The sequence below is a fragment of the Ranitomeya imitator genome, chromosome 2 (assembly GCF_032444005.1).
Source record: "Ranitomeya imitator isolate aRanImi1 chromosome 2, aRanImi1.pri, whole genome shotgun sequence".
NCBI lineage: Eukaryota > Metazoa > Chordata > Amphibia > Anura > Dendrobatidae > Ranitomeya > Ranitomeya imitator.
In genome coordinates this window covers 305,759,608-305,903,786 of record NC_091283.1, presented here as the reverse complement: position 1 = coordinate 305,903,786, position 144,179 = coordinate 305,759,608, and the positions used below count along the sequence as shown (strand labels likewise).

Genomic DNA, 144,179 nt, shown 5'->3' with positions numbered 1-144,179 from the left:
AGAAAGTACAAAGACTGGCGGGGACCCAAGAAGCAATGATATTTTAATTATTTTACAAGATTCATCTTTATTTCCTGACATCTACTAATAAAACCTATATATTTAGGCCACAGACAACAAGCAGTTTCTTCCTCGGAGCTGAATACGTTCCTCATAGACTCATCTTCCATAACGCTAATTCTCGTCTCATTTACCGACACTGGAATCGGCATTAGCAATACTGCAGGAGATATTCATTACACTGGACAGGAGAAATAACTACTTCATGATGAGGACGACATCTTCATCTTCTACTACGGCTCTAGAAACAGATTTGTCCAGAGTCCGTCTCTGACTCCATCACCACCGGCCGTCTATACTCGTATGAAGGTTTCCCGTCTTCCTCGCACTGTAATCTTCTGTCACCAACCAAAAAAGGGTCTGTATGGCATCACGAATGGGATAAGTGAGGATTTATTATCTACTGGCAGCATATTATGTGGAGCATTTTGTATTATTATAATGTGGATGGAGGATATAGGTACTGAGGGAACATTATGCTGTGTGGGGCCAAGAAAGGTGCCCCGCACTATGAGACTAACACACATTTCCTTCCCAAAACCCCCTAAATATAACATTTTATAACAACCCCACAATTTGTAACTCTTCAGGGTAAGGCTACTTTCACACTTGCATTGTTAGGCGTACGTCGCAATGTGTCGTTTGGAGAAAAAACACATCCTGCAAAGTTGCCCGCAGGATGCGTTTTTTCTCCATTGACTTGCATTAGCGACGCATTGCGACGTATGTCCACACGTCGCATCCGTCGTGCGACCGATGCGTCGTGTTTTTGGCGGACGCGACGCACAAAAAATGTTCAATGTAACTTTTTTTTTTGTGCGACGTGACCGCCATTTTCTCCGCCCCCTCCTCCCCGCTCATCGCAATGGGCAGCGGATGCGCTGTAAAACTGCATCCGCTGCCCACGTTGTGCTACATTTAACACAACGTCCGTCGGTACGTCGGGCCGACGCAAGTGTGAAAGTAGCCTTAATCGCTATCTCACCATTGGATTAGAGCTGATACTATGAAGCTAAAGTGACTAAACAGACTTTCTGTCTCCTCCATTAAACTTCACTTTATTTAAAAAAAAATACCAGTACACAGGCAGAGATGCTTACCTGTCCAAGGCCTACAACAATTGCACTTGCCAAGGTGCAGCGGACCCAAGTAAAGATGGCATTCCTGTGTGAACATGCCACATACAGACTATTTGTTTGCACAGGTGCCCCAAGTGGCCAATTCCGCTGGAGGCGCACTGCGTGGGCGCCGTTTCGGCGCGTGCGCATTTGCCTCTCTGCGGTTTATTCGATATGGAACTTCTCATTGCCTCTCGGTAGTGCGCAACTGCGGGCTTGTTTATGTGCACTTCCGGTCCGGCGATTACAGCTTAGCGTACGGATCTTGCCCGAACTCCTCCTGATCTCAGCTGCCTCTACTCTGCTAATTATTTGTATAAGGTATTTAACCACTCGTTTTGGACACTACTGACATTGCCCCTGAGGAAGCCAGTTTACTGGCGACACGCGTTGGGCATTTTTGCCTGGCGTCACCCTCTTACCTCACCATCTTTTATTGCCTATACCTCTTACATGGGGACTCTGCCTGGGGAACCTTGTACACTGTGACAGGTAATATAGGACGCCTATGTCTGGCTATTATTAGCCATAGGAGGGCGGTGTACTTTTCTATCTCCTTATCCCTTAGGTAGCCTTTAGGGTGACGCTCTGGTTTTGACCTTATTACCGGTCTGGTTCATATTATGCTGCTTTGTCTGTGCATTTTTAATTGTTTTTAATTGGTGTTGTGTTCATTATATGTGTGGTTTGTAATAAAATTGTTATAGTTTGGATATATCTTGGTGGTGATCCCTTCTTTATACATGCTACCCTTTCTCTTTGGTCATTCATTGTGTCTTTTTGTAGCATGTTTTAGGTGATCCCCTAGCGGTTGTGCCCGCCTTCCTTCTGTGGTTTATACCAAGTGGCCAATTCCTGATCGTAGGGTGGCTGCCTTATCGGTATTATTGCACCTGTGTATCTGCTGTCACGCCCGCTGCGCATACTCACCCGGCTTCTTCCATCCCGCGGCGCGCTCGCGATCCTGTCCCGCGCCGCGCTGCGTCCTCCTTTGCCGGCTCTCGGCGTCCGGTCTCTCTGCGCATGCGCGGTCGCGTCTCCTCCGTCGCTGGGCCTGCTGGGAGGTCGCGACCCGATGGCTCTGCCCCAACATGGCGGCGCCCATCGGCTATTTCTTCTCGGCGTCTTTCCAGGCAAGACGCCTTTGCCTTGTAGGTGCACTGCCTGCTGTCAGTGTCCCTATGCCCTAAGGCTCCCCTGTATCTTTTCCCAGCTTAGTTCTCGCTTTGTCTCAGTGTTAGTTCCGTGTTCCTGCTGTGTCCTGCCAAGTTCCGTGTTCCTGCTGTGTCCTGCCAAGTTCCGTGTTCCTGCTGTGTCCTGCCAAGTTCCGTGTTCCTGCTGTGTCCTGCCAAGTTCCGTGTTCCTGCTGTGTCCTGCCAAGTTCCGTGTTCCTGCCGTGTCCTGTCAAGTTCCGTGTTCCTGCTGTGTCCTGCCAAGTTCCGTGTTCCTGCCGTGTCCTGCCAAGTTCCGTGTTCCTGCCGTCTCCTGCCAAGTCCTGTGTTCCTGCCGTGTCCTGCACCGTCTCGTGTTCCTGTCTTTATCAGTTAAGTCCTGTTTTCCTATCATTTTACCGCCATTCCAATAGCTCTGTGGTCACCTTTATCTTGGGTCGTCCCTTTGGCTCTAGCTGTTGTGTCTCCATTCCCCCGAGGTCCTGCCCCTAACACTCCCTGTATAGGGGGTGATTCCATCTGGTCCGCTCGACCCCGGGGGCTCTAGAGTCACGACCCAGAGGGTCTACTCTCGGATTTTTGTCCGAATCCCTACAGTAGGCAAAGGCCATGGACCCCGCTGGGGCCTCTGCTGCGCAAAAAGAGTTACTCTTTTTGCGGGAGAATCAGTCCCGTATTATGTCCTTTATGAAGGCTATGGATTCTCGCCTGTCTACGCTCCTGCCCTCTGATCCTGGCAACGCCGCTCTACTCGTTGGCTTACAGCAAGAGTTAGCTCAGCAGCGTGACACCCAGGCTCATATCCTTAGTTATATGTCTTCGATAGACGATCGGCTGCTTTCTATCCAGACAGCCGCTACTACCTCAGCTTCTGCTCCCCACCCTCCACCCCGCTTGGCTAAACCACCTCGGTACAATGGGGATCCTAAATTCTGCCGAGGATTTTTGAACCAATGCCGTCTTCACTTTGAACTTCTGCCCCAGCATTACCCGACGGATCGGTCCAAAGTTGCCTTTTTGATTTCCCATCTGGAGGGTGACGCCTTGGCATGGGTTAATCCACTCTGGGAGCGAGACGATCCCCTAGTCTCCCGGTTGTCTGAATTTTTGGAGACCTTCCGTCTTGTCTTTGACGAACCTGGTCGTCTGGCCTCTACTACTGAGGCTCTATTGTCTCTCCATCAGGGATCGTTATCTGTGGGCCAGTATGCTATTCAGTTCCGCACCCTCTCCTCTGACTTAGGCTGGAACAATGAGGCGTTAGTGGGCGCTTTCTGGCGGGGCCTCTCTGGGCGCATTAAAGATGAGTTAGCTGGTCGGGACACCCCTACGGTTTTGGAGGATTTAATTTCCTTAGCTACCGGTATTGACCTTCGGTTCCAGGAACGCGCCCGGGAGCGGAGATCTCTTCGTCCTTCCCCTGCCACCCGTAAGCCACTCAGCCCACAGCCTAGGACTTCCTCTCTGGCGTCCGCACCAGAACCTATGCAAGTGGACCGTCTTAAGATGTCCGAACAGCGACGTAAAGAGAGGCGTACTCAGGGTTTATGTTTTTACTGCGGGAGTGTTGCCCATTTGCTGCGGTCTTGCCCTGAACGTCCGGAAAACTCCTCCGCCTAGGTCAGGTAAGAGAGGCCTCCCTAGGTGTGTGTGATTCCTCTCAACCCCTCACTTTGTCTGTCCTTTTGCATATCTCTGGCAAGGGCATTTCTTTGGATGCTTATGTGGATTCTGGCGCAGCAGGGAATTTTATCAGGTTGGAAGAGGTTTTGAAATTCTCCGTTCCAGTCAAAACCCTAGAGGCTCCTGTGATTCTTGCATCTGTGGATGGTAGACCGTTACAGGAGACCATTACTCAAGTTACGCTTGAGGTGGAACTTCAAGTTGGGGTTCTGCATAAGGAAAAAATTGCATTTTATGTTTTAGCGGGTCTGTCTCATCCTATGCTTTTAGGTCTTCCTTGGTTACGGAATCACGAGCCCACTTTAGATTGGCGCAATGGCAATATCTTGCGCTGGGGAGAGCTTTGTCGGGAACGTTGTCTGTTGCCGGTGCATCCTGTAGGTTCCGCGGCGCGCTCGCGACCCTGTCCCGCGCCGCGCTGCGTCCTCCTTTGCCGGCTCTCGGCGTCCGGTCTCTCTGCGCATGCGCGGTCGCTTCTCCTCCGTTGCTGGGCCTGCTGGGAGGTCGCGACCCGATGGCTCCGCCCCAACATGGCGGCGCCCATCGGCTATTTCTTCACGGCGTCTTTCCAGGAAAGAGGCCTTTGCCTTGTAGGTGCACTGCCTGCTGTCAGTGTCCCTATGCCCTAAGGCTCCCCTGTATCTTTTCCCAGCTTAGTTCTCGCTTTGTCTCAGTGTTAGTTCCGTGTTCCTGCTGTGTCCTGCCAAGTTCCGTGTTCCTGCTGTGTCCTGCCAAGTTACGTGTTCCTGCTGTGTCCTGCCAAGTTCCGTGTTCCTGCCGTGTCCTGTCAAGTTCCGTGTTCCTGCTGTGTCCTGCCAAGTTCCGTGTTCCTGCCGTGTCCTGCCAAGTTCCGTGTTCCTGCCGTCTCCTGCCAAGTCCTGTGTTCCTGCCGTGTCCTGCACCGTCTCGTGTTCCTGTCTTTATCAGTTAAGTCCTGTTTTCCTATCATTTTACCGCCATTCCAATAGCTCTGTGGTCACCTTCTTTATCTTGGGTCGTCCCTTTGGCTCTAGCTGTTGTGTCTCCATTCCCCCGAGGTCCTGCCCCTAACACTCCCTGTATAGGGGGTGATTCCATCTGGTCCGCTCGACCCCGGGGGCTCTAGAGTCACGACCCAGAGGGTCCACTCTCGGATTTTTGTCTGAATCCCTACATCTGCCATCTTTACTGGGGTCCGCTGCACCTTGGCTAGTGCAATTGTTGGAGGCCTTGGACAGGTAAGCATCTCTGCCTGTGTACTGGTGTTTTTTTTGTCTAGAATAGTGGAGGTTTTTCCTCTGATGGCACTTTTCCGTGTTTGTCAGAACTCTCCGAGATTATTAGAGGTGATAGTTCCTCCAAATTAGAAGGGACACCTGTGGATATTGGGGTCTTTACCTGTTAGTTCTGGAGGGATTTACTCGGAAAAGTGCTGGAATAACTCTCTCCCAAAGGGTTAAACCGCATCTGTAACTTCAATGTCTTTCTATTAAGCTTTTTCTCTGAACTTTCTTCCTATGTTTTCTGCCGTATTTCTCTCTGGAATCAGGAATGTATTAAACGGAACCTGTCACCCCCTCCAGCCGTTAGAAACTAAAAGAGCCGCCTTGTGCAGCTCAGTAATGCTGCATTCTGACAAGGTTTGTTTTTTAGTTATTGGTGCAGTCAAAGCAGAAATAATGAGTTTTATAATTTTGCCCAAATACCTGTCTTTAGTCCTGAAGGCAGGTCTTTCCCCCCTGCTGCACACGTCACACAGCCGTCACTCAAGGCTTCTTCGGCGCCGGGCGCCACTCCCTCCGCGCTGTTTCAAATCAAATCCGGCGCCTGCACTCTTTTGTCCTGCCTGGGGCAGGCGCAGTGAGCGCTGCCCGTCTGACCTCAGATGCAGTCTCGCAGACTGCACCTGTGCGGCCACCCTGCTTGTGAATCCCAGCCCCGCAGTGTGTTATGCTTTATTCACACTGGCTGGACAAAAGAGTGACAGCAGTGTGGCGTGTACAGCAGGGGGGGGGGGGGGGGAAAGACCTGCCTCCAGGACTAAAGACAGGTATTTTTGCGAAACTATAAAACGCATTATTTGTGCTTTGACTGCACCAATAACTAAAAGAGCCACCTTGTCAGAATGCAGCATTACAGCTGCACAAGGTGGCTCTTTTAGTTTCTAACGGCTGGGGGGGGGAGGGAACTACTCCATGCTAATTCTCTTGGATCTCTCTGCAGCATTCGATACTGTGGATCATCAGCTCCTCCTCACTATGCTCCGCTCCATCGGCCTCAAGGACACCGTTCTCTCCTGGTTCTCCTCCTATCTCTCTGACCGATCCTTCACTGTATGTTTTGCTGGTTCCGCCTCCTCTCACCTTCCCCTTACTGTTGGGGTTCCTCAAGGATCAGTCCTAGGCCCCCTCTTCTTTTCGTTGTATACTGCCCCTATTGGACAAACAGTAGATTTGGTTTCCAGTACCATCTCTATGCTGATGACACCCAATTATACACTTCTTCTCCTGATCTCATGCCTGCCTTATTAGAAAACACCAGTGATTGTCTTACCGCTGTCTCTAACATCATGTCCTCCCTCTATCTGAAACTAAACCTGTCAAAAACTGAACTCCTCGTGTTCTCTCCCTCTACTAACCTACCTTTGCCTGACATTGCCATCTCCGTGTGCGGTTCCACCATTACTCCAAAGCAACATGCCCGCTGCCTTGGGGTCATCCTTGATTCTGACCTTTCATTCACCCCCACATCCGATCACTGGCTCGCTCTTCTTACCTGCATCTCAAAAACATTTCTAGAATTCGCCCTTTTCTTACTTTCGACTCTGCAAAAACTCTTACTGTTTCACTTATTCATTCTCGTCTGGACTATTGTAACTCTCTACTAATCGGCCTCCCTCTTACCAAACTTTCCCCGCTCCAATCTGTCCTGAATGCTGCTGCCAGGATCATATTCCTCACCAACCGTTACACCGATCCCTCTACCTTGTGCCAGTCATTACACTGGCTAGCCATCCACTCCAGAATCCAGTACAAAACTACTACCCTCAACCACAAAGCACTCCATGGCTCAGCACCACCCTACATCTCCTCTCTGGTCTCAGTCTACCACCCTACCCGTGCCCTCCGCTCCGCTAATGACCTCAGGTTAGCATCCTCAATAATCAGAACCTCACACTCCCGTCTCCAAGACTTTACACGTGCTGCGCCGATTCTTTGGAATGCACTACCTAGGTTAATACGATTAATCCCTAATCCCCACAGTTTTAAGCGTGCCCTAAAAACTCATTTGTTCAGACTGGCCTACCGCCTCAATGCATTAACCTAACGATCCCTGTGTGGCCTATTTAAAAAAAACAGGTTCCTCGCATTATGTTCTCATTCACTTTATGCAGTTAATAGCCCTCTGTGTCTGTACTGCTACATACTTAGGCAGTTAACTGGTTCATGCAGCTTTACATGAACATCCGAGCCTTACAGCCTTACACTATGGCTGGTCCAAATAACTATAGCAATTGTTACCATCCACCTCTCGTGTCTCCCCTTTTCCCCATAGTTTGTAAGCTTGCGAGCAGGGCCCTCATTCCCCCTGGTATCTGGTTTGAACTGTATTTCTGTTATGCTGTAATGTCTATTGTCTGTACAAGTCCCCTCTATAATTTGTAAAGCGCTGCGGAATATGTTGGCGCTATATAAATAAAAATTATTATTATTATTATTATATATTATTGTAGATACAGACTGTACAGGCTCCTGTCAGGTATATATTATTGTAGATACAGACTGTACGGGCTCCTGTCAGGTATATATTATTGTAGATACAGAAAATAGAAAAAGCAGCACAGCCTGGAAGCAAGAGACAATCGTGGAATCACTAAAGGAACTACTGAGCTCAGAAAATCCAGGGAGGTGCTCACGTTAGAAAACACAGACAAAGTGTATCAATACAAAAAAGAAGAAAAAAACGTGGCAACACTCACCGATCCTGTTAAGCAGATTGTGTCTTTTATTGAAGCATAAGTGAGACCAGATTCACGGCTCGGGGGAGAAAAACAAACATGAGGTGAGCGGGGAGAGGACAACAGCCGTTTTGCGCCTGTACCGGCGCTTCTACGGGTCCACGTGGTCCAGGTGGACCCGTAGAAGCGCCGGTACAGGCGCGAAACGGCTGTTGTCCTCTCCCCGCTCACCTCATGTTTGTTTTTCTCCCCCGAGCCGTGAATCTGGTCTCACTTATGCTTCAATAAAAGACACAATCTGCTTAACAGGATCGGTGAGTGTTGCCACGTTTTTTTCTTCTTTTTTGTATTATTGTATTATTGTAGATACAGACTGTACGGGCTCCTGTCAGGTATATATTATTGTAGATACAGACTGTATGGGCTCCTGTCAGGTATATATTACTGTAGATACAGACTGTACGGGCTCCTGTCAGGTATATATTATTGTAGATACAGACTGTACTGGCTCCTGTCAGGTATATATTATTGTAGATACAGACTGTACTGGCTCCTGTCAGGTATATATTATTGTAGATATAGACTGTATGGGCTCCTGTCAGGTATATATTATTGTAGATACAGACTGTACGGGCTCCTGTCAGGTATATATTATTGTAGATACAGACTGTACGGGCTCCAGTCAGGTATATATTATTGTAGATACAGACTGTACGGGCTCCTGTCAGGTATATATTATTGTAGATACAGACTGTATGGGTTCCTGTCAGGTATATATTACTGTAGATACAGACTGTACGGGCTCCTGTCAGGTATATATTATTGTAGATACAGACTGTACTGGCTCCTGTCAGGTATATATTATTGTAGATACAGACTGTACTGGCTCCTGTCAGGTATATATTATTGTAGATACAGACTGTACGGGCTCCTGTCAGGTATATATTATTGTAGATACAGACTGTATGGGCTCCTGTCAGGTATATATTACTGTAGATACAGACTGTACGGGCTCCTGTCAGGTATATATTATTGTAGATACAGACTGTACTGGATCCTGGCAGGTATATATTATTGTAGATACAGACTGTACGGGCTCTTGTCAGGTATATATTATTGTAGATACAGACTGTACTGGATCCTGTCAGGTATATATTATTGTAGATATAGACTGTACGGGCTCCTGTCAGGTATATATTATTGTAGATACAGACTGTACGGGCTCCAGTCAGGTATATATTATTGTAGATACAGACTGTACGGGCTCCTGTCAGGTATATATTATTGTAGATACAGACTGTATGGGTTCCTGTCAGGTATATATTACTGTAGATACAGACTGTACGGGCTCCTGTCAGGTATATATTATTGTAGATACAGACTGTACTGGCTCCTGTCAGGTATATATTATTGTAGATACAGACTGTACTGGCTCCTGTCAGGTATATATTATTGTAGATACAGACTGTACGGGCTCCTGTCAGGTATATATTATTGTAGATACAGGCTGTATGGGCTCCTGTCAGGTATATATTACTGTAGATACAGACTGTACGGGCTCCTGTCAGGTATATATTATTGTAGATACAGACTGTACTGGATCCTGGCAGGTATATATTATTGTAGATACAGACTGTACGGGCTCTTGTCAGGTATATATTATTGTAGATACAGACTGTACGGGCTCCTGTCAGGTATATATTATTGTAGATACAGACTGTACGGGCTCCTGTCAGGTATATATTATTGTAAATACAGACTGTACAGGCCCCTGTCAGGTATATATTAGTGATGATATCAGAATGTATGGGCCCATGTCAGGTATATATTAGTGATGATATCAGAATGTATGGGCTCCTGTCAGGTATATATTATTAATGATATCAGAATGTATGGGCCCCTGTCAGGTATATATTAGTGATGATATCAGAATGTACGGGCCCATGTCAGGTATATATTAGTGATGATATCAGAATGTATGGGCCCCTGTCAGGTATATATTAGTGATGATATCAGAATGTATGGGCCCCTGTCAGGTATATATTAGTGATGATATCAGAATGTATGGGCCCCTGTCAGGTATATATTAGTGATGATATCAGAATGTACGGGCCCCTGTCAGGTATATATTAGTGATAGTATCACAATGTATGGGCTCCAGTCACGTATATATATTAGTGATGATATCAGAATGTACGGGCTCCTGTCGGGTATATATTAGTGATGATATCAGAATGTATGGGTTCCTGTCAGGTATATATTAGTGATGATATCAGAATGTATGGGCCCCTGTTATGAAGGCAATCCAGTAATACAGTGTGCCAGTAATCAGAGCACATACAGTGATCTGACAATAACCCAAAAACAATAGAACGAGCTCTGAGACGTGGAATCTCTGTAGACCGCAATACCTGAACCTATCCTAAACACAACTAAAGGCAGCTGTGGATTGCGCCTGACACTACCTATGCAACTCGGCACAGCCTGAGGAACTGACTAGCCTGAAGATAGAAATATAAGCCTGACTTGCCTCAGAGAAATACCCCAAAGGAAAAGGCAGCCCCCCACATATAATGACTGTTAGCAAGATGAAAAGACAAAACGTAGGGATGAAATAGATTCAGCAAAGTGAGGCCCGATATTCTAGATAGAGCGAGGATAGCAAAGAGAACTTTGCAGTCTACAAAAAACCCTAAAGCAAAAAACCACGCAAAGGGGGCAAAAAGACCCACCGTGCCGAACTAACGGCACGGCGGTACACCCTTTGCGTCTCAGAGCTTCCAGCAAAAACGAATAGACAAGCTGGACAGAAAAAACAGCAACAAAAGCAAGAAGCACTTATCTAAGCAGAGCAGCAGGCCACAGGAAAGATCCAGAAGCTCAGATCCAACACTGGAACATTGACAAGGAGCGAGGAAGACAGAATCAGGTGGAGTTAAATAACAAGGCAGCCAACGAGCTCACCAGAACACCTGAGGGAGGAAGCCCAGAAGCTGCAGTACCACTTGTGACCACAGGAGTGAATTCAGCCACAGAATTCACAACAGTACCCCCCCCTTGAGGAGGGGTCACCGAACCCTCACCAGAGCCCCCAGGCCGACCAGGATGAGCCACATGAAAGGCACGAACAAGATCTGGAGCATGGACATCAGAGGCAAAAACCCAGGAATTATCTTCCTGAGCATAACCCTTCCATTTAACCAGATACTGGAGTTTCCGTCTAGAGACACGAGAATCCAAAATTTTCTCCACAATATACTCCAATTCCCCCTCCACCAAAACAGGTGCAGGAGGCTCAACAGATGGAACCATAGGTGCCACGTATCTCCGCAACAACGACCTATGGAATACATTATGTATGGAAAAGGAGTCCGGGAGGGTCAGACGAAAGGACACAGGATTGAGAATCTCAGAAATCCTATACGGACCAATAAAACGAGGTTTAAATTTAGGAGAGGAAACCTTCATAGGAATATGACGAGAAGATAACCAAACCAGATCCCCAACACGAAGTCGGGGACCCACACGGCGTCTGCGATTAGCAAAAAGTTGAGCCTTCTCCTGGGACAAGGTCAAATTGTCCAGTACCTGAGTCCAGATCTGCTGCAACCTGTCCACCACAGAATCCACACCAGGACAGTCCGAAGACTCAACCTGTCCTGAAGAGAAACGAGGATGGAACCCAGAATTGCAGAAAAATGGAGAGACCAAGGTAGCCGAGCTGGCCCGATTATTAAGGGCGAACTCAGCCAATGGCAAAAAGGACACCCAATCATCCTGGTCTGCAGAAACAAAACATCTCAGATATGTTTCCAAGGTCTGATTGGTTCGTTCGGTCTGGCCATTAGTCTGAGGATGGAAAGCCGAGGAAAAAGATAAGTCAATGCCCATCCTACCACAAAAGGCTCGCCAGATCCTTGAAACAAACTGGGAACCTCTGTCAGAAACAATATTCTCAGGAATGCCATGCAAACGAACCACATGCTGGAAGAACAAAGGCACCAAATCAGAGGAGGAAGGCAATTTAACCAAGGGCACCAGATGGACCATTTTAGAAAAGCGATCACAGACCACCCAAATGACTGACATCTTTTGAGAAACGGGAAGGTCAGAAATGAAATCCATCGAAATATGTGTCCAAGGCCCCTTCGGGACCGGCAAGGGCAAAAGCAACCCACTGGCACGTGAACAACAGGGCTTAGCCCTAGCACAAATCCCACAGGACTGCACAAAAGTACGTACATCCCGTGACAGAGATGGCCACCAGAAGGATCTAGCCACTAACTCTCTGGTACCAAAGATTCCTGGATGACCAGCCAACACCGAACAATGAAGTTCAGAGATAACTTTACTAGTCCACCTATCAGGGACGAACAGTTTCTCGGCCGGACAACGATCAGGTTTATTAGCCTGAAATTTTTGCAACACTCGCCGCAAATCAGGGGAGATGGCAGACACAATGACTCCTTCCTTGAGGATACTCGCCGGCTCAGATAAACCCGGAGAGTCGGGCACAAAACTCCTAGACAGAGCATCCGCCTTCACATTTTTAGAGCCCGGAAGGTACGAAATCACAAAATCGAAGCGAGCAAAAAATAACGACCAACGGGCCTGTCTAGGATTCAAGCGCTTGGCAGACTCGAGATAAGTAAGGTTCTTATGATCAGTCAATACCACCACGCGATGCTTAGCTCCTTCAGGCCAATGACGCCACTCCTCGAATGCCCACTTCATGGCCAGCAACTCTCGGTTGCCCACATCTTAATTACGCTCAGCAGCAGAAAACTTCCTGGAAAAGAAAGCACATGGTTTCATCACTGAGCAACCAGAACCTCTCTGTGACAAAACCGCCCCTGCTCCAATCTCAGAAGCATCAACCTCGACCTGGAACGGAAGAGAAACATCTGGTTGACACAACACAGGGGCAGAACAAAAACGACGCTTCAACTCCTGAAAAGCTTCCACGGCAGCAGAAGACCAATTAACCAAATCAGCACCCTTCTTGGTCAAATCGGTCAATGGTTTGGCAATGCTAGAAAAATTACAGATGAAGCGACGATAAAAATTAGCAAAGCCCAGGAACTTTTGCAGACTTTTCAGAGATGTCGGCTGAGTCCAATCCTGGATGGCTTGGACCTTAACTGGATCCATCTTGGTAGTAGAAGGGGAAAAGATGAACCCCAAAAATGAAACTTTCTGCACACCGAAGAGACACTTTGATCCCTTTACGAACAAAGAATTAGCACGCAGGACCTGGAAAACCATTCTGACCTGCTTCACATGAGACTCCCAATCATCTGAGAAGATCAAAATGTCATCCAAGTAAACAATCAGGAATTTATCCAGATACTCACGGAAGATGTCATGCATAAAAGACTGAAAAACAGATGGAGCATTGGCAAGTCCGAACAGCATCACTAGATACTCAAAATGACCCTCGGGCGTATTAAATGCCGTTTTCCATTCATCTCCTTGCCTGATTCTCACCAGATTATACGCACCACGAAGATCTATCTTAGTGAACCAACTAGCCCCCTTAATCCGAGCAAACAAGTCAGATAACAATGGCAAGGGATACTGAAACTTAACAGTGATCTTATTAAGAAGGCGGTAATCAATACACGGTCTCAGCGAACCATCCTTCTTGGCTACAAAAAAGAACCCTGCTCCCAGTGGTGATGACGATGGGCGAATATGTCCCTTCTCCAGGGATTCCTTCACATAACTGCGCATAGCGGTGTGTTCAGGCACGGATAAATTAAATAAACGACCTTTAGGGAATTTACTACCAGGAATCAAATTGATAGCACAATCACAATCCCTATGCGGAGGTAGGGCATCGGACTTGGGCTCTTCAAATACATCCTGATAATCAGACAAGAACTCTGGGACCTCAGAAGGCGTGGATGACGAAATAGACAAAAATGGAACATCACCATGTACCCCCTGACAACCCCAGCTGGATACCGACATAGAGTTCCAATCCAATACTGGATTATGGGTTTGCAGCCATGGTAACCCCAACACGACCACATCATGCAGATTATGTAGCACCAGAAAGCGAATAACTTCCTGATGTGCAGGAGCCATGCACATGGTCAGCTGGGTCCAGTACTGAGGTTTATTCTTGGCCAAAGGTGTAGCATCAATTCCTCTCAACGGAATAGGACACCGCAAAGGCTCCAAGAAAAACCCACAACGTTTAGCATAATCCAAATCCATCAGATTCAGGGCAGCGCCTGAATCCACAAACGCCATGACAGAATACGATGACAAAGAGCATATCAAGGTAATGGACAGAAGGAATTTGGACTGTACAGTACCAATGACGGCAGAGCTATTGAACCGCCTAGTGCGCTTAGGACAATTAGAAATAGCATGAGTGGAATCACCACAGTAGAAACACAGCCCATTCAGACGTCTGTGTTCTTGCCATTCAACTCTGGTCATAGTCCTATCGCACTGCATAGGCTCAGGTTTAATCTCAGACAATACCGCCAGATGGTGCACAGATTTACGCTCGCGCAAGCGACGACCGATCTGAATGGCCAAAGACATAGACTCATTCAAATCAGCAGTCATAGGAAAACCCACCATGACATCCTTAAGAGCCTCAGAGAGACCCTTTCTGAACAAAGCTGCCAGCGCAGATTCATTCCACAGAGTGAGTACTGACCACTTCCTAAATTTCTGACAATATACTTCTATATCATCCTGACCCTGGCACAAAGCCAGCAAATTTTTCTCAGCCTGATCCACTGAATTAGGCTCATCGTACAGCAATCCGAGCGCCAGGAAAAACGCATCGACACCACTCAATGCAGGGTCTCCTGGCGCAAGAGAAAATGCCCAGTCCTGAGGGTAGCTGCGCAAAAAAGAAATAATAATCAAAACCTGTTGAACTGAATTACCAGAAGAATGAGGTTTCAAGGCCAGAAATAGCTTACAATTATTTTTGAAGCTCAGAAACTTAGTTCTATCACCAAAAAACAAATCAGGAATAGGAATTCTTGGTTCTAGCATAGATTTCTGATCAATTGTATCTTGAATCTTTTGTACATTTATAACGAGATTATCCATTGAAGAGCACAGAGCCTGAATATCCATGTCCACAGCTGTGTCCTGAAGCACCCTAATGTCTAGGGGAAAAAAAAGACTGAACACAGAGCTGAGAAAAAAAAATGATGTCAGAACTTCTTTTTTCCCTCTATTGAGAATCATTAGTTTTGGCTCCTTGTACTGTTATGAAGGCAATCCAGTAACACAGTGTGCCAGTAATCAGAGCACATACAGTGATCTGACAATAACCCAAAAACAATAGAACGAGCTCTGAGACGTGGAATCTCTGTAGACCGCAATACCTGAACCTATCCTAAACACAACTAAAGGCAGCTGTGGATTGCGCCTGACACTACCTATGCAACTCGGCACAGCCTGAGGAACTGACTAGCCTGAAGATAGAAATATAAGCCTGACTTGCCTCAGAGAAATACCCCAAAGGAAAAGGCAGCCCCCCACATATAATGACTGTTAGCAAGATGAAAAGACAAAACGTAGGAATGAAATAGATTCAGCAAAGTGAGGCCCGATATTTTGATAGAGCGAGGATAGCAAAGAGAACTTTGCAGTCTACAAAAAACCCTAAAGCAAAAAACCACGCAAAGGGGGCAAAAAGACCCACCGTGCCGAACTAACGGCACGGCGGTACACCCTTTGCGTCTCAGAGCTTCCAGCAAAAACGAATAGACAAGCTGGACAGAAAAAACAGCAACAAAAGCAAGAAGCACTTATCTAAGCAGAGCAGCAGGCCACAGGAAAGATCCAGAAGCTCAGATCCAACACTGGAACATTGACAAGGAGCAAGGAAGACAGAATCAGGTGGAGTTAAATAACAAGGCAGCCAACGAGCTCACCAGAACACCTGAGGGAGGAAGCCCAGAAGCTGCAGTACCACTTGTGACCACAGGAGTGAATTCAGCCACAGAATTCACAACAGGCCCCTGTCAGGTATATATTAGTGATGATATCAGAATGTATGGGCTCCTGTCAGGTATATATTAGTGATGATATCAGAATGTATGGGCTCCTGTCAGGTATATATTAGTGATGATATCAGAATGTATGGGCTCCTGTCAGGTATATATATTAGTGATGATATCAGAATGTATGGGCCCCTGTCAGGTATATATTAGGCTACGTTCACATTAGCGTTGTGCGACGCAGTGTCGGGCGCCGCTGCGGCGACGCATGCGTCATGCGCCCCTATATTTAACATGGGGGGCGCATGGACATGCGTTGTGCTGCGTTTTGCGACGCATGCGTTTTTTTTGCCGCAAGCGTAAGGCGCAGAGGACGCAGCAAGTTGCATTTTTTTGCGTCCATTTTTCGGCAAAAAAGGACGCATGCGTCGCAAAACGCAGCGTTTTAGCGTGCGTTTTTGTTTGCGTTGTGTTCTCGACGCAACATCGCACAACGCAAATGTGAACGTAGCCTTAGTGATGGTATCAGAATGTATGGGCTCCTGTCAGGTATATATTAGTGATGATATCAGAATGTATAGGCCCCTGTCAGGTATATATTAGTGATGATATCAGAATGTACGGGCCCCTGTCAGGTATATATTAGTGATGATATCAGAATGTATGGGACCCTGTCAGGTGTATATTAGTGATATCAGAATGTATGGGCCCCTGTCAGGTATATATGCTGCGATTGTTCTCGTATGCCGATTCGGCATGAAAAAATAATCACAGATGTGATCTGCCCCATAGATTAACACTGGTCCGAGTGCCATGCGATGTTTTCTCACATAGCGCTCGTCCGTATTCTACGCTAGTGTGACCCCGGCCTTAAACTTATGAAGAGACACAGACCACCTGCAGTTCAGCCTTCATCAATATTTAAATTACAAGTTTTTCACCATCCAAAAAATGCTATTTTTTACCTAGTTCCATAGGTTTCTTAAAGGGAACCTGTCACCAGGTTTTCCCCATATATAGTACCACCAGAACCTACAGTTAGGGCCAGAAATATTTGGACAGTGACACAATTTTCGCAAGTTGGGCTCTGCATGCCACCACATTGGATTTGAAATGAAACCTCTACAACAGAATTCAAGTGCAGATTGTAACATTTAATTTGAAGGGTTGAACAAAAATATCTGATAGAAAATGTAGGAATTGTACACATTTCTTTACAAACACTCCACATTTTAGGAGGTCAAAAGTAATTGGACAAATAAACATAACCCAAACAAAATATTTTTATTTTCAATATTTTGTTGCAAATCCTTTGGAGGCAATCACTGCCTTAAGTCTGGAACCCATGGACATCACCAAACGCTGGGTTTCCTCCTTCTTAATGCTTTGCCAGGCCTTTACAGCCGCAGCCTTCAGGTCTTGCTTGTTTGTGGGTCTTTCCGTCTTAAGTCTGGATTTGAGCAAGTGAAATGCATGCTCAATTGGGTTTAGATCTGGAGATTGACTTGGCCATTGCAGAATGTTCCATTTTTTGGCACTCATGAACTCCTGGGTAGCTTTGGATGTATGCTTGGGGTCATTGTCCATCTGTACTATGAAGCGCCGTCCAATCAACTTTGCAGCATTTGGCTGAATCTGGGCTGAAAGTATATCCCGGTACACTTCAGAATTCATCCGGCTACTCTTGCCTGCTCTTATGTCATCAATAAACACAAGTGATCCAGTGCCATTGAAAGCCATGCATGCCCATGCCATCACGTTGCCTCCACCATGTTTTACAGAGGATGTGGTGTGCCTTCGATCATGTGCCGTTCCCTTTCTTCTCCAAACTTTTTTCTTCCCATCATTCTGGTACAGGTTGATCTTTGTCTCATCTGTCCATAGAATACTTTTCCAGAACTGAGCTGGCTTCTTGAGGTGTTTTTCTGCAAATTTAACTCTGGCCTGTCTATTTTTGGTATTGATGAATGGTTTGCATCTAGATGTGAACCCTTTGTATTTACTGTCATGGAGTCTTCTCTTTACTGTTGACTTAGAGACAGATACACCTACTTCACTGAGAGTGTTCTGGACTTCAGTTGATGTTGTGAACGGGTTCTTCTTCACCAAATTAAGTATGCGGCGATCATCCACCACTGTTGTCATCCGTGGACGCCCAGGCCTTTTTGAGTTCCCAAGCTCACCAGTCAATTCTTTTTTTCTCAGAATGTACCCAACTGTTGATTTTGCTACTCCAAGCATGTCTGCTATCTCTCTGATGGATTTTTTCTTTTTTTTTCAGCCTCAGGATGTTCTGCTTCACCTCAATTGAGAGTTCCTTTGACCGCATGTTGTCTGCTCACAGCAACAGCTTCCAAATGCAAAACCACACACCTGGAATCCACCCCTGACCTTTTAACTACTTCATTGATTACAGGTTAACGAGGGAGACGCCTTCAGAGTTAATTGCAGCCCTTAGAGTCCATTGTCCAATTACTTTTGGTCCCTTGAAAAAGAGGACGCTATGCATTACAGAGCTATGATTCCTAAACCCTTTCTCCGATTTGGATGTGGAAACTATCATATTGCAGCTGGGAGTGTGCACTTTCAGCCCATATTATATATATAATTGTATTTCTGAACATGTTTTTGTAAACAGCTAAAATAACAAAACTTGTGTCACTGTCCAAATATTTCTGGCCCTAACTGTATATGCCCTTATACACACCCTTCTAGAGTGCTGTACCGTACATACTCGAGTATAAGCCGAGATTTTCAGCCCACTTTTTTGGGCTGAAAGTGACCCTCTCGGCTTATACTCAAGTCATTGTCGGTGGGGGAGGAGGGAGCGGCGGCTGTCACATACTCACCTGCTCCCGGCGCGGTCCCTGCATGTCCGATGGTCTCCGGGCAGCTCTTCCTTTGTTCAGCGTTAACGTGGTACCGCTCATTAAAGTAATGAATATCGAATATGGATGCTGCCGACTCCCGGAGACCATCTGACAGTGAGAAGCTGCCAGGGACCGCGTCGGGAGCAGGTGAGTATGACGGGGGAGGTGAGCATTGCGCGATATTCACCTCTCCCCTTTCCACCGCTGCGGGCCGCTCTGTCCTCTGGCTATGACTGTTTAGGTCAGAGGGCACGATGACGTAGTTAGTGTGTGCGCCGCCCTCTGCCTGAACAGTCAGTGCAGAGGATGTAAGACAGAGCAGCGCGCAGCAGTGGAATGTGCCAGGGGCCTGAGCGAAGAGAGGTGAGTATGTGATTTTTTTTATTTTATTCGCAGCAACAGCAAATGGGGCATAATGTGTGGAGCATCTCATGGGGCATAATCTATGGAGCATCTCATGGGGCCATTATTAACATTTGTGCAGCATTATATGGGGCATATTTTAATATGGAGGATCTTATGGGGCCATCATGAACTGTATGGAGCATTATATGGGGCTCCTGATTCAATATGGATATTCAAAAACACTTAACCTACTGATGTCTCAATTAATCTTACTTTTATTCGTATCTATTCTTATTTTTGACATTTACCGGTAGCTGCTGCATTTTCCACCCTAGGCTTATACTCGAGTCAATAAGTTTTCCCAGTTTTTTGTGGCAAAATTAGGGGAGGGGGGATCAGCTTCTACTCGAGTATATACGGTATGTCCCTAAGCCAATCTGCATAATGTAAATAACTTCTTATACTCACCTACGGGGCGGTCCGGTGTTATGTTTGGCGCTGGTCTTCATCCGGCACAGTCCTTCCCGTGGATGATGTGTTCTACATCATCCACACAACCTCCCTCATCACGCTTCTGTGCAGGAACACTTCTCTGCCAAGCACAAAGCAAAGTACTGCAACGGGCAGAAAGAAGTGCGATGCACAGGAGTGTGATGGAAGACACCGTGTGGATGACATAGGACGCGTCATCGACTCAAAGAAAGAAGGACGGTGATAGAAGAGGAGAAGGCCCCGAATTAAGACTAGCGAAGCCCATTGTATGGGGCTAGGCAAGTCTAATATGCCACTATCTTAAGGGCATACAGATAGTGGTTGTGCTTTATAAAATGCTGTATATAAGGGTATACAGGCAGTGGACCTACTATCTATACACAGCACTCTAGAATGCTGTATATAAAGGCATATAGATAGTGGTCGTACTTTATATGGGGGGGGGGGGGGGGGGCACAGAAACAATGATTGAATACCCTGTAGTAAGTAAACGGCCACAGTGCAAGAAAATAAAGGGTACTTCGTTAACACTTTTTGGGGGGCCTGAGAAAGGAGTCAGAAAAGAGCATCGGGGCGGACGCGCTGCTGTGAATGTCAGTGTCTATATCTAGCACGGTTCTCTTAACGTAATTTTACCGGAATAGTTAGAAGGATGTCCTTCGAGCGTGGGAAAAATTCAGAAAAGTTCCCAGGCTCGAGTTCATATGAGGACAACCAGCAGAGGGCGCATCACCGCGAATGAAGGTAACTACAGGTCATTGACCTAGTTTCCATTCATTCGCTGGGGTTTTACAGCCAGGAGCATAGCTGCATTATAGCAGAGCTCCTGGCTGTAAAAAAAATTAACCCCTTCAGATGGATTTACAACGTGGGACGTTACAGATCCTCGGAAGGTATGTATATTGTTGGTTTATTATTTTTTTCTTTGTCACAGAGCGAGGGTCTTCAGCCAGTGGATTGAGCGTACAATAAAATATTATAACAAACGGTGTGTTTATTTCATTAAAATACTTTTTAATAATGTGTTTTTTTTAACTCTTTCATACAATTGGATTAATAATGGATAGGTGTCATAATTGACGCCTCTCCATTATTAATCTGGCTTAATGTAACATTACAATAGCAAGGTGACATTAACCCTTCATTACCCCATATCCCACCGCTACACGGGAATGAGAAGAGAGTGGCCAAGTGCCAGAATAGGCGCATCTTCCAGATGTGCCTTTTCTGGGGTGGCTGGGGGCAGATGTTTTTAGCCGGGGGGAGGAGGGTGGCAATAACCATGGACCCTCTCCAGGCTATTAATATCTGCCCTCAGTCCACTGGCTTTACTACTCTGGCGGAGAAAATTGCGCGGGAGCCCACGCCAATTTTTTCCGCCATTTAACCCTTTTATTTAATAGCTAGAACGGCCAAATTTTGCACATACACACTACTAACATTAGTAGTGTGGAATATGCAAAAAAAAAGGTGGATATGACATGGTTTACTATATGTAAACCATGTCTCATATCATGTCGGTTTTTTGAAGGAGATAGCAAAAGCCGGCAATTGAATTACCGGCTTTAAAGCTAACTCGCGCTGGATGAAATATTATATATATAATATTATGTGTCTCACTAATATATATATATATATATATATATATATATAGACAGTATATATGTTTTTATTATTTTTTGAGCACATGGATCCCTTGTATATCCGTATGTCGGTTTTGCAAGCCTGCGAGAAAATCTCGCAGTACGGATGCCATACGGAGGATGCCATGCGCAAAATACGCTGACACACCCTGCCTACGGAGGAGATACGGACCACTATTTTGGGGACTTTTCAGCGTATTACGGCCGTAAAATACGGACCGTATTGTCTTACGCCGAGTGTGACGCTGGCCTTAGTGGTAGGATGTAGCCGGGGGTGGGTGGAGAAACACAGGAGTGAACATGTCAGATATATATTGGCAGTTGGATTTTTGTCACAACTATGAGATATTTTGTAACTACATAGATTAAGGGTATGTTCACACGTTCAGGATTTCCATCCTTTTTTTTTCAGGACAGTTTTTTTAAAAAAACTGCAGCTCTTGGCAGAAAACGCAGGTCCTTTTTTTGTCCTTTTTTGATGCGTTTTTTGATGCGTTTTTTTATCCTTTTTTTATGCAGTTTTCTATGCAGAGACTGTGTGTTTCCTAGGAAGCTTTTTAGGGCTAAAATGGCTGAAAATACCCTAACCCTACCCCTAACCCTAACCTTAGTGAAAAAAAAAAAAAAAAATTCTTAATTTTTTTATTGTCCCTACCAATGGGGGTGACAAAGTGGGGGGGGTGTCATTTACTATTTTTTTATTTTGATCACTGAGATAGGTTATATCTCAGTGATTAAAATGCACTTTGGAGCGAATCTGCCGGCCGGCTGATTCGGCGGGCGCACTGCGCATGCGCCCGCCATTTTGCAAGATGGCGGTGCCCAGGGAGAAGACGGCCGGACGGACACCGGGACGCCGGGTAAGTATAAGGGGGGGAGATTAGGGCACGGGGGGGGCATCGGAGCACTGGGGAGGGGCATCGGAGCACGGGGGGGGGGGCATCGGAGCACGGGGGGGCGGGATCGGAGCACGGGGGGGCAGCCACACTCCGCCCACGCACTTCCGCCCGCTCCCCCGCACTTCCTGCTGCAGCGGTTCTGCACATCAAATCGCAGTAAAACCCGCAGATATATTTTTGATCTGCGGGTTTTACTGCGATTTTGACCTCACAATGGAGGTCTATGGGTGCAGAACCGCTGCGGTTCAGGAAAAAGAAGTGACATGCTCCTTTTTTGCCGCAGCTATTCTGCGCGGCTTTTTAAACGAAATTACGGACCATGTGCACAGCAGTGACTGTTTTCCATAGGGTTACATTGTTATGTACCCTGCATGGAAAACTGCTGCGGACCCGCAGCGGCAATACCGCTGCGGTTCCGCAGTGAAAAACGCACTGTGTGAACATGGCCTAACAGTTTGTTTTATCTTTCCTCCTGGGTATTATTTATGTATTTACTATTAGCCACCCACCCTGGTTGATTTGTGTATATTAGCTTCGTGTCATCCATAGCGGCGCGTTGTTTATGGGTGACTGATGAGTGGGAGGTTTGTTTCTCTGTTTCACCGTGGTAATGTGGTTTTAAAATGATGCTTTTCAATAAATATTTTTTTTTTTTATTATCTAATAATTTGATGCGTTTTTGTAAATCCAGAGCGCTAAAGATATATATATATATATATATATATATATATATATATATATATAAAAAAAAGGATTGTGATGTATTTTCCTTATTCAACCTCTTCACGAGATACCCTCATTAATATTAACTAAAGACACACACACACCCAGCCATGTAGGAGTATTAACATAATTAACCTACATATGCTGTAAAAAAAAAAAGTCAACTAAGAAACCTGCGTGAAATGTAATGTTTATTTTTCAAAAAATAAAAAAAACCTCCATGGACTCCCGCATAATTTTCATAACCAGCAGAGGGAAAGCTGACAGCTGATGTTAATATTCTGGAAAGGAGCCAATAACCATAAAGGTTCCCAGGCTATTAATATCAGCTCACAGCTGTTGCTTAGCCTTTACTGGCTATTTTACAGTGGGACACAAAATATTGACATGGGGGTTCCCCTATAAAAGCTGTAGGCTGATATTAATAGCCTGTGAAGAGGCCATGGATAAAAACCATCAGCTCTCAGCCATCCCAGAAATGGCGCATCTTATAGATGTGCCAATTCTGGCACTTAGCCTCCCTCTTCCCACTTGCCCCGTAGCAGTGGGGTTCATATTTGTGGGGTTGATGTCACCATTTTATTGTCAAGTAACATCAAGCCCACAGGTTAGTAATGGAGAGGCATCTATCAGACACCTCTCCATTAGTAAGCTGGCCTACTGTCACCTTACAATACAAAGGTGACATTAACCCCTTATTACCCCATATGCCACCGCTACAGGGCAGTGAGAAGAGAGGCTGAGTGCCACAATTGGCGCATCTTACAGATGCACCTTTTCTGGGGTGGCAATAACCATGGTCCCTCTCTAGGCTATAATATCTGTCACCAGTCACTGGCTTTCCCTCTGTGGCACAGAAAATTGTGTGGGAGCCCACGCCAGTTTTTTCAGTGAAAACATTTTTATTAAATACATACAGGTCCCAAATTTTACACACATACTACTAACCGTATTAGTCACTGACCTATATAAATCTAACCGTTCTGCAGTGGTTTACTGTATGTAAACCATGTCTCCTATCCTATCCTGCAATGATTTGACAGAAGCCGACAAATTAACTATTTGTAAGTATTGTAAGCTGTCAGTGTGATTTTACTGTACATTGCACCTGAATTGCCAGCCTTTCAAAGGACACCTTTGCGTATTTCTCGCAAGTCACACTGATGGCCCGTGTGGTGTGAGATTTTCTTGCACAAACAGACTTTCATTGGGGATTCTCGGCTGATATACGGTGCAAATCGCAGCATAGTGCAATTTCACTCGCACATATAATACGGCCGTGAAAAAAAAAAAAAAAAAAGTGATGGGAGCTGCCCAACAGATTAACATTGGTCCAAGTGCTATGCAATTTTTTTTTTCTCGCATAGCACTCGTCCGTATTCCTCTCTAGTGTGACTCCGGCCTTAAAGGGAAAATCATTCAAAATTTGAACATTTCTATTTTTTAAAAAAATTTCTGATATTTTTACAAAATATCTGAAATACATATGAGCCCAAGTTTACCATTATCATAAAGTCTAATATGTCAGACACTGGTCAGATTTTTAAAAAAATTGGCCCCGTCACTAAGGGGTTAAATGCTTGTACAAGTGAACATTGTTTCAAAAGTGGTTTACCTGTCTAAGACTGGTTTCACACCAGCGCTCGGCAGCCTTCTTCCTCCGTTAAGCCCCACCCACTGCTGCACCTCTTCTTTCAGCTCCGCCTAAGTCTGCATGCATCCCCTATCTTTAACATTGGGTACACAGGCACGTGTCATTTTGACGATGCGCTGAACTGCGTCAAACGCAACACGTTGCATTATGTTGCGGTCGGCGCAGCGTTAAAACAACGCATGCGGAGGCATCCGCTTGGCCTGCGTACCCAATGTTAAAGATAGGGTATGCAGGATGCATGCAGACGTAGGCGGAACTGAAGGAAAAGGTGCGGCATTGGGTGGGGCTTAACAGAGGAAGAAGGCTGCCATCCGCAGCCCTGCCGAATGCTGGTGTGAAACCAGCCCAAGGCTGTTATTATAGCACCTTACATGTCTTAGGCTAGGTTCACATAGCGTTAGTGCAATCCGTTAAGCGCATAGCGCTAGCGGATTGCGCTAACGCAATGTTTCTAGAGGGTCGGCGTTCACCCTCCCCGCTAGTGCAGATCCCCGATCTGCGGTAGCGAGGAACGGGCCTCGGACGCTGCAAGCAGCGTCCAAGGTCCGTCACAAAAGAACGGCACATCGCTAGCGCGTGCCGAAAACGGCATGCGCTAGCGATGCGCTTCAGCTAAAAATAACATTGCTGTCAATGGGTGCGCTAACGGACCCGTTGCACGGCGTTAATTGCGACATTTTCGCCATGCAACGCAGTCCGTTAGCGTTAACCCATTAACGCAATGTGAACCTAGCTTTACACAGATACATCATGGGCTTGTCCTGCCCTACGCATGAAATGAAAGACTAAAATACAATGGAGACTTAATCAGAGCAATGTTTTATTTACATTCAGAACTGGTTTAAGAGGTAAACAATTACCATTTCTCACAGAAATCTCAGACTTTCACTAAGGCTATGTTCACACATGGCGTCCTGTCCCTACGGGTTCTCCCGCAGCGGATTTGATAAATCTGCAGGGCAAAACAACTGCGGTTCTCCCTGCAGATTTAGGGTATGTTCACACGTTCAGGATTTCCATCCTTTTTTTTTCAGGCCGGCAGATTCGGCGGGCGCACTGCGCATGCGCCCGCCATTTTGCAAGATGGCGGCGCCCAGGGAGAAGACGGCCGGACGGACACCGGGACGCCGGGTAAGTATAAGGGGGGGAGATTAGGGCACGGGGGGGGGGCATCGGAGCACTGGGGGGGGGGGGCGGCATCGGAGCACGGGGGGGGGGGGCAGCCACACTCCGCCCACGCACTTCCGCCCGCTCCCCCGCACTTCCTGCTGCAGCGGTTCTGCACATCAAATCGCAGTAAAACCCGCAGATATATTTTTGATCTGCGGGTTTTACTGCGATTTTGACCTCACAATGGAGGTCTATGGGTGCAGAACCGCTGCGGTTCAGGAAAAAGAAGTGACATGCTCCTTTTTTGCCGCAGCTATTCTGCGCGGCTTTTTAAACGAAATTACGGATCATGTGCACAGCAGTGACTGTTTTCCATAGGGTTACATTGTTATGTACCCTGCATGGAAAACAGCTGCGGAACCGCAGCGGCAAAACCGCTGCGGTTCCGCAGTAAAAAACGGACTGTGTGAACATGGCCTTATCGCGGTTTGTTCCGCTGCTTCCGCTGCGGGTTTCCGCCTATACTATTGATGCTGCATATGCAGCATCAATAGTAATGTTAAAAATAATAAAAATTGGTTATACTCACCCTCTGACGTTCCGATCCCTCGGCGCTGCACCCGGCGGTCCGGTTCCAGAGATGCTGTGCGAGAAGGACCCTTCGTGACGTCACGGTCATGTGACCGCGACGTCACCGAAGGGTCTGGTCGCACAGCAACTCTGACCGGACGGCCGCGTGCAGCGCTGACTTCAGAGGGTGAGTATAACATGATTTTTTATTTTTATTCTTTTTTTTAACCCCAAATATGGTTCCCGGGGCCTGGAGGAGAGTCTCCTCTCCTCCACCCCGGGTACCATCCGCACATTATCCGCTTACTTCCCGCAACGTGGGCACACACAGCCCCATGCGGGAAGTAAGCGGTTCAATGTATTCCTATGGGTGCAGAATCGCAGCGATTCTGCACAAAGAAGTGACATGCTGCGGGTTTTAAACCGCTGCGTTCCCGCGCGTTTTTTTCCCGCAGCATGTGCACAGCGGTTTGCGGTTTCCATAGGGTTTACATGTAAATGGAAACGCTATGGAAACTGCAGCGGACCCGCAGCGGCAAAATCGCTGCGGTTCCGCGGTAAAAACCGCAACGTGTGAATATAGCCTTATAGAAATACTGGATAAATATCATTTTAACATTCGATATAGAAATATTTCTAATTTTATAAAACTGCATTTTTTTGCATTGAAAAACGTAATGCCTTTCCTTGTTTCATTTTATGCATTTCTAAAGCATTGTAAAAATGTAATATGCTGTTGGTGCATGCGGGCAGGACTGTCAGTAGAGTATGTGGCTCTGCCCAAGCCCCCGCCCCCCCCCCCCCCTCCAGGCCTGCCTCCGGTGTCTGAGGTTTCGGTGTCCCGGACCAGAGATAATACCGGCCTTGAATTGTGAAGGATACGGCAGCAGACCCTGAGAAACATCCAAGGTGGGAACGCCCCATCATGTCGAAGAGAGTCTGCTAGATTCAGGCCTAGCAGACCAGTGCTGGTGGGTTCATGGATGCCAGGAGGGAGCTAGCCTAAAGGAAGGTCTCGTCTTTTCCTGGTGGGTCAGAGAGTTGTCCCATCGTTTTTTTGGACAGAACATTTCCAAAACAACCAAATTTGAACAGATCTCTTGGGAGGCAGACTTTAGTCCTCTGTTGCAGAAGCGAAGTACTCTTAAACTGATAGGCGCAGAGTAGGACGCACTAGAAAGTCGGCATGCATGATTGTTCATGGCGCTGGCGGTGTGGACCGGCCACCAGAGAAGGCCTAGACCAAAGCCTGGATATTTTAAGAGCAGGGTCACAGGAGCCTCTGGAAAACGTGGAGGCTGCATGAATAGGAAGGTTTCCTCAGGAGACGTCCACATTGCTCAGGGGAAAACTAGGACATATTTGTCCTGTGTTTTTTTTTGTGTTTTTTTTTTTAAAGTAGCCCCCTCACTGCCTCGTAGAATATACCAGTCCTTAAGATCACAAATCCTTTTTCGCAGACCGATGATTAAGATGGGCATGGAATAACCTGGACGCAGAGAGGCGAGAGGGTAGGGGGATTCGTGGCATGAACGGTCCTCCGGGGAACCCCAAACACTCTTGATGTGTTAGGGCCTTGCCTCGCAGACCACAGATGATACGGTAGTGACAATTCTAGGTGGGAGATTAGAGTGACAATTCCACTGTCGCCCTCAAAAGCCATATCTGGGAAGAAAAAAAAAATTGTTAATAGAAAAAAAAAAAAAAAACCTAAGGCCTAAACTGGGCTGGGAGGTCCAGACCCATGTCTTCCTCCTACTGACATTAAGCTAAAACAGATTAGCTTCGTGCCAGTTGGTGGTGTACCCTCCTCTACAGGAAATACCTAAAAAAATTTTTTTTTTGCATAGCATAAGCAGCATACACCCATTTTTTTTTTTGTGTACCCCAATGAAGCATTAGCCCCCCCACATCAACCAGAAGGCCACACAGAATAACCTCGCTCCCCCAGTCAGAAACATCCACCTCACATTAACCAGCGGACCCCACAGGATAAACCCAAAGCCCACCAGACATTCCCTCCCACAAGCGTAAATCTCCATATGACGCGCCCTGCCCCCAACCATAAATCCCATCAGACACCCCACCGGATGCCACCCCAGCTTAACCCCCCAGCATAAACCCCCATCGGACGTCCACCCCTCCTCCAAGCATTACTCCCATCGTACACCACGCCCACCCAAGAATAAACCCCCACCGGACGGCCAAACCCCCACCGGACAGCCAAACCCCCACCGGACGTGGACCCCCCCCCACCCAGCACAAACCCCCGACCCAGCCCAAACCCCCCATCGGACGTCCACCCCCCCACCCAGCACAAACCCCCGACCCAGCCCAAACCCCACCCATCGGACGTCCACCCCCCCACCCAGCACAAACCCCCGACCCAGCCCAAACCCCACCCATCGGACGTCCACCCCCCCACCCAGCACAAACCCCCGACCCAGCCCAAACCCCACCCATCGGACGTCCACCCCCCCACCCAGCACAAACCCCCGACCCAGCCCAAACCCCACCCATCGGACGTCCACCCCCCCACCCAGCACAAACCCCCGACCCAGCCCAAACCCCACCCATCGGACGTCCACCCCCCCACCCAGCACAAACCCCCGACCCAGCCCAAACCCCACCCATCGGACGTCCACCCCCCCACCCAGCACAAACCCCCGACCCAGCCCAAACCCCACCCATCGGACGTCCACCCCCCCACCCAGCACAAACCCCCGACCCAGCCCAAACCCCACCCATCGGACGTCCACCCCCGACCCACCGACCCAGCCCAAACCCCCCCATCAGACGTCCACCCCCGACCCAGCCCAAACCCCCCCATCGGACGTCCACCCCCGACCCAGCCCAAACCCTTATCGGACGTCCACTCCACCCAGCCTAAACCCTCATCAGCCCCCCCAAACCCAACCCATAAGCAGGTTGCCCCCCAATAAAGGGGATCCCCCAGTAAGAGGCAGGTCGCCTCCCCACGTCACACCACAGGCAGGTCGCCTCCCCACGTCACACCACAGGCAGGTCGCCTCCCCACGTCACACCACAGGCAGGTCGCCTCCCCACGTCACACCACAGGCAGGTCGCCTCCCCACGTCACACCACAGGCAGGTCGCCTCCCCACGTCACACCACAGGCAGGTCGCCTCCCCACGTCACACCACAGGCAGGTCGCCTCCCCACGTCACACCACAGGCAGGTCGCCTCCCCACGTCACACCACAGGCAGGTCGCCTCCCCACGTCACACCACAGGCAGGTCGCCTCCCCACGTCACACCACAAGCAGGTCGCCTCCCCACGTCCCACCACAAGCAGGTCGCCTCCCCACGTCCCACCACAAGCAGGTTTCCTCCCCACGTCCCACCACAAGCAGGTCACCACCACAGGGGTCCCCCAATAGCCTGCAGCAGGTCTCCCCCAACATCCCACAAGCAGATAGCCCTCAAATCCCACCAAAGGGTTCCCCCCCAATAGACAGGTCACGCCCCCCCAAACCAAACCACAAGCATGTCACCCTCAAACCCCACCACATGTCTCCCCCACTAAAAGGAGTCCACCCCGTAAGCAGCAGGTCACCTCCAAACCCCACCACAGGGGTCCCCCCACAATAGCGAGCAGCAGCAGGTCCCCCACAACAGCCCACTACAGGGGTCCCCCACAACAGCCCACCACAGGGGTCCCCCACAACAGCAGGTGCCCCCCCAAAATCTCACCACAGGGGTCCCCCACAATAGCCAGCAGCAGTAGGTGCCCCCCAAAATCTCACCACAGGGGTCCCCCACAACATCCCACCACAGGGGTCCCCCACAATAGCCAGCAGCAGGTGCCCCCCAAAATCTCACCACAGGGGTCCCCCACAATAGCCAGCAGCAGGTGCCCCCCCAAAACCCCACCACAGGGGTCCCTCACAATAGCCAGCAGCAGGTGCCCCCCCAAGAAGCCCACCACGGGGGTCCCCACAGCAGCAGCGCCACCCCCCAAAAAGCCCACCACGGGGGTCCCCCACAACAGCCAGCAGCAGCGGTGCCCCCCCAAGAAGCCCACCACGGGGGTCCCCGCAGCAGCGCCACCCCCCAAAATGCCCACCACGGGGGTACCCCACAACAGCCAGCAGCAGCGGTAACCCCCCAAAAAACCCACAACAGCCAGCAGCAGCGGTGCCCCCCCAAAAAAAGCCCACAACAGCCAGCAGCGGTGCCCCCCCAAAAAGCCCACCACGGGGGTCCCCACAGCAGCAGCGGTGCCACCCCCCAAAAAGCCCACCACGGGGGTACCCCACAACAGCGGTACCCCCCAAAAAAGGCCGCAGCAGCGGTCCCCCCCAAAAAAAGCCCACAACAGCCAGCAGCAGCGGTGCCCCCCCAAAAAGCCCACCACGGGGGTCCCCCACAACAGCCAGCAACAGTGGTGCCCCCCCAAAAAGCCCACCACGGGAGTCCCCCACAACAGCCAGCAGCAGTGGTGCCCCCCCAAAAAGCCCACCACGGGGTCCCCCACAACAGCCAGCATCAGCACCCCCCCAAAAAGCCCACCACGGGGGTCCCCCACAACAGCCAGCAGCAGTGGTGCCCCCCCAAAAAGCCCACCACGGGGTCCCCCACAACAGCCAGCATCAGCACCCCCCCAAAAAGCCCACCACGGGGGTCCCCCACAACAGCCAGCAGCAGCAGCGGTGCCCCCCCCCAAAAGCCACCACGGGGGTCCCCCACAACAGCCAGCAGCAGCGGTGCCCACCCAAAAAAAGCCCACCACGGGGGTCCCCCACAACAGCCAGCAGCAGTGGTGCCCCCCCAAAAGCCCACCACGGGGGTCCCCCACAACAGCCAGCAGCAGCGGTGCCGCCCTCAAAAAGCCCACCACGGGGGTCCCCCACAACAGCGGTGCCCCCCCAAAAAGCCCACCACGGGGGTCCCCCACAACAGCCAGCAGCAGCGGTCCCCCCCAAAAAAAGCCCACAACAGCCAGCAGCAGCGGTGCCCCCCCCAAAAAAAAAAGCCCACCACAGGGGTCCCCACAGCAGCAGCGGTGCCACCCCCCCAAAAGCCCACCACGGGGGTACCCCACAACAGCCAGCAGCAGCGGTACCCCCCCCCCAAAAAAGCCCACAACAGCCAGCAGCAGCGGTGCCCCCCCCAAAAAAAAAAAGCCCACCACAGGGGTCCCCACAGCAGCAGCGGTGCCACCCCCCCAAAAGCCCACCACGGGGGTACCCCACAACAGCCAGCAGCAGCGGTACCCCCCCCCCCCCCAAAAAAAAGGCCACAACAGCCAGCAGCAGCGGTCCCCCCCCCAAAAAAAGCCCACAACAGCCAGCAGCAGCGGTGCCCCCCCAAAAGCCCACCACGGGGGTCCCCCACAGCAGCAGCGGTGCCCCCCACACAGACAAGCAGGTCCCCCACCACAGAGCCTCCCCCCAATAGCGAGCAGCAAGTAGCATTGTTTCACCCAGAAACCACCAACCTCCATGTGGCATGGCGTCCACAAGATATCATAGCCATGCTGCTTTGCCACCTTCATGATGTGACTGAAGACACGCCCCGGAAATGACGTCACACCTGGAAGCAGCCCACACACTCTAGCATTTACCATTGTAAACCTGCCACCAGGAAGCTGCGTTGTGCTGAAACTGCAGAGAGTACACTGAGGTATTTTTGGGGCACAGATAAGTGGATGTTTTTGCGGGGGGTTGCATGTTTGAGGGGCAAACAGGGAGACATTGTATTTGTTGGATTGGGGTCTGCGCGGCGAAGAAAGGGTCCTGTTACTTCTGTGGAGCTGTGTGGTGAAGGAGGGGGCCTGGTATCTGTTATTTGTTTGCGGCTTGTGGGGGGAAGTAGGGACTGCTGTTACTTGTGTGGGGCCCAGTTCTGCATGCAGAAGGAAGGGGTCATGCGTGTGGCTGGGGTCTGCGTGGGGAGGAGGGGGCCTGTTAGTTGCATGGGGCTGCATGCTGGTGTTCTGCGTGGGGAAGGAGGGGATGATGTTGGTTGCATTGGTCTGTGTGCTGGGGGCTGCATGGGGAAAGAAGGGGTCCTGTTAGGCTACGTTCACATTTGCGTTGTGCGATGTTGCGTTGGAGACACAACGCAAACAAAAACGCAACAAAACGCACGCTAAAAAGCAGCATTTTGCGACCCACGCGTTCTTTTTTTTGCCGAATTTTGGACGCAAAAATATGCAACTTGCTGCGTTTTCTGTGCCCTACGCTTGCTGCAAAAAAAAAAAACGCATGCGTCGCAAAACGCAGCACAACGCATGCGCCCCCCAAGTTAAATATAGGGGCGCATGACGCATGCGTCGCCGCGGCTGCGCCCGACGCAGCCCGGCAGAACGCAAATGTGAACGTAGCCTTACTTGCATGTGGCTGCGTTCTGGGAATCTGCATGGAGAAGGCGGGGGTGATGTTTTCTGCATGGGGCTGTGTGGGTAAAGAGCTGATGTTACACGGTGCAGTCCAGGATAGTGTGTAATGTCACTTGCTTTGGGCTGCATGTGGGGGGGGAGGGTGTTTTGTATCTAAAGCTCCTTTCCTCATAGTATTGGGTGACACAGGACTGCAGGTTTACGCCCAGCCACCAGGAGGCTCCGAGCTATATAAAAAGCGTAAAAAAGGTCGCTATGTAATGGGCTATATCCTCTGTGCTCAATTGTATCCCTCTTTTCTACAAAACACCCCACTTATTTAGAAGAGAAAGAAATAGCCAGCTTACCACCACGGTGTGTAACAGCACGGACTCCAAGTGGACTACTTTCATTCAACACCCCACTGATTGGTTATCATTGCATTTCTCTTTTCTCCTTCGCCTCATTGGAGGACACAGGACCATGGGTGTTATGCTGCTGCCACTAGGAGGCTGACACGAAGTTAATACAAAGAAAGTTAGCTCCTCATCTGCAGTATACACCCTCATGCTGGCTCCAAGAGAACCAGTTCATGCTTAGTGTTCGTAGGAGGCACACGGGTCTGGTCTTCAGATTAAAAATCCTCTTTTATTTTAACTTTTCAATTTTTTTGATTTTTACTTTTCACTTCTGTTGAAGGGGCGACGGATCCTTTCAAGGTTCCGATCTCCCCAAACCAACAACAGGCGGGAACGTGGAGTGTCGCCTCCACGTATTCCCTCCTGCGACGTGGGAGACCATGCCTAGGCTGATTTTTAGGGGCGATGGGTTCCTTAAAGGGCACTGATCTACCCGCACCATCAACAGATGAGCAAATGGAGTGTTGCCTCCATGCATCCTCTTCTGCAGCCAGGCCTAATGCCGGACAACCAGCCCTGTCCAACCTAGGGGATAGAACCCCTTGGATGTGCAGAGGCACTTTTTTGGTGTCTGTGCAGTCCCCACTGCATCACCACTGTTAACGTGGATGATGCAAGGAGGCGGACGGTCTCTCTCCACCTCCCTATGAAAGGGATGGTGGATTGAGGGTTCCCCTTTATCCCTTAACCATCCAAAACCTGCAGAGATAGGACTTACTGTATCCTGACCTGCTGCATACAGCTGTGTTACCTGCCACCCAGCAGCTTCTCTAGGTAAGTGCTGGGGCTGGAGGGCTCTGAGCAGGCCTTCCCGGGGTTGTGCTGGCATTGGGGTCCCATCCTGGCAGCGGGAAGGGGTGAACATCCGGCTTCTCCTGCACCAAAAATGTAGCCCGGGGCTTCGGCCTTGTGCAAGCTGCAGCCGGAGACTCCGCCTGCGCTATGACACGCTTCAGCGGCCCCGCCCACTATTCCGGTGCTTTCCATCCAGGACAAGAAGCACCTATTCAGATCTCTGTGGCCATCTTACTCCTTCCCCTGCTGCCTCTGGACACACCCTGGCTGGCACAAGGATCTGGAGACATCAGTGCTGAGGACAGCGCTAACCACATCAGGAGTGCAACACTGCAAAGAGACAGGGGACACAGGATCTGGGTAAGGAAGCGCTGCACTATCACTCTCCCACAACCTCTGCTGTACCCCATACTCTGTAGGAATCCCTTTTAAAGGGGCACATAGGCTGGGACATGATGTACCCCTCTAAGGCACCTGAAAAATCTCATAAGACTATTAGGGTATGTGTCCACGTGCAGTAAACGCTGCGTGGTTGACGCTGCATAGAGACGCAACGTCAAACACGCAGCGTCCAGATGTTACAGCATAGTGGAGGGGATTGAATGAAATCCCGTCTCCACTATGCATGGTAACACGCACGCGGCAGCCCTGCGACTCCGGACATGCGGCGTGTCTTTTCAGATCGCAGCATGTCCGTATATCTTGCGGCGCCGCTGCGCCGCCACAAGATATAACACAGGGCCTTATGCGTGGGGTACGATGATCACGGATGTGTGCTCTGAACACATCCGGCATCATCGCGTCCCCAGAAGGGGCGGAGCTTATTGGAGAGCGGCCTTGCCGCTCTGACTAAACCGCCGGCCATCCTGAAAGTGGACACGTACCCTAAGGGTATGTTTCCACTTTCAGGAAGCGCTGCGTTTTTGACACTGCGTTGAGCCGCAGCGTCAGAAACACAGCGTCCAGATGTTACAGCATAGTGGAGGGGATTTCATGAAATCCCATCTCCACTATGCAGGAGAAAACGCATGCGGCATAGCCGCGAAAAAGCACATGCGGCGTGTTTTTTCAGAAAGCAGCATGTTGCTACAATGAGCAAAACACGCAAGAACACCGCAGGTGACCTGCCAGTGACCTCACGTGCAGTTTTGGTCAGGATTTTACCTGCATAAAATCCTGACCAAAGCCTGAAGCAAGCCTGAACATGGACACATGCCCTTAGTCTTTTTCAATTCATGTAACTCCTGCCAGTCTGCATTTCCTAAAGCTCAGAGTTCGACGCTCTGCAAAGCCTGTGACCCCAAATACGCTCAGGATCCTCCCACTGCAACCGAGCCCACTGTACTTAATCCCCCTGAGTGGGTTTTGTCACTGTCGCAATCCTGGTTACCATTGTAAAAGTAAAAAAAAAAAAAAACCCACTACATACTCACATTCCAATGTCTGTCACGTTCCCCGGCGTCAGTTTCCCGCACTGTGTCAGCGCCGGCCGTAAAGCAGAGCACAGCGGTGACGTCACCGCTGTGCTCTGCTTTACGGTCAGTGCAGGGAAGCTGACGGCGGGGGACGTGACAGACATCGGAATGTGAGTATGTAGTGTTTTTTTTTTTTTTTACTTTTACAATGGTAACCAGGGTAAATATCGGGTTACTAAGCGCGGCCCTGCGCTTAGTAACCCGATATTTACCCTGGTTACAAGTGAACACATTGTTGGATCGGCGTCACACACGCCGATCCAACGATGACAGCGGGTGATCAGCGACCAAAAAAAGGTCCTGATCATTCCCCAGCGACCAACGATCTCCCAGCAGGGGCCTGATCGTTGGTCGCTGTCACACATAACGAGATCATTAGCGGGATCGTTGCTACGTCACAAAAAGCGTGACGTTGCAACGATATCGTTAACGAAATCGTTATGTGTGAAGGTACCTTTAGGCTACTTTCATATTGGCGTCGGGCTTGGCCCGTCGCAGTGCGCCGGGCGGAGGTACCGACGCATACTGTGGAAGCGCCGCACAACGGGGGCAGCGGATGCATTTTTTCCACGCATCCGCTGCCCCATTGTGAGTTGCGGGGAGGAAGGGGCGGAGCTTCGGCAGCGCATGCACGGTCGAAAATGGCGGACACAGCGCACAAAAAACGTTACATTGAACGTTTTTTGTGCCGACAGTCCGCCACAACACGGCGCAACTGTCGCACGATGGTTGCGACGTGTGGCAATGCGTTGGTAATGTTAGTCTATGGGGAAATAACGCATCCTGCAGACAACTTTGCAGGATGCGTTTTTTCACCTAAACGACGCATTGCGACGTGCAGCGAAAAACTCTAGTGTGAAAGTAGCCTTACACAGTATGTTAGATAGTATATCAGTTGGAAAGTCTGTATTCTTTACCCACCAGACATAAACACTTAAATTCACAAGCCAATATACAGATAAAAAGCCAGTTCTTTTGGTTTTGCAAAAACATGGTTGTCTGGGAAATTAAGATACAATCTGGTTTCTTCACAGAGTTGTATAGAGGACGTCCTTATAGACAGTGCTGCGTGCACAGAAATTATGGACCTCAGTGCAGGAACTCCAATCTAGTCATCCCTGTAGTGAGACAGCTAGAATGGTGTTGTTGTATAGAGGACGTCCTTATAGACAGTACTGCGTGCACAGAAATGATAAGCCTCAGGGCAGGAACTCCGATCTAGTCTTCCCTGTAGTGAGACGGCTAGAATGGCGTTGCTGTAGGGAGTTTCATTATTTCTTGGCAAACATTTACACAAGATTACAGCCCCAATTCATGAAGAACAGAATTTTGTAGGCGAGTCTTAAAGGGTATATCCAGAACTTTATAGAAAAACAAAAAATGTGCCTAAGCACTACAAACATGTAGTTGCTACCTACCTGCCTGTTGTGCTTGGCGCCGTTCTTTCCCTGCACAGAGTTGGGAGTCAGCTGCCTCTCAATCTGTGTATGCGCTGACCATTTTCCGGAGGCCATTTTACTTTCGCTGCAGTGGGGATGTGCAGGGCTCCGGGCTTTCAGAAAATGTCGGCGGAGCCCTGCACCACTGCGCACCACCAAATACTGCAGCACCAGCCTGGGAAGGGAGTGTGACAATCACCCTGCAGTGTCGGAAAGCAGCAGAATCGCCCAACTCCTGCTGCCGCCACACTACTTTTAAGTATATTCGACTATAAGACGCACCCTCCAATTTCCCCAAAACTTTTGATGGAAAAAAGTGCGTCTTTTAGTCCTAAAAATACGGTGCCTACATGTTTGTGCTTAGACTGACCTCGACCATGGTACTTACATAAAAAAAATATTTTATTAGAAAAAATCTACATAAAAACAACATATAACTACTTTGGCAAGAAAGGGTACTGGAACCACAAAAAGGGACAAGTCTGCCATGGGTTTACCCAAAACACTGCACTGACTCAAATTAATATATAGATGTCAGCTACCATTAATATATAGCCCAATGGATCCATATATATTTGTAATAACCAGGGGGGTACATGCCTGCCAAACTACATTCACATTACAATGACTGGGTAGCTTAACGCTAATCCTCCTAGTAACATGGTAAGCAGTCCACCCTCATGGAATGGCATATATATACATGTGTCAGAAGGTATACCTTATTGTCAGCCACATGGGGATAAACCTCGGCGTCCCTCTGCCCCGACGCGCGTTTCGCACTGCTTCTTCGGGAGGCCAACCCATTTTTGTCAACCAGTCAAACTAAAGCAGACAGCTGGGTGGCAGATATTCTAAGGCTGGTAGGGGGCCAGTGATATTGAACCCCAGCCTTAAAATAGCAGCGCACACCCGCCCAAAAAAGGTACATCTATAAGATGTCCCAATTCTGGCGCTTTTCTCGGCCTTTCCCACTTGCCCTATAGCAGTAGCAAGTAGGGTAATATTTGTGGGGTTGATGTCACCTTTCTATTGTCTGGTTACATCAAGCCCACGGGTTAGTAAGCTAGCTTGCTTGGTTGTCAAAAATGGGGGGCACTCAAAGCAGTTTTTTAAAATTATTTATTTAAATAATTAAAAAATACAGTGTGGGGACCCCTCTATTCTTGATAACCAGCCTAGCTGAAGCTGACAACTGAGGGTTGCAGCCCGCAGCTGTCAGTTTTGCCTGGCTGGTAATCAAAAGTACAGGGTAAACCACGCCGTTCTTTTTATTTATTTGTAGTACAGCCATTCTCTGCTCTTACAGTTATTAGCAGCAAGAGGTGTAGGCTAATGGGAGTAGTAGTCCCACCAGCCGCCACCTGCTCTCGCTGATATCAGTTGAATATAATTCTAAACATTCTTCCCTGCTCTCGCTGATCGCTGGCAGAGCAGGGGATAATGAAGAGAACCATCTTCAGCATCCGACGCCGAGGAACAGTTCTAACTGTACCGCTGTTTCCCAGGCGTTGGTACGTGTCACACTGATGACACATGTCATCCGTGTGACATCACTGTGCACGTGTGCGGGACATTTGCGGCCTGCTGTTAAAAAAACGTACATGTCAGCGTATTTTGCCCTCGGACACACACTGCTATGTGCACATACCCATTTATGGTACGTGTGAAAACAGTCACCACACGTACCGGAAACACTGACATCTGAAAGAGGCCTAACAAAGGGTTAGAGGGAGAGCAGCAGACACTTTGTGCATTTTTTCTAAATTAGTAAAGATTTTTTTTAATTATCGCTTTTCTTAATATAAAACATTACACAGATCTCTGATTGTTCAGTTTTGATAGAATTCAAATTTTCCTGTAAGTGCATAGGTCTGGGCCAGTGACAAAGTGCAGCCGACAGAATCACCAAAATCTATATCACAAAAGTGGCGAAAATTACACCAGAAATGTTCTCCGGTGACCCTGGACATTCCTGTAATAATTTGTCACTTCTGTGTTGTATATTATGATGACAAGAAAGTGTCCCTGACCAAGACCAGCAAGTAAGGGCTGGAGGTGAAGCAGAGCCTAAACCAGATGAGCTGGGGCACCCGAGAGGCTGGTTGGCAAATTACCCGGGAGACTGGGGGGCAAATTACCCTGGAGACTGGATTGGGCAAATTACCTGGGAGACTGGGGAATTACCACAGTAATCATATAACCCAGGGTCTCCATGTCCGACCCCCTACTCAATGCCAGATTCACTAACCCATCTCAGACAGATGTCTGTCCAGCCTGTGTGTGAAGACTTCCATTGAAGGAGTACTCGCCACCTCTCATGGCCGCCTGTTCCACTCATTGATTATCCTCACTTTCACCCTCCTATTGTCTAATCTGTGTCTTCTCCCTTGGTTACCTTCCATTGCTTCTCGTGTTTCCATGTGCAAATGAGAATAATGATGATCCCTCTACACTGTGACAGCCCTTCAGATATTTGTAGACAGCTATTACCGTATATACTCGAGTATAAGCCGAGATTTTCAGCCCAAATTTTTGGGCTGAAAGTGCCCCCCTCGGCTTATACTCGAGTCACGGTAGCGGTGGGGTCGGCAGGTGAGGGGGTGAGGGCGCTGAGGTATACTTACCTAGTCCCAGCGATCCTCGCGCTGTCCCTGCCTTCCTCCCCGTCTTCTGTGCTGCAGCGTCTTCCCCTCTTCAGCGGTCACGTGGGACCGCTCATTAGAGATATGAATAAGCGGCTCCACCTCCCATAGGGGCGGAGCCGCCTATTCATTTCTCTAATCAGCGGTGCCGGTGACCGCTGACAGGAAGATGCTGCAGCACAGAAGACGGGGAGGAAGGCAGGGACAGCGCGAGGATCGCTGGGACTAGGTAAGTATGTTATATTCACCTGTCCGCGTTCCAGCCGCCGGGCGTCGCTCCATCTTCCCGGCGCCTCCATCTTCCCGGCGTCTGCGCTCTGACTGTTCAGGCAGAGGGCGCGATGACGCATATAGTGTGCGCGGCGCCCTCTGCCTGATCAGTCAGAGCAGAGACGCCGGGAAGATGGAGGCGCCGGGACCGGACGCTGGGAGCTGCAATCAAGGTGAGTATGTGGTTTTTTTTTTTTATTGCAGCAGCAGCAGCGGCAGCACAGATTTATGTGCAGCACAGCATCTATGGGGGCAGTATGAACGGCACACAGCACTATATGGGGGCAGTATGAACGGCACACAGCACTATATGGGGGCAGTATGAACGGCACACAGCACTATATGGGGGCAGTATGAACGGCACACAGCACTATATGGGGGCAGTATGAACGGCACACAGCACTATATGAGGCATCTGTGCAGCATCTATGGGGGCAGTATGAACGGCACACAGCACTATATGGGGCATCTGTGCAGCATCTATGGGGCAATATGAACGGTGCAGAGCACTATATGGCACAGCTATGGGGAAATAATGATCTATTTTTATTTTTGAAATTCACCGGTAAATGCTGCATTTCCACCCTAGGCTTATACTCGAGTCAATAAGTTTTCCCAGTTTTTTGTGGCAAAATTAGGGGGGTCGGCTTATACTCGGGTCGGCTTATACTTGAGTATATACGGTAAGTCTCCTCTTAGTCTTCTTTTTTTGCAGCTGAACATTCCCAGATCCTTTAACCGTTCCTCGTAGGACATACTTTGCAGTCCGCTCACCATCCTGGTCACTCTTCTCTGACCCATCCCCAGTATACTGTGAGCCCTAGCAGGCAGGGTCCTCTCGCCTTCTGTGCTTGTATGTGCATTGTATTGCTCATGTTGATAGACAAGTACAATGTATGCCCATTTTTTCACATGTAAAGAGCCATGGAATAAATAGCGCTATAAAAATGAAAAATAATAATGGCTGTCATTTGCGCTCTTTTATGATGACTGTTGGATGCGTTCTTTCATGACTGTCGGTGGCGTTCTTTTATAATGACTGTCGGTGGCGCTCTTTTATGGTGATTGTCGGTTGCGCTTTTCTATGACTGTGAGTGGGGGCGTGTGTGGGGCTGCATTATGCTGTGAATTGGGGGTGCATTATACTGTGTGTGGGGGGGACTGCACTATACTCTGAGGGGGTTGTATTATACTCTGAGGGGGGCAGCAGTATATCGTGTGTGTGTGGAGCTGCAGTATACTCTATGTGGGGGGCTGCAGTATACACTGAGGGGGCTACATTATACTGTGTGTGGGGGGGATACAGTATAAAGGGGTTGCATTATACTCTATCAAGGATCAGGAGGAGTGCATTGTACTATATGAACCATATTGTTTGGACTAGAGATGCACTTTTTACTCCAAAATTGTCTTATAGTCTGGATATCCCTCATCTGGCTGTGGTGGGGGAATGGCAGAGCAGCGTGTCACAAGAGGCAGGAGCCGGCAGCCGCCGCTGTCTCCTGTGTCCGCTGCTAAAAAGGAATGAATACTCACTCCATTCTATGTGCATTGGTGAGAAGAGGAGTGAATATTCATTTCTCTTTAATAGAAAGCAAAGTGTTAGCTGCAGCCGCCGGGCTCCTGCAGCTAGCGGGCGTTCTACTGCGCCGGATACTTAATGTAATGAATATTCCTTCACTTTAGTAGCGGCACAGGTGAAAGTCGGGCAGCTGCAGGAACCTGGAGGCTGACACTGCGCTCACTTAAGAGCAATGACTACTCACTGCTTTCCACGCACACAGCGCCGGCGTGGAGAGCAGCGAGTATTCCGGATAGCTGTCCTCTGCGGCTTGTAAGCAGCACATCACGCACACAGCCCCTGCGTGGAGAGCAGCGAGTATTCCGGATAGCTGTCCTCCGCAGCTTCTACGCAGCACACAGCCCCAGCGTGAAGAGCAGCGAGTGTTCTGGATAGCTGTCCTCCGCGGCTTGTACGCAGCACATGACGCACACAGCCCCGGCGTGGAGAGCAGCAAGTATTCCGGATGGCTGTCCTCCGCAGCTTGTACGCAGCACGAGGCACACAGTGCCGGCGTGGAGAGCAGCGAGTATTCCACATAGCTGTCCTCCGCGGCTTGTATGCAGCACATGACGCACACAGCCCCGGCGTGGAGAGCAGTGACTATTCCGGATAGCTGTCCTCCGTGGCTTGTACGCAGCACATGATGCACACAGCCCCGGCGTGGAGAGCAGTGAGTATTCCGGATAGCTCTCCTCCGCGGCTTGTACGCAGCACATGATGCACACAGCCCCGGCGTGGAGAGCAGTGAGTATTCCGGATAGCTGTTCTCCGCAGCTTGTACGCAGCACATGATGCACACAGCCCCGACGTGGAGAGCAGCGAGTATTCTGGATAGCTGTCCTCCGCGGCTTGTACGCAGAACATGACGCACACAGCCCTGGCATGGAGAGCAGTGAGTATTCCGGATAGCTGTCCTCCGCGGCTTGTACGCAGCACATGACGCACACAGCCCTGGCATGGAGAGCAACGAGTATGTCGGATAGCTGTCCTCCGCGACTTGTACGCAGCACATGACGCACACAGCCCCAGCGTGGAGAGCAGCGAGTATTCCGGATAGCTGTCCTCCGCGGCTTGTACGCAGCACATGACGCACACAGCCTCGGCGTGGAGAGAAGCGAGTATTCCGGATAGCTGTCCTCCGCGGCTTGTACGCAGCACATGACGCACACAGCCCCGGCGTGGAGAGCAGCGAGTATTCCGGATAGCTGTCCTCCGCGGCTTGTACACACCACATGACGCACACAGCCCTGGCATGGAGAGCAACGAGTTTGTCGGATAGCTGTCCTCCGACTTGTACGCAGCACATGACGCACACAGCCCCGGCGTGGAGAGCAGCGAGTATTCCGGATAGCTCTCCTCCGTGGCTTGTACGCAGCATATGACGCACACAGCCCCGGCGTGGAGAGCAGTGAGTATTCCGGATAGCTGTCCTCCGCGGCTTGTACGCAGCACATGACGCACACAGCCCCGGCGTGGAGAGCAGCGAGTATTCCGGATAGCTCTCCTCCGCGGCTTGTACGCAGCATGACGCACACAGCCCCGGCGTGGAGAGCAGTGAGTATTCCGGATAGCTGTCCTCCGCGGCTTGTATGCAGCACATGACGCACACTTACACACTTTTCCACAGGGCCCCACTTTGTCTAAATCCGGCCGTGCTGGTGACAGACGGGAGACGTCACATTCTGGTGACACTGAACAATCAGCGCTGAGCGGAAATATTTATATTACAAAAAGTGACAATAAAAAATGTAAAGATTTATAAATCGGGAAAATAATGAATTTTACCCAAACCCATAAAATATAGAACCGTGTAATGAACCTTCCAGTCTGACCTGTGATGTCTGCGCCATTTACACCTGGAGAAATTCAATAAAAAATGCATTAAAAAGACGGAAAAGGAGGCGAGAACAGAGTCTGTATGAGGAGCTCCAGGAACCAACTGCGCTCTACACAGCCCTGCTTCCCGCCATCAGCAGCATAGGACTGAGCTAGGCCCCGCCCCTTCCGGTGATGTCATCTCACAGGAACCTCTAAGCTAGAAGCTTCTTTACCCACCCATGTGCATTCCTTGTGCTCCGGTGCGCGGCTCTGCAGGTGGAGGTCTGTACACAGTCCTCGTAATCCTCCATGTGGGTTATTTATCCCGCCTCCTCCTATATCGCCTCCATACTCCCCAGCGCTGTACACACATTATTATCACACTGACTATAGTCCTTATTCACACCTGGGATTCCTATCTGTGTCTGTGCAGTGGTTGCGTTTTCCTTTTTGCCTCGAGACAGTAATGTCCTCCCCTTTGTACCGGCCACTGTAATAATTCTCCCTTCTTCCCCCCACATAAGATTCCCCTATTCACCTGCAGGCGACCATAATTCCTTCTATGTGCCCCTAAATAGCATTAGGCTTGGCTCACATTACGTCCGAACAGTCCGTTAGACTGACTGCGTTACGCCGTGTTGTAACGCAGTCCATTAATGCTGCCATTAAACTCTATTTCGGGCGTGCGCTAGCGATGTGCCGTCATTGAGTGACGGACCCTGGGACGCGGGCTGCAGCGCTTCCGGGTCCGTCACTGCACTATCTGCGCTAGCGCAATCGAGTTTCGGCACTTGCATTAACGCAGCCTGTTTAACTCATGTGTTGAACGGGCAGGAATTTCCTGAACAAAACGAGATTTTCTGCAGAAAATCCGCACACGTTTTACTCGCGGTTTTTGCACCGATTTTTCGCGTTTTTTTTGCGGAGCTTCCCAATGCATTAAATTTTGGGAAATTCGTGAAAAATCCGCAAAATTAATGAACTTGCTGCGTATTTTTCCGCAATGTGTTTTTATCACGGAAAAATACTCAGCATGTGCACAAAAATTGCGGAATGCATTCAAAATGATGGTACGCTTAATGTATGCGTTTTTTAAGCATTTTTGCCGCGGAAAACCACCGAAAAAACGCGAACGTGAAAAATCCAGAACGTGTGCACATACCCTTAATGCTGCGCACAGCCCCTTATCATCCCCCCTTCTCTACAGCCCCTCATCATCTCCCCTTCTCCGCACAACCCCTCATCATCCCCCCTTCTCCGTACAGCCCCTCATCATCCCACCCCTTCTCCATACAGCCCCTCATGATCTCTCTTTCTCCACACAACCCCTAATCATGCCCCCTTCTCTGTTCAGCTCCTCATGATCTCGCCCCTTCTCCGCACAGCCCCTCATCATCCCCCCTTCTTCCCCACATGATAATATTTCCCTATTCACCTGCAGGCGGCCATAATTCCTTCTATGAACTCTTAAATAGTATTAGCGGCCCCATGTTTTCCCCCATATATCAGTAATGTCACCTTTGTGCCCCCGTATATTAGTAATATCACCTATGTGCACCCATATATTAGTAATGTCTCCTATGTGCCTCCATATATTAGTAATGTAACCTAGGCGCCCCCGTATATTAGTATTAGTTGTTTTGATAGCAGCCTTCACCTCGTCTGCATTGTTGGGTCTGGTGTCTCTCATCTTCCTCTTGACAATACCCATAGGTTCTCTTAGGGGTTAAGGTCAGGTGAGTTTGCTGGCCAATCAAGCACAGTGAGGGTATGTGCACACGTCCGGATTTTTAGCGTTTTTTTTGCGGATTTTCGCCATAAAAACGCTATAAATCCGGTAAAAAACGCTAACATTATGCATCCTATCATTTAGAATGCATTCCGCATTTTTTGTGCATATGTTAGCGTTTTTTTCCGCAAAAAGAACAGACATGCTCATTCTTTTTGCGGATTTTTTGTGGTTTTCATAGCAAAAATGACATTCCGGAAAAAAAAAAAATGCAAAAAATCCGCGCCAAAAACACGCAAATTCCGCGCGAAAAAAACCGCGGTTTTCTGGCAGAATTCTCAGGATTTTGTCAGGAAAAAAACCTGACGTGTGCACATACCCTGACACTGTTGTTTTTAAGCCAGGTATTGGTACATTTGGCAGTGTTGACGGGTGCCAAATCCTGCTGGAGAATTAAATTTCCACCTCCAAAAAGCTTGTCGGCAAAGGGAAGTGCTCTAAAATTTTCTGGTAGACAGCTGTTCTGACTTCGGTCTTGATAAAACACAGTGGACCTACACCAGCAGATGACATGGCCCCCCAACCGTCACTGACTGTGGAAACTTCACACTAGACCTCAAGCAGCTTGCATTGTGGCCTCTGCACTCTTCCTCCAGACTCTGGGACCTTGATTTTCAAATGAAATGCAAAATTTACTGAAAACACCTTGGACCACTGAACAACAGTCCAGTTCTTTTTCGCCTTTGCCCAGGTAAGACGCTTCTGGTAGTGATGAGCGAGTATACTCGTTTCTCGAGATTTCCCGAGCATGCTCTGGTGGTCTCAGAGAATTTGGATGTGCTTGGAGATTTAGCTTCTGTCTCCGTAGCTGCATGATTTGCGGCTGCTAGACAGCCTGAATACATGTGGGGATTCCCTAACAAACAGGCAACCCCCACATGTACTCAGTCTGGCTAGCAGCCGCAAATAATGCGGCTACTGATACAGAAACTAAATCTCACGTCCAAATACTCGTAGATCACCCAGGCATGCTCGGGAAATCTCGAGTAACGAGTATACTCACTTACCACTAGCTTCTGGCATTGTCTATTGGTCATAAGTGGCTTGACGCAAAGAATGCGACACTTGTAGCTCATGTCCTGGATACCTCTGTATGTGGTTGATCTTGAATTAATGACTAGCAGCAGTTCACTCCTTGTGAATCTCCCCCAAATTTTTGAATGGCCTTTTCATAACAATCCTTTCAAAGCTGCAGTTATCCCGGTTGCTTAGTAAGCCTTTGCAGGTATTTTTTGTTACCGTATATACTCGAGTATAAGCCGAGACCCCTAACTTTGCCACAAAAAAATGGGAAAACTTAATGACTCGAGTATAAGTTAAGGGTCGAAAATGCAGCAGCTACCGGTAAATGTCAAAAATAAAAAGATACCAATAAAAGTAAAATTAATTGAGATATCAGTAGGTTAAGTGTTTTTGAATATCCATATTGAATCAGGAGCCCCATATAATGCTCAATACAGTTCATGATGGGCCCCATAAGATGCTCCATTTTAAAATATGCCCCATATAATACTGCAGAAAGGTTAATAATGGGCCGCATAAGATGCTCCATAGACACATTTGCCCCATACAGTGCTGCATAAAGGTTAATAAGTGCCCCATAAGATGCTTTGCCCCATATAATGCTGCACAAATGCTGATTATGGCCCCATAAGATGCTCCATCGAGACATTTGCCCCACATAATGCTGCACAAATGTTGATTATGGCCCACTTTAATTGAGATTAATAAAGGAGTCTGTGTAATTTTTTTCAAATAAAGGATTTTAGTCTGTAGGATTAGTAATGGATGGGTGTCTTATAGACACCTCTCCATTACTAAGCCGTGAGCTTGATGTCACCTAACAATACAAAGGTGACATCAACCCCACAAATATTAACCCCACTTGCCACCGCTACAGGGCAAGTGTGAAGAGTCGGGCAAAGCACCAGAAAAGGTGCATCTAATAGATGTGCATCTGCGGGCTGCTATTTTAAGGCTGGGGTGCCTATATCAATGACCCCTTACCAGACTGAGAATACCAGCCCCCAGCTGAGAGCTTTAGCAAGGCTGGTTGTCAAAAATGGGGGGGACCCCACGCCGTTTATTTAAATTATTTATTTAAATAAAAAAAACAACATGGGGACCCCTCTATTTTTCTTATCTAGGCTTGCTGAAGCTGACAGCTGAGGGTTGCAGCCCCCAGCTGTTCGTTTCGTCTGGCTGGTTAGCAAAAACACACAGGAACCCACGCCAGTTTTGTTTTAAAATTGTTTATTTACAGCGCAGGAGCAGCTAATGAATCCGCCGCTCCTGCTCTCACTGTAATTATATAAACAATAAAGCAGATGGAGTCAAAAAAGGCTCATTTATGAATAAAAAGGTATAACATTTATTAAATACATCATCATAAAACAATCTCAATATATCAATACAAAAGTTAGTTATACAAAAGGAGGGTAAAGGTATTCCTACACCCACACAAACATAATTTGTAACGGCCAGAGGTTCAAGTTCTCAGCACCATGTCTATTACTGTTATAAATAGCCTCTACAACAAAGGCTATCGTTCCCAGATGATAAAGATATTAAAAAGAATGAACCTCACCCATGTTTGCCGCAGTGTGGACGAGGAAACGCCAGCCCCTACGCGCGTTTCTCTAAATCTCTCCCCAAGGTCCACAGCTTGACGCTCAAAATCCTCATCAGAGGATCAGAACGTGGGTACAGCAGGAGGTGTATCAAAAAGGGATATAAAAGAGCCAAAAAAACATCTAGGACCTCGTTGCTATCCCAGAACCAATATGGACAGGGATGTACCAACAAAAAGGGAATGGACAAGACACAACATGTGCCAACAAGATTTATTACAACTTTCAATTTTAATTGGGACGAATTACGTTCCATCCTATCTAAATACTGGTCGGTTCTAAAAACACCTTTCAGAATACCCACTGATGACGGCTAAACGGAGCCGGAACCTACGTGACATTCTCGTTAAGAGTCACTATGTGGCAAAACCACCCACAATCCCTGGTATTGGGAAACCAAGAGTGGGATTTTTCCCATGCACTGATTGCTTGGCATGTAAAAACCATCAGAGAGCCTCTTCCTTTTATTCTTCAGATGGGGTACAGGAATATAAAATCAGAGAATTTATAACGTGCAAGAGCACATTTGTTATATACTATGCGAAATGTACCTGTAACCTCATATATATAGGCCTTACCTCACGTGAGTTATGTGTGAGGACGTGCGAACACGTGAGGGAAATTATAGCCGCAAGAGAGGAAAAGGAAATAGGGAACCTCAAAACCATCCCAAGACACTTCAGGGAAAAACACAACTGCAACCCTAATGATTTGAAAGTGTGTGGGATTGATAGGGTTCATGCCGGGATCAGGGGTGGGAATTTAAAACGTCTTCTTTTCCAGCGTGAATGTAGATGGATTACGATCCTTAACACATTAGTACCTCACGGTTTGAACGAGCAAATCAGTTTTGCCCCATTCCTTTAATCATATAGATCATCTCTGGATTTGGTATTTTATATCTGTGTGTCTTTCATGTTCTATGTGATGTTTTATTTTTATGTTTATTTCTAGTTATATAACAAAGGGAATATACCTATTTATAATTGCCATTTCATCGTGTGGGATGATGAGCGATGCGGGAATTTGATTCACTTCTTCACCTCTACATCTCAAGAAAGAATTGCACTGAAGTTCTTTATGTGTATTCATAATATGTTTATGGTCTTTTCTTTACATGTAGCTCTATATGTATAGAAAAGTTATGTGAATCAATATTATTTTGTTTTTCTGGTATTAGTTTTATGTATCTCAACTTAGTATTTTGTTTAGAACGCTTCTGCGTCCTACTTAGCACTGTAGTATGCACTCTGTTAATGTATTTTATGTGTTTTAAATTAGCATGCATCTAGGGACGTAGCGTTCCATTTAGCACGGTTCTATACACCTTTAGTACCCTGCTGCTATGTGCCTTAAATTTAGTACGCACGAAAGGACGTTTAGTGTCCTATTTAGCACAGCTTCACACACTTATGACTATGTTGGTAGGCATCCTAAATTTAGTACACACTTAGGGTCGGTCCAGCGTCCCAGTTGCTAGCACTTTGCACTTTATATATGTTCATAGTCCCGCTTTCGTCCGTTGTTGTCTTTTTACTACGGACCAGTGCGCATGACCGTGACGTGGGTGCTTCGGAGCATCGTTCTTGGCGCCCATTGGGTGGGATGCGCCGGCCGGGGTTGCCATGGAGATGGCTCCCTGGCGTCGCGGAACACCCGGAAGGTCGGGGATGATGCAATGTCCGGCGCCTGCGTCGCGCGTACATGCGCTGTTGTAATGGTCCGGTTCATTCACATCAGGTGCGGTAGCACTATTTAAGATCCTGTAGTGACACACTTGACACGGCCCCCTGAAGAAGCCTACGCGAAACGCGCGTAGGGGCTGGCGTTTCCTCGTCCACACTGCGGCAAACATGAGTGAGGTTCATTCTTTTTAATATCTTTATCATCTGGGAACGATGGCCTTTGTTGTAGAGGCTATTTATAACAGTAATAGACATGGTGCTGAGAACTTGAACCTCTGGCCGTTACAAATTATGTTTGTGTGGGTGTAGGAATACCTTTACCGTGATCCTTGCACAAATAGTGAGAAACCCTCCTTTTGTATAACTAACTTTTGTATTGATATATTGAGATTGTTTTATGATGATGTATTTAATAAATGTTATACCTTTTTATTCATAAATGAGCCTTTTTTGACTCAATCTGCTTTATTGTTTATAGACTATTGGGAGTTGCTCCGTATTAGATCATATGTTGCTCTAATCTATATATTTACTTTCTTACTGTAATTAGCAGCTGCAGATATCAGATGATGGGAGTAGTAGTCCCATCAGCTGACACCAGTGACCGGAGGTAAACTGTATCACAGCTGAGAGCTCACGCTGTCTTTTTACAGCATGTGAACCGCGGTTCTCTGACCGGCGGGGAGGATTTCCCCACCGATCAGAAGCGGTGTTTGCCACCCTGTCATGCACATGACAGCGCAGCAAACACCCGGTATTCGGACAGCCGAACGCAAACGGTAACACCGACTTCCTGGCGAAGTCCGTGTTCTGTGTCTGTGCCTGAATAGTAGGTGTTCAGTATGGACGCCGAACATTACTGTTCGGGTTCGCCCATCTCTATTTGGGATCAGATCATTTCTGTCCGCTGTGTTTGTGGAAACAAAAAAGCTTTTATAAAAGCCTCAAACTTCTGTGTCTGAATCAGGCATGAGATCTAACGTGATAGAAGATTACAGTGCGGGGAAGACGGGAAACCTTCATATAGACGGCCGGTGGTGATGGAGTCAGTGACGGACTCTGGACAAATATGTTTCTAGAGCCGTAGTAGAAGATGAAGATGTCATCCTCATCATGAAGTAGTTATTTCTCCTGTCACGTGTAATGAATATCTCCTGCAGTATTGCTAATGCCGATTCCAGTGTCGGTAAATGAGACGAGAATTAGCGTTATGGAAGATGAGTCTATGAGAAACGTATTCAGCCGCCGACTCCGAGGGAGAAACTGCTTGTTGTCTGTGGCCTAAATATATAGGTTTTATTAGTAGATCTGAAGAAGAAAACTGAATACCCTTATTATCTCCAGTAATCGTATTATTACACAGGATTTTTATGATGTTACATCGGCTCATCTTCTTCTCATTCAGGTCTCTACAATATCGGATCCTCTCAGTGAAGATCTTCTATATAAGAGAATTTTCCTGATTTACCCATCAAAGATTGATATGGACAGAGACAAGATGGCGGAGATGATATTACACATCACCCTAGAGTTCCTCTTCCGGCTTACTGGAGAGGTGAGAGATTCTGATGACGTCACATTACATCATTCTTATCTATGGGAATAACAGATGGACAGAACTGGAGATGTGAGGACTCTGGAAATGTCTGTAGTGAGATTTATTAATGTTTCTCTCCATTACCAGGATTACACAGTAGTGAAGAAGACCTCTAGTGAGCGCTGTCAGGACCCTGTGTCTGAAGGATGTAGAAGACCCCTGAGCCCAATCACGGGGCCTCCACCTTACCCCCTGATGCATCAGGACATCAATGACCAGAAGGTCCTAGAACTCATCTACAAGATGATTGAGCTACTGACTGGAGAGGTGACACTGCTGGGCATGCTGGGACATTATACAGAAACACTATGAAGGAATCGGGGGGATGACTGTATCGTTGTATGTGTCAGGTTCCTATAAGGTGTCAGGATGTCGCCGTCTATTTCTCCATGGAGGAGTGGGAGTATTTAGAAAGACACAAAGCTTTGTACAAGAATGTCATGATGGAGGTTCCCCAGTCCCTCACATCACCAGGTAATAGACAGGATTAAATACACACGGCCTATAATTATCTGTATGTAAAGAATAAATTCAGTCCCTGTATGTGTTTCCTACAGATCTGTCCAGTAAGATGACAGCACCAGAGAGATGTCCCCGTCCTCTTCTTCCACAGGACTGTAAACAAGAAGATCCCAGTGTTCCTCAGGATCATCAGGTAGATGGAGAGAGGTGTCATGAGATCTCCCCTCTGATGTGTAGACGGCTGTGAAGATCTTGTGCTCAGTCTTGTTTTATCCACTAGTATTATATGTTTTATACTTGTGTAGTGAGAACGGTGGAGATGGCAGGATTAGAGCTGATCATAGATGTGACTTCTCCATCTGTCTGTGACTTTTACAATATTTGTTTCAGGGTGAAGATCTGACCCGTATTAATACTACAGAGACCTATGTGAGGGGTGATGAGCGGTGTAAAGAGGAGATTCCTACATATGACTACCCAGGTGAGTAGTGACCACTAAATGCAAAGAAGTCACAGATTCTTCTTAGTCACCGGCTGTGGCTGCTTTATCGGTGGTGTAGTCCGGCTGTATTACCTTGATCGCCATTTTGCCTCTAGACCACAACATTCTCCTCCATTTAAAACTGTTCAAATGACTTTGGAAATGCTTTATTAATAATATCTAAAAATCTCATAAACAATTAAATATACTTAAATGTAGGACTACCAACATCAACCACCTGGGTTCGGGTGGGGTAGGAAAAATTCAGGAAATAGTAACAAATGTATTCCTGACACAGTCCCTGTTAGGTGACCCTATAGTAGCTCTCGCCTACCTAACAGCGGAGGTTGGCACCCTAAAGTTCGATGTGGTGCCCCCGCTCCATGTCGACTGTCCCTTCTTGCCCTACTGGGCCCTACCAACTACCCACGCCCAGATCCCAACAACATACACACAAATTGACCAAAAGGTCACACTAACCAAAAACGTGAAAAAAAGTGTAAAAAAGGAGTGAAAAAAAGTGTAACAAAAAACTACTAAAAACAACGCAGCAAAATAGTGCTGCGTAAATGTCCACTAGGTTAATGTACCCCATGGGCTGTACCAACAAATGATCTAGATATTGATCAATAAAAATATTCTATAATATGAATGATGGTAAACGGGTAATAGTCAAGAACCAGAATTTTCAGGGGTACAGTAGAGCACAGATATGCTGTGCTCAGAAACACTCAGAGGTCATAAAATAAAACCTCTAGTATGTATACCAATGTATCACTGTCTTTGTTAGTACGTCATGACCCAAAGGTCATAGAGGCAGACCTATACACAGGACTTATACAAAAAGTACTAGTAAAGAAAAAATGAGAAAGACTAAACAAGATGAAAAAAGTTGTAAATATCTCTATTCGATACCTAATACAGTGTATCTTAAATCCGGAATAGCAGATATACTGGCTCACTCAATAGATGTTCATATGTGCATGCCCACAGAGTCATATATATATAGAGCAATTCAGATGCATGCTATAAAAAATAGCAGTCAAAGAAAAAAATAAGTAAAAAATAAAAAAGAAAACAATAGCAATGCTAGTTATTAATCATTACATTTCACATGAAAACATCTGCTACCTCAAAGTGTCATGTGTAGTGTGTCTCCTACATGATTAGTCAATGCAGTTGGTACACCTGAGGTCAATGCCTCATTATTATCCGATACCTAATCCAATGTATCTCTTATGAGAGCTAATTTGTATGGGTGATTTATAAATTTGCACCCTAGCCCTAGCCCTAATGGGAAAATGGAAATAAATACATTTTTTTAATTTTTCCCTAACTAAGGCTGTGATGAAGGGGGGTTTGATTTACTTTTATAGTGGGTTTTTTAGCGGATTTTTATGATTGGCAGCCGTCCACACTGAAAGACGCTTTTTATTGCAAAAAATATTTTTTGCGTTACCACATTTTGAGAGCTATAATTTTTCCATATTTTGGTCCACAGAGTCATGTGAGGTCTTGTTTTTTGCGGGACGAGTTGACGTTTTTATTGGTAACATTTTCGGGCACGTGACATTTTTTGATCGCTTTTTATTCCGATTTTTGTGAGGCAGAATGACCAAAAACCAGCTATTCATGAATTTCTTTTGGGGGAGGCGTTTATACCGTTCCGCGTTTGGTAAAATTGATAAAGCAGTTTTATTCTTTGGGTCAGTACGATTACAGCGACACCTCATTTATATCTTTTTTTATGTTTTGGCGCTTTTATACGATAAAAACTATTTTATAGAAAAAATAATTATTTTTGCATCGCTTTATTCTCAGGAATATAACTTTTTTATTTTTTTGCTGATGATGCTGTATGGCGGCTCGTTTTTTGCGGGGCAAGATGACGTTTTCAGCGGTACCATGGTTATTTATATCTGTCTTTTTGATCGCGTGTTATTCCACTTTTTGTTCGGCGGTATGATAATAAAGCGTTGTTTTTTGCCTCGTTTTTTTTTTTTCTTACGGTGTTTACTGAAGGGGTTAACTAGTGGGCCAGTTTTATGGGTTGGGTCATTACGGACGCGGCGATACTAAAATGTGTACTTTTATTGTTTTTTTTTATTTAGATGAAGAAATGTATTTATGGGAATAATATATATATTTTTTTTCATTATTTAGGAATATTTTTTTTTTTTTTTACACATTTGGAATTTTTTTTTTTTTTTACTTTTTTATTTTGTCCCAGGGGGGGACATCACAGATCAATGATCTGACAGTTTGCATAGCACTCTGTCAGATCACTGATCTGACTTACAGTGCTGCAGGCTTCACAGTGCCTGCTCTGAGCAGGCTCTGTGAAGCCACCTCCCTCCCTGCAGGACCCGGATCCGCGGCCATCTTGGATCCGGGGCTGGAGCAGGCAGGGAGGGAGGTAAGACCCTCGCAGCAGCGCGATCACATTGCGTTGCTGCGGGGGCTCAGGGAAGCCCGCAGGGAGCCTCCTCCCTGCGGGAAGCTTCCCTATACCGCCGGCACATCGCGATCATCTTTGATCGCGGTGTGCCAGGGGTTAATGTGCCGGGGGCGGTCCGTGACCGCTCCTGGCACATAGTGCCGGATGTCAGCTGCGATAAACAGCTGACACCCGGCCGCGATCGGCGGCGCTCCCCCCGTGAGCGCTGCCTTTCGCATATGACGTACTATCCCGTCGGTGGTCATAGGGGCCCACCCCACCTCGACGGGATAGTGCGTCTAATGTCAGAAAGGGGTTAAATGAGCAGTGAGGGCCAAGTGTGAATTTCTGTACAATAACCGGATGTACAATAACAAATTGTATTGTGGTACTGTGTTAGCCAGAAAAATCGATGTGAATACTTTCTGCCCAATGATGGCAAAAGTATTCTAGGAGTGATACCTTAATTGGCTAACCAGGAAATAATATGTTTGCAGCTTTCAGAGCACAGCGGCTCCTTCTTCAGGCAAGATTACAAATAGATTAATAAGAAAAAAAGCACAACATTTAAGGAATACTACAGTTGGACATTTGTTCAGGGGGTGGGAGGTGTGATGCCTCCTAAAGATAAACCAAGGAAATCAAAATAGGCATTTTGTTACAAATGGAGAGGCAGTGGGATGTTCTTAGTTATCTGGAGTCCGTCTGGGAGGATTATCTCTGGTATTGGGACTTTAACTGAGAATATCTCAGGCTGGGTGGAGAACATTCTGAAACCCTTGGTGAGGCGCACACCCAGCTATATCCAGGACATCACGGATACTCTTTGCAAATTGTCAGCGCTGGGCCCACTTCCAGAGGACACTATACCAGCCACCATGGATGTAGAGTCTCGCTATTCCAACATTCCTCATGAGGATGGAATTGCAGCATGCAAATATTTTCTTCAAAAAGACAATCTAGCCATAGAACCGGCACTGCAATTTATCAGGTTTATGCTCCATCACAACTATTTTTCTTTTGGGAACAATTTATACCAACAGTGTATGGGCAGCGCCATGGGAAGCAAAATGTCCCCACAATGCTAACTTATTTATGGCGAAAGTTAAGGAAGAATTTTTGTCATCTTGCTCTGTTAAACTTCTTGCATACTTTCGCTACATTGATGATCTGCTAATAATCTGGACCAGCTCAAAAGATAATCTACTCACCTTCCGCAATAACTTCAACAAGTACCACCCAACCATCAAGCTTGCCCTCAACTTTTGAAAGATCCAAATACATTTTCTTGACTTGACCATATACATTAAGGACAATGCCATACAAACATCTTACACTATAGCTGGTCCGAATAACTAAAGCAATTGTTACCATCCACCTCTCGTGTCTCCCCTTTTCCCCATAGTTTGTAAGCTTGCGAGCAGGGCCCTCACTCCTCCTGGTATCTGTTTTGAACTGTATTTCTGTTATGCTGTAATGTCTATTGTCTGTACAAGTCCCCTCTATAATTTGTAAAGCGCTGCGGAATATGTTGGCGCTATATAAATAAAATTATTATTATTTATTATTATTATTAAACATCAATTTACCATAAGCCCACAGGACGTCCGGCATATCTTAGATGGAACATCTTTCATCCAAGACACACCAAAAAATCCATCATCTACAGTCAAGCTCTGAGGTATATTCGGATCTGTTCAGACAGTAAAGTAAGGGAACTACAGCTGATATCACTGAGGAACACATTCCTACAACAAGGATACCATCCACTGGTAATAGATGAACAGATCCACAGGGCTACAAGGATCCTAAGAAACTGCCTCCTGGATTACAAACTGAGAGAGGACAACAACCGGGTGCCTCTTGTGGTCACATACAACACCCACATGAGCATCCTAAGGAAAATTGGTGCTGATCTCCAACCCATATTCCACAGAGACCACAAATTGAAAGACATATCCCCAGAACTACCACTTCTCTCCTATAAACGGTCCCCTAACTTAAGGAATTTCCTTGTCAGAATTGTCCTCTCATCACCATCAGTGACTGGCACATTCCCCTGTAACAATAGAAAATGCAAAACTTGATATTACCGACAAATATAGTCCGTGTACCAAACACACATCAGGACTATAAGGTCACGGGTTTCTTTTCATGCACATCCTCTAATGTGGTGTACATGATACAATGTACGAGGTGCCCTGGAAGTTCTATATTGGGGAAACCATGCAAAAACTACAAACTAGGATGAATCTACACAGACACACAATCAGGAATGAAATGGACACGCCTGTGGGAAAACATTTCTCTGGACCTGGACACAGTATGACAGACTTAAAAGTCTTAATACTAAAAGGTCATTTTAAGGATGACAGAGAAAGAAAAATTTGAGAATTCAAACTATTGAAGATGTTCAATTCTTTGACACTAGGACTCAATTTAACACCTGGATTTATGAGTCACTACATGGATACAATTCACACCTCCACCTGACTACTCCAGATAACTAAGAACATCATTCCCACTGCCTTTCCATTTGCAAGAGAATACCTAGTTAGATTTCCTTGATTTATCTTTAGGAGGCACTATCCCTCCCATCCCCTGAACAAATTTTACTACTCTAGTATTCCTTAAATGTTGTGTTTTTTCTTATTAATCTATTTGTAATCTTGCGTGAAGAAGGAGCCACTGTGCTCTGAAAGCTGCAAACATATTATTTTCTGGTTAGCCAATAAAGGTATCACTCCTAGAATACTTTTGTCATCATTGGGCAGAAAGTATTCACATCGATTATACAATAACAGCAGAGTTTCCCTTTATCCTGAAATTTCAATTTCTTTTAGAACCAACTAACATCAAGGAAGATTGTGATAAACTATATAAAAACCACTACACCTCATATATCTCTAAGCTGTGCATGGCTGATGTTTATAATATGCATTTATTCACGGCTGCAGGAGATGTGTTGGCATGGCTTGAGCCCTGGTTTCATGGCTTCACTCCATGTTATAAATGACATTATGTTTTCTCCTTCGCCTCATTGGGGGGGGGACAGACCATGGGTATTATGCTGCTGCCACTAGGAGGACACTATGCAAAAAACAAAGAGATTAGCTCCTCCTCCGCAGTATACACCCTCTGCTGGCTCTACCCTGAACCAGTTGCTTAGTGTCTGTAGGAGGCACTAGGGTCTGGCTTCAGACCCCAACATTATTGTTTTAATTTTTCGCATTTTTACTTTTTAACCTTTTTTTTCTTCTATGAATTCAAGGGGCGACGGGGCCTTTCAAGGTCCCGATCTGCCAAAGTCTTCAACAGGCGGGCACGTGGAGTGTCGTCTCACCGTATCCCCTCCTGCAGCCTCGACACCGGCCTGAGCTCTCCTCAAGGGCGACCAATTCCTTCAATGGGTCTGCTCTCCCCACATCAACAACAGACGGGAACGTGGGGGGTCGCCCCCAAGTACCCCCTTCTGGAGCCAGGTTCTTCAACTGGACATGCCAGCTTGCCTCAACAATCCTGACAAGAAAATTACCTCAGGTAACATGCAGAGGCTTTGCGCGGTGTCCGTGTGGCCCCACTGCACCACCACTGACAGAAAGTGGATGGTTACTGGAGGCTAACAAATCCTCTCCACCTCCCTATCAAAGGGATGGTGGATTGAGGAGATAATCCGTGCAAATGGCGAGTGGTTTTCCATCTGGTGACCTTTGCGGCCTAGGCTACATTGCGCCCTCAGCCGCCCCCTTCATGGCCTCTCAGGCAGGCTCTGACATCGCGGCCTCCGCCATTTACCAGCATACTCACCCCGGACTCAGACCGCAGCGGCCCACGTATTTACCGCGGCGGCCGCCGCCATCACTGTGACGCGGCCACCATTGCAGTGCCACCGCCATCATTGCTGTGACACAGCCGCCATTACTGCAACCGCTCTCGCCGTGCCGCGGCTTCCGCAGCCATTTCCGCGATCAAAAATTTAGTTCCCGGCTTACCGACGGGTTAGGCCTTACTCCACCCACCCAGCTGACTCCGCCCTAATTTCTGGCACCTCTCCCTCTTACGAGAGGTGAAGAAAAAAGAGGGGTGAACACAGTGGAATCTGCATTACGGGCTGCAAAGTTCCTCTTGCCTGCATATGCATAAAGTGCTTCAGTGCACAGATATGGGCATGTGTGATGGGCTAATATTCCCTGCTGCAGACCAACAGAATCATCCACAGGTGCACAGACGGCCCCTCCTTTATATCAGACCACACCAATGGTGTGCCTTGGCAGCACCGCAAGATTCGTTTCTGGCTGCGGACAGCTATTCGTCTGTCACCGCTACGCAGACTGCCGTCTCTGGAGGCACGGACATATGACCTGGGAGCACTGACTGATGGAGCGCACGATTACGCCTTGTGTACTGCGTGTAATGCCCCTTCAGTTTACCTTACGATGAAGGCCCTCTGCCATTCGAGATTCTTCAGACAGAGGCTGACAGTAACAAAGAATGTCCAATTTTCTAGCTAACGTCTCAGTAGTTCGTCCCCCAGGCATTCTGTTTTTTGGTGTACGCGGGCTCCGTTCCAGCTCCTCCGTCTCTGGGGGTTGCAGCGAACATGACTCAGGATATGAGTCTGGTGTGGCCGTATACCCAGACTCGCTAGAGTACCATAAGAACCATACAATGTCAGGAATTAGTCCTTATCTCAATGGGACCTTCAAAAGGACCAAACGTCTTTACACTGAGTTTCTGACATTGGTCAGAGACATAGCAGTCGCCGGACAAATGATTTTCAGGGCTAAGCCATTGAACCACGGTACCCCTTTGTCCACACACTAAAAAGAGAGTGGACGGAGTCTCCAACAATGGATCCTGCTAGTTCCACTGCTTTCTGTTATGCAGTGTTTATTTGTGGAAATTTCCAAAAGATAGGGACCCGATGCCAGTGAATAAGGGTATATATATATACCCCCCTATGGTGGGTTATTTACATCAGCTGTTTTTGGGTTGGTTACAAATTATTGTCGTACATAAGCCTGCATCTTCACTAATTGACCCCCTGGTTACATGCCTTCTGTCAATGTCTGTTATATGGCACGACTTTGTTCTGGTGCTGTATGTCACCTCTAATTACTTGATGTCAATTTTTTAACATGTGATAAATAAAGTATTGAAATTTTATCTGATATTGCTTGACCATGTATCATCTGTTGTTCGGCTATATGTTCTATATTTGATGATAGGTCATATGATGGTCTTATCCATGGGTAATCATGATTGATTGTTATTAATGTATCATGTGGAAAAATACTATAAGTGGTTATGGTTTACCAAATAGCCTAGGCTTGGGATTATGGGTACATGCATCCCTGGATACAGCAGACGACGATGCTCTTATAACCCAAATGCCTTTACCATCAGGGGAGCCTTATGGCTCCGAGAGTGGCGAGCAGATTCCGCTTCCAGTAAATCTCAAATTCCCTTCCTTTCCAGAGTGGGCGTTTATTATGCTACTGGAGGAAAGAGCATCTTCAGTCGGTCCTGTCTAAATCATCAGGTTCACCACAACCTGTCTTACACTAATGCAGGCTGGTCATCCGTCGGGACAGGGATTCACATCCTTTATTCAAGCTCTCCCATTCCTGAAAAAGCAGACCTTTACTGTCCAAACCCAAGGGTACCCCTTCCCACAAGTTTCTCTGCTCAAGGACTCATTGCAGTATCTGAAAGACACTGACAGGGTAGGCATCCATCTACTCCCATTCTTATCAGGTCTGACTAGCGGTCATTCTCGACCATCGGTCAGAAATCTAGTGGTTTCCAGATAAGGACATGGAATTCCTGTCCCCCTCACCAACACATTTCCTCCTGTCCCATCTTTCAAGGACAGAAGGAGCAAGCTCCTACGGAACCATTGTCCCGGTCCCACACACAGACAGGTTCAAACGGTTTTACTCAAACCCGTTCGTGGTTCCAAAGAAGGACGGAACCATGCGTTCCATTGTAGACTTAAAACTGTTGAACAAGTTTGTCAGGGTGCGTATTTTCAAAATGGAATTTTACCATTCTGTTATCACCTCACATTCCAATCCTTCTCAGGCCGACAAGGATGTCTCCGTTTCGGAATCGGAGATAACCACTTTCAGATCACGGCTTTAACCTTCGGCCTCGCCACGGCTCCAAGGCTGTTCTCCAAGGTCAAGGCAGTCGCTATTTCTATACTGCGCACTCGGGGCATGGTGATTCTGCCCTACCTAGGCGACCTCCTTATCAAAGGATCGTCCCTTCAAGGCTGCACAGAGAGTGTCAGCATCACCGCGGAGACACTCATTCATCTAGGTTGGTTAGTGAACCTGAGCAAGTCCTTTCCAGCCCCATCCCAGAGGATCCTCGTTTTTAGGCCTGGAAGCTTCCTGAGGGTTGATAATTCCCCCTTCAAGAAAGACTTCCAAACTTACACAGGAAGCTCGGAAGTTTCCCTTTCCCTGTAGTTTAGAAGGCAGGTCCGGGGAACGATGGTGCTGACAATCCAATCAGTACCGTTCGCTCATCTACATCTCCGTCCTCTGCAGCAGGCATTGCTACCAGCGTGGGACAGATATCCGTCCTCTGGACTGCCTTTTTTTGCCAGTCTCTCCGGATCAGGCGGTCTCCGAGGCAGTGGAAATTGTTGTCCTCATTTATTCGGGCAAAGTACTTCTTCCTGATCCTTCGCGGGTGTTGTCCACCGACGGCAGTCTCCTAGGTTGGAGAGTGATCTTCCGCCACCACACGGCCCTGGGACACTTGCCCCTTTGGAAATCAGGTCTCCTGATCAATTTTCTCGAGATCCAGGCAATCAGACTAGTCCTTCAGCATTTCCGCCGGCTTCTTGACAGTCGTTCCCTCCGGATGCAACCAGTCAACGCCACGGCTGTGACATAAGTCTGTCTTAAGGAGGGCTCAGGAAGCACAGAGCTATGCATGACGTAGTTCACATTCTGCAAGGGGCCGATACAAACCATTTACTGGTTTTCGCAGTTCATGTTCTAGGGGTAGGGAATTGGGCGCTCTTTTCCTCGGCCACTAGGGACTAATCTCAGGACACTGGTCCCTTTCCCAGGAAGCCTTTTCAGCATGTTTGGCAATGCTGGGTAACGTTGCATATAGACCTCATGGCCTCTACGCTAAACGCCAAAGCCCCGGCTTTTCTAGCTCCATTCCGTGACCCAATTGCCCTCTGGTCCGATGACCTGGTGCTTCCATGGCAGCAGTTTCACTTCCATTACTTTTTCTTTGTTTCCGCTAATCCCAAGTGTCATCCAGATGATCAAGGCGGAAGGAATCCCAGTGGTTCTCCACTCCTTGACTTGTGAGGGCACTCAGGAAATACTTTCCCAGGATAGCGTCTTTTCACACATCTGATTGCCTTTTTCCGTGTTTCCAAAGGGACACAGAAAGGGACCTACCTGTTTCTAATCTGCTATAGCAGAGGGATCACTCCAGTGATCCCTGACCCCTACCGTGTCAGAGTTCAGCCTATCCCTGAGAGGATTGAGGCACACTCCACTCGGTTAGTGGAGGCTTCCTGGGCCATTCAGCACCAGGCATTGGCACAGCAAGTGTGCACTGCTGCGGCTGGTCCAGCCTGGACGCAGTTGTTAAGCATCACAGCATTCTTTCGCAAGCTACAGCGGATAGAGCCCTTGGCAGACGGATTCTGCAATCGGCAGTATCACATCTGTAGGGCACACAAGGTTTCAGCTGTCACGCTGTTTCCCACCCGTGGACTGCTTTGGGACGTCCCATGGTCTTGTGTCCCCCAATGAGGCGAAGGAGAAATAGGGATTTTTGTGTACTCACCGTAAAATTATTTTCTCCGAGACGATCATTGGGGGACACAGCACCCACCCTATTAGCCTGTTGGCTTGTGGTTTGTTCTTTGGTTTTTGACATGTTGCTTTATTATTTGCTATTTCTTAGCTCCTACTGCTTTGGCACCGAACTGGTTCAGGGTAGAGCCAGCAGAGGGTGTATACTGCGGAGGAGGAGCTAATCTTTGTTTTTTGCTTAGTGTCCTCCTAGTGGCAGCAGCATAACACCCATGGTCTGTGTCCCCCAATGAGCGTCTCGGAGAAAAGGATTTTACAGTGAGTACACAAAAATCCCTATTTCGATCCTAAGGAATTCAGATTACTGCACAATCTCTCCTGAAATGGGGAGCAATATTATTTTCTCTAATCTTCTGGTCAGGACTCATAGTAGCTTCAATGGTCCGCCATAAATGAATGCAATTCCGGTTTAATGTTGAAGTTCTTCCCTCGTACATACGTTGTTGTTGGGAATGTAACATATATTAAAAAATTATTTTTTTTTACCTGTTCATTCTGTATGATAGTTTAATTGTGGTGGGATTGATCTGCCTGACTTATGTGAGTCTGTAACTCCCTGATAGTCTTAACCCCTTAATCCCATATGACGTACTATCCCATCGAGGTGGGGTGGGCCTTAATTCCCACCGACGGGATAGTACGTCATAGCGATCGGCCGCGCTCACGGGGGGAGCGCGGCCGATCGCGGCCGGGTGTCAGCTGACTATCGCAGCTGACATCCGGCACTATGTGCCAGGAGCGGTCACGGACCGCTCCCGGCACATTAACCCCCGGCACACCGCGATCAAACATGATCGCGGTGTGCCGGCAGTACAGGGAAGCATCGCGCAGGAAGGGGGCTCCCTGCGTGCTTCCCTGAGACGATCGGTACAAGGTGATGTGCTCACCTTGTACCGAGCGTCTTCTCCCTGCAAGCCCCGGATCCAAAATGGCCGCGGGGCTGCATCCGGGTCCTGCAGGGAGTACTTCCGGGTCGACGGCAGGTGCTGGTAAGCCATGCTAAGCCTGCAGCGATGTGAGTGAGATCACCGATCTTACAGAGTGCTGTGCAAACTGTAAGATCGGCGATCTGTGATGTCCCCCCCTGGGACAAAGTAAAAAAGTAAAAAAAAAAAAAAAAAAAAAAAAAAAATTTCCACGTGTGTAAAAAAAAAAAAAAAAAAAAAAAAAAAAATTACTAAATAAATAAATAAAAAATATTATTCCCATAAATACATTTCTTTAAATAATAAAAAAAAAACAGTAAAAGTACACATATTTAGTATCGCCGCGTCCGTAACGACCCAACCTATAAAACTGTCCCACTAGTTAACCCCTTCAGTGAACACCGTAAGGAAAAAAAAAAAAAAAGAGCCAAAAAACAACGCTTTATTATCATACCGCCGAACAAAAAGTGGAATAACACGCGATCAAAAAGACGGATGTAAATAATCATGGTACCGCTGAAAACGTCATCTTGTTCGGCAAAAAACGAGCCGCCACAAAAGCATAATAAGCAAAAAAATAAAAAAGTTATAGTCCTGAGAATAAAGCGATGCCAAAATAATTATTTTTTCTATAAAATAGCTTTTATCGTATAAAAGCGCCAAAACATAAAAAAAATGATATAAATTAGATATCGCTGTAATCGTACTGACCCGAAGAATAAAACTGCTTTATCAATTTTACCAAACGCGGAACGGTATAAACGCCTCCCCCAAAAGAAATTCATGAATAGCTGGTTTTTGGTCATTCTGCCTCACAAAAATCGGAATAAAAAGTGATCAAAAATTGTCACGTGTCCAAAAATGTTACCAATAAAAACGTCATCTCGTCCCGCAAAAAACAAGACCTCAGATGACTCTGTGGACCAAAATATGGAAAAATATGTCTCAAAATGTGGAGACGCAAAAACTTTTTTGCTATAAAAAAGCGTCTTTTAGTGTGTGACAGCTGCCAATCATAAAAATCCGATATAAAAAAACGCTATAAAAGTAAATCAAACCCCACTTCATCACCCCCTTAGTTAGGGAAAAATAATAAAATTAAAAAAATGTATTTATTTCCATTTTCCCATTAGGGTTAGGGCTAGGGTTGGGGCTAGGGTTAGGGCTAGGGTTGGGGCTAGGGCTAGGGTTGGGGTTAGGGTTGGAGCTAAAGTTAGGGTTAGGGTTGGGGCTAAAGTTAGGGTTGGGGCTAAAGTTAGGGTTAGGGTTTGGATTATATTTACGGTTGGGATTAGAATTAGGGGTGTGTCAGGGTTAGGAGTGTGGTTAGGGTTACCGTTGGGATTAGGGTTAGGGGTTTTGTTGGATTAGGGTTTCAGGTAGAATTGGGGAGTTTCCACTGTTCAGGCACATCAGGGGCTCTCCAAACGCGACATGGCGTCCGATCTCAATTCCAGCCAATTCTGCGTTGAAAAAGTAAAACAGTGCTCCTTCCCTTCCGTGCTCTCCGGTGCGCCCAAACGGGTTTACCCCAACATATGGGGTATTAGCGTACTCAGGACAAATTGGACAACAACTTTTGGGGTCCAAGTTCTCTTGTTATCCTTGACAAAATAAAAATGTGGGGGCTAAAAATCATTTTTGTGGGAAAAATAAGATTTTTTATTTTCGCGGCTCTGCGTTGTAAACTGCAGTGAAACACTTGGGGGTTCAAAGTTCTCACAACACATCTAGATAAGTTCCTTGGGAGGTCTAGTTTCCAATATGGGGTCACTTGTGGGGGGGTTTGTACTGTTTGGGTACATCAGGGGCTCTGCAAATGCAACGTGACGCCTGCAGACCAATCCATCTCAGGCTGTATTCCAAATGGCGCTCCTTCCCTTCCGAGCTCTGCCATGCGCCCAAACAGTGCTTCACCCCCCACATATGGGGTATCAGCGTACTCAGGACAAATTGGACAACAACTTTTGGGGTCCAATTTATCCTGTTACCCTTGTGAAAATACAAAACTGGGGGCTAAAAAATCATTTTTGTGAAAAAAAAAAAAAAAAAAGAGTTTTTATTTTCACGGCTCTGCGTTATAAACTGTAGTGAAACACTTGGGGGCTCAAAGCTCTCAAAACACATCTAGATAAGTTCCTTAGGGGCAACACCAGAGTGACCACAAAATAAGTGGTCAACTCAATGAAGCTCACCAATCAAAGAGTCATTAAAATATAACCTTTATTTAAGAGTATATAAAAGATCCAAGTAGCCACATATCAAAATTATTTAAAGGGAGGGTGCCGTGATTTTAGTTTTTGTATTAATAATTATTGATTATATAATCAATTATTTTTAATACAAAAGAAAATGTAGTACTTTAATACTTTTTTATTTATTCATTTTTACTTTTGCCACTGGAGGCCGCCATTTTCATTAGTGTGGGTGTAAGTGTCTGGACACGACACTTGCACACCTCACTTACGGCAGCCATGGGCATAGGAGCGAACGGTCGGGCTCCGACCGCTCCTCCTGCCTCTCAGCTGTGACTTGGGCACGCCCCCTGGGCTGCTACGTCACAGCTGTGAGAGGAGATCGCGGCCATTTTGTTTTTTTCCTCTGTCATCGCACACACAGCTCAGTGTGTGCGATCGTAGCAGGAGCTGCCAGGGAGAAGCTGCTGCTGGGAGCGAGGGTCGGGGTGAGTATCTGCAGCCAGGAGCTGTGATTGCAGTCTGTACTTATTATTACAGCACAGGCTGCAATCACTGCTCACTGCCGACCTGTTCAGAGCAGAGCAGGGAGATCATCACACTGCTCTGCCCTGAACATGACTCAGCACTTCCTGGAAGAGGACTGAAGGTAAGTACAGAGTTTTTATTTTCTTATGCATCTACCACTGCTACCTGTCCCTATATACCACTGCTACCTGTCCCTATATACCACTGCTACTAGCCCCTGTATACCACTGCTACTAGCCCCTATATACCACTGCTACTAGCCCCTATATACCACTGCTACTAGCCCCTATATACCACTGCTACTAGCCCCTATATACCACTGCTACCTGCTCCTATATACCACTGCTACTAGCCCCTATATACCACTGCTACTAGCCCCTATATACCACTGCTACTAGCCCCTATATACCACTGCTACTAGCCCCTATATACCACTGCTACTAGCCCCTATATACCACTGCTACCTGCTCCTATATACCACTGCTACCTGCTCCTATATACCACTGCTACCTGCCCCTATATACCACTGCTACTAGCCCCTATATACCACTGCTACTAGCCCCTATATACCACTGCTACCTGCTCCTATATACCACTGCTACCTGCTCCTATATACCACTGCTACCTGCCCCTATATACCACTGCTACTAGCCCCTATATACCACTGCTACTAGCCCCTATATACCACTGCTACCTGTCCCTATATACCAGTGCTACCTGCCCCTATATACTACTGCTACCTGCTCCTATATACCACTGCTACCTGCTCCTATATACTACTGCTACCTGCTCCTATATACCACTGCTACCTGCTCCTATATACCACTGCTACTAGCCCCTATATACCACTGCTACCAGCCACTATATACCACTGCTACTAGCCCCTATATACCACTGCTACTAGCCCCTATATACCACTGCTACTAGCCCCTATATACCACTGCTACCTGCTCCTATATACCACTGCTACTAGCCCCTATATACCACTGCTACCAGCCACTATATACCACTGCTACTAGCCCCTATATACCACTGCTACTAGCCCCTATATACCACTGCTACTAGCCCCTATATACCACTGCTACTAGCCCCTATATACCACTGCTGCCTGCCTCTATATACCATCTACCACTGCTGCCTGCCTCTATATACCATCTACGACTGCTGCCTGCCTCTATATACCATCTACCACTGCTGCCTGCCTCTATATACCATCTACCACTGCTACCTCTGTCCTGTGTAGCTAATCTAGTCTTGTGTAGCTAATCCTGTCCTGTGTACAGTATCACACAAGATAGGATTAGATACACGGCGCAGCACAGTATCACACAGGACAGGATTAGATACACGGCTCAGCAGTCAGTATCTAATCCTCTCCTATGCATTCCTCTCCCCCCTGTGTGTCTTTCCCCATTGTGGTTTATTATTTTTGTTGTGGGAGATGAGGGAGTCGAGGATTATGCGTTCGGTATGGTATAAAAAAGATTAATAAAGGACTTTATTCTGGCCGAGTCTTTATTTACAATACATGTGAGATCTATGTGGCGGCATTATGGGTGATCTATATGGCGGTATTATGTGAGAAGCATATGGTGGTATGTGAGAACACTGGCGGTATTATGTGTGATCTATATGGTGGTATGTGAGAACACTGGCGGTATTATGTGTGATCTATATGGCGGTATGTGAGAACACTGGCGGTATTATGTGTGATCTATATGGCGGTATGTGAGAACACTGGCGGTATTATGTGTGATCTATATGGCGGTATTATGTGAGAACTGTATGACAGTATTGTGTGATCTATTTGATAGTATTGTGTGTGATCTATATGGCGGTATTATGCGAGAACACTATGGCAGTATTATCTTCAGAAAGCGGACCCATTCTATGGTGGTTCTGGCTGAGCACCTGCACGCGGGTCTGGGGTAATAGAGGGGGCAGCATGACCTCCAGTTAGGTGCAGTCAGGGGAGGGCTGGTTGAGGCAGCTGAAGAGAGGGGTCTCATTTTTATCGTTACTATATGGCTACATTTCCTTCCCAGCGTCACCCCAGACTGCGCCTGTCGCCTCGCTTTCACACATTGCCAGGACAGGATGGAGAAGACAGGATCTGAGGAGGGGAATGGGGTCTGCATGCAAAGTCTGGATCAGACCAGGCCATCAATCCGCAGAAATGTTTCCTGGATTTCTGTGGAGCAGACGGTCCATCCATGTGTATAAAAGACAGCGCTCTATGTACAATCCCTGGCTGCTCCGCGCACTGAACAGGGGGCCCCTATAGACCAGCACACTGCTCTCCTGAAATACTCTGTGCTGCTGTCACCCTGCTCCCTCCACCACATATCTCCCAGAATCCTTGCTGCCTGCCATCCTCGGTGACTGTCTACTTGTCAGTATAAGGCTGCCTTCACACTATCATTATTTGGTCAGTATTTTACCTCAGTATTTGTAGCCAAAACCAGGAGTGGGTGATAAATGCAGAAGTGGTGCATATGTTTCTATTATACTTTTCCTCTATTTGTTCCACTCCTGGTTTTGGCTTACAAATAGAGGTAAAATACTGACCAAATACTGATAGTGTGACGGCAGCCATACTCTGCAGTCACCAACAAAATGGCTGCTCACTGGGTTCCTGAATATCATCCTCTCTAATCCCTTAGCAAACACCCATAAGGAGAGGAGTGACATCACACACGTCAGCAGACTCCGCCCATAATTACTGCAGTGCAGTAATGTGAGCTAGTTGTACACTAGGTTTTTCTGAAATTTCAGCAGCTGCTCCCCCTAGTGTTGAAAAGTGGAAATTCCAAAAATTTTTCAAATTATTTTTCATATTTTACTAAATTATAAACAAATGATAATATTTTTTAAGAAAATGTAATCATTAATTCTTTACATTTTTACAATTTCTGAAAAAAATTTTTTTTTGATGGCACCTTCCCTTTAAACACAAACAATGACCCCATATCAGAGGGGGACATCCACCCACAAGCCAGCACCCATGTATAAAATGAAACAGTCTATAATAGAACTGCCAAGGAAGGCTAACTCGGATATAAAACCCAGGTTGAAACACCTAATACGCATAAGCATACTCTAACTGTGCCCATCGGAGCTCTATTATAATGAGCGCAAAAAAACTGCATCCCAAAAATGCTAAACAGACGGGAACCGTTCCGAGTGCCAGGGAATCGACGTAATGGAAAGCCAGGGTAATATAATTAGCAGCCCATATCTTACCAGGTAAGTGCCCGTATAGTGGATGTCCTCCTCCGGCGCCCCGACGCGCGTTTCGCCCTCTGCTTCTTCACACGCCCCCGGAAGAAGCAGAGGGCGAAACGCGCGTCGGGGCGCCGGAGGAGGACATCCACTATACTGGCACTTACCTGGTAAGATATGGGCTGCTAATTATATTACCCTGGGTTTCCATTACGTCGATTCCCTGGCACTCGGAACGGTTCCCGTCTGTTTAGCATTTTTGGGATGCAGTTTTTTTGCGCTCATAATAGAGCTCCGATGGGCACAGTTAGAGTATGCTTATGCGTATTAGGTGTTTCAACCTGGGTTTTATATATGAGTTAGCCTTCCTTGGCAGTTCTATTATAGACTGTTTCAGTTTATACATGGGTGCTGGCTTGTGGGTGGATGTCCCCCTCTGATATGGGGTCATTGTTTGTGTTTAAATAATTTTGATATGTGGCTACTTGGATCTTTTATATAGTCTTAAATAAAGGTTATATTTTAATGACTCTTTGATTGGTGAGCTTCATTGAGTTGACCACTTATTTTGTGGTCACTCTGGTGTTGTACGTATTGAGAAGTACCAATATTTCTATATCTTGGGACACTTTGGTGATTTAAGTTCCTTAGGGGGTCTACTTTCCAAAATGGTGTCACTTGTGGGAGGTTTCAATGTTTAGGCACATCAGGGGCTCTCCAAACGCAACATGGCGTGCCATCGCAATTCCAGTCAATTTTGCATTGAAAAGTCAAATGGCGCTCCTTCCCTTCCGAGCTCTGCCATGCGCCCAACCAATGGTTTACACCCACATTTGGGGTATCAGCGTACTCAGGACAAATTTCACAACAACTTTTGTGGTCTAATTTCTTCTCTTACCCTTGGGAAAATAAAAAAAATTGGGGCAAAAAGATCATTTTTGTGAAAAAATATGATTTTTTATTTTTATGGCTCTGCATTATAAACTTCTATGAAGCACTTGGTGGGTCAAAGTGCTCACCGCACATCTAGATAAGTTCCTTAAGGGGGTCTACTTTCCAAAATGGTGTCACTTGTGGGGGGTTTCAATGTTTAGGCACATCAGGGGCTCTCCAAACGCAACATGGCGTCCCATCTCAATTCCAGTCAATTTTGCATTGAAAAGTCAAATGGCGCTCCTTTCCTTCCGAGCTCTGCCATGCGCCCAAACAGTGGTTTATCCCCACATATGGGGTATCAACGTATTCAGGACAAATTGTACAACAACTTTTGGGGTCCATTTTCTCCTGTTACCCCTGGTAAAATAAAACAAATTGGATCTGAAATAAATTTTGTGTGAAAAAAAGTTAAATGTTCATTTTTATTTAAACATTCCAAAAATTCCTGTAAAACACCTGAAGGGTTAATAAACTTTTTGAATGTGGTTTTGAGCACCTTCAGGGGTGCAGTTTTTAGAATGGTGTCACACTTGGGTATTTTCTATCATATAGACCCCTCAACATGACTTCAAATGAGATGTGGTCCGTAAAAAAAAAAATGGTGTTGTAAAAATGAGAAATTGCTGGTCAACTTTTAACCCTTAACTCCCTAACAGAAAAAAATTTTGGTTCCAAAATTGTGCTGATGTAAAGTAGACATGTGGGAAATGTTACTTATTAAGTATTTTGCATGACATATCTCTGTGATTTAAGGGTATAAAAATTCAAAGTTGGAAAATTGCGAAATTTTCAAAATTTTCGCCAAATTTCCGTTTTTTTCTCAAATAAACGCAAGTTATATCGAATGAATTTTACCACTATCATGAAGTACAATATGTCACGAGAAAACATTGTCAGAATCGCCAAGATCTGTTGAAGCGTTCCAGAGTTATAACCTCATAAAGGGACAGTGGTCAGAACTGTAAAAATTGGCCCGGTCATTAACGTGCAAACCACGCTCGGGGCTTAAGGGGTTAAAAAAAAAAACATCTTCATCGCCTCTTCGAAATGCCTAAGATCTAAATTTAAAGTGAACCTGTCAGCGGGATTGTGCACAGTAACCTACACATAGTGTCAGGTCAGCGCCGTTATACTGGTTACATTGATACCTGGTGATGAAATCCGTCTTGTGGTTTTTGTTTAATTCTTTTGCAGTTTTCAGGTAATGAGATTCTCATGCTCTATGGCGGGGCTGTGGGCGGGGCTTTATGTGGTGCTCTGCTTACATGTTCATCTGTATTGGCTTATGACAGGTCACTGATCCTTCAGTGACCTGTCCCCCATTTTTACATAATGCATATAATAGTGTTGATATTATAGTTGATCATGCCTATAACATTGTTGCTATTGTGACTCTTAGAAATGTTTTTTACATCCAACAAAATGACACTGACGGCGCCTGCCAGTTGCATCTATCTCTTACTTATAGATGGTACTGCACAGGCGCCGCCATCGCCGGTGACATTTTGCTGGATGTAATTTATTTTCTAAGCCTCACAATAGCCACAATATTATAGGCATTATTAACAATAATATCAATGCTATTATATGCATTATGTAAAAATGGGGGGCAGGTCAGTGAGGGATCAGTTAAGTAAATAAGGCAGCACACTGCAGCGCTAAAACATGCAAACTTGAAAACACGAAATTTGAACTGCATTACTGCACTAGAAATATGAAAAATGAGAGCTTTTAGCGCATAAAAATGGCCAATTTTATGTGTACCTGGTAGCCTCTTTACGGCATCTCTCTTATACCAGGTCCTACGCTTGCCTTCCTCGCTGAGAATAAACGTCTCCATCTGAATGGGTGCATGTGAAACCTCTTCCTAGACTAAAATTCTCTCTCTCTGTGGAGGGGTATTGGACCTGCTGTAATTAAAACACCTGAAAGCTAGGAGGCGGAGTGCACGATCAGAAGGCTAGAGAATACATTTCAAAAACCTGACCTGCACATCCAAACATAGCCGTAAAGAGGCTACCAGGTACACATAAAATTGGCCATTTTTATGCGCTAAAAGCTCTCATTTTTCATATTTCTAGTGCAGTAATGCAGTTCAAATTTCGTGTTTTCAAGTTTGCATGTTTTTGCGCTGCAGTGTGCTGCCTTATTTACTTAACTATATGCGAGTTGGCGACTCTAGGTTCAGCACCTGTTCACACTGTGTCTATGTTTGGATGTGCAGGTCAGGTTTTTGAAATGTATTCTCTAGCCTTCTGATCGTGCACTCCGCCTCCTAGCTTTCAGGTGTTTTAATTACAGCAGGTCCAATACCCCTCCACAGAGAGAGAGAATTTTAGTCTAAGAAGAGGTTTCACATGCACCCATTCAGATGGAGACGTTTATTCTCAGCGAGGAAGGCAAGCGTAGGACCTGGTATAAGAGAGATGCCGTAAAGAGGCTACGAGGTACACATAAAATTGGCCATTTTTATGCGCTAAAAGCTCTCATTTTTCATATTTCTAGTGCAGTAATGCAGTTCAAATTTCGTGTTTTCAAGTTTGCATGTTTTAGCGCTGCAGTGTGCTGCCTTATTTACTTATCTATATGCGAGTTGGCGACTCTAGGTTCAGCACCTGTTCACACTGTGTCTATGTTTGGATGTGCAGGTCAGGTTTTTGAAGTGAGGGATCAGTGACCTGTCATAAGCCAATACAGATGCATATGTAATCAGAGCACCACATCAAGCCCCGCCCACAGCCCCACCCACGGCCCCGCCTTGGTGCAGGAGAATCTCATTACCTGAAAACTACAAATACAGATTAAACAACAACCACAAGACGGATTTCATCGCCAGGTGTCAATTTAATCAGTATAACGTCGCCAACCTGACAGTGTCTGTAGGTTACTGTGCACAATCCTGCTGACAGGTTCACTTTAAGACATCTCAGCTCTGCCCTATTATGCAAAGTTCTTTTTAAATGTGTAATATTTCTTCTTTATACTCATCTTACAGAAAATATTGGCCTTTAGAATCGTTTAGAGTGTGAAGTCACCGAGCCCCATACTCTAATTACACCAGAGAAGATTCACCACTAGCTACTCATTTATTACTGATGAACACTGTTGAGGTTGATCATTTCAGTAAATGTGTTATTGTCTATAGTCACAGTTTTTGATTACAGTACTCAGTGTCAAAAATACTCTGATTTAACGTCTTCCTGCAGCCAGTTTTGTGTTCCAATCAGGCCCCGTTTTTCATATCTGACGTGTCATGTTATGTAGTGATAACTTTGGAATTATTCACAAAGGATAATAGAAAACAAATGGATCTTACAAGTTATTTTCCAACTTTGCACAATACCCTACATACAATTGTACTGTCTGGGCACATGGCAGTGTTCAGAAGGGAAGGAGCACCATGTAACTATTTGAATGTAGATCTAGCTAGAATAGATTGCAGACACAATATATTGGGTCACCTGGCAGCTCAAAAGATATCCACCATGAACATGCTTGGTACTAGCTTCTCTGCTTTCCATATCCCAAGGATTGCCTTGCTCATTGCCCTTTAACACCCTTGCATGTATCTGGACTTACACTGGGACCCCTACGCTTGGACTATGGTGTTACCTGCGATTCTTTGGTATTAGATGGCAAGAAGAATAGTCAGGTAGCTGGGTCAGAACCAGAAGGACAGAATCAGAAGACACATGAGTTGTCAGTAAACGGGCCACGTTCACAACAGGAAGCAAAGCCACAAGCTGAGCACAGAGGACTGAACCAGAGGAGAGCAACGCTGTTTCTGGCAGATTCCTGTCATATGCTTTGAGCTTTAGTAGGGTGTGGTACTTTCCAAATGGCTGAAGTAGGGAGTAGACTACTCCAGCTGGACAGCAGGAACAGATCCTAGAGGAGATTCGACACACCATATGCAGAAGCTCTAATTAGGGTTGATGGAATAGCTTTGGATAAGTGCTTATCCGAATAGCTATAGCGCTTCCCGAATAGCTGCCTCGGTAACCTGGATGCCTGTAGCGCTCCTGATAATGAGTAGTGATGAGCGAGTATACTCGTTGCTCGGGTGGTCTCTGAGTATTTGACTGCTCGCAGATTTAGTTTTTGTTGACTCAGCTGCTTGATTTACAGCTGGTAGCCAGCCTAAGTACATGTGGGGGTTGCCTGGCTGCTAGGGAATCCCCACATGTACTGAGGCTGGCTAAGGCTAGGTTCACATTGCGTCAAGTACATGGCGTCAAACGGATGCGTTAAACGCATGTACAGAAACGGAGCAAAAATATGTGAAATTCGTCGTCACGGTAACGCTAGCGTTAACGCATGTGATCGCGTTTTTTCATTTTGATGTCCGTTTACGAAGTATCCGTTTGTCTGCGTTTGTCACTGTCAATAAAGTTGTTCTTTTTTTTTTTTTTTTTCCCTTTTGTCATTGTCGGGTGTGGGCACAGACTCATTCTCCATTTTGAAAGCATTGAGTGAACTTCTGCTAGCAAGATGTTTGTGTCTGAGCTCGTCAGATTTCGCTTGATGCGGTTGCGACTTCGGCAGAGAAAGCGTAGTTCGCAAAGGAGATATTGGATCCACGAAGTGAATTTCTTGCGGAGTACATATGGTGCCTTTCACACCCTGTATGTGCAGCTTCGGGATCATCCCTTCAAATTCCAACGCTATCTACGGATGTCCATTGAGACCTTTGATGTTCTGCTCTCACATGTGAAGGATGAGATACATCATCATCGCAGCACTTTTCGTGAAAGCATCAGTGCGGAGCAACGTTTAGTAGTGACTGTGAGGTAATTATACATTTTTTTTATCATTCTATTGACAAAGACTAGATCTCGGTATCGTGTGGCCTAATGTTCATTTTGCAATTGTATATTATATTGTCAACTAGCCTTTAGATGATCATTAAAATCCTAATTTTTTTTTTTTGTTTTTGAATGTCAACAGATATCTGGCTACCGGAGAAACTTTTGCGTCACTGCATTACCAGTTTCGACTTGGGAAGTCAACAATTTGTCAACTGGTTCGGGAAACTTGTGATGCCATTTGGAACAACTTGCAACCACTTGTGCTACCAACACCAACATCAGAAATGTGGCTAGCAATTTCCCAACAGTTCGAGGATGTGGCTAATTTCCCCAATTGTATTGGTGCCGTGGACGGAAAGCACATTCGGATTCAGAAACCTGCACATAGTGGTTCCCTCTACTATAACTATAAGAAATACTTTTCTATAGTATTGATGGCGATTGCGGATGCCAGGTACCGTTTTGTTGCTGTGGATATTGGAGCTTATGGCCGGACTAACGATTCCAGAGTATTCAGAGACTCCAACATGGGCCAATGTTTGTACAACCAAAGTTTAAACATACCGTCATCACGACCTCTTCCGGGGACCGAAGGCCCAAGTTTGCCCTATGTTTTAGTTGGTGATGAGGCCTTCCAACTAGGACAAAATCTCCTCAAGCCCTACTCAAGCCGTAGTCTAGACTCCAGCAGGCGCATTTTTAATTATCGCTTGAGCCGGGCTAGACGTTATGTGGAGTGTGCCTTTGGGATTTTGACATTAAAATGGCGGATTTTACTAACCTGCATGCAACTGCAACCAGACAATGTGGACCGTGTTGTGAAGGCATGCATCTGTCTGCACAATTTTGTGGCGAGACATGAACCCCAGTTGGTAGACCCCAATGATTGTGAGTCGAACCTCAGTAGCATTGAATCGACTACAGTTCGTTCTGCATCACAAATAATGAGGATTCGTGATCAATTTGCACACTACTTCACACATGAAGGCCAGGTTCCATGGCAAGACAGACACGTGTGAAAATAATTTAAAGTCTTCCTGATGTCGTGTAAAAAGTTACGTAGTGTAAAAAGTTATGTTGTTTAACCTGATGTCGTGTAAAAAGTTACGTAGTGTAAAAAGTTATGTTGTTTAACCTGATGTCGTGTAAAAAGTTACGTAGTGTAAAAAGTTATGTTGTTTAACCTGATGTCGTGTAAAAAGTTACGTAGTGTAAAAAGTTATGTTGTTTAACCTGATGTCGTGTAAAAAGTTACCTTATGTCGTGTAAAAAGTTAAAGTTAAAGTCATACAAGAATCTGAAATTTGAAACAGTTTACTAAATGTTTTTGTATTTTCCCAACAAACTGTTGGTACACAGGTGTAACATATGATATCCCATAGGGATGAAAAAAAAAAGGAAAATAGAAATTAACAACAAAACCCCCCCCCAAAAAAAAAATTCCAACGCGGTAATTGCACCTGGCTGTGGACAGTGAACTGTACTAAAGACTTTGGTACTGCACGGGAGTATTGTCTGCCCAACTATATGATGGACTACTACATTGTCTTTGAGGTTCCACGCTCGGTTCACCCCGGCCTCTATATTGAGGGTTGTAGGGCGGCATGTCCAGTCTTCTTCTTCCCGATGGAGCGGGTTCCTCGGTGCCCACAAATTCCTCTACAAGCTCGTTAAGTCTTTGTCGAAACATAAGGTTTCTATGTGCCGGGATATTTTGTACTACAGGCACATAGGATAATAAAAGTAGCTTCCACTCATTAGCAGAGTAGACAGACTCGCGTGCTTGCAGCTCGGTAATTTCTCGTCTCAGGTCTTTGAGCTCACTGCGACACATGTCCTCTACCCGTTGGAGTCCATCCACGATAATTGCATCTGCTTCATCTTTTTGAGATGCTCGCTTGCGTCCACGCTGTGATTGCAACCGGGCACTCACACCTGCAGCAACAGTGCTTCTATCCGCAGATCGTGGCTCGCTGATGCCAGACACATCTTCAGGTTGCGTTGGTTCCACTGAAGAAGGCTCAAGTTCCTCTGCTGGTCTAGGAGCAGCGGTACTGCATATCGTGCTGTAACCCAAAAACAAAAATTACTTATTTTCCTTTAAACAATTTAGTCTCGCACACAGACCTTCTTGTACTTACGAGCGCTGAGACACTGTTTTCTGAAGAAAGAGCAGTTGGTCATAATGCACATACGGTGTCACCCGTTTGCCACTTGATCCGCTTGGTGCATTCTGACTGTTCCGGTAGTCACGGACAAAGCGATCGCGGATGGACTTCCAACGGGTATGGACAGCATCGGCTTTAAATTTAAAAAAAAAAAATATATATATAAAAATAGTAGATTGTGTTAAGATATAGGAAAAATTGTTCATAGTTTGCTACGATAGTTGATATATAAATAGTAGATAGATAGTTGTTAGATAAGAAATAGTGTAGAAATAGTGTATAGATAGATAGATATATAGTGTACAGATAGTTGATAATTGAGAGATAGATAGCAGACAACAAGTGGATAGGTTGATAGGATAGAAAATTTTTTTTTTTTTAAACATTTTCCGATGTTACGTCACCAATATTTACCAATTTTTTTCTTTGAGGTTGTCGACTTCTCCATGTATCGGGGATCAAAGTGACAGATTATTTGATCCCACAACTTCCGGTTCTTCACGATGTCATGGTGGGAGCTGTCGCTCTGGTCCCATATGGAGGGGTTGGCTTCCACAAGGTTAATAAGTGTCTCATTGTGGATAGTCAATGGCTCTTCGTCAACGACAATCCTTTTTTTTTTTTGTCGCTGACTTGGACTATGTAAACACAAAACGTTATGTTGATAGTGTCAATTTCACTGGATGGCCATATTCATATATACAGAGATAGATAGATACATAGATATAGCAATATATAGATATATAGATAGATAGATGTAGATAGATAGATATACATTGATAGATAGATAGATAGATAGATACATAGATATTGATAGATAGATATATAGATAGATAGATACATAGATATTGATAGATAGATATATAGATAGATAGATACATAGATAGATAGATAGATATAGATTGATAGATAGATATTGATAGATAGATATATAGATAGATAGATACATAGATATAGATAGATAGATAGATAGATACAAAGATATTGATAGATAGATATATAGATAGATACATAGATTTAGATAGATAGATATAGATAGATAGATACATAGATATTGATAGATAGATACATAGATATAGATAGACAAATAGATGGAGCGATAGATAGTTGATAGATAGTTTATAGGTATAGTAGATAGAAAGTGAATAGATAGATTGTTGGTAAATATTGGATAGAATATTTCTATTTTATATTTACCACTGGCAGTTGTGGCGACGACAGACGTCTAGGGACCTTTTTTCTTTTTTGTCCTCCTTGTGCCACAACCTATTGTGTATGTAAAATGTAAAAAAAAATATTTTAACATTAAATAATGTTAACATTCATTGGATCAATAAATTTATGCCTGAAAAATTCAACATGTGTGCTATGTACCTTTGTTGTTTTTGCGTGTTTTTTTGGGGGAGGTCTAACAGCCTCGGGCTCAGAAGACTCCTATTCACAATAAAACAATAAACAGGATTGTTATGCCTAGCTCAATACAATGGAGTTTCACACAACATGGTTTTTTAAAGTGCAAGCCTACCGACTCAGAAGAAAAAATCGCAGACACGCTGCTGCTGCTGACATCTGTATCCGACATCTGTGTGCAACAAAACAATACATTTTTAGTACACACACATCCGACGGACATTACAGACTCCCATGATGTATACAGAGATATATAATATATAGAAATGTACTTACAATTTAGCTACGGCAAAACACTCTGTCACGTGCAGGAGACTTTGTGTGAGTGGGATATTTTAATGGCCGAAGTCACATTTCCTGTCACATGACCACATGTGACCACCCTCAAACGCTATTAAAACGTGTGGTTCTATTTGGAAATTTTTCATGATTTGCGTCTGACTGCGTTTGCCATAGCCTTCTATGGCAGAATGAACGCTTCCGTTAGTAGTGCGTTAGCTTGGCCGGACCCGAAAACGCTGCAAGCCGCGTTGAAGGTCCGTCAGAAAAAAAACGTTATGTGACAAACGCATACCAATTTAGGGATGCGTCACGATGCGTCAGACAATGCAAGTCTATGGGCGCGTTAGTATGTGCGTTACATTGCGTTTTTACTACTTAAAAACGAGTCCGTTAGACGGACACACCTAGCGCAATGTGAACCCAGCCTAACAGCCGTAAATCATGCACTTGTGGCGACGAAAACGAAATATCCGAGCAGTTGTAAATAATCGGAGACCACCCGAACATGCTCGGGAAGAACCAAGCAACGAGTATATTTGCTCATCACTAATAATGAGCTGTTCAGAGTCGCTGCTGCATGTGTCGTGGCTGTGTGACAGTCACAACACATGCATGGATAGCCCAAAAACAGGCACAGGCTCTGCATGTATGTGTTGTGACTGTCACACAGCCACAACACAGGCAGCTGCAGCGCTGAACAGATGATTATCGGGAGCGCTCCATGTAACAAGGTTCCCGAGGCAACTATTCAGTAAGCGCTATAGCTATTAGGATAAGGAGTTATGCAAAGCTATGCGATCAACCCTAGCCCTAATATAACTAAATAACAGAAAACCAGAATAGTCGAAATCCCCATAAAGTGATTCCATTTTATGAAATAATTCACTGAGGGTTATAATCTATACACACGTGGTCAAAATTGTTGGTACCCCTCGTTTAATGACAGAAAAACAATGGTCACAGAAATAACTTGACTCTAACAAAAGTAATAATAAATAAAAAAGATTGTAGACGCCTGTGATGCTAATTAGTGGACACACCTTGATTTACCATGTCCCTTTTGTCACATTTTCAGGGGTTCGATCATTTCTGTTCAGGCCTATAATAATAATAATTTTATTTATATATAGCGCCAACATATTCCGCAGCGCTTTACAAATTATAGAGGGGATTTGTACAGACAATAGACATTACAGCATAACAAAAATCACAGTTCAAAATAAATACCAAGAGGAGTGAGGGCCCTCCTCACAAGCTTACAAACTATGAGAAAAAAGGGAGACACAAGAGGTAAATGGTAACAATTGATTTGTTGTTTGGACCAGCCATAGTGTAAGGATCGAGTGTTCATGTAAAGCTGCATGAACTAGTTAACAGCCTAAGTATGTAGCAATACAGGCACAGAGGGCTTTTAACTGCATAAATTGCATGAGAACATCAAGTGAGGAACCTGATTTTGGTTTAACTCATATGAATGGGCCACACAGGGATAGTTAGGTTAATGCGTTGAGGCGGTAGGCAAGTCTGAACAAATGCGTTTTTAGGGCACGCTTAAAACTGTGGGGATTAATCGTATTAACCTGGGTAGTGCATTCCAAAGAGTTGGCGAAGAACATGAAAAGTCTTGGAGACGGGAGTGGGAGGTTCTGATTATTGAGGATGCTAACCTCAGGTCATTAGCAGAACGGAGAGCACCGGTAGAGTGGTAGGCTGAGACCAGGGACGAGATGTGGGGTGGTGCTGAGCCATGGAGCGCTTTGTAAATGTAATAGAGTAATAGTTTTGTACTGGATTCTGGAGTCGATGGGTAACCAGTGTAATGACTGGCACAGGGTAGGGGCATCAGTGTAACGGTTGGTGAGGAATATAATCCTGGCAGCCGCATTCAGGACAGATTGGGGCGGGGAAAGTTTGGAAAGCGGGAGGCCGTTTAGGAGAGAGTTACAATAGTCCAGACAAGAATGAATGAGTGAAACAGTAAGAGTTTTTGCAGAGTCAAAAGTAAGAAAAGGGCGAATTCCAGAAATGTTTTTAAGATGCAGATAACAAGAGCGAGCCAATGATCGGATGTGGGGGGTAAAGGAAAGCTCGGAATCAAGTATGACCCCAAGGCAGCGGGCATGTTGCTTGGGAGTAATGGTGGAGCCACACATGGAGATGGCAATGTCAGGGAAAGATAGGTTAGTAGAGGGAGAGAACACGAGGAGTTCAGTTTTTGACAGGTTCAGTTTCAGATAGAGGGAGGACATGATGTTCGAGACAGCGGTAAGACCATCACTGGTGTTTTCTAAAAAAGCAGGCATGAGATCAGGAGAAGTGTATAATTGGGTGTCACCAGCATAGAGATGGTACTAGAAACTAAATCTACTGATTGTTTGTCCAATAGGGGCAGTATACAAAGAGAAGAGGTGGCCTAGGACTGATCCTTGAGGAACCCCAACAGTAAGGGGAAGGTGAGAGGAGGAGGAACCACCAAAAGATACAGTGAAGGAGCGATCAGAGAGAGCAGGAGAACCAGGAGAGAACGGTGTCCTTGAGGCCGATGGAGCGGAGCATAGTGAGGAGGAGCGGATGATCCACAGTATCGAATGCTGCGGAGAGATCCAAGAGAATTGGCATGGAGTAGTGACCATTAGATTTAGCTGTTATTAGATCATTAGAAACTTTTGTGAGGGCAGTTTCAGTAGAGTGTAAAGAGCGGAAACCAGATTGAAGAGGGTAGAGAAGAGAGTTATCTGAGAGAGAGCGGGTAAGACGGGAGTGGAGCAGGTGTTCGAGGAGTTTAGAGATGAAGGGAAGATTAGAGACAGGTCTATAATTAGTGGCACAGTTTTGATCTAGGGATAGTTTTTTTAAGTAGTGGATGTATGATGGCATGCTTAAATGAGGAGGGAAAGATGCGGAAGAGAGAGAAAGGTTGAATATTTTTGTTAAATGAGAGGTGACAGCTGGGGAAAGGGACTGGAGGAGATGTGACAGAATGGGGTCACTAGTGCAAGTGGTCGGGCGAGAAGTTTCAAGGAGCCTGATTACTTCTTCTTCTGTAACTGGTTCGAAGTTAGAGAGTGAACTAAATGCTGCTGGGGAGGGTGGACAGTGCATGGTATGAAGGGAAGGGATTGGGAGATAATTTCCTGTCGGATGTGGTCAATTTTTTCTTTGAAGTAATTGACCAGATAGTCAGCACGGAGATCTGTGGTGGCAGATGGTTAAGTGATTTGTGAGAGCGTCTCTTGTGTTGGATGGTGGGACTGAATGGATCTGCGCTGTTAAGCAATGTGAACAGAGCATGAGTGCTATACATGGGAGTGGAAAGGACAGAGGGGCCGATATGGATGGAGTGAAAAGAGTTAATGCAAGGGCGGTGAATGTGAGTGAATGAAGTAGCCAGGATTTAGATTATACAAATGCATATGGTGAGTATTTGTTCTGTTCTAAATGAACAGGGAATAGAATTAGATTGTCTTACCTGTCTCCTGCCCTGTCTAACTGCCATGTTATAACTGCCAGTACTTAGAAAAAGTACTTTGAATAAATGTACATGAATAATAGTGCACAAATGCGTCCCCAAGCAATGTCTAAATTTATAGAAGGCTAGCTCTTGGATCTCCCTTTTTTTTTTTTCTCCTCTCGTTAGCAATCAATCAAACTAACTTGAGACAGCAGGACGCAATATATGTAGTGACCAGATAAACAAATGTCCAGGCCTAGAAGGATCATAAACTCCTTTGAAAACAGTTATGTGACCTCTCTGCATAAGGACAAGCATAAGTGAGTTCTATATCTATGTACAAAAACAAATGCTTACTAAGATGGCTAACAAATCTAGAAACATGCAGAATTCAATGCTGAAGATAGAATGACTCAGATACCATTCAGACTGCTTACTGTCAGGGCCTGGAGCAATAGACATGCAGGGTGTTTCCGTTCAGAGAATGAATGATAAGTGTACCTGTATGAAGAGAATAGAGATGCTTGTTAGATTAATCCATGTTATAACTGCCAGTACTTAGAAAAAGTACATGAATAATAGTGCACAAATGCACCACTGCACTATTTCATGATTTGTTTTGTTTTTTTTAATTCTATGGAAGCATGGTTGAAAAGCAATGTCTGACGTTCATTTTCATAGATTATTTATTACTAGATGGAGGCCCGATGCTATCGCATCGGGAGGGCTGTAATGTTGCGATGGGGCAGGCTTTGCAGCGCTGAGAATCTCTGCTCCCATGGGCGCAGCCCCGCTCTCCACTCGCCGTCCCGCTTTGTCCCTCCAAAGCCCAGATCTCCACACACCGTCCCGCATTCTCTCTCAGCAGCCCCGCTGTCCATCCACCGTCCCGCTGTCTTCTTTCACATACGTTGTGTCCACTGGCCATCCTGCTTTCTCCCTAAGCAGCTCTGCAGCCCAACTGTCCATCGACCGTCACGCTCTCTCCTTCTGCAGCCCCACTCTACTGCGCAAGGGCCTGGTACCACCAGCGGGTACCATATTGGAATACCCATCACTTGGGTATTCCAATATGGTGGTCGTTGAACTTCCGAAGCGGGGCAGTGGATTGTGGGATTCGAAGATGTCCAGACGGAAGTGGATGACAGACTATTTAAGGCAATTATATAAATAGATACTGGAACTACTCGAGGACCATGTATACTGGCTGATAATTGGGAGAAAGAGATCCTAGAGGAAGAGCTTCTAGTTTTAAACTTGCTGGCATTCACCTGACAAATGAGCTAGATGCTCATTATTTGGATGAAATAATTTTTAAAGGTTGCTTAAAAATGATCGGTCACTGTGAAAAAAGGACAAGTGCTGGGAACAACAATGATATCCTACAAAACGATCATGTCACGGATCCCACCGTGCTGCCACCAATTGTCACGTATCCACTTCTCAGCACGCGACTTGGGGTTGCGCCTGTAAGGGTTAATCCATCTCCCCTCTCTCAGTCCAGCATTCAACCTCTGTTGTAATGGGAGCATAAATCACACACCGACCCATGCCACACACCCGCTCATACACGCTGCCACCACTCACTGAACACACAGGCAATGAGTCCAGGAAATATTACTACTTCTGTCTGCCAATCATAAGGATCAAACACTTTAAGGCTATGGATTCTTTAGAACATACAAGGTTCAACTTGTTAAAATTTTATGCTTTAATACAAAAAGGTACAGTGCTTACAATAAAGAAAAAGGTATAAAAATATGGTAATAAAAAGACATGCAAATATGCAAAACAGTTATAAAATAAACAGGAGAAAACTTACAGAAATAGCTAACTTTGTAGTCTGCTTTCTGCTCCCTGAGGGGGTGAATATGGACTGGAACACATCAGCTCGGCTGCCCCTCAATCTGTGAACACGATTCTTTGTATACAGGCCAGATTTAAAGAGTCACCCTGGAGGTCAGATTTCTAGACCAGCCTCTCAGGTTGATATTATAATTGCTTGTTTTTTTCATTGGCCCATGGCCACTCCACCAATAAATATATTATTTTCCTCTGAACACTCCTTGCCTAAAGTTTCTCACAGATAGATAGTGTCAGGCTGTAATTGACATCTCTCTTCAAAAGAGCTAAAGGTGTGAAAGGTTTCCCCTTGTTCCTGGTTCCCACATGACCCCCTGCCGAGATTGGAGACAGTAGACTGCCATATCAAGATACATATGTTATGACCTTTGTGAGACCTGCAGTTTCAGGGCAGATGTTAAACTACTGCTAGTTACACATATAAACCTATACATATTTCACTACACACATATATACCTATATATATTCCACTACAGATCATATTAATAGTTGCTCTGTTTGCATTGGAGCTGCCGGCGGCTTGTCTACACAGGCTTCGAAACGACTGCTGATAGGTTTTCATGTACCAGATTACCGATGGTTTAAAGGGAATCTCGAATGTCCTCAAACGATATTAATCTGCAGATATGGTGTTAACATGCAGGTTTAATAGCGATCCAATTCTGTCCTGCCACAATACTGAAAATTAGGTTATGGGGAGGAGATAAAATGTATTCCTCCCAGGAGCGGACAAAGAAAGAAACATAATGTAGCAATAGAGCATTAGTTAGGACTGCTCTGATAAGGGTATACCGTGAAGATTGGTAGAGCAGCTTAGTATACATTTTTTGCAAAAAACGTATCAACCAAATACCCTGTTTTTTACATCTTTTACTAGCACTTGCGGATTACTGCAACATTTTTTCAAACTGAGTGTTTTTGGTTTTACTATTCTCTTTTGTGTCTTCAGGTTTCTTGGTGGTGTGTGAACATGATCATACAGACTTGTTCACTGTGCAAGTAGCCCATGTGTTCCTGTTTCCATAATTGTTCTCTTGTGTCTACAAGACTGGGGAGTTCCACCACTCCTCTTGGGCTATCTGCACAAAAGCTGTTCTACCCTGTATGCACACATGGATTTTTCCTCTCTGAACCCTGTTCACACAGGTTATATACAGATGATCAGGTTTTTAAATACATCAGATAGGGATTGCATACATTAGTTAGGACTGCTCTGATAAGGGTATACCGTGAAGATTGGTAGAGCAGCTTAGTATACATTTTTTGCAAAAAACGTATCAACCAAATACCCTGTTTTTTACATCTTTTACTAGCACTTGCGGATTACTGCAACATTTTTTCAAACTGAGTGTTTTTGGTTTTACTATTCTCTTTTGTGTCTTCAGGTTTCTTGGTGGTGTGTGAACATGATCATACAGACTTGTTCACTGTGCAAGTAGCCCATGTGTTCCTGTTTCCATAATTGTTCTCTTGTGTCTACAAGACTGGGGAGTTCCACCACTCCTCTTGGGCTATCTGCACAAAAGCTGTTCTACCCTGTATGCACACATGGATTTTTCCTCTCTGAACCCTGTTCACACAGGTTATATACAGATGATCAGGTTTTTAAATACATCAGATAGGGATTGCATACATTAGTTAGGACTGCTCTGATAAGGGTATACCGTGAAGATTGGTAGAGCAGCTTAGTATACATTTTTTGCAAAAAACGTATCAACCAAATACCCTGTTTTTTACATCTTTTACTAGCACTTGCGGATTACTGCAACATTTTTTCAAACTGAGTGTTTTTGGTTTTACTATTCTCTTTTGTGTCTTAATATTACTACTTCTGTCTGCCAATCATAAGGATCAAACACTTTAAGGCTATGGATTCTTTAGAACATACAAGGTTCAACTTGTTAAAATTTTATGCTTTAATACAAAAAGGTACAGTGCTTACAATAAAGAAAAAGGTATAAAAATATGGTAATAAAAAGACATGCAAATATGCAAAACAGTTATAAAATAAACAGGAGAAAACTTACAGAAATAGCTAACTTTGTAGTCTGCTTTCTGCTCCCTGAGGGGGTGAATATGGACTGGAACACATCAGCTCGGCTGCCCCTCAATCTGTGAACACGATTCTTTGTATACAGGCCAGATTTAAAGAGTCACCCTGGAGGTCAGATTTCTAGACCAGCCTCTCAGGTTGATATTATAATTGCTTGTTTTTTTCATTGGCCCATGGCCACTCCACCAATGAATATATTATTTTCCTCTGAACACTCCTTGCCTAAAGTTTCTCACAGATAGATAGTGTCAGGCTGTAATTGACATCTCTCTTCAAAAGAGCTAAAGGTGTGAAAGGTTTCCCCTTGTTCCTGGTTCCCACATGACCCCCTGCCGAGATTGGAGACAGTAGACTGCCATATCAAGATACATATGTTATGACCTTTGTGAGACCTGCAGTTTCAGGGCAGATGTTAAACTACTGCTAGTTACACATATAAACCTATACATATTTCACTACACACATATATACCTATATATATTCCACTACAGATCATATTAATAGTTGCTCTGTTTGCATTGGAGCTGCCGGCGGCTTGTCTACACAGGCTTCGAAACGACTGCTGATAGGTTTTCATGTACCAGATTACCGATGGTTTAAAGGGAATCTCGAATGTCCTCAAACGATATTAATCTGCAGATATGGTGTTAACATGCAGGTTTAATAGCGATCCAATTCTGTCCTGCCACAATACTGAAAATTAGGTTATGGGGAGGAGATAAAATGTATTCCTCCCAGGAGCGGACAAAGAAAGAAACATAATGTAGCAATAGAGACCCTGATTCCCGTGATGTGACACTTACTGTAGTTTTGATAAAATCACTCTCAGGAGATTATTAAATTACTAGATGGCAGCCCGATTCTAAAGAATCGGGAGTCTAGAATCCATATATACTTTATTTATTCAAATGTAAGAATAATACAATTAATAAATAATAGTAAGAAAGAACAAAAATAATAGGCAGTATATGGAGAAAACACCAAACAAAAGTTCAAAATTGGTGTGAAAATGTCACTGAACCACTTCACAACTAAATATATATAGTTTTGGTAAATGGTATTATCATTTTTTTTTACGAAATTCGGCAGGAGCTTGAAGAGCAACGTCACTGGGCCCGCCTCCACGCAGTAGAAACTTGCTGTGAGGTAAAAATTCAAAAATCACACCAAAATGGCGGGCGGAGTGTGTCACAGTACGGCACGTTTCTGATTGGTCGCTCGCAGCAGGCGGCAACCAATCAGACACTGGACACTGTTGACGTCACTTATCTCCGGACATTAGCTCCGGACAGGAAGTTGGCACAAATTGCAGGAAGTAGTATTCTAGGCAATTATATATTAGATTACTTTTGTCAGGTTCAAGTTATTTTTGTGACTATTGTGGGATTTTCTGTCATTAAACGAGGGGTAACAACAATTTTGACCACGTGTGTAGGAGGACTAAATATTTTGATTCCACAGTCACATTCGAGAAATTAACATGCAGTGGAATTTGGAGAGTGAAAATTACACATTTGCCATTTTATTACCCAACACTTAGTGCTCAGGATGTGCTCACTATAATATTGCTAAATACAGGGATCCTAAATTTTGTTTTTGCACACTGCAAGACTCAGGAGTGAGAGCGGATTTTGCTAGATTGGTTTATAGAAACCCTGTTGCTTTTCAACAGCTTTTGAGCCACTAATAGTGTGGGAACCTCTGTTTTTCCATTGAGAGATGATGGACCTGAGTGGGGACTTGTTTTTTGTGAGATGAGAATTGATATTATTTTCGCCTACATAACATTGATTGGTTTCTTTTTATTCAATATTTGGGAGGCAGAATGAGCAAACAGTTGCACACCACGCACTACTGATTAATCTAATAAGGTTTTCTATTAGACTGTGAACTGTCATTGTCTTGGTAAATAATTACAGTTTTTTTTACATAGCTTAAGTCGAAATTTTCAAAAATATAAAATTCAAGGATATTAAATTAAAAAATAATTGTTTTTTTTCTTAGCAGATGACTGTACCCGGAGATCAGAGATACAGCTGAACTTTTCAATTTTTAAATCGGATGATCTCGAAATCCTACAGGATGCAATTGAATTGAATGCCCTTAATTCAGATATACCATCATCCCTTCACAGCAAAGATCTGTCATCTGATCCTTTGAAACAGGACCTGTCTTCTGATTTATTACTGACTACAAAGGAAAATGAAAATCACAAAATAAGCATTAAAACACAATCTGCTCCTAAAGAAAAGAAGTCATTTTCACACTCAGAATATGGAAATACCATAAACCAAAGAACCCACACAGGGGAGAAGCCTTTTTCCTGTTCAGAATGTGGGAAATGTTTTAAACGAAAAGCAGATTTGGTTAAGCACCAGAGAATCCACACAGGGGGGAAGCCTTATTCATGTTCGGAATGTGGGAAATGTTTTAACGAGAAATCAGATTTGGTTGTGCACCATAGAAATCACACAGGGGAGAAGCCTTTTTGCTGTTCAGAATGTGGGAAATGTTTTAACCGAAAATCAGATTTGGTTGTGCACCATAGAACTCACACAGGGGAGAAGCCTTTTTTCTGTTCAGAATGTGGGAAATGTTTTAACCGAAAAGCAGATTTGGTTGTGCACCATAGAACTCACACAGGGGAGAAGCCTTTTTCCTGTTCAGAATGTGGAAAATGTTTTACTCAGAAATCAAACTTTCTTATGCACCAGAGAACCCACACAGGGGAGAAACCGTTTTGCTGTTCAGAATGTGGAAAATGTTTTACTCAGAAATCAAACTTTGTTATGCACCAGAGCACCCACACAGGGGAGAAACCGTTTTGCTGTTCAGAATGTGGGAAAAGTTTTAAGCGTAAATCAGATTTTGTTAGTCACAAAATAATTCACAGAGGGGAGAAGCCTCTTTCTTGCGATTGAGGAAAATATTTTACACAGAAATTAACTCTTAATAAACATCAGAGCAGTCACACAGGGGAGAAGCCCTTTTCATGTTCAGAATGTTGGAAATGTTTTAACCAATAATTGCATTTTCTTAAAGTGGTGGTCCACTATTAAGGCAATCCCTTGTCGTTCCTATGTCCCTGTAGCCTGGGTCATAGTGACATCCCGACGATTTTGCACTCACACGGCCTGTGCAAGGGCGATCACCGCTGGGCGTCAGCTGATTCTGACTGCTAACACCCGAAACTCCGTGCTAGGTGTGGTCCCACACCGCTCCCGGTACTTTAACCCCCTAAGTAATGTGATCGAACTCACAGCAGTCCGCCTCTTTGCCTTTGGATCGGAGACCCTGCAACATCTTTGTGGGGTCCTGATCGTTGCCATGGTGACCCAATGTCATGATGATGACCTGAGCTAGCAAAGTTGCTTTATCATAATCGGCAACTTTGTGTGTCAGAGCAGCGGTGACAGTTTGCATAGCATAGGGATGCTCCTGCATCCCCCCTGCTATACAAGTGATCGTGAACATACCGACTGCAAGGCTAGTTATTAAACTGCACTCAGTCAGGAAGTGTTTTTAACTTGGTTAAAAAATGCAACTTTATTGACACATAAACAATACATGCAACTAAAATTAGTGCCTCAAAACCAGAGCAAATCATGCATATAAGGTAAGCGAAGGAACATATAAATATCCAGGTAAGATTACTCAGCTCTATTCCTTATCATGCAGCAATATCCATGAACATTCATAGGAACCCATTAATCATAGAATCATCTTTTGTAGTGAAAACATCTCAACATTTTAAAGTGACAGTGCACATTACTCATTAGGAGACTATATTTTAGTGAGATGCCAATACATATAAATTATAAATGAGTTCACCTGATCAAAAAACCAACTATACCACCAAACCGCACAATATGGGACCACAATCTGTTGCTAATTAGAGTACCAGAGCCGCCAGATATTACATAATGATCCACCTCTGGGCCCGGATGGGATACACCCCCGAGTACTGCAGGAATTAAGTACAGTCATTGATAGACCATTATTTTTAATCTCTTTAAAGACTCCATAATAACAGGGTCTGTACCACAGGACTGGTGTATAGCAAATGTGGTGCCAATATTCTAAAAGGGGACAAAAACTGAACTCGATAATTATAGGCCAGTAAGCTTAACCTCTACTGTGGGTAAAATACTGGAGGGCATTCTAAGGGATGCTATACTGGAGTATCTAAAGAGGAATAACCTCATTACCCAGTATCAGCACGGTTTTACTAGGGACCATTCATGTCAGACTAATCTGATCAGCTTCTATGAAGAGGTAAGTTCCGGACTGGACCAAGGGAACCCAGTGGACGTAGTGTATATGGACTTTTCAAAAGCTTTTGATACGGTGCCACACAAAAGGTTGATACATAAAATGCGAATAATGGGGATAGGGGAAAATGTGTAAGTGGGTTAAGAGCTGGCTCAGGGATAGGAAACAAAGGGTGGTCATTAATGGAGCACACTCGGACTGGGTCACGGTTAGCAGTGCGGTACCACAGGGGTCAGTATTGGGCCCTCTTCTTAACATTTATTAATGACCTTGTAGGGGGCATACAGTGCAGAATTTCAATATTTGCAGATGACACTAAACTCTGCAGGGTAATCAATACAGAGGAGGACAATTTTATATTACAGGATGATTTATGTAAACTAGAAGCTTGGGCTGATAAATGGCAAATGAGCTTTAATGGGGATACACCGGATTACGTACCGGTAATGCTCTTTTATAGAGCCACGACAGCACCCACTTGAGAGAGGGGATCCGCCCCTAGGAACAGGAAACCCTATGGAGAGAATAAAAGGGGCGGTCCCTCTCGCTCCCACAGTTGGGTTTACAGAGATTGCGAGGAACCGCCCACCAGACTTTAGTAGGTCATTCAATATCATCATTTATAATTAGTTAACTTAAACATGGCTAACTATAAGAACCAAACACCCTTAATTGTGCTTCTAAATTAAAACCTATAAGGGTGGGAAGTGAAGGGGTGCTGTCGTGGCTCTATAAAAGAGCATTACCGGTACGTAATCCGGTGTTTTCTCTTCGCCACGACAGCACCCACTTGAGAGACTTTCAGAGATAGTCATTTGGGAGGGATCACTGTGTTAAGGTCTTATCTACCAAAGGACAAGTCAGATGAGGAAGACAAGTCTAATCTATAGTGATTATAGAAGGTAGTAGGTGAAGACCAGGTTGCGGCCTTACATATCTGTTCTAACGGAACCTCCGCTCGTTCAGCCCAGGATGATGCAATCGCCCGGGTGGAATGTGCTCTTACGGTCTCAGGCGGATTCTCCCCTTTGGATGAATAGGCCAGACATATTGCATCTCGAATCCACCGAGATAAAGTACCCTTCGTAATTCCAGCTCCTTTTCTATGACCCTGGAACGAAACAAAGAGAGCCCTGCTCTTCCTCCAGGCGCTAGTCCTATCCAAATAGGCTAATATGGCTCTCCTCACATCTAATGTGTGGTATTTTTGTTCTTCCTGACTTGTAGGGTTATCATAGAAGGAGGGAAGGTAAATTTCTTGTGTTCTGTGAAATTTAGTGCATACTTTGGGTAAGTATGAAGGGTCTGTTTTAAGGACAACTCTGTCTGGGAAGACTGACATAAAGGGAGGATCTATCGATAGTGCCTGTATGTCACTTACTCTTCTTGCTGACACTAAGGCGACGAGAAGAGCTGTCTTGAGGGAGACATGTTTTATGTGAGCTGAATGTAGAGGCTCAAAAGGATGGTCTGTAAGAGCTTCGAGAACTAAATTAACATCCCAAGGTGGTACATGGGGAGTTCGAACTGTCTCTGACCTCTGGCATGCTGCAATAAATCTGGCTACCCATTTATTACCTGCGATATCGTGACCATATAAAGCCCCTAGCGCAGAAATGTGCACTTTTAAAGGGAACCTGTCACCCCGTTTTTTGAGATTGAGATATAAATACTGTTAAATAGGGCCTGCGCTGTGTGTTACTATAGTGTATGTAGTGTACCCTGATTCCCCATGTATGCCGAGAAATACATTACCAAAGTCGGCGTTTTCGCCTGTCAATCAGGCTGGTCTGGTCAGGTGGGCGTGTTCACAGTGTTCTTTTCTTCCCCAGGTTTCCGTTGGTGGCGTAGTGGTGTGCGCATGTCCAAGGTCCGGATTCCCTGTGCCCACGTGAAGACACAGCGCGCGATCTGCGCTGTCATTCCTTTCATCGGTGCGGGCGGCCATCTTCCTGGGGCCGCGCGTGCGCAGATGTAGTGCTCTGCTGCACGGGGCTTCAGGAAAATGGCCGCGGGATGCCGCGCGTGCGCAGAAGAGATCGCGGCGGCCATTTTCCCAAAGCCGAGTTTGCATCTCGGCTTTGGGAAAATGGCCGCCGCGATCTCTTCTGCGCACGCGCGGCATCCCGCGGCCATTTTCCTGAAGCCCCGTGCAGCAGAGCACTACATCTGCGCACGCGCGGCCCCAGGAAGATGGCCGCCCGCACCGATGAAAGGAATGACAGCGCAGATCGCGCGCTGTGTCTTCACGTGGGCACAGGGAATCCGGACCTTGGACATGCGCACACCACTACGCCACCAACGGAAACCTGGGGAAGAAAAGAGCGCTGTGAACACGCCCACCTGACCAGACCAGCCTGATTGACAGGCGAAAACGCCGACTTTGGTAATGTATTTCTCGGCATACATGGGGAATCAGGGTACACTACATACACCATAGTAACGCACAGCACAGGCCCTATTTAACAGTATTTATATCTCAATCTCAAAAAACGGGGTGACAGGTTCCCTTTAAGGTACTGACCGCCAGACCTAGATCGCGCCCTTTTTGAAGAAATTCTAGAATCATGGGAATATGAATTTCATTTGATAGGGCCGTTGGGTAGAGGTTTAAATATTTTTTCCACACTCTTGCGTAGATGGAGGTAGTGGATTTTTTCCTACTTAATAGCAGAGTGTCAATCACTTTATTTGAGAATCCTCTCATGTTTAGCAGCTGCCTCTCAAATTCCAGGCTGTTAATCGAAGACCCTTCACCTGAGCGTGGTTGAAGGGGCCCTGGAAGAGAAGATCCCGATCCTCCGGGAGGATCCACGGGTCTGAGATTGACACGGCTCTCAGCCAGGAAAACCATGGCCTCTTGGGCCAAAATGGAGCTATTAAGATCACGTTTGCTCTGTCCTCTCTTATCTTCCTGATCACTGTCGGAAGTAATATCAGCGGGGGAAAGGCATATGCCTTCTTGAATACCCATGGCACTTGAAGGGCGTCGAAGATATCTGGATTGTCGGATCGGAACAATGATGCAAACTTTTTGACTTGCCTGTTTTGGCTTGTCGCAAAGAGATCTATCTCGGGAGTGCCCCATTTTTTTACTATCATGCAAAAGATACGACGACTTAGAACCCATTCTCCTTGGTGGAGAGTGTGGCGACTGAGGAAATCTGCTCTCGAATTGTCGATTCCCCTCACATGCAGTGCTGACAGGGACAGAAGATGCTCCTCTGCTATGGCTAGAATGTCGTTGGCTATAGACATGAGTGCTTCTGATCTTGTTCCTCCTTGGTGGTTTATGTATGCTACCGCTGTCATGTTGTCTGAAAAGACTCTTGTATGCGTTCCGTGTAGCTGCGGAAGAAATTCAGATATGGCATGATAGATAGCCTTCAGCTCTTTTTTTATTAGAAGAATCATCCGATTCTCTAGGAGACCACAGACCTTGCACTATTTGATCTTCTAAGTGTGCTCCCCAACCACTAGGACTGGCATCAGTGAAGATAGTTTTTGATGGTTTAACCACCCAGGGAACCCCACTGGTAAAATGATCCGGATTCAACCACCAAGTGAGAGATTGTATTACATCTGATGGTAAGGGAATACGACTATCCAGTCGGCCATGTAATCTTTCTTCCTCACGAAGAATTGTATATTGTAATCTCCTGCTATGGAATTGGGCCCACAGAACAGCTGGAATACAGGAAGTGAATGAACCGAGAAGGGACATACCTTCTCTTAGGGAAATTAGAGGGTGGTTAATCACTGATTGTACTTTGTTTATGATTGTTATTTGTTTTGACTCAGGAAGAAAGCACCTTTGATTTGCAGAATCTAGAATAATTCCTAAAAATTTTTGCCTAGTTGTGGGGGACAATCTTGATTTTTCCCAATTTACTAACCACCCTAACCCCTGTAGGGACGAAATTGAATCAGTTAAACATTGAGAAAGAGAGTTCCCGACTATCAGTAGGTCGTCTAAATATGGTATTATGAGGGTGTCTTTTAACCTCAAATATGACATTACCTCTGACATTAGTTTTGTGAAAACTCTAGGGGCTATTGATAGACCAAAGGGCATTGCTGTGTATTGATAGTGCCGAACCTGACCTTTGACCATAACTGCCACCCGTAGATATTTTTGATGTTCACTGAAGATTGGAAGATGATAATATGCATCTTTAAGGTCAAGAACAACCATGAAGCAATGGGGAAATAGAAGCTTAATAGTTGACCGAATAGATTCCATTTTAAAAGTTTGATTCTCTAAGAAGACGTTTAGCCTCTTAAGGTTAATTATTGTTCTATATGACCCGTCAGGTTTTGAAATCAAAAATAAAGGAATAAAATCCCCTTCCCTTTTGATGACAGGGGACTTCCACCAAAACTCCTTTGGACAGGAGAGTTATTATTTCCTGCTCCAAGGCTTCTTGTTGTGATGTTGACTTTAAGGAAGTCAGACAAAATGAGTCCGGGGGGACTTGGGAAAATTTTAATTTTAGGCCCGTGGTAATAAGGCTAGTTGCCCATGGATTAGAGGTTATTGTCAGCCACTGTATGGAGAAGAAGGACAACCTACCACCAACAGGTAGATCTGTCCTAACGGGGTTTATCCTCAGGTTTGAAAGGGCGTTTTCCGAAGAAGGCTCCTTTTTGTTTAAAGTCTTTATTTGCCCAACGGTCCTGGTTTTTATAGTCCCGTCTTCTATTGAACATGGGCTTTCGGAACGCTCTCCTATAGGATGGAAGGTAAGTGTTATTGGGGAACCCTTTCTTCCTCTCACCCGCTTTGGTAAGGATTTCATCTAACTGAGTACCAAATAGGTACTCACCTTGGCATGGCAGACCACATAACTTCGATTTCGTTTGTGGATCTCCTTTCCACCCTTTTAACCACAAGGCGCGGCGAGCCGCGTTGGTCAGACCTGCTGATTTGGCTGCCAACCGGATGGAATCAGCTGAAGCATCAGCTAGAAAGGCCGTAGCTCCTTTAATCAACGGAATAGATGATATGATTTTATTGCGGGAAAGGCCACTTTTCAAGCCTTCTTCAAGGTCATTCAACCAGACCAATATGGACCTTGCCGTACATGTGGCTGAGATAGCCGGTTTTAAAGCTCCTGTACAAGATTCCCAAGTTCTTTTTAAAAGGGAATCCGCTTTCCGATCAAGTGGGTCTTGCAAGGATCCAGAATCTTCTACAGGTAGTAGAGATTTCCTAGAAGTGGATGCCACCGCCGCATCTACTTTTGGGGCTTTCGACCATTTGGAGAAATCATCATCATTAAAGGGATAGCGACGTTTTGAGGAAGACAGCAACCCTTTTTGCCCCTGGCTTTCCCACTCTTTTTTGACCAAGTCCTTTATCGCTGGGATAACAGGAAAGGAAGGTCTCTTTTTCTCAGACAGGCCGGCAAACATCACGTCCTGTGGTGTCTTGGGGGTTATAGTATCTTCCATACCCATAGTATTACGTATTGATCTAACTAGATTGTCAATACTGTCTGTAGGGAAACATGTATCCTGTTCACCTTCCGAGGATATAACCTCTTGGGAATCGTCCGAATCCTTATCCTCCACCTCAGATGACTGTTCAGATCTAGGAGAACTATATTTTTTCCTACTCTCAGGAACTTTATCCGAGCTTCGAAAGGCTCGTAATTCCTCCCTAATCATGCTACGTATATCTTCCGACCTTACAGAAGACTCCTCACGTAAGGTGGATTCGATGCATGAATGGCACAACTTTTTTAAATAGGTGTCCGGGAGCGGCTGAGAGCATAAGGCACATTGCTTATGTTTAGATTTCCCTGTTCTTTTAACCTAGGAAATTAGATAAAAGAGGGGACTGTAATCAGCTTAAATAGGGTAGACAAACACTCACCCCTGAAGCTGTAGTCATAATACCGGCTGGAGAGGAGGAGACGGAGGCACAGATGGAGGCGCTGACCGGTCCGATCTTTTTTCCCTGGTGCTCTTGGAGGATGATCTGCGGCTGCTGCTAGTCCGGCTTCCAGGAGTAATAGCGGTGACTTCAGCTGAAAGCAACGCTGTGTCCTGGGGAGATGCCATGATGGACGCCGGGTATCAGCGCCGGCGTCCTTTTGTAGCTGGGGGCCGCCATCTTCTTCCTGCCGCACCCGGAAGTGACCACTACATCCGGGTTGCGGCTCTGCTGTGCGCGCCTGCGCCTCCACCCAGCAATCGCGCAGGCGCCGTCCTTCTCCTACGTCACCCCGGAAGTTGTAGCAATACTTCCGGGGGAGAAACCATGGGCCACACGCTGCCTATGCGCCTCCCGAAGATGGCGACACAGGGTCTTACCCAGCGATCCGGTCCCTGCAGGTGCGCTGGATGATTCTTCCGTGAGCCAGGCGACTCCCCGATCCTGGCCTCACGGTACCTGCCGGCAGAGGGGGGAAGCTGCCATAGAACCCCCGACGCCGCTTCCAGCTCTGGAGCCCTTGCCGTCCCTCTAAGGTAAACTGCGCAAGCGGCATCCAGGCTGGGAATCCTCTTCTCTCCAGGTGTCTCCCGTAGGAACAGGAAACCAACTGTGGGAGCGAGGGGGACCGCCCCTTTTATTCTCTCCATAGGGTTTCCTGTTCCTAGGGGCGGATCCCCTCTCTCAAGTGGGTGCTGTCGTGGCGAAGAGAAAAAATGTAAGGTCATGCAATTGGGTAGAAGTAATAAAATGTATCACTATGTGCTTAATTCTAAAACTCTGGGCAAAACCGTCAATGAAAAAGACCTGGGAGTATGGGTGGATGACAAACTCCTGTTCAGTGGCCAGTGTCAGGCAGCTGCTACAAAGGCAAATAAAATAATGGGATGCATTAAAAGAGGCATAGATGCACATGAGGAGAACATAATTTTACCTCTATACAAGTCACTAGTTCGACCACACTTAGAATACTGTGCACAGTTCTGGTCTCCGGTGTATAAGAAAGACATAGCTGAACTAGAGCGGGTGCAGAGAAGAGCGACCAAGGTTATTAGAGGACTGGGGGGTCTGCAATACCAAGATAGGTTATTACACTTGGGGCTATTTAGTTTGGAAAAACGAAGACTAAGGGGTGATCTTATTTTAATGTATAAATATATGAGGGGACAGTACAAAGACCTTTCTGATGATCTTTGTAATCATAGACCTAAGACAGGGACAAGGGGGCATCCTCTACGTCTGGAGGAAAGAAGGTTTAGGCATAATAACAGACGCGGATTCTTTACTGTTAGAGCAGTGAGACTATGGAACTCTCTGCCGTATGATGTAATGAGTGATTCATTACTTAAATTTAAGAGGGGATTGGATACTTTTCTTGAAAAGTATAATGGTGCAGGGTATATATACTAGATTCCTTGACGGGGCGTTGATCCAGGGAACTAGTCTGATTGCCGTATGTGGAGTCGGGAAGGATTTTTTTTTCCCCAAAGTGGAGCTTACTATTTGCCACATGTTTTTTTTTTTTGCCTTACTCTGGATCAACATGTTAGGGCATGTTAGGTTAGGCTATGGGTTGAACTAGATGGACTTAGTCTTCCTTCAACCTTAATAACTATTTTACTATGTTACCTCTCAGATATCCCATATTAGCAGTAGACATTCCAAAGAATTCAAAGTGACAGTACAGGCTACTCATAAGAAAAATCATATTGCAAAGAAATGCGACTGCACATTGATGAGATAACCTAAATACAAGGCTGATTCCACCGACAAAACACAATATGAAACCAAAACCTGTTGCTCATTAGACGGTATAGATCCGTGATGTTGTATACTTATTCACCTCATGAGTACCGCATACTTAATCTGAGAGGAGACTTAGCAAACTTAATAGATACATATTACCTGGATAGAATAGTGTTCCCCGATGTCCTGCCGCGTGGCACGCTATACCTCTGCTATGCGCTTTTCGCGACTGCTTCCTCCTGGGTGAAACGCGCGTCGGGATAGCAGAACCCCAGCACAATATTCCCTATAGTGATGAAGATGGAGGCACTGTGGACACCATAGGACCTGTGAACCGGTGGTGTTCATCTTTTTAGGACTGCATAAAAGTGCTGTTGTCCTTTTCAGAGATGCACAAAACTGTGGTCAACGCTCAACAGAGGCCAGAGAGTTCAGAATAACTCTGCTGCCTCATTAAAGTGAATGGATCCCTTGGGGGTTTCATATGAATCTCGTCACTTGGAGATTTAGATGGAAGCCCCATGGTAAGTACTCAGCTTAGAACGCTTTATAAATGTAATCCCAAACATGTATAATGTTCCCAATAAAAGCTTCAAATCAGTCCACAAAAAAGCAAGTTCCCACTCAGGTCTGTCATCTGTTAACCCCTTAATCCCATATGACGTACTATCCCGTCGAGGTGGGGTGGCCTTAATTCCCACTGAAGGGATAGTACGTCATATGTGATCGGCCGCGCTCACGGGGGGAGTGCGGCCGATAGCGGCCGGGTGTCAGTTGCCTATCGCAGCTGACATCCGGCACTATGTGCCAGGAGCGGACACGGACCGTCCCCGGCACATTAACCCCGGCACACCATGATCAAACATGATTGCGGTGTGTCGGCGATATAGGGAAGCATCGCGCAGGGAGGGGGCTCCCTGCGGGCTTCCCTGAGACCCCCGCAGCAACGCGATGTGATCGCGTTGCTGCGAGGGTCTCTTACCTCCTCCTCATTGCGGGCCCGGATCCAAGATGGCCGCGGCATCCGGGTCCTGCAGGGAGGTGGCTTCACTGCGCCTGCTCAAAGCAGGCGCCGGGAAGCATAAAAAAAAGTGCACGTCAGATCGCTGATCTGACACCGTGCACAGCAAAGTGTCAGATCAGCGATCTTACACTATAACATGATGCCCCCCTGGGGCAATGTTATAGCGTAAAAAAAAATATTCACATGTGTAAAAAAAGTTCCAAAAAATTCCCCCCCCCAAAAAAAAAATATTGTTCCTATAAATACATTTCTTTATCTAAATTAAAAAAAAATAAAAGTACACATATTTAGTATCGCCGCGTCCGTAACGACCCCACCTATGAAACTATATCACTACTTAACACCTTCAGTGAACAGTCAAAAAAGAACCTGAGGCAAAAAACAACGCTTTATTCTCATACCGCCAAACAAAAAGTGTAATAACACGCGATCAAAAAGACAGATATAAATAACCATGGTACCGCTGAAAACGTCATCTTGTCCCGCAAAAAACGAGCCGCCATACAGCATCATCAGCGAAAAAATAAAGTTATAGTCCTCAGAATAAAGCGATGCAAAAATAATTATTTTTTCTATAAAATAGTTTTTATCGTATAAAAGCGCCAAAACATTAAAAAATGATATAAATGAGGTATCGCTGTAATCGTACTGACCCGAAGAATAAAACTGCTTTATCCATTTTACCAAACGCGGAACGGTATAAACGCCTCCCCCAAAAGAAATTCATGAATAGCTGGTTTTTGGTCATTCTGCCTCACAAAAATCGGAATAAAAAGCGATCAAAAAATGTCACGTGCCCAAAAATGTTACCAATAAAAACGTCAACTCGTCCCGCAAAAAACAAGACCTCACATGACTCTGTGGACCAAAATATGGAAAAATTATAGGTCTCAAAATGTGGTAACGCAAAAAATATTTTTTGCAATAAAAAGCGTCTTTGTGTGTGACGGCTGTCAATCATAAAAATCCGCTAAAAAAACCCGCTATAAAAGTAAATCAAACCCCCCTTCATCACCCCCTTAGGGAAAAATGAAAAAAAATTAAAAAATTTATTTATTTCCATTTTCCCATTAGGGTTAGGGCTAAGTTTAGGGTTAGGGCTAGGGTTAAGGTACCGTTACACTAAACGATTCACCAACAATCACGACGAGCGATTCGACCTGGCCGTGATCGTTGGTAAGTCGTTGTGTGGTCGCTGGGGAGCTGTCAGACAGCTCTTCAGCGACCAACGATGCCGAAGTCCCCGGGTAACCAGGGTAAACATCGGGTTACTAAGCGCAGGGCCGCGCTTAGTAACCCGATGTTTACCCTGGTTACCATTGCAAATGTAAAAAAAAAAAAACACTACATACTCACATTCCGGTGTCTGTCACGTCCCCCGCCGTCACCTTCCCGCACTGACTGTCGCCGCTGGCCATAAAGCACAGCACAGCGGTGACGTCACTGCTCACAGTCCGTGCGGGAAGGTGACGGCAGGGGACGTAACAGACACCGGAATGTGAGTATGTAGTGTTTTTTTTTTTTACTTTTACAATGGTAACCAGGGTAAATATCTGGTTACTAAGCGCGGCCCTGCGCTTAGTAACCCGATGTTTACCCTGGTTACAAGTGAACACATCGCTGGATCGGCGTCACACACGCTGATCCAGCGATGACAGCGGGTGATCCAGCGACGAAATAAAGTTCTGGCCTTCTAGCTCTGACCAGCGATGTCACAGCAGGATACTGATCGCTGCTGCGTGTCAAACACAACGAGATCGCTATCCAGGACGCTGCAACGTCACGGATCGTTATCGTTCAAAAGTTGCTCATTGTGAAGGTACCTTTAGGGTTGGGGCTAGGGTTAAGGCTACAGTTAGGGTTGGGGCTAAAGTTAGGGTTAGGGTTTGGATTACATTTACGGTTGGGAATAGGGTTGGGATTAGGCTTAGGGGTGTGTCTGGGATAGAGGTGTGGTTAGGGTTACCGTTGGGATTAGGGTTAGGGGTGTGTTTGGATTAGGGTTTCAGTTATAATTGGGGGGTTTCCACTTTTTAGGCACATCAGGGGCTCTCCAAACACAACATGGCGTCCGATCTCAATTCCAGCCAATTCTGCGTTGAAAAAGTAAAACAGTGCTCCTCCCTTCCGAGCCCTCCCATGTGCCCAAACGGTGGTTCCCCCCAAATATGGGGTATCAGCGTACTCAGGACAAATTGGACAACAACTTTTGGGGTCCAATTTCTCCTGTTACCCTCGGGAAAATACAAAACTGGGGGCTAAAAAATAATTTTTGTGGGAAAACTTTTTTTATTTTTACGGTTCTGCATTATAAACTTCTGTGAAGCCCTTGGTGGGTCAAAGTGCTCACCACACCTCTAGATAAGTTCCTTAGGGGGTCTACTTTCCAAAATGGTGTCACTTGTGGGGGGTTTCAATGTTTAGGCACATCAGTGGCTCTCCAAACGCAATATGGCGTCCCATCTCAAATCCTGTCAATTTTGCATTGAAAAGTCAAACGGCGCTCCTTCCTTCCGAGTTCTCCCATGCACCCAAACAGTGGTTTACCCCCACATATCGGGTATCGGCGTACTCAGGACAAATTGTACAACAACTTTTGGGGTCCAATTTCTTCTCTTACCCTTAGAAAAATAAAAAATTGAGGGCAAAAAGATAGTTTTTGTGAAAAAAATATGATTTTTTATTTTTACGGTTCTGCATTATAAACTACTGTGAAGCACTTGGTGGGTCAAAGTGCTCACCACACCTCTAGATAAGTTCCTTAGGGGGTCTACTCTCCAAAATGGTGTCACTTGTGGGGGGTTTCAATGTTTAGGCACATCAGGGGCTCTCCAAACGCAGTATGGCGTCCGATCTCAATTCCAGCCAATTCTGCGTTGAAAAAGTAAAGCAGTGCTCCATCCCTTCCGAGCTCTCCCGTGTGCCCAAACAGTGGTTTACCCCCACATATGGGGTATCAGCGTACTAAGGACAAATTGTACAACAACTTTTGGGGTCCATTTTCTCCTGTTACCCATGGTAAAATAAAACAAATTGGAGCTGAAGTAAATTTTTTGTGAAAAAGTTAAATGTTCATTTTTATTTAAACATTCCAAAAATTCCTGTGAAACGCCTGAAGGGTTAGTATACTTCTTGAAAGTGGGTTTGAGCACCTTGAAGAGTGCAGTTTTTAGAATGGTGTCACACTTGGGTATTTTCTATCACATAGACCCCTCAAAATGACTTCAAATGAGATGTGGTCCCTAAAAAAAAAATAGTGTTGTAAAAATGAGAAATTGCTGGTCAACTTTTAACCCTTATAACTTCCTAACAAAAAAAAATTTTGGTTCCAAAATTGTGCTGACGTAAAGTAGACATGTGGGAAATGTTGCTTATTAAGTATTTTGTGTGACATACCTCTGTGATTTAATTGCATAAAAATTAAAAGTTGGAAAATTGCAAAATTTTCTAAATTTTTGCCACATTTCCATTTTTTTTCACAAATAAATGCAGGTAATATCAAAGAATGTTTACCACTATCATGAAGTACAATATGTCACGAGAAAACATTGTCAGAATCACTGGGATCCGTTGAAGCGTTCCAGAGTTATAACCTCATAAAGGGACAGTGGTCAGAATTGTAAAAATTGGCCCGGTCATTAACGTGCAAACCACCCTCGGGACTAAGGGGTTAACAGACATATAGGGGGCTTCTATGTTACTGTTAGCATAAAGGCTCTGGAAAAGTGAAATGGCTCCGTAACCTTCCAAAGAAATTCAGCAAATTCTGCGTGCTCAAATTCAAATGCCCCCCCCCCCTCCATTCTGAATCCCACAGTGTACCTAAACCACATATAATGTCGACGTTTGGCATTTCTAAAGCAACGAGAGCCCGCCTAACTTATGGGTGTGTGTCTCCAGAAGCATGAGGTGGGCATAACGTACTGGTGCCTGCAACGTACTGATGATAGCAACATACTGGACAACGGCAGTTTGTAATTTTGACTAGGCAACATTCATTGCTGCTTCTTTTTGGAAAACACCCATGGAGTCAAAATCGTCACTGCACCTGTAGATAAATTCCCAGAGGGGTATATTTTCCAAAATGGGCTCAATTTGAGGGGGGGTTCTGCTTTTCTAGCAATTAGGGGCTCTGTATATGGAGTCTGCAAGCTATTATAGCAAAATCTGCGCTCTAGGAGGCAAATGGCGCACTGTCCCTTCCTTGTCTCTAGTATGGCCAAGCAGTACTGTACATACACATATGGGGTATTGCCACGTTCAATAGAACTTGTGGGACAAATTAAGGTGCCATTTTTACCCACGTCTTGTGTGAAAATGTAAATTATGGGCGCTAAAACAAAATTTTTGGTGTTAAAAATGTAGTTTTTTTCTTCACTGCCCAATGATATAAAATAATGTGACACACCCGTGGTGTCAACATGATCACTGCACCCCTAGATGAATCGCTTAGAGGTGTAGTTTATAAAATAGTCAATTATGGGGGGTTCTGGCAACTCGGGGGCTCTCCGTGAGGGTCAAGGCACCCGCAAACCTTAACAGTAAAATCTGTACTATAGTACGCGGTCCTTCACTTCTGAGCTTTGCACTGTGCCTCAAAAATACTTCCCAATTACATGTAGGGTATTGACTCACTCTGGAAAAAATGGATCTCAGTTTGTTTGAAAAAAAATTCTATTAGCCCTTAGAAAAAATAATACCGTATATAATCGAGTATAAGCAGAGATTTTCAGCTCACTTTTTTGGGCTGAAAGTCCCCCTCTCGGCTTATACTTGAGTCATACGCAGGGGAGGGGGAGCGGGTGCTGTCTAATTATATTCACCTACTCCTGGCGCGGTCCCTGGCTTCCCGGCATCGGCAGCTTCTTCCTGTCGTGAGCGGTCACATGGTACCGCTCATTACAGTAATGAATATGCGACTCCACCTCCCATAGAGGTGGAGCCGCATATTCATTACTATAATGAGCGGTAACGGTGATCGCTCAGTACAGGATGAAGCTGTGGTGTCGGGGAAGCAGGGACTGCACAGCGCCAGGAGCAGGTGAGTATAGTGGGCAGGGGAGCGCTGCACTGCGCGATATTCACCTGCTCCTTGTTCCGGCGCCGCTCTGTCTTCTGCAGTGAGGCTCAGGTCAGAGGGCGCGGTGACGAGGTTAGTGCGTGCCCTCTGCTGAATGTCAGTGCAGAAGACGCTGAAGATGGAGTGGCGCCGGAACGAGGAGCAGGTGAATATTGAAAGTGCCGGGGGCCTGAGCGACGTAGAGGTGAGTATGTGATTTATTTATTTTTTGTCGCAGCAACAGCAAATGGAGCAAGTGTCTATGGAGCATCTATGGGGCCATAACGTTTGTGCAGCACTATATGGGGCAAGTGTTTATATGGAGCATCTATGGGGCCATAACATTTGTACAGCACTATATGGGGCAAGTGTCTGTATGGGGCCATAATTAACGTTTGAGGAGCATTACGGTATATGGGGCAAGTGTCTGTATAGAACATCTTATAGGGCCATAATCAAGGTTTGTGCAGCAGTAATGGGGAAAATATCTTTATGGAGCATCTTATGGGGCCATAATCAGCATTTGTGCAGCATTGTATGTGGCAAATGTGTCTATGGAGAATCTTATGGGGCCATTATTAACCTTTATGCATGATTATATGGGACATATTTTAATATTGAGCATCTTATGGGGCCATCATAAACTTTACGGAGCATTATATGGGCCTCGTGATTCAATATGGATATTCAAAAACATTTACCATATTTTTCGGACTATAAGACGCACCGGACCATAAGGCGCACCCCAAATTTGGGGTGAAAATTGCAGAAAAAAAGATTTTTTATAAGATGGGGGTCAGTCTTATTGTCCGAATTTACTGTATCTTACCTGAGGGCTGGCGGTGGCAGAGCAGGGTCACAGGAGGCATGGTGTCGGCAGAGGTGAGGAGGTGCTGGGATGAGGAGGTGCTGGGATGAGAAGGTGCTGGGATGAGGAGGCGCAGTGAGAGGTATGGCGTGAGAGGGGTCCCTTTCCCCGGTATGGTGATGCAGCAGCCCGGTAAGCAGCAGAGCCGGTTGAATCCTGCGGTGGCAGAGGTGTGGCGGCAGAGGAGGCGCAGTAAGCGGGGTCCCTTTCTCCGGTGAGGTGATGCAGCAGCCCGGTAAGCAGCAGAGCCGGGTGAATCCTGTTGTTATCGGTGAGGGCGGCCGTCTTCCTGAGGCCGCGCGTATGCAGATGAAGCGCTCTGCTTCCCGGGGCTTCAGAAAAATGGCCGCAGGAGGCTGCGCGTGCGCAGATGGAGATCGCGGCGGCCATTTTCCTGAAGCCACAGGAAGCAGAGCGCTCCATCTGCGCACGCGCGGCCTCAGGAAAATGGCCGCCACCACAGATAACAACAGGATTCACCCGGCTCTGCTGCTTACCGGGCTGCTGCATCACCTCACCGGAGAAGGGGACACCGCTTACTGCACCTCCTCTGCCGCCACACCTCTGCCGCCGCACCTCTGCCACCGCACCTCTGCCGCCACGGTAAGCCTGCATTGCGACTATTAGACACACCCCCAGTTTTCCCCCCTTTTTTTGGGGGGAAAAAGTGCGTCTTGTAGTCCGAAAAATACGGTAACCTACTGATGTCTCAATTAATTTTACTTTTATTGGTATCTATTTTTACCCTAGGCATACACTCGAGTCAGTAAGTTTTTCCAGTTTTTTGTGGCAAAATTAGGGGGGGTCAGCTTATACTCAGGTCGGCTTATACTCGAGTATATACGATAACTTGGGGCTAAAACAATATTATAGTGGTAAAAATGTAATTAATTGTTTCTTCACCGCTCAATGGTATAAAATTCTGTGAGGCACATGTGGTGTCAATATGATCACTGCACCCCCAGATGAATTAATAGGGAAGTGTAGTTTGTAATATGGGAGGGTTCTGTTCTGGCACCTCAACGGCTCTGCCAATGTGACATCACCCTCAAACCATTCCAGCAAAATCCGAACTCCCATATGGCACCTCTTCCCTTCTGAGCTGTGCACTGTGCCTCAAAAGTAGTATTCTCTGTTATGACCTGGTGGTTAGGAGCACCCGGAATGACCTGATAGTTAAACCACATACAGGACGAACTCTGGGATGTGGGAACTCTGCTGACCGCAAGCCCTAATCCTATCACACACACTAGAAATAGCCGTGGAGAGCTCCTGACCAGACCTAGGCGCCTCGTCACAGCCTAAGGGCTATCTAGCCCTAGAGAAGGAAAATAAAGCCTACCTTGCCTCAGAGAAATTCCCCAAAGGTAAAGGAAGCCCCCCACATATATTGACTGTGAGTACAGATGAAAGTCACAAACGCAGAAATGAAAATAGGTTTTTAGCAAAGGGAGGCCAGACTAACTAAATAGACAGAGGATAGGAAAGGTAACTTTGCGATCAGCACAAAAACCTACAATGCCACGCAGAGTGTGCAAAAAAGACCTCCGCACCGACTCACGGTGCGGAGGGGCCACTCTGCATCCCAGAGCTTCCAGCTAGCAAGACAAAATCATGAAAACCAGCTGAACAAGAAAACAGAACAAAATAATACTATAAAGAACTTATCTTCTGCAGGAGAAGGCAGTTCACCAGAGAGATCCAGGAGCGAACTGAACGAATGCAAAAACATTGACAGCTGGCCTAGAGTAACGATCTGAGAGGAGTTAAATAGAACAGCCAACCAAAGGATAAACCACGTCACCTGTGTAAGGAACCTCAGAAGCCGCAGCTTCACTCATAGCCACCAGAGGGAGCCCATAGACGGAACTCGCCGAAGTACCATTCACGACCACAGGAGGGAGCTTGACAACAGAATTCACAACAATTCTCCCACATTTGGGGTATCAGCATACTCAGGAGAAATTGCACAACAAATTGTATGGTGCAATTTCTCCTGTTACCCTTGTGAAAATAAAAATAAATTGGGGCTAAAATCTCATTTTTACGAGGAAAATGTAATTTTTTATTTTCATGGCTCAACGATGCTCACCACACATCCAAATACATTTCTTGAGGGTTCTAGTTTCCAAAGTTGGGTCTCTTGTGGGGGGTTTCCACTGTTCAGGCACATCAGGGGCTCTCAAAAGGAGACATAGCATCCACTAATGATTCCAGCAAATTCTACATTCAAAAATTAAAATGACGCTCCTTCCCTTCTGAGCCCTGCCGTGCGCCCAAATAGTAGTTCTCTCCATTATGTGGGGTATCAATGTACTCAGGAGAAATAACACAACAAATTGTATGGTGCAATTTCTCCTGTTTCCCTTACAAAAATGTAAAATTTGAGGCTAAAATAATATTTTTGTGGGGAAAATGTGATTTTTCACGGCTCAACGTCATACACTTCTGTGAAGCCCTCAAGAGTTCAATGTGCTCACCACACATCTAGATCCATTCCCTGAGGGATCTAGTTTCCAAAATGGCACCTCTTGTGGGGGATTTTCACTGTTTAGGCATATCAAGGGCTCTTCAAACGCGACATGAAATCTTCTAATTCTTCCAGCAAATTTTGCATTCAGTTAGTCAAATGGCGCTCCTTCCCTACCAAGCTCTGCTGTGCACCCAAATAGTGGTTTTACTCCACATATGCGATATTGTCATGCTTTGTGAAAATAAAAAAAATTTGGTTTTAAGTTTTTTTTTTTTGTGAAAAAAAAGTCAAATGTTCATTTTTTGGTTCATTTTTTTTCCACATTTAAAAAATTCCTATGAAGAACTTGAGGGGTTAATAAACTTTTTGAATGTGGTTTTGTGCAGCTTGAGGGGTGCAGTTTTTAGAATGGTGTGACTTTTGGGTATTTTCTCTCATATATATATATATATATATATATATATATATATATATATATATATATATATATATATATATATATATATATTGTAGGCACCTCAGAGTCACTTCAAATGTGAGGTGATTCCTAAAAAAAATTGTTTTGTAAATTATTTTTCAAAACATTTTTTAGAAAAAGGAGAAATCGTTGGTCAACTTTTAATCTTTAGAACCTCCTTGCAAAAAAAATGTTTCATAAAATTGTGTAAAGTAGACGTGGGAAATGTTATTTATTAACTATTTTATTTGACATATCTCTCAGATTTTTAGGGCATAAAAATTCAAAGTTTGAAAACTGCTAAAAAATGTTTCACAATTAAACACAAGCTATATCAAAAAGTTTTTACTACTATGAATTACAATATGTCACGAAAAACGTCTTTTTGTCTTCTACTATTTGTATATTGTTTTGGAAAATTCAATAAAAACCTGAAAGTCTCCACTTCAATTGTACCTCAGTTGTTTCATATTAAATGTAAATTTGATGGCTTGCAAAGCTGAAATCAAGATTGTCACTGACCAAATATTTCTGGACCTAGCTGCATTCATATATTTACACTATATGAACAACTATTGCATCTTTTGTCCCCACCCCCGAAACAAAACCCAAAATGTCTCCTGCCCCTTTTCCTAACTCCCAATCCCAAAATAGACAAGGACATTCCAAGTTGCCAATCCTCCCTCTATTGTAAAATTTTGTTGATAAAGCATCTTCAGCCTCGCTCTTTACCTCTCCTACAGACAAAATAGGGGGAAAACAAAAAATTTGTATTTATCAGTTATTTTTTTAATTAGTTTTTTTAAAAGGCTATTACGATAAAATGTCCCCAATCTCATTTTCCCTTCTCCTAATCCAAAATGCTTGGGTCAGATTATGTCTCCAAATACCCCTGTACAGGAATATTCAGGCCCCAGCGCCATGAGGCATTATACAGAAGAATAGCGCTATCTCCACAGGACACAGAGATCAGACAAGGTCTCATATTCAGGCCCCAGCGCCATGCCCCATTGTACAGAAGAAGAGCGCGATCTCCATAGTTCTTACACAGGACACAGAGATCAGACAAGGTCTCATATTCAGGCCCCAGCGCCATGCCCCATTATACAGAAGAATAGTGCTATCTCCATAGTTCTTACACAGGACACAGAGATCAGACAAGGTCTCATATTCAGGCAGTTTCTATTTTACTCCAAACCTCTTTATATGACCAAGATCAGAGTCTCATTATACTGAGTAGAGAAGCTCCAGGGACAAAGACCCCATCTGGTCCTAACATGCTGGGGGCCCGGAGTATCCAGCCACAGGGCCCGGATTCTCTCATTTGTGGCCCCAGCGTTTCTTGTAGAATAAATCCCTTTCTCATACAGTCCTGTAGTAATGACTTTGTTCTCACGTTTTGTAGGATGGTTCCTCTGACTCCATCTTAGGTTATCAATATATGTGCGAGAAACAAGAAACTGACCACCGCAGTTTTACCGTGTGTGGCCGGTGCTGAGATCAGCGAATTTGTTCAGAAAATGTTCGCCAACCGCAAATTCGGCACGAACGTACCACATTCAGATTCTTTTTCACTTCACTTTCACAAGCATTTTTTACGCAAAGTAGGCAAACTTCGGTCACCACAGTTCAATAAATCATTTCGTTTCCACAAAATGTTTTTGTTAGAAGTTTGGCTAGGATAGTGTTGTTCTATGATGAGCGGGGGGCACGAGGAGATGCATTTGATGAGAGGAGGGAGAGGTTAGAGGAGCAACTTGCGCTTTTTTTTTCCCTTTAAGTTTGTGTTGCAATCGGCCCACAAATCATCCACAACGTCATACCAACAAGTTCTGTGATTGGCTGCCGAAGTCACATGTCCTTGGCCCTATAAAAAGTGGACATCTTATTTTGCTGGCGTTATTGTCTGTCACAGTGCAGACAGGTTGCTCCTGCGCTAGTGCTGCTGCTGAAAGTGAATTTGTCTTTTAAATAGATCGGATCCTGTCCTATGTGAAGTCGATCTTCCAGCATCGAAGAAGATTGTGCAGAAACTGTGTGGCAGACTCCGCAGGCAAAGTTTGCTACTCCAAATCATTTGTGATAAATCTGTGTTTCAGTGGTCACCGATACTATGCTCGCAGCAGCTCATTCACCAGTGGTTCCCAGCCTGGACGGTCGCATCTTGGCACCGTCAAGGTTGAAAGCTATTAAACCCCAGACATGGATTACGGCGTGGGACAGGACGACGGAGAGGTGAGGGATATTGTTGTTTTTTATTTTTGTTTTATTACAGTGGAAATAGGAGTTAGATGAGTATAACTGTGTTTGTTATTTTTAAATATAAATGGAAAAGTGTCTTTTGTTTTATTTCAAATTAAAGACTTTATTCTGGCTGTGTCTTTATTTACCACATAACTATAGGATTAGTAATGGAGATTCGTCTTATAACGCCTCTCCATTACTAAGCCGTGGGCTTGATGTCACCTGACAATACAAAGTTGACATTAACCCCACAAATATGAACCCTGTCTTGCCACTGCTACAGGGCCAGTGGGAAGAGCTGGGCAAAGCGCCCGAATTGGCGTATCTAATAGATGCCCCTTTTCTGGGCAGCAGAGGGCCACTAGTTTTAGGTTTGGGGGCAATATCCATTGCCCCTTACCAGCCTGAGAATGCCAACCCCCAGCTGTCTGCTTTTAGCTTGGCTGGTTGTCAAAAAATGGGTGGCACCAAACACCGTTTTTTAAATTATTTATCACTGTTATTAGCGGCAGCAGGCATCTGCTGATGGGAGTAGTAGTCCCATCAGCCGACACCAGTGACTGGAGGTAAACTTTATATCCCCGATCACAGCTGCAGGCTCACACTGTCATTTAACAGCGTGGGAACCGTGGCTGTCGGACTGGCGATGATGATTTTATCGCCGATCAGAAGCAGTTTGCCGCTCTGTCATGCACATGACAGCCCAACAAACACCCCGTGTTGGGGGGGCTGAATATGAGGTCTGCCCAGGCATCAGGGCACCTGCATCTTTGGCCACTGGTTCAACATCTCTGCCCCCTGAGGAACCGTATGACGGGGAAACGCGTCGGGGCGTTGGCTGGCAGCTAAGTGGTTTTTGGGGGGTTAACACCCTTCTTTGCTGTCCTTGGAACTATCGATCTCTGTCTATTAGACTGTGCATGAGTCAAAGCAGCCATTGTCAGCCATCAGTATTCATCCGCTATTGTCAGCTATTAATACTCTATCCACCAGACTGCAGCTGAGTGCACTCTGTTATTTTCATTGTCTGTGCAGTGTCATAAATTTTTATGGGACTATAGATGCTGGCTGTTATGCTGGACTATTTAAACATCGCTGAATGTTTTAAAATGTACTAATATTGAATACTGTTAATGGCTATTTAAGATTTGCTGCCATGCACAGCCTTATTTTATACTGAACCAGGTCATTTGTTAGTATATCCCCCTTGCTACTATTATCCCGATAATTATGCATGCAGTTCTATCTTTATATGGTGTGCAGTAGGACTGGAGCATAAGCGCTATGAGCATATAGCTATAGGTTTATATTTTTGCTCATTGTTTCAGCGTATTGATTGTTCTATACGGGATTTCTATGCTGGGGGTTGATATATATTTTTGGTGCACTTTAGTTTCCTTGCCTTACGCTTTCTTTCATTTCTTTTATATGCTCATTGTTTTCCCACCTATAGTCTGCTAGTTACTTAACAGGGTGAGCAGGTGAGAGCCGCCGCGGAGTGGGGGCGCCAAAATTTCTATCAGGGTGCCAACCTCCACTGCTAGGAAGGGACAGCAGATAAGCTAAGCGTAGGGTCAATGTACTAGGCTAGGTGCACTATTAGATTCTCTTTTTAGCATTTTTTGTGTTTCACTGGGAATAGGTATTTTTATGGTTATTTAATTAAAACTATATTTTTAAGGGGATAACATGTTACACAGTCTATAATTTCCCTACTATATATCTGGTTTTTCTTGGCGTTTGGGCTGAATATGAACAGTAACATGGACTTCCTGGTGAAGTCCATGTTCAGTGTCTGCGCCCGAACAGTCGGTGTTTGGTATAGATGCCAAACTTTACTGTTTGGGTTCACCATCTCTACTCTGGATGAAACAAACATCTTGAGGACTTGGACAATAGGGGTCAGCGCAACAACATAAGGGTGAGAAGCATTCCTGAGGCTGCAGGACTGGAAGAACTTCATGCAACACTTGAATCGGTATTCAGCTCCATCCTGGGCCAACTTGCATCCTATAAATTAAAACTTGACAGATCACTCCACCCTAGTGGCTTTCAGTCTCAACCGCGTGATGTGATCTGATGTGTATATGACTTTTAGATAAACAAGGCCATAATTTCTAAAGCCCGCACTCTCCGTAGAATTGACTTTGAAGGGTCTCCCATTCAATTATATTCTGACCTCTCCTGGATAACTCTCCAAAGAAGAAGACACTTAAAACCACACGTTTTATCCTTGAAAAATAAAGATTTTAAGTAACGTTGAGGTTTTCCATTTGCACTTTTAGTGATGAAAGATGGATGCACTACTGTCTTACGTTCCCTCAAAGACCTTCCGGCTTTCTGTTCTGACTTGAACTTCCCACTACTTCACCACTATCAATTTGGCAAAGCAAAAGCCGCAGGAGAAATGCCACAACGTAACCCAACCTGAGAGATTCTTTTTCCTTTAAGCCATGGAAGATACACTTCACTTGATATTTTTTCTAGGATGTTTAATGTTAATGTTTGTCAATTTTCTCTCATATAATGTTGTATTTGCTTGCTATATATCTGGACGATGAACTGGGACTAGCTCATCCGACTTTTCTTTAGTGCTCTGTTAGGTGCTATTGCACGGTGCCTAGTGCCACTACTCCCTCACAAGGGTTTGTCTTTCCCTGGTTCCTCCCTTGAGAGTGTCTCGGGGGAGGTTTCCGGACATCATCTCTAAACCACTGATGTTATAAAACTTTGATTTTGTTAGAATCTGTTTTGTTTTTGACCATCCGCCATCTTGTTGTGGTTTTTTGGCTGCTGGTCTTTTTCCCCTGGTGCTGGGTTGCCTTAGGTCAGATGATTGTATCACCCTTTATTACCCAGCACCAGCCTCCCATTCTTTGCTGGACGACAGTGTTAATCTGCTAGAGTTCTTCTGGCTAGGTGCTTTGATAGCTTTCTGTGTTTGATATTGTGCAGTTCTGGGATCTCTGGTTCTGCTATTCTTAGTTTCTGTTTTCAGTTGGTTTCTGCAGCTGTCTCTGTGTTTTCTATTAGGAGGTGACCTGTTTTTATACCCAGTCCTTAGATCTTTCAGGGACCTCCTTCCTCCTATCTATAGGTCTTCGCTGATATGAACCTAGGATCATCGGTGGGTCTATTCGAAAGGAATGGGTCGCCCACTCCATCGTAGGGTATCAGCCTAGTCTCAGTGCAGGGTCAGTTTTCCCCCTTCTATCCTAGTTCTGTGTTGCAGTTCCGTAACAGTTTGTCCAGCCATACAAAAAAAAAGAAAAATTCTCTCCTGGATTCCTTCAATATGTGCAGTGTCCAAGAACTTGCTCAACGCTTGCAAGGGTTAACTTTGGAAGTAGCCGACCTGCAACAGCAGGTTAGTAATTACTCTGGAGCACGCTCTGAAGAACATAAGGTAGGATTACCTGAGTATTTTTCTGGTAAACGGCAGGAATTTTTTACATTTAAAAATGCATGTTTACTTTATTTTTGGCTTTGACCCAGATCCTCTGGGCGTGAATTACAGCGTGTGGGGATTATGTCTTTATTGCGAAATGAACCCCAAATCTGGGCATTTTCATTACATCCTGATGATCCTTGCTTGACATCAGTAGAAGCATTTTTTTCTGCTATGAGGTTATATGATGATCCTAATCGGGTCACTTCAGCTGAGGTAGAGTTCAGAGGGCTTAAACAGGGTTCTGTTGATGCTGAGAGGTATTGCACCCAGTTCAGACGATGGTCTGCAGAAGTCAGGTGGAATGACCCAGCGCTCAAGAGTCAGTTTTTAGCAGGAGTTAAAGATTTGCTCATTGCATATCCTGCACCTGATACTTTGGAAACTGCTATGCAGTTAGCTATCCATGTGGATAGAAGATTGAGAGGCAGACAGAATGAAGAGAAGGCTCTTATAATGCTGAACCCCGTCTCTCAGGATAGCCCCGTCTGTGGGGAACCGATGCAACTTGGGGTGATGTCCTCTTGTTCCCAGGAGAGGGAAAAGAGGTTTTCTGAAGGGCTATGCTTGTATTGTGGTAAGGCTGACCATTTTATTAGGAAATGTGAGGTTTGCATATGGAAAGAAAAAAAAAGGTTAGTAGGAGTAAGGCTGGGGTCACACTGCGTTAGTGCAACCCGTTTAGCGCTAAGCGCTAGCGGGTTGCGCTAACGCAATGTCTTTTTCGGGGTCGCGTTAAACGTCCCCGCTCTCGCAGATCCCCAATCTGCGAGAGCGGGGAACGGACCTCGGGCGCGCTACAAAAGAACGGCACATCGCTAGCGCGTGCCGAAAATGACACGCGCTAGCAATGCGCTTTAACATTGCGGGCAATGGGAGCACTAACGGACGCGTTGCACGGCGTTAATTAACGCCGTGCAACGCTGTCCGCTAGCGCTCACATTAAAACGCAATGTGAACCTAGCCTAACACTCCAGTTCGTATTGCGTTTTTACGATCCGCAGGAGTTTTTTTTTCTGGTAATACCACATATGGTTATTCCATTGATTTTCAGGTAATGGTGGATTGTGGTTCTGCACTTAATTTGGTCAACAATTCCTAGACAGATATATATAATTTGATTCTGAACCATTGTCATCTCCTATTCCTGTTGTGGCTATTGATAACACTCCTCTGGAACATGGGGGTATTTCTCGAAAGGTTACCGGGTTCCCACTTACTGTGAATATGGAACATCAGGAGTGTATAGACTTGTTTTTTCTTGCTAAATTACCTTGCCCAGTCGTCCTGGGTTTACCCTGGTTAAAAATGCACAATCCTTTGCTGGACTGGTCGTCTAGTACTACCCTGTGTGAAGAATTATTAGGCAAGTTGTATTTTAGAGGATTATTTTTATTATTGATCAACAACTATGTTCTCAATCAACCCAAAAGACTCATAAATATCAAAGCTTAATATTTTTGGAAGTTTGAGTGTTTTTTTTTAGATTTGGTTATCTTTGGAGTATATATTTGTTTGTACAGGTAACTATTACTATGCAGAATTATTAGGCAACTTAATTAAAACCAAATATATTCCCATCTCACTTGTTTATTTTCTCCAGGTAAACCAATATCACTGCACAAAATTTAGATATAAACATTTCGTGACATGCAAAAACAAAACCCCCCCAAAAATTGGTGACCAATATAGCCACCATTCTTTATGATGACACTCAGCAGCCTTCCATCCATAGATTCTGTCAGTTGCTTGATCTGTTTACGATCAACATTGCCTGCAGTAGCCACCACAGCCACCCAAATACTGTTCCGAGAGGTGTACTGTTTTCCCTCCCTGTAGATTTCAGATTTTATGAGGGACCACAGGTTCTCTATGGGGTTCAGATCAGGTGAACAAGGGGGCCATGTCATTATTTTTTCTTCTTTGAGACCTTTACTGGCCAGCCACGCTGTGGAGTAGTTGGAGGCATGTGATGGAGCATTGTCCTGCATAAAAATCATGTTTTTCTTGAACGATACCGACTTCTTCCTGTACCAATGCTTGAAGAAGTTGTCTTCCAGAAACTGGTAGTAGGTCTGAGAGTTGAGCTTCACTCTATCCTCAACCCGAAAAGGTCCCACAAGTTCATCTTTGAGGATACCAGCCCATACCGGTACCCTACCTGCACCTTGCTGGCGTCTGAGTCGGAGTGGAGCTCTCTGCCCTTTACTGATCCAGCCTCTGACCCATCCATTTGGCCCATCAAGAGTCACTCTCATTTCATCAGTCCATAAAACCTTTGACAAGACAGTCTTAAGATATTTCTTGGCCCAGTCTTGACGTTTTATTTTATGTTTCTTGTTCAAAGGTGATCGTTTTTCAGCTTTCCTTACCTTGGCCATGTCCCTGAGTATCGCACACCTTGTGCTTTTTGTTACTCTAGTAACGTTGCAGCTCTGAAATATGTCAAAACTGGTGGCAAATGGCATCTTGGCAGCTTCATGGGCAGTTATTTTGCGCCTTTTTTGCCCAACACACGTCTTGCGACCCTGTTAGCTATTTGCCATGAAACGCTTGATTGTTCGGTGATCACGCTTCAAAAGTTTGACAATTTCAAGACTTCTGCATCCTTCTGCAAGACATCTCCCAATTTTGGACTTTTCAGAGCCCGTCAAATCTCTCTTCTGACCCATTTTGCCAAAGGAAAGGAAGTTGCCTAATAATTAAGCACACCTTATATTGGGTTTTGATGTCATTAGACAACACCCCTCCTCATTACAGAGATGCACATCACCTGATTTACTTTTTTTTTTAACCTTTGTCCGGCTGAGTAGGTACAATTGTAACTATTCCGTTTTAAAAATGCAATAATTTTTTTTTTCAAAAAGCCGTAGAGGGCTGAAATTTCGTGACATCTCTGCAGTTTTGATCCAGAATATATTGGCCAAATTTCAATAAAATATATATGAAGGTACAATTGTACCTCTGCAGCCTGTTAACGTTGTAAAATTATGCAGCCTGATGAAGGTTAATCAGATAAATTTTTATTAAACATATCAAAGTTGACAACCACTCATATGACAATATTAATTTTGATTTAACAAGAGAAATACCCCTCCTACCCGGAGACCAGATCAGGGCATACAGTAATCTGTCCGTGTTAACTGAAAGAAAACAGAGTTAACAATTCTTATATGTTGTACAGTCTAGTACAGTGGTCTCCAACCTTTCTGACCTTGAGAGCTACATTCAGCTTAGAGAGAGGGTCGCGAGCCAAATTCAGCACTGAGAGAGAGTCGCGAGCCACATCCAGCTCCCACCCCCTTCAAAGTAGTGTCAACCAAAGCCCCCATTACAGGTATAATGATAACCAAAGCTTTTCCACAAAAATCACTCCAGAGCAGTACACTGAGATCCAGGGGTTCCCACTATATCCCCATTCAGTATTCTCCCAACACACTGTCACATCCAGCTTTGAGCACGTCCTCTAGCAGGTAGTACAAACTTCCAGCGTACCATACCTAAAACATCTCTAAACCCCTAAGACCAGTAAATGTGCATCCAGATCTGCAATTCTGTGCAGGGCTACTCACAAAATTCACCATTTTGAGATGTGCTCTTGATACCTGTTGTCAAGACCTGGACCTAATGCATCAAGCTGGCAGACAGTCGCGAGCCACAATTCATGGCGCCGCGAGCCACATGTGGCTCCCGAGCTACAGGTTGGGGAGCCCTGGTCTAGTACATCACATTACTTTCTGTGGGCAACAAAACTTTTGTCTTGCCAAAATCTGAACATTCTGTGTCCATTATCTGATCGATATTTCTGCATTGATGCCAATTTATTTTCTTAATTTAAACCACATTTCGGAGGGTTTCAGCTTTTTAAAAGAATAATTTATACAACCAATGGATGAAGTTAACGTCAGGTTATAAGCTTTTATTTACATAACATGGATAAGCGACATAACTTCTGTCAGGGAGCGTACTATTCCGTCCATGGTCAAATTGGCGAGGGTCGTCTGATGTGAGAAAGGGGTTAATCTTTGTAGTTTTCAGTTAATGAGATTCTCGTGCTCTGGGCCGTGCTGCAGGTGGAACTATGGGTGGGGTTTTATGTGGTGCTCTGCTTACATATTCATCTGTATTGGCTTATGACAGGTCACTGATACTTCAGTGACTTGCGCCCTATTTTACAAAATGCATATAATAGTGTTGATATTATTGATAATAATGCCTATAATATTATGTCTATTGTGAGGCTTAGAAAAAAAATACATCCAGCAAAATATCACTGGTGTCGCCTGTCCAGTAGCATCTATCGCTTGTAGATGATACTGTGCAGGTGCCGCCATTGCCGGTGACATGCATCAGCGACCTATCATAAGCCAATACAGATGAATATGTAATCAAAGCACCACATAAAGCCCCGCCCACAGCACCACCTGCAGCCCCACCCAAAGCCTCGCCTCGGAGCACGGGAATCTCATTACCGTATATACTCGAGTATAAGCCGACCCGAGTATAAGCCGACCCCCCTAATTTTGCCACAAAAAACTGGGAAAACTTATTGACTCGAGTATAAGCCTAGGGTGGAAATGCCGCTACCAGTGAATTTCAATAATAAAAATAGATCATTATTTCCCCATAGCTGTGCGATATAGTGCTCTGCACCGTTCATTATTTCCCCATAGCTGTGCCATATAGGGCTCTGCACCGTTCATTATTTCCCCATAGCTTTGCCATATAGTGCTCTGCACCGTTCATATTTCCCCATAGCTGTGCCATATAGTGCTCTGCACCGTTCTTACTGCCCCATAGCTGTACCGTATAGTGCTCTGCACTGTTCATACTGCCCCATAGCTGTGCCATATAGTGCTCTGCACCGTTCATACTGCCCCATAGCTGTGCCATATAGTGCTCTGCACCGTTCATACTGCCCCATAGCTGTGCCATAGTGCTCTGCACCGTTCATACTGCCCCATAGCTGTGCCATAGTGCTCTGCACCGTTCATACTGCCCCATAGCTGTGCCATATAGTGCCCTGCACCGTTCATACTGCCCCATAGCTGTGCCATATAGTGCTCTGCACCGTTCATACTGCCCCATAGCTCTGCCATATAGTGCTCTGCACTGTTCATACTGCCCCATAGCTGTGCCATATAGTGCTCTGCACCGTTCATACTGCCCCATAGCTGTACCATATAGTGCTCTGCACCATTCATACTGCCCCATAGCTGTGCCATATAGTGCTCTGCACCGTTCATACTACCCCATAGCTGTGCCCTATATGCTCTGCACCGTTCATACTGCCCCATAGCTGTGCCCCATATAGTGCTCTGCACCGTTCATCCTGCCCCATAGCTATGCCCCATATAGTGCTCTGCACCGTTCATATTGCCCCATAGATGCTCCACATAAATCTGTGCCGCTGCTGCCGCTGCAATAAACAAAAAAAAAGCCATACTCACCTCTCTTGCTTGCAGCTCCCAGCGTCCGGTCCCGGCGTCTCTCCGCTCTGACTGATCAGGCAGAGGGCGCCGCGCACACTATATGTGTCATCGCGCCCTCTGACCTGAACAGTCAGAGCGGAGCGACGCCGGGAAGATGGAGCGACGCCCGGCGTGTGGAACGGGGACAGGTAAATATGACATACTTACCTGGTCCCGGCTTCCGGCTCCTTCCCCCGTACAGCTGTCTTCAGTGCCGCAGCTTCTTCCTCTATCAGCGGTCACCGTTACCGCTGATTAGAGAAATGAATAGGCGGCTCCACCCCTATGGGAGGTGGAGCCGCTTATTCATTTCTCTAATGAGCGGTCCCACGTAGGGTTGAGCGAAACGGGTCGTTCATTTTCAAAAGCCTGTGCGGGGTCGGTCATGCGGTACGCGACTTTCGCGCCAAAGTCGCGTTTCAATGACGCGAAAAGCGCCATTTCTCAGCCAATGAAGGTAAAAGCAGAGTGTGGGCAGCGTGATGACATAGGTCCTGGTCCCCACCATCTTAGAGAAGGGCATTGCAGTGATTGGCTTGCTGTCTGCGGCGTCACAGGGGCTATAAAGGGGCGTTCCCGCCGACCGCCATGTTACTGCTGCTGATCTGAGCTTAGGGAGAGGTTGCTGCCGCTTCGTCAGAAGCAGGGATAGCGTTAGGCAGGGTCCATTAACCACCAAACCGCTTGTGCTGTAGCGATTTCCACTGCCCAACACCACCTTCGGTGTGCAGGGACAGTGGAAGCTACATTTTTTTTTTCCCTCAGCGCTGTAGCTCATTGGGCTGCCCTAGAAGGCTCCCTGATAGCTGCATTGCTGTGTGTATGCCGCTGTGCAAACCAACTGCTTTTTTCAAAGCACAAATCCTCTTGTTCCTTCCTTTCTGCACAGCTATCTTTTTTGTTTGTCCACACTTTTTATTTAATTTGTGCATCAGTCCACTCCTTATTGCTGCCTGCCATACCTGGCTGAGATTACTGCAGGGAGATAGTAATTGTTGGACACTCCGTGTTTTTTTTTTTTTTTTTTTTTTTTGTGGGAGATTAAGATTGACATTTCTGCTAGAGTGCCATCCCTGTGTGTGCCATCTCTCACTCAGTGGGCCATAGAAAGCCTATTAATTTTTTTGCTTGATTTGGGTTATAAAATCTACCTGAAAAAATCACTACATCAATCAGTGGGAGAAAAATATTGGCCTCAGGGCTTGTGTGCCACTCTTGACTCCTGTGTGTGCCATCTCTCAGTCAGTGGGCCATAGAAAGCCTATTTATTTTTTTGCTTGATTTGGGTTCTAAAATCTACCTGAAAAAATCACTACATCAATCAGTGGGAGAAAAATATTGGCCTCAGGGCTTGTGTGCCACTCCTGACTCCTGTGTGCATCATCACTCACTCAGTGGGCCATAGAAAGCCTATTTTTTTTTTTTGCTTTATTTGGGTTCTAAATTCTACCTGAAAAAATCAATAAATCAATCAGTGGGAGATTAATATTGGCCTTTGGGCTTGTGTGCCAGTCCTAAGCGTGCCATCTCTCTCTCTCAGATAGTGGGCCATAGAAAACCTATTTATTATTTTTTTTATTGGGTTTATAAATTTTCCCTGGAACAAAAAAAAAAAAGTGGGAGATTAATATTGGCCTCTGGGCTTGTGTGCCAGTCCTGAGCGTGCCATCTCTCTCACAAATAGTGGGCCATAGAAAGCCTATTTATTTTTATTTTTTTGGTTTTATAAATTCTCCCTGAAAAAAAAAAGGGAGATTAATATTGGCCTTTGGGCTTGTGTGCCAGTCCTAAGCGTGCCATCTCTCTCTCTCAGATAGTGGGCCATAGAAAGCCTATTTATTATTTTTTTTATTGGGTTTATAAATTTTCCCTGAAAAAAAAAAAAGTGGGAGATTAATATTGGCCTCTGGGCTTGTGTGCCAGTCCTGAGCGTGCCATCTCTCTCACAAATAGTGGGCCATATAAAGCCTATTTATTTTTTTGGTTGATTTGGGTTCTAAATTCTACCTGAAAAAATCAATAAATCAATCAGTGGGAGATAAATATTGGCCTCTGGGCTTGTGTGCCACTCCTGACTCCTGTGTGCGTCATCTCTCACTCAGTGGGCCATAGAAAGCCTATTTTTTGTTTTATTTGTTTTATAAATTCTTCCTGAAAAAAAAAGGGAGATTAATATTGGCCTTTGGGCTTGTGTGCCAGTCCTAAGCGTGCCATCTCTCTCTCTCAGATAGTGGGCCATAGAAAGCCTATTTATTATTTTTTTTATTGGGTTTATAAATTTTCCCTGAAAAAAAAAAAAAAAGTGGGAGATTAATATTGGCCTCTGGGCTTGTGTGCCAGTCCTGAGCGTGCCATCTCTCTCACAAATAGTGGGCCATAGAAAGCCTATTTATTTTTTTGGTTGATTTGGGTTCTAAATTCTACCTGAAAAAATCAATAAATCAATCAGTGGGAGATAAATATTGGCCTCTGGGCTTGTGTGCCACTCCTGACTCCAGTGTGCGTCATCTGTCACTCAGTGGGCCATAGAAAGCCTATTTTTTGTTTTATTTGTTTTATAAATTCTCCCTGAAAAAATCATTTTATTTTATTTGGTTTCTAAATTCTTCCTGAAAAAATCATTTTTTTTTATTATTTTTTTTTTCTAAAGTCTCCCTGGGAAAAAAAAAAAAAATCAAATCAGTGGGAGATTAATATTGCCCTTTCTGCTTGTGTGCCAGTCTTGACTCCTGGGTGTGCCATCTCTCTCTCTCTCCAATTGTGGGCCATAGGAAGCCTATTATTTTTTTAGCTTTATTTGGGTTCCAAAATCTACCTGAAAAAATCACTACATCAATCATTGGGAGAACAATATTGGCCTCTGGGCTTGTGTGCCACTCCTGACTCCTGTGTGCGTCATCTCTCACTCCGTGGGCCATAGAAAGCCTATTTTTTCTTTTATTTGTTTTCTAAATTCTCCCTGAAAAATCATTTTATTTTATTTGGTTTCTAAATTCTTCCTGAAAAAATCTTTTTTTTTTATAATTTTTTTTTTCTAAAGTCTCCCTGGAAAAAAAAAAAAATCAAATCAGTGGGAGATTAATATTGCCCTTTCTGCTTGTGTGCCAGTCTTGACTCCTGGGTGTGCCATCTCTCTCTCTCTCTCTCTCCAATTGTGGGCCATAGAAAGCCTATTTTTTTTTTTAGCTTGATTTGGGTTCCAAAATCTACCTGAAAAAATCACTACATCAATCATTGGGAGAACAATATTGGCCTCTGGGCTTGTGTGCCACTCCTGACTCCTGTGTGCGTCATCTGTCACTCAGTGGGCCATAGAAAGCCTATTTTTTGTTTTATTTGTTTTATAAATTCTCCCTGAAAAAATCATTTTATTTTATTTGGTTTCTAAATTCTTCCTGAAAAAATCTTTTTTTTTTATAATTTTTTTTTTCTAAAGTCTCCCTGGAAAAAAAAAAAATCAAATCAGTGGGAGATTAATATTGCCCTTTCTGCTTGTGTGCCAGTCTTGACTCCTGGGTGTGCCATCTCTCTCTCTCTCTCTCTCTCTCTCTCCAATTGTGGGCCATAGAAAGCCTATTTTTTTTTTAGCTTGATTTGGGTTCCAAAATCTACCTGAAAAAATCACTACATCAATCATTGGGAGAACAATATTGGCCTCTGGGCTTGTGTGCCACTCCTGACTCCTGTGTGCGTCATCTCTCACTCAGTGGGCCATAGAAAGCCTATTTTTTCTTTTATTTGTTTTCTAAATTCTCCCTGAAAAAATCATTTTATTTTATTTGGTTTCTAAATTCTTCCTGAAAAAATCATTTTTTTTTATTATTTTTTTTTTCTAAAGTCTCCCTGGAAAAAAAAAAAAATCAAATCAGTGGGAGATTAATATTGCCCTTTCTGCTTGTGTGCCAGTCTTGACTCCTGGGTGTGCCATCTCTCTCTCTCTCTCCAATTGTGGGCCATAGAAAGCCTATTATTTTTTTAGCTTTATTTGGGTTCCAAAATCTACCTGAAAAAATCACTACATCAATCAGTGGGAGATAAATATTGGCCTCTGGGCTTGTGTGCCACTCCTGACTCCTGTGTGCGTCATCTCTCACTCCGTGGGCCATAGAAAGCCTTTTTTTGTTTTATTTGTTTTCTAAATTCTCCCTGAAAAAATCATTTTATTTTATTTGGTTTCTAAATTCTTCCTGAAAAAATCATTTTATTCTATTTTTTTTTTCCTAAAGTCTTCCTGAAAAAAAAAAAAAAATCAAATCAGTGGGAGATTAATATTTACATTTGTGCTTCAGTGACAGTCCTGCGTGTGTGGCATCTCTCTCATTTGTTGCCACCAACAACAGAGTGTGTAACATTGTGCCTGATTTTCGTTGTGGTCTCACTCACCTGTAAAGGGGTAGCTAAATCATACTGAAGTTATAGCTCACAGTGTAAGTTGTGTGACAGCAACAAATACCGTTAGTTTGGTTACGTTTTTAAAACAATGAGGAAGTCTGGTGGAAGAGGTCGTGGCCGGGGGCGTTCATTGTCAGCTGTTAATGAGGGTAGTAGTAGTGGTGGAGCATCAGCTGGTCGTGGGAAAAAAAATATTGCACCTAAGTCTGGAGCTGTGGAGCCAGGTTCGTCGTCTGGCTACACAAGGCCTCGAACGCTCCCTTTTCTGGGAGTAGGAAAACCGCTTTTAAAGCCGGAGCAGCAAGAGCAAGTTTTGGCTTATCTTGCTGACTCAGCCTCTAGCTCTTTTGCCTCCTCTCGTGAAACTGGTAAATGTCAAAGCAGCGCGTCGTTAGTGGATGTTCACGGTCAGGGACAAGTCGCTTCCTTGTCCTCTTCAGCAAAAACAACAACAGAGAAGAATGCAGCAGGCGACACAACGGGTTACTCCATGGAGCTCTTTACACATACTGTCCCTGGCTTAGAAAGTGAAGCAGTTAACAGTCCATGCCCATTACAAGTTGAATCTGACATGGAGTGCACTGATGCACAGCCACAGCCAGACTACTATGCTGGTCCTTTGACTCAGACCACAACATTGCCCTCGCAGGGTAATGATCAAGAATCAGACCCTGATGAGACTATGTTGCCCCATCACGAACGCTATACCACCAACCGACACAGTGACACAGACGAAGTTGCACACGAGCTACAAGAAGAGGTAATAGATGACCCAGTTCTTGACCCCGATTGGCAGCCATTGGGGGAACAGGGTGCAGGCGGCAGCAGTTCTGAAGCGGAGGAGGAGGGGCCGCAGCAGGCATCAACATCGCAACAGGTTCCATCTGCCGGGCCCGTATCTTGCCCAAAACGCGTGGCAAAGCCAAAACCTGTAGGAGGACAGCGTGGCCATCCGGTTAAAGCTCAGTCTGCAATGCCTGAAAAGGTATCCGATGCTAGAAAGAGTGCAGTCTGGCATTTTTTTAAACAACATCCAATTGATCAGCGCAAAGTCATCTGTCAAAAATGTTCAACTACCTTAAGCAGAGGACAGAATCTGAAAAGTCTCAATACAAGTTGCATGCATAGACATTTAACCACCATGCATTTGCAAGCCTGGACTAACTACCAAACGTCCCTTAAGGTTCTAGCACCCTCTGCCAATGAAGCTAGTCAGCAACGCAACATCCCTTCCGGCAGTGTAGGGCCACCATTTTCCGCACCACCTGCAGTATCTGTGCAGGTTTCTTTGCCAGGCCAAAGCAGTCAGGGTCAGGGAATCACCAGTTTCGTAGTAGGAAACACTGCATCTAGGGCACCGGCGGCAACAATACCATCTCCCACCGTCTCTCAGTCTGCCATGTCCACCGGCACCCCCGCTAGTTCCACGATCTCCAGCTCTCCAGTCCAGCTCACCCTACATGAGACTATGGTTAGAAAAAGGAAGTACTTAGCCTCGCATCCGCGTACACAGGGTTTGAACGCCCACATAGATAGACTAATCTCGTTAGAGATGATGCCCTACCGGTTAGTTGAAAGCGAAGCTTTCAAAGCCCTGATGGACTACGCTGTACCACGCTACGAGCTACCCAGTCGACACTTTTTTTCCAGAAAAGCCATCCCAGCCCTCCACCAGCATGTTAAAGAGCGCATCGTCCATGCACTCAGGCAATCTGTGAGCACAAAGGTGCACCTGACAACAGATGCATGGACCAGTAGGCATGGCCAGGGACGTTACGTGTCCATCACGGCACACTGGGTGAATGTTGTGGATGCAGGGTCCACAGGGGACAGCAAGTTTGGGACAGTTCTGCCTAGCCCACGGTCTAGGAAACAGTTGGCTGTAGCCGTTCGCACCCCCTCCTCCTCCTCTTCGTCCTCCTGCAGAAGCGAGAGCTCGTCCACAGACCGCAGTCGCACAACCACTCCATCCGCAGCTGCCACTGTTGCACACCAGGTCTCCCATTATGGGGCAGCTACTGGCAAACGTCAGCAGGCTGTATTGGCTATGAAGTGTTTGGGCGACAACAGACACACCGCGGAAGTTCTGTCACTGTAGATCTTGAGGCAGGCAAGGTAGTGAGTGATAACGGAAGGAATTTCATGGCTGCCATCTCCCTTTCCCAACTGAAACACATTCCTTGCCTGGCTCACACCTTAAACCTGGTGGTGCAGTGCTTCCTGAAAAGTTATCCGGGGTTATCCGACCTGCTCCTCAAAGTGCGTGGACTTTGCTCACATATCCGCCGTTCGCCCGTACACTCCAGCCGTATGCAGACCTATCAGCGTTCTTTGAACCTTCCCCAGCATCGCCTAATCATAGACGTTGCAACAAGGTGGAACTCAACACTGCACATGCTTCAGATACTGTGCGAACAGAGGCGGGCTGTTATGTTTTTGTGGGAGGATACACATACACGGGCAGGCAGTAGGATGGCAGACATGGAGTTGTCAGGTGTGCAGTGGTCGAAGATTCAAGACATGTGTCAAGTCCTTCAGTGTTTTGAGGAATGCACACGGCTGGTTATTGCAGACAACGCCATAATAAGCATGAGCATCCCCCTAATGCGTCTGCTGATGCAAAGTTTGACGCACATAAAGGATCAGGCGTCTGCAACTGAGGAAGAGGAAAGCCTTGATGACAGTCAGCCATTGTCTGGCCAGGGCAGTGTACAGGACGAGTTAGCGGGCGAAGAGGAGGAGGAGGACGAGGAGGATGATGGGGATGATTATATTTTTAATGAGGAAGCTTTTCCGGGGCCACTGGAAATTGGTGGCGCGGCAAGGCCGGGTTCTGATTTTTGGAGGGACACAAGTGACGTGGATTTGCCTGAAACTGCCCCTCAACCAAGCACAACCGCAGATTTGAGAACTGGAACTTTGGCCCACATGGCGGATTATGCCTTACGTATCCTCAAAAGGGACACACGCATAACTAAAATGATGAACGATGACGATTACTGGTTGGCCTGCCTCCTTGATCCTCGCTATAAAGGCAAATTGCAAAATATAATGCCACATGAGAACTTGGAACTAATATTAGCAACCAAACAATCAACTCTTGTTGACCGTTTGCTTCTGGCATTCCCTGCACACAGCGCCCGTGATCGTTCTCACACGAGCTGCAGGGGCCAGCAGACCAGAGGAGTTAGAGGGGCAGAAATCAGAAGTGGCGTTGGCCAGAGGGGTTTTCTGACCAGGTTGTGGAGTGATTTTGCTATGACCGCAGACAGGACAGGTACTGCTGCATCAATTCAAAGTGACAGGAGACAACATTTGTCCAGTATGGTTACAAACTATTTTTCATCCCTTATCGATGTTCTCCCTCAACCGTCATTCCCATTTGATTACTGGGCATCAAAATTAGACACCTGGCCAGAATTGGCAGAATATGTATTGCAGGAGCTTGCTTGCCCGGCAGCTAGTGTCCTATCAGAAAGAGTATTCAGTGCTGCAGGTTCAATACTAACAGAAAAAAGGACTCGTCTGGCTACCCAAAATGTAGATGATCTAACCTTCATTAAAATGAACCACAACTGGATTTCGAAATCTTTTGCCCCACCTTGCCCGGCTGACACCTAGCTTTCCTATGAAAAGGTCTTGCCTGTGGACTATTCTGAATGCCTTTTCCAATCTCGTAATTTTCTGCACCTGATTGTCCAGCATACGACATGTTTACACCTCACTAAATGGCCAAACTCCCCACACGGGGCCGTGGTATCGACACTTGGCGCCAGCACCCGTGAGAGTGCTGTTTGTCTGAAGAGGTGGGTGTGCCCGCTTTTGGTCGACGGCACTGCCACTGGGTCCCTCCTAGTACAATAAAGTGTCTCTGGCGGTGGTGGTGCGCACCCAACGTCAGACACACCGTTGTAATATGAGGGGCCCTGGGCCTGTACCGGCGGCCACAAGACAGTTCCCCCCCCAGCTCAAACAGTGCTCTACCACTTGCAAAATTATCTCACAGCTCCACCAATGTTTAGTCTATGCGCTGACATCCTTCAATGCCTGCCACTGACAATACCATTGTATTGACATTTTTGTTATGTTAGGCCTTCGAAGCCTGTCTGCGGTCACTCCTTCCACTATGCCTCCACTGACCACACCACTGCTGCCCGTGTACCCCTGGAACCAATTTAAAATTGCCTACAGCCATGTGTTATTATTTTAGGCCTTCGATGCCTGTCTGCGGTCACTCCTTCCACTAGGCCTCCACTGACCACACCACTGCTGCCCGTGTACCCCTGGAACCAATTTAAAATTGCCTACAGCCAGCCCAATTTTTTTATTTTAGGCCTTCGATGCCTGTCTGCGGTCCGTTCTTTCTACTACTACTACACTGACCAGGCCACTGCTGCCCGTGTTCCCCTGGAACCAATTTAAAATTGCCTACAGCCATGTGTTATTATTTTAGGCCTTCGATGCCTGTCTGCGGTCACTCCTTCCAATAGGCCTCCACTGACCACACCACTGCTGCCCGTGTACCCCTGGAACCAATTTAAAATTGCCTACAGCCAGCCCAATTTTTTTATTTTAGGCCTTCGATGCCCGTCTGCGGTCCGTTCTTTCTACTACTACTACACTGACCAGGCCACTGCTGCCCATGTTCCCCTGGAACCAATTTAAAATTGCCTACAGCCATGTGTTATTATTTTAGGCCTTCGATGCCTGTCTGCGGTCACTCCTTCCACTAGGCCTCCACTGACCACACCACTGCTGCCCGTGTACCCCTGGAACCTATTTATAATTGCATAGAGCATCCTTTTTTTAATAGTAGGCGTACAAAGTCTGTCTGCGGTTCACTATTGAAATTGTAGTTTAGTAGTTGTTGGAAACTACGCTGCATTAGGCCTACAAATTGGGTATGGGGTGTAGAGAGATGGTGTGTTCCACTCCAAGGTGTTCTCCAGGTTGCCTTTCCTGAGCTTCAATCTTCATGCTCTCGTTTAGTAGTTGTTGGAAACTACGCTGCATTAGGCCTACAAATTGGGTATGGGGTGTAGAGAGATGGTGTGTTCCACTCCAAGGTGTTCCCCAGGTTTCCTCGCCATTGCTTCGATCTTCATGCTCTTGTTTAGTAGTTGTTGGAAACTACGCTGCATTAGGCCTACAAATTGGGTATGGGGTGTAGAGAGATGGTGTGTTCCACTCCAAGGTGTTCTCCAGGTTGCCTTTCCTGAGCTTCGATCTTCATGCTCTCGTTTAGTAGTTGTTGGAAACTACGCTGCATTAGGCCTACAAATTGGGTATGGGGTGTAGAGAGATGGTGTGTTCCACTCCAAGGTGTTCCCCAGGTTTCCTCTCCATTGCTTCGATCTTCATGCTCTCGTTTAGTAGTTGTAGAAAACTACACTGCATTAGGCCTACAAATTGGGTATGGGGTGTAGAGAGATGGTGTGTTCCACTCCAAGGTGTTCTCCAGGTTGCCTTTCCTGAGCTTCGATCTTCATGCTCTCGTTTAGTAGTTGTTGGAAACTATGCTGCATTAGGCCTACAAATTGGGTATGGGGTGTAGAGAGATGGTGTGTTCCACTCCAAGGTGTTCCCCAGGTTTCCTCGCCATTGCTTCGATCTTCATGCTCTCGTTTAGTAGTTGTTGGAAACTACGCTGCATTAGGCCTACAAATTGGGTATGGGGTGTAGAGAGATGGTGTGTTACACTCCAAGGTGTTCTCCAGGTTGCCTTTCCTGAACTTCTATCTTCAGGCTCTCATTAAATTGTAGTTAAATGGAACAACTGCATTTGGCGTACTAGTTGGTTTGGGGCCTACTATCGGTGTCTGCCACTCCTTGCTGTTCTCCTGGTTTCCTGTCCTGAAATTCCATTTTCAGGCTCTTGTTAAGTAGTTGTTAATGTTAGACTGCATTTGGCCTACTAGTTGGGTTGGGGCCTACTATCGGTGTCTGCCACTCCTTGCTGTTCTCCTCAACTGAACAAAGCTGGGCCGCCTGTTTACTACGGTTGCCAATTTTGAACTGCATGTCGACTACTTACTGATTTGGGCCTACTCTCTGTGTCAGCCTCTCATTCCAGTTGTCCTCCACTGCAATGCCCCCTGGTTAGTCCTGTGTTACCAATTTTGAACTGCATTTAGCCCACTTTATTCTTTGGGCCTATATCTGTGTTTCCTCCTCATCCTGCCCATTGCCCAGCCAGTGATAGATGAGTCTGCTGGTACATTGACCCATAACGCAAAATTCCCCGTGCACGCTACACAGCAAGATTGTGACCCTGCTGAAAGTCAGGTTCCTCTTCACGCATACCATACCACCTTACACGGGGACAAAGAGGAAGGTGCAGATGAAAGTGCAGGTTCCTTCATCAGGTGGGGGGAGGAATACTAGTTGGCGACGTCACTGGCACAGGGCCTCTCATAGTACGCAAAAGTGTTGCTGCCGGTGGGAGGCGCCCCCGCCGTGCAAACACACCGCTGTACTTTGAGGGGCCCTGTGCCAGTGCCAATGCCAACGAGTGGGCCCCCCCTGCTTGCTCAGGATCACAGCACTTGCAAAGTTGAAATACTTACCTCTCCCTGCCGTGACGTGGTCCAGATTTACTGGGCCCACTAATTACTTGAACCAGCCCTACCCCCCACAACTTTAGCCAAATGACCCCCAATTTCAAATGCCTTCCAATTATTATAAGGTAAATTACGATTGACAAGCTTCTTTAACAAGAATGGATGTTTTTGCCATTAAAATGGGCAGTGTAGGTGTTTTCCTGGCCTCCACTCACTGCCGACTATGCTCCCCCATTGACTTGCATTGGGTTTCGTGTTTCGGGCGATACCCGACTTTTCGCGATAATCGGCCGATTCCACTCGACTCGACTTCTAAGATAGTCGGGTTTCGCGAAACACGGCTCGACTCTAAAAAGGTCAAGGTCGCTCAACCCTAGTCCCACGTGACTGCTGAAGAGGGGAAGAGCTGCAGCACAGAAGACTGTGGGACGGCAGGGGGAGCGCCAGGATAGCTGGAAGCAGGTAAGTATGCCTCAGCGCCCTCACCCGCCAACCCTGCCACCCACCTTGACTCGAGTATAAGCCGAGAGGGGCACTTTCAGCCCAAAAATTTGGGCTGAAAATCTCGGCTTATACTCGAGTATATACGGTAATTGAAAACTAAAAATAAAGACTAAACAACAACCACAAGATGGATTTAATCAACCAAGGTTTCATTGTAATCAGTATAACAGCGCCGACCTGACAGTAATCTTGTTATACATCTAAGAACTCACACAGGGGAGAAGCCTTTTTCCTGTTCAGAATGTGGGAAATGTTTTAACCGGAAAGCACTTCTTGTTAGACATCAGAGCAGTTACACAGAGGAGAAGCCTTTTTCATTTTCTCAATGTGATATTTTAATTGGAAATCAACTGTTAATAAACATCAGAAATGTCACATAGTGGAGAAGCCTTTTTTATGTTCATAATGTTGGAATAGTTTTGACCAAAATTAGATATTCTTAAATGGGTTGTCTCTTGTCATTCCTTATGTTTGCTGACAAGAGGATAAAACGAAACTTTCTTAATTCCAAATGTAAAACTATACCCGTAATTCACTCCCTGAAGGTTAGTCAGAGGGTGACTAATAGAAAAAACATTTACTCCACATTTCAGTATATAGCGTGAGGTGACGCATACACACTCACTCTCCAAGTCTCTCATTTCTACGGGTTTCATCGTCCTCAACAAAGGCAACTCATCAAGAGACTTTATTTAATATGGACTTATATTCAAGAGAGATTATACAAAAAAAAATAAAATCATGTATCATGTTATCCGAAACCGTCAGAAAACTAGCCATTTATAGGCAGATCCCAAACTTCAAACTATATACCGTATATACTCGAGTATAAGCCGACCCGAGTATAAGCCGACCCCCCTAATTTTGCCACAAAAAACTGGGAAAACTTATTGACTCGAGTATAAGCCTAGGGTGGAAATGCAGCATTTACCGGTGAATTTCAAAAATAAAAATAGATCATTATTTCCCCATAGCTGTGCCATATAGTGCTCTGCACCGTTCATATTTCCCCATAGGTGTGAACCATATAGTGCTCTGCACCGTTCATTGTGCCCCCTAGCTGTGCCATATACGGTGCTCTGCACCGTTCACTGTGCCCCATAGCTGTGCTGTGCCATATACGGTGCTCTGCACCGTTCACTGTGCCCCATAGCTGTGCTGTGCCATATACGGTGCTCTGCACCGTTCACTGTGCCCCATAGCTGTGCTGTGCCATATACGGTGCTCTGCACCGTTCACTGTGCCCCATAGCTGTGCTGTGCCATATACGGTGCTCTGCACCGTTCACTGTGCCCCATAGCTGTGCCATATACGGTGCTCTGCACCGTTCACTGTGCCCCATAGCTGTGCTGTGCCATATACGGTGCTCTGCACCGTTCACTGTGCCCCATAGCTGTGCTGTGCCATATACGGTGCTCTGCACCGTTCACTGTGCCCCATAGCTGTGCCATATACGGTGCTCTGCACCGTTCACTGTGCCCCATAGATGTTCCACATAAATTTGTGCCGCCGCTGCCGCAATAAAGAAAAAAAACCACATACTCACCTCCCTTGATTGCAGCTCCCGGCGTCTCGTTCCGGCGCCTCCATCTTCCCGGCGTCTCTGCTCTGACTGATCAGGCAGAGGGCGCCGCGCACACTATATGCGTCATCGCGCCCTCTGCCTGAACAGTCAGAGAGCAGAGACGCCGGGAAGATGGAGGCGCTGGCCGGGAAGATGGATCGGCGCCCGGCGGCTGGAACGAGGACAGGTGAATATGCTATACTTACCTAGTCCTGGCGATCCTCGCGCTGTCCCCTCCTGTCTTCGGTGCCGCAGCTTCTTTCTCTATCAGCGGTCACCGGCACCGCTGATTAGAGAAATGAATAAGCGGCTCCGCCCCTATGGGAGGTGGAGCCGCTTATTCATTTCTGTAATGAGCGGTCCCACGTGACCGCTGAAGAGAGGAAGAAACTGCAGCGCCGAAGCCCGTGGGACGGCAGGGACAGCGCGAGGATCGCTGGGACTAGGTAAGTATACCCCAGCGCCCTCACCCCCTCACCTGCCGACCCCACCGCTACCGTGACTCGAGTATAAGCCGAGGGGGGCACTTTCAGCCCAAAAATTTGGGCTGAAAATCTCGGCTTATACTCGAGTATATACGGTACTTCGTAAGTTTAGAAGCCACTTCAGACTGTATGTGAAAATACCGTATAATTATTGTGTTTTTTCTCTTATAGGGACTGCCCTAGTTTGGTATTGTAACAGGTGTCTATTAGTAGTGCAGACAAATTGTCCTAGACTAAACTCAGTTTTCAGAGGGCCCAATATATACCACTCAGGGAAAACTTACCTGCTCCAAAGATCATTTGCAGCTTCTAACTAATGGCCATGCTGCAGTCTGTCAAGGAATGAGTACAATATCATTATAAAGACTAGGGATATGTGCAACCACAATATCTGGGAAATCTGTTCAATTATTTAGTATGAATATGGAATTTTCTCTGGAAGTTAAGTGTCCCCTAAGTGGTATACACTGTATTTTCACATACTATCTATTCCTGACACTGGAGTGGCTTTTAAACTTACAAAGTATATAGTTCGAAGTCTGGGATCTGCCTATATGTGGCTAGTTTTCTGACTGTTTCGGATAACATGATACATTATTTTAGTTTTTTTTATTCAGTCTCCCATGACAGCACCATGAGACAGGGGTGTCACAATCCATTTTTGGATTTGTGGCAGCTCTGGTTCCACACACATTAAAACTTTTTTGCTTTCAGGCCATTGGGAGGTAAATGCAGTTTTCTCTCCACTGGCAACCTGGTGTTACTGCAGTGTTGCTGGGTCAGCTGATGTTGCTAGTGACTACTTCCACATCCTTTAAAAGGTCAGAACACTGTGAGCTGCGCGCAAAGTGGGCAAGCCCGTAAAGACATGTTCACACCACCAAGAGACTTGAAAACACACAAAAGCACAGTAAAACCAAAAACACTCTGTTGCAAAAAAATCACAGTTGACAGCAAGTTCTAGTAAAAAGATGGAAAAAACAGGGCATTTGGTTGATACGATTTTTTGCAAATGTATATTAAGCCACTCTACCAAACGTCAAGGTATACCCATATCAGAGCAGTCCTAACGTATGTAATCCCTATCTGATGTATTTAAAACCTGGTCATATGTACAGTACCTGTATGAGCAGGATTCAGAAAAGGAATGTCCATGTGGACACGCTGGACAGAACGGCTCCAGTGCGCACAGCTCAAAAAAAGAGGGGTGGAGGCCTCCCCAGTCTTGTGGACACAAGAAAACAATTATGTAAAACCAGAACACATGAGCTGCGTGCACATTGAACAAGCCCGTTGAGACATGTTCACACCACCAAGAGACTTGAAAACACAAAAGAGCACAGTAAAACCAAAAACACTCTGTTGCAAAAAAAATCACAGTGGACAGCAAGTGCTAGTAAAAAGATACATAAATGTTTTCTTGTGTCCACAAGACTGGGAGGCCTCCACCCCTCTTTTTTTGAGCTGTGCGCACAGGAGCCGTTCTGCCCAGCGTGTCCACATGGACATTCCTTTTCTGAATCCTGCTCATACAGGTATTATACATATGACCAGGTTTTATATGCATCAGATGGAGATTACATACATTAGTTAGGACTGCTCTGATATGGGTATACCTTGACGTTTGGTAGAGCGGCTTAATATACATTTTTTGCAAAAAACGTTTCAACCAAATACCCTGTTTTTTCCATCTTTTTACTAGCACTTGCTGTCCACTGTGGATTTTTTTTTTTTGCAACAGAGTGTTTTTGTTTTTTTCTGTGCTTTTTTGTGTTATCAATCCTTTTAAAAGGTCACCTGGTGCATCAGCTGACTGTTGGTGATACAGGTCCTTTCTGGAGTCAGACAAGTATGGAGTTTGGAGTCCTGTTGCTGCGCTATCTGTGGTGTGGAGTTTAGCTGCAGTGTGCATAAGCTAAGTGCTGAGTTTTTGTTACCTTGTCCCTTTCTTGTTTGTGCATTCCCCTTTTGGTATTGTGTTCCCCTCACTCTCATATTGTGTTATCCTGTTTATTTGCTCTGTGGTGCTGTTTACATTGTTCACCTCCTGGGGTGGGGGTTGGTGGTTTAGCTCAGGGTTTAACAGGAGATTGGGACAGGTCAGTGACTTGGGCTTCCCTACCTTCAAGGGTACCCCCAAGTTAAGGAAAGACAGGGCTCCCCCTTGCCCGAGGGGCAGTTCAGGGGCCCAGAATCCTCATCTCCTGTTTTCCCATTATTGCCCCGTGACAAGGGGATCCGCCCTTCAGGGACAGGAAACCTACAGACATAAAAGGACAGCACCTCTCCCCCATGTGCTCACCCACCTATGCACTCTCTTTCCCCATATGCTGACTTCTCCCGACTGTGCTCTCTTCTTTGACTGGTCTACCCCATGTGCTTGACGCCTATGCTTATATGCATTGTTTTTGTCACAGTGATGCTGTTGCTCTTCAAGAGTCTCATTTGCCCGTTATTGTCTTTGACTTTGTATCTATGCTGTTTTCCTTTCATTGTCATTGGCGTACTTTTTAGGAGGAGCCATGTTGGCATTATTTGCTTTTTAAAGGGGTTTCTCACGAACAAAAGTTCATTTTAAAAATTGTCTGTGTCTGACTGTGTACAGTACATACCACAGCTCCTGGGCAGGGAAGGAAGTCCTGAATGAATAAATAAATATGCAAAATAAGTATTTTTAACATTTTGGCGAATCACCCAAATCTGATTTTTGTGCTATTTTGTGTGGATTACTTTACCTTGCACACGGGGGGAGGAGAGCTCTGCTAAAGACACCTGTTGTTCAAGGTGCAGGAATTCCACTATTTCACATCACAGGGATCAGACAGAATCTATAGATCTGTAAGGATTTGTGTCTCCAACCATAGAAAGCTGCATATGTCCCATCCAGACGAAGGTCTGAGGATTTCACTAAAGACACAGAGGACCATCCATTGACGGTTAGATCAATCCAGGAAAAGATATTCCATAGGTGAGAAAATGGATTTTATTCATGATTATGCAAAGAAAATTAATATAGAGTTTAAGTTTGTTCATAGCCATACAGATTCACAATTATGCTCCAGTTTATATAGCCAATGTGAAGCAAAGAATCTTAAAATTGATAAGAGGTTTTTCTCTGTAAAAAAGTTACAGAGAAAGCTTCAAAATGTCATGCACATGGTCTGAGTGTACAATAATTTAGTCTTTGAGAAAACTGAAACACAAACACATAAAGCATGTATTATCACACAGGACATTGGTCATACTGACACACAAGAGTCTGACGGGGATTACTTCGATTGTCCAAATTGTTTGATATTGTCAGAACATAATGAACAATTGGAAGATCAAATTGATACTCGAGCAGAATTATTGTCCAAATTGCACCAAGATATAAAAGAGGCTTCTGTTCTTACAAGATCATCAATAGTAAACATGAAGATAATGCCACCACATCATTTGTACCAGACACACAAGATCCAGATGTTTCAGTAGAAGATTTACCGGCAGATGAACGACAACGGAAAAAATTACATGACAGAGCAGCACGAATTAATCTGAAAATACACGATCGGTTAATGAAAATTGTAAAATACATTCCAAATTACAATGACAAGATGGATGCCTTATATAATGCGGACATTATTGAATCAAACAAAGAAAAATTCAATCTTAATGATGAACAAAAAAACAAGATATTCAATGTATGGTTACCCTCACATATGGGAAAAAGATTACAGACCACACTCAGATCAAATGAGGATCATGAATAGACACATAGTACAAAAGAAGACAGACTTAGGCAGGTTTCACATTTGCGTTTTTTGCCGCTGCGTTTTAACGCATATAAACGCATGCTTCTTGTTTTCCTATATTTAACATTAAAAACGCATGCTTTTTTTTGTACGCGTTTGGCCGCGTTTGACGACGCATGCGTCGTTTTGATGCTTGCGTTTTGGTGCGGAAATGCAACATGTAGTAATTTCTAGAGGCTTTTTTTGCCGCAAAAAACCGCATACGTTCGATTGCGTCAAAAAAAGTATTGCTGTCTATGTAAACGCATGCGTTTTTTACCACATGCGTTTGGATGCGTTTTTGAACGCATGCGTTTCAATTAAGATAACAATGTCTAGACACTGATAAGCCACCCCCCACTATCAAGGTGATAAAAGGGAGGGTGTGGACAGTTGCAGGTCAATTCTCACCAGACTCTGAAGCCGAAGAGACACGGACAGGCCACATCTTGGAGGACAAGACCCTGAACAATGTGAGTATATCGTAGCCAATGCCTTTATTTTCTATTTTCTGTCTCTACATGTCCTAATTTCTGCCATTTTTTTCTTTCTACATGCATCAGAATGTCTTCTTCGGATTCTTCGTCTGGTGAGGAGTTTTGGCCAGGACAGTCGGAAGTGGAGCATGTCAGTGAGGTGAGTATTTGCCTCGTCAGATTGGTAAGTATTCACTGTCACATCGACACATGTGACAATTTGATTTTTCCTTTTTTTTAGAGCTCTTCTACTGCGGCAGAGACAGGGCAGGAGCAGCGGAGTCAAGGTCCGGTGGGAAGACAGCAGCGGGTACGTATACAAGGCTGTCCTCAGTGTAATATTCTTGAATCTTCCTTTCTTTCCACTCGTATTTCTAAACTTTTTAATTCTGGAATTCTTTTGTATCTTGACTTTCCTATTCATGCCATTTCTCAGCATCTTTTTTTCTTTCTTTTCCTTATGTAATTGAGCAAACTTTAATGACTTTCTTTATTTTTTAGGTTTCACAACGGGACCATAACCTGATAGACAATGACCTACTTATCACCCTGGTCCAGGAGCGAGTCCCGTTGTGGGACAGCCAGGATCCACTGCACTCAAACAACACCACGATCCGGCGGTTGTGGAATGAGGTGGCCCAAGCGATGTGGGATGGCTGGGAAAACGCCACGACACGGGTTCGAACTGCATTTGGTAAGTATTGCACTGCAGTGTGAAGCAGCAGAGACCTTGGCCGTGCTCACTCGACTCTGTGTGATGAAAGAAACTCTACGTAGTTTCTCTCATCACACACAGTTGGATGAGCACGGCAAAAAGTCCATTTTCTGACCATAAGGTTTTTATTTTTTAACAGTGGACAAAGTAAAAACACGTTGGCGTTCGATGAAGGACAGCTTCAACAAGGACCTGCGTAAAGAGAGTCGTGTTCCCAATGGTTCAGGAGCAAGGATCAGACGATACAAATACCATTGAGTTCTGGCATTTCTAAGACCGGTCCTTGCCCAGAGAACGTAAGTATTTATCACATGCATTAGGTTGTGTTGTATTGCCATAATCTGTATTTTTAAATTCCACAGAATTTTGCGTCTGGTTAATTTTTGGTATTAATTCTCTTTTTCCTTATTTCACAGCACATAGAGCACGACTGTCGGCCCAGGTTCTGGAGCTGTCCTTCATCCGACAGCCACGGACCCGTCCCAGCCATCCAGCAGCGCAGCAGCAGGTGGGCCTTCCACACTAACTGGAGACCAGGGAGCTGGTCCATCAGGTCTTCCCCTTTCGCAGTCCACTTCCACTTCCCCCCTTTTTTGGGGCTCATCCCAGCAGCGGCAGAGGGCTTTGGACAGGTCACTCATGCCCGAGTTTTTGCACTTGAGCTCGGTTTTACACGAAGCAATCAAGGCTTTAGGTGACCGAATGGATGTTTCACATAACCTCTTGAATGCCCGTATCTAGGAGGTCACCAAAAGCCTTGATCAAGTGAAAGCCGACCTCCAGAAGCCAGCTCATCATTTTTTTTAACCAAATTGAGCAGGGCATGTCGGAACACCTTACTCCTGATCTCCAGCTGAGTGTCATGCAGGCCTGCAATGCTGCTTACGTGCAGGCTATGCAGCAAAGTCGGTATTTCCAGCAGACAGTGGCGGCATATCCAACTGTGCCTTCACTGTCACGATTAACCTCAATGCCGACCTCTGCTGCATACCACTGCACGGCCACCTCTATTCTTTCCACAGGCGGACTCCACTACAGCACCAGCACCATGACAAGTGCAGTTGGACATCCCACCGCCACCACCGTGACAACCACTGCTCCTGCTTGGACCTCCTCCACTGACACCACGATGCAGCAGGACCCTGGCATGGCTTTCCGGACCACCCCTACCACGATGCAGCAGGACTCTGGCATGGCTTTCCGGACCGCCCCCACCACGATGCAGCAGGACCCTGGCATGGCTTTCTGGACCGCCCCCACCACGATGCAGCAGGACCCTGGCATGGCTTTCCGGGCTGACCCCACCACGATGCAGCAGGACCCTGGCATGGCTTTCCAGACCGCCCCCACCACGATGCAGCAGGACCCTGGCATGGCTTTCCGGACCGCCCCCACCACGATGCAGCAGGACCCTGGCATGCCTTTACGTACCGCCCCCACCACAATGCAGCAGAACCCTGGCATGACCGTCCACTCGACAATCGCTATGGACTGTGACACAGTGCAGCCGGACCCTGACAGGTCACCCGCCACCACGCCACGGCATATGAGCCCACCAAGACGTCCCCCAACCAGGCAAACCCAAAAAAAAACCAGAAAAAAACAAAACAGAGGACTCTTAGCATTCCTCCCCCTTCACCTACCAATGTGTCTGTAATGTCAGTTTTGTCTCACCCTTCCAGTGCGTCTCAAGCTTCTCATGTGTTAAGCCCCATCCCCAAACTTCCAGACCCTTCTAGTTTCATTGCCCCTTCTCCTGCCACCTCTGCGTCGTCCACGGTTAGCCAGGCCTCAGTTCTTCACACCCCCCGTTTACATCACTCTACCCCAAGCCGGCGCAGTAAAAAATAATTTTTTTGCAGTTTTAACCAAATAAAAAAAGTTTGATTTGCCACAATTATGTTTGGTTTATTGTGTCTATCGCCGCCGGCAACACACACCGTGCGCCAAGAAACGTCGCCACATCATATCTCCAGTAGTTAAAAATAAAAAGACTGCAGCTTTGTGTGTCTTTAGTATACAGATATGAGGTGGGCCAAAAAATATTACATGTATCTCCATAATCTCTTTTTGTCTGTGCCTAGTGTGGCAGTCTGAAGAGAAAATGGTGGAAATACAGTGCAGACCTCTACTGAAAAGGTCAGGTGTCAAAAAACTCATTAGTTATGACACCTGACCTGTTAAGTAGATAACTGCCTTGTATAACCACCATTTTCTCCTCTTATTTATACATAATCTATTACACATAAATTGAGTGGACAATCGTTGTCAAACGCTATATATCTATGCTCACCTGCCCAGGTGTCAGAAATAGTGAATTCATGAGCCTGTATATGTTTATCATGAATTCATTATTCATTATATGACTTGATGAGTATAGATAGTGTGACAGTGATTGTCTCTTCGGTTTGTGTTCAATGGATACAGGAGAAGACAATCATGACGCAATGACGTCAACAAGCTTACCAATAAAGCAAAATGGCTGCCATTACTAGCAGTTTGTGGTCAGTGTTTAATATCAGTATTTGTAAACCAAAACAAGGAGTTGAACAATTAGAGGTAAAGTATGATATTAACATAATAACTAGCACCTCTGCCTTTATCACCCACTCCTGGTTTCGGATTACAAAAAATGATATTAAATACAGATCAAATACTGCCAGTTTTAGGACAACCTTGGTTTGGAGAGGAAAAAGATAGGAGAGATGGTCAACACAAACAAAATTAAAGTTTATTAATGAGAAATATTATTATCATTGTAGGAAATTACTGGTACAGATATAATTACAACAGGACATTTACACAACATTGTCCTGCCATGACACACGTCCAATATCTGAATCAAAAAAGGCAGCAAATTGGTCCCGCATGTGACCAACGGCTGCAGTTGCCCGCCTCGGGTGATGCTGGAAATCGGGCAGTGGGTGTGCAACTGGTTCATCCAGTTCAATGTTGGGTCGCTCCTTAGTCATTATGTAATTGTGGAGAACCACACAGGTTTTGACCACCTCGTTGACTGTTTCCACTTTTAGATTTATGGCTGATGCAAGAATGCGCCATTTAGGGACCAGAATGCCAAAGGTACGCTCTACTGTTCTTCGGGCCCTGGTCAGTCTGTAGTTAAAGATCCTTCTAGTGTGGTTCAAGTCCCGACTGGAATAAGGCTTCAGTAGGTTTTCACACATCTGGAAGGCCTCATCGCCAACCATAACGAATGGCAGAGGTGGACCTTGAGTGTTGAGAGGTTGTGGTGGGGGAAAATTGAAATTTTGGCCATACACACGCCGGCCCATATCTGAGTTCTTGAAAGTCTGGGAATCGTTTCCATGGCCAAAAGCTCCAATGTCCACGGCGATGAAGCGACAGTCCACATCAGCTATTGCCATGAGCGCAACAGAAAAATATTTTTTATAGTTAAAAAACTCCGATCCTGTTCTGGCAGGTTTGATAATGCGGATGTGCTTTCCATCTACCGCTCCTAAGCAGTTGGGGAAATCACACACCCTCCAGAATTTTTCAGCTATTTCAAGCCACATGTCCGCGGTGGGTACGGGTATAAACTCATCCCGGAGTACATTCCACAAAGCCCAGCAGGTGTCCGCAAGTATTCCGGACAGGGTGGATATTCCAAGCCGGTATTGGAAGTGGAGGGATGATAAACTCTCTCCGGTTGCCAGAAATCTGTAAGAAAAACAGAAACAAAAAACATTACAATCTATTCTATTTATGGTGTGTTTACGCTAAAGAAAGATAGGTAAATAGCCAAAACATAAATGTGTGAAAAAATTGGACTGTCATTGGGTTTAGACTTGTAACGTACCTTAATGTAACCAGCAGACGTTCCTCCGGTGGAATCGCTCTACGAGCTGAGTGTCCTGTCTCCGTATGGTTCCTTGGACACGAGCAAGCAAATCCCGGAACGAGTCTTGCGACATCCTTGTATATTCGTGGAATTTCTCCGGGTTGGCATTAAGCTCGGCATAGGCTACGTTCACATTAGCGTTATGCATGTTTGCGTCGGGTTTGCGTCGGGCGACGCAGCGGTGACGCATGCGTCATGCGCCCCTATATTTAACATGGGGGACGCATGCGTCTTTTTGTGATGCGTTGTGCGACGCATGCGTTTTTTTTGCCGAAAGCGTCGGGCCAAGAAAACGCAACAAGTTGCATTTTTCTTGCGTCCAAATTTCGGCAAAAAACGACGCATGCGTCGCAAAACGCAGCGTTTTTGCGTGCGTTTTGTTGCATTTTTGTTTGCGTTGTGCGTTGCGTCGCCGACGCAGCGGCGCACAACGCAAATGTGAACGTAGCCATAGAGCGTGTGATAGGCTCCACGGCTCTCACGTACTTCAATAATGGGGTGCCTCCAAAACACCTATGTTGTCTCCTCCATCTTTTGCGATTTCTGTCTTGCTCCCAAGCAAAAGCACAGGCAAGAAACAGCTTGAAGCTGAAATCCAGGTTGAAGTAAAAGCTCTCCATGCGAAGATCCATCATAGTAACATAGTAACATATAGTAACATAGTAAGGCCGAAAAAAGACATTTGTCCATCCAGTTCAGCCTATATTCCATCATAATAAATCCCCAGATCTACGTCCTTCTACAGAACCTAATAATTGTATGATACAATATTGTTCTGCTCCAGGAAGACATCCAGGCCTCTCTTGAACCCCTCGACTGAGTTCGCCATCACCACCTCCTCAGGCAAGCAATTCCAGATTCTGACTGCCCTAACAGTAAAGAATCCTCTTCTATGTTGGTGGAAAAACCTTCTCTCCTCCAGACGCAAAGAATGCCCTCTTGTGCCCATCACCTTCCTTGGTATAAACAGATCCTCAGCGAGATATTTGTATTGTCCCCTTATATACTTATACATGGTTATTAGATCGCCCCTCAGTCGTCTTTTTTCTAGACTAAATAATCCTAATTTCGCTAATCTATCTGGGTATTGTAGTTCTCCCATCCCCTTTATTAATTTTGTTGCCCTCCTTTGTACTCTCTCTAGTTCCATTATATCCTTCCTGAGCACCGGTGCCCAAAACTGGACACAGTACTCCATGTGCGGTCTAACTAGGGATTTGTACAGAGGCAGTATAATGCTCTCATCATGTGTATCCAGACCTCTCTTAATGCACTCCATGATCCTGTTTGCCTTGGCAGCTGCTACCTGGCACTGGCTGCTCCAGGTAAGTTTATCATTAACTAGGATCCCCATGACACAGGATACAGTAGCAAACTGTTAAAATTTCAGTAGCCCTAGGGTCTATATATAGAGATCACAACATATACGCCCTCTTTAGTCCCATTGGCGGTGTCTGGTTATCTTGATTTTTCTCTTGTGAAATTTCTCATGTGCACCAAAAACGCAAACGCAGGAAAAAACGCATGTAAATGCGTACAAACGCGGCGTTTTTTTAACCGAATGCGTCTAAAAAACGCTGCGTTTGTACGCGTTTAATATGCATTTTTTCCTCCACTTGCGGATGCGTTTTAAACGCTGCGTTTTTAAACGCAAATGTGAAACTAGCCTTAGACAACTAATATTGTTTACGACCGGCGAAGCCACACCTACAATTGATATTCTGGAAAATGTACAAACTAATATTAATGATGACCCATTTGCAATTTTGGTAAAATTTGAAGAGGCCTATAGGATGGTGATGGATCTTAGGCCTCACCAGGAGACAACATCCATGATCAGATTTTTTTGGAAAAAAAAAGTTCAAATATTTAGATCCTGCCTCAGAGCAATTGGCTAGTGCTCAGCCATCATTGCAAGAAGCAACAGTTTTTATTGACAAAGTAAGGAGATCCATGAAACAAAATCAGGTCAAGGCTAAAATAGCTGTAGTTCATGAGAAAGAAGAAAGTCAGCTGAAACCTAGACCCACAGTAACATTCAAGAACAGAAATTACATTGACCATAGAGGTAAAAATACTACACAAAGGAACAATATCCATTGTTATTTTTGTGGTATACCTGGACACTTAAAATGGCAGTGCAGAAAATTCTTGAGAGCAGAATCAGAGACAGGTACACAAGGAACAGGTAACTTGGGAAGGAAAACGGACTCATGCCAAAATCATCTAACAAACCTTCCACACCTCCATTACATTTTTCTGCACCCACTCACACTGACAACAGACAAACGCAGTCACCGTATGCACCATTAATCAGACAGATCTGAGAGACGACCGTGAAGGAGACTGAGTCCAGGGACAGAATTCCAAGTGCTTTTAAAAAGGACACTGGTCTTCTCCCATCTCCTCTATCTTTCTGACAATCACAGACTACTCATATACCCCACCCATTGGAATTTGTGACTCCAGTTACATTGGATGACTGTGGAAGACCATTTATCAAAGGAAATTTAGCAGGTCAGAATGCCTGGGTTTTCGAAACTAAAGCAACCTTAGCTACCAATGTGACGTTGGAAATACCTAGTTCTTTCAAAACAGAAATTGACATTTGGTATTGTCGTGATTTGGAAAATATACTTGGCACAGATTTTATGCAGAAATTTGGATGGGTAGTTGATCTAGGAAATCAAGTGACCTGGAAAGATTCTAATGGTTGTAAACCTGTAGTCATTGACCCTAGTGATTATAGCTATGTATTCCTTCTCTTTGGGCTCTGTTCAGGGATGAGGTTGGTACAATGAAAGATGTTGTTGTAAATGTGGAAGGTCGAGATCCTCAACCACAGCGTCAGTATCATACAGGAATTGCTAGATTAAGGTGTTATCCGAAAGGCTAATTTTGTATGTAACAATCCTTTGTGGTGTGTCTTGAAATCTGATGGTTCTTATCGAATGATATTGCGTTTGCGGATGTTTAACCCCTTCATGACCGGAGCTTTTTTCGGTTTTGCATTTTTGTTTTTCGCTCCCCTTCTTTCCAGAGCCATAACTT

General features: G+C 45.5%; 1 protein-coding gene and 2 long non-coding RNA genes across 4 annotated transcripts; 1 reads left to right on the top strand and 2 right to left on the bottom strand.

Moving 5' to 3' along the window:
- Positions 1 to 27,740: 27,740 nt before the first annotated feature.
- LOC138666981 (uncharacterized) lies at positions 27,741 to 31,779 on the bottom strand. Its single transcript, XR_011318583.1, has 2 exons — positions 31,715 to 31,779; positions 27,741 to 27,920 (listed from the first exon to the last, which is right to left on the bottom strand). It is a non-coding gene; the product is annotated as an uncharacterized lncRNA (long non-coding RNA).
- A 33-nt stretch (positions 31,780 to 31,812) lies between these two features.
- Positions 31,813 to 88,767, top strand: LOC138666969 (oocyte zinc finger protein XlCOF8.4-like). Of its 2 annotated transcripts, none has more exons than XM_069755180.1 (7): positions 31,813 to 31,899; positions 50,528 to 50,677; positions 50,807 to 50,986; positions 51,070 to 51,193; positions 51,277 to 51,374; positions 51,572 to 51,662; positions 87,802 to 88,767. In XM_069755180.1, the coding sequence occupies exons 2-7, from the start codon at positions 50,606 to 50,608 to the stop codon at positions 88,716 to 88,718; spliced, it is 1,482 nt and encodes a 493-aa protein (XP_069611281.1). In that variant the 5' UTR covers positions 31,813 to 31,899; positions 50,528 to 50,605; the 3' UTR covers positions 88,719 to 88,767. The 2 variants fall into 2 exon arrangements, with proteins under 2 accessions (XP_069611281.1, XP_069611282.1); XM_069755181.1 differs by having other exon boundaries at positions 87,805 to 88,761.
- Positions 76,691 to 78,793, bottom strand: LOC138666982 (uncharacterized). The gene is made up of 4 exons (XR_011318584.1): positions 78,264 to 78,793; positions 78,113 to 78,172; positions 77,936 to 78,004; positions 76,691 to 77,376 (listed from the first exon to the last, which is right to left on the bottom strand). It is a non-coding gene; the product is annotated as an uncharacterized lncRNA (long non-coding RNA).
- Positions 88,768 to 144,179: the final 55,412 nt, after the last annotated feature.

What these genes read in the sequence shown, in the direction of transcription:
- LOC138666969 (XM_069755180.1), top strand. Translation starts at nt 50,606, where the DNA reads ATGGACAGAGACAAGATGGCGGAGATGATATTACACATCACCCTAGAG. An exon ending in TCTTCCGGCTTACTGGAGAG is followed by an intron (nt 50,678 to 50,806) that starts GTGAGAGATTCT and finishes CTCCATTACCAG; the next exon opens with GATTACACAGTAGTGAAGAA. An exon ending in CCAGTCCCTCACATCACCAG is followed by an intron (nt 51,194 to 51,276) that starts GTAATAGACAGG and finishes TGTTTCCTACAG; the next exon opens with ATCTGTCCAGTAAGATGACA.